The sequence below is a fragment of the Callorhinchus milii genome, unplaced genomic scaffold, assembly GCF_018977255.1.
Source record: "Callorhinchus milii isolate IMCB2004 unplaced genomic scaffold, IMCB_Cmil_1.0 Scaffold17, whole genome shotgun sequence".
Classification (NCBI taxonomy): Eukaryota; Metazoa; Chordata; class Chondrichthyes; order Chimaeriformes; family Callorhinchidae; genus Callorhinchus; species Callorhinchus milii.
Genome location: NW_024704758.1, coordinates 5,673,756 through 5,804,215, shown reverse-complemented (window position 1 = coordinate 5,804,215; position 130,460 = coordinate 5,673,756). Strand labels below are relative to the sequence as shown.

Genomic DNA, 130,460 nt, shown 5'->3' with positions numbered 1-130,460 from the left:
CATTTATGTATTTATACATATGCCTAATTTCGTAACTCATCATTGAGCCCTTTTCCCTTAAAGAGATGAGTTATCAGGAGTTCACTGTATTTCTTTGAATGCGCCTTTGGCCACCTTTTGTCTTGGGACGCCCTCCCGACTTGAAAGGTGTTATACAAATGCCCCACCTGAGCCCCTATGGAGCTGTGTTTTGCCTTTCCATTTGAATAGTGTCACACACAAAGCACACAAAATGCAAAAGTTTGGGCAGCCAATTGCGCACAGCAATGTCCCACAAACAGTCATGGATTGAAAATGACCAATTTATTATTGTTTTGTTTTTTTGGAGGGATTATTATTAGGCTCTGTGTGGAGTAAGGAAACTTGCCCAAGGTTTCGCCCTCTGCCTGGAATTGAACTCAGGTCTCTCACTTGCAAAGCGAGTGCTCTAACCACTGAACTACAGGACTCCACTAAAGCACTGTGATGGGTTTCCCTTGAACGCTCTTAAGCACATTACATTTTCTTTCTGCATTATTCTCTTGCTCCAACAAGCAATTTAATTCCCTCCAGAGCCCTTTGCGCCGAATTCCAAAGTTGCTGCGCGATCACCTCAACGCGACCTTATCGCTTCTTCTTCTTTTTTTCTTCTTTTCTTTGCTTTTCTTTTTTTCAGCGCCGAGCTGAGCTGCGGACTGAGTCAGACGGGACCCTGGGCGCGGCGGGTTTGCTGAGCCATAAGCCCAAACATTTGCATTTCGCGTGCTTTGTTGTGTGCCACTGTTCAAATGGAAAAGCAAAACGCAGCTCCATAGGGGCTCAGGTGGGGCTTTGGCAATCACTGGTACTGCTCTGAAAGATGACTCCCCAAACATTAGACGCCTAATAATAATCCCTCCAAAACCAAAAACAATAATAAATCGGTCATTTTCAATCCACGACTGTTTGTGGGACATCGCTGTGCGCAATTGGCTGCCGCGTTCGCCCACAAATAGACAGTCAATTCACTTTACAGTGCGTTCTGTGAAGCGCTTTGGGACGTCCTCCCGACGTGAAAACCGCAACAGCAAATGCGAGGATTATTAGGATTATTATTATTATTAACAGGTCCTAATGCAAAAAAAAACACCGCAGGGAGTGGATGGTTGGGTTGCACTTTGCCCATCTCGGAGCTATTGGACCACAGCTCAGAGCAAGGCTGGACAACCGCACGTCACATCCCCCTCCCGAGGTGGAGCTGATCCCAGGGAACGCCACGTACTTTGCCTCCGCGCCTCAACCAAACCTGCCGGCCGGCCCCCCCCCGCCCGTCTGCCCGAGCGGCGGCCGCGGCGACCAATCGGCAGCGCGCCCGGGGCGGAAGGCGGGGCTTGTGGCGGACCTCGACCAACCAGAAGGTGGGGGGCGGGACGGCGAGCGGCTATCAGGGTAGGTTGCGGCGCTTGACAAGTCGAGCTGCTGCTGGTGCGCAGCGGTGCTCACAACTGGTGGGGGGGAACCGTCAGGTATCGTGCAACAAGCGCTCCGGCTCCAGCCCTCTGCATCCTCAGCACAACCACCACCACCAGCAGCACAGCCCTCTGCATCCTCAGCAACTCCACCAGCACCAGCAGCACAGCCCTCTGCATCCTCAGCAACTCCACCACCACCAGCAGCACCAGCACAGCCCTCTGCATCCTCAGCACCAGCAGCACAGCCCTCTGCATCCTCAGCAACTGCACCAGCAGCAGCTTCAGACCCGTCCTGCGTGTGTGAGGAGGAGGAGGAGGCAATAGGGTAAGATGGGCAAAGTGCTGCGCATCTGTCTCGGTTTATTGGGATCTCTGGTGTGTGTGTGTGTGTGTGTTTGCAAACATTAATGATTTATTTGCCCATCTGAGAGTTCTGCCTCTCTCTCTCTCTTTTAACTTCAACCTGATTGCTTCCCTTGCAAAGGTACACATTCCAGTCCTCTGCATTTCATGTGTGTCTGTGTCTGTGTGTGTGTGTGTGTGTGTCTGTGTGTGTGTGTATATATAATAATATAACTGGTAATAGATATGTATAGTATATTGTAAGACATTTACTCTTATTTTGTCATTTCTGTTCGGTTCAAAAAGTTTTCATTGGCTGAATTTGGAAACTGCGAAACACTACTTTTCTTTTTTGGGATGGGTGGGTTGGTTGGTAAAAGTGTTTCACTCCCCCTCCTTATTTCGTACAATTTGTTTTTAATGATGAGCGGAAAAAAAATGGTGCCAAAGGCTCAATTAAATGTTAATTGAGCGTGTTAAACGGTGTGAATATTATTAACATAAAACATAACCCCATGGGCGAGAGTTCCTTGTCTCCTTGTTCCCAGTGTTTGGGTATCTGTCTGCGCTGTGTGGGTCAACTTTCTTTTGTGTGATCAACTTTGTTTCTTGATGATTCGGAAAACAACAATAAAAACTTGCATTTATATAGCGCCCTTCACTGCAAGGTAGTGACCCAGAGCACTTTTTTGCTTAATTAAAAAACACTATGCCTTTATCTCAAAGCAGCTCTCTCTAAAAGATGGTCTTACAATTTGGTATATGAGTTCTTACCTTCCTTGTGTTACAGCAACTTTCAATATAAGTACGTCAAGTCAGTTTGTTATTGGTGTTTCAGTGCAGATGTGCGGTTTGAATGGAGTGCACTCTGTCAAAGAAGAAGTTTCCCAAGTGCTTTCAGCTCAAAAGTGCCATCAGATGGAGTTTAAATTGTGTAACGTTATTTTTGTGTAAAATGATGACACAAAAGGTGCCTCCAAACAGTTGCGTTAAACAAAGGCATCAATCTGCATTTTGCACTGATTTGTTTTTGTTGGGGAGGAAGAGGGTGGAATGTGTTGTTTGAAACTTGAGTAATGTACACAGCCCTGGGCACACTCATTACATTTTTCATTACCTGAGATACCGGTGCTGATGGTGTGTCCATTCTCTGTAGCTGATGACTGCTGTCAAGCAGTTGAGTCTTGCTGGTCTTGCCTCAATGTAAGTGCTTAGAGAATCCAATCATCGATCCTTCCACAAATGGTTTTAATTACTGTTCTGTTCTCGCTGCCCAAGGCACAAAGGAGCAAGCTGCTACATAGCAGGAGGTGTCCAGTGAGGAAACATATAGAAAATAAAAATGGCTGTTTCCAATCAAAATGTGTTACCTTAATACAAATTAAATTAACAATAAAATTTTACATTGAGGACAGCTGCCCTGTAGAAGGCTTGAACGCCCTATTGGTAAACTCCAGCCCAGTAAACTGCACTTGACTTATTTTCCGTTGGAACCGATTTTAAAGTTCCAATAGTACTATTCGAAAAGAGAAAGGAGTTTCTTTCCCAGTGTCCTGGCCAACAGTTCCCCGGATAAAATTGTTCATTTGGTCACAGCTGTTTGTGAGACATTGTGGTGTGCAAATTAGCTGCTGTGTTTGCCCACAAAATACACAGTCACTACACTTTACAGTTAATCTTACAAAGTGTTTTGAGACGTTCTCCTGCGTGAAAGGTACATTGTCAAATGCAAGGATTATTATTTATTATTATTGTTTTATCAAAATATCCTATTTGGAACTATTGGGCAGCAGGTTTTGTGTTTGCAGTGATGGCAGAGTGAGCGATTCAGGCTCATGACCAATTCAATGATGAGCTGGATGTTGGGTAATTGTTCCACCACCACCATCACTCCCTCCCCTCAAAATCTATCAGTTAGAAACAAGAAGACTAGGCATTTTGTGACTGGCTGGAGCTGTTTTGTAATCAGATGTAAGTTGCATCATACCTCTTGTGATTTTTTTTGGATAGCGATCAAGAACTGAACACCACATTAAATCCCAACCCACTTCTCGCCCATTAGTCCTGGGCACTGATCTGAATTGGAGCATCCCAACTGTTTCCCAATGAAATTCCTTCTCAGAAATTTTCCGGGTTTATATGACTTAGAAGTTTTACTAAATGAGCCATAGAAGAAACATACATAGGTCTTTCTAACTTTCCAAACCTTGTTCGACACTCAGTGGGGAAGAGAACTTGAGTGATATCTGCTGAGCTGCCATATAAACATAATTCAGGTAATTGGGATGTAGCCATTATGAATCACTCTCTTAATCTCTCAAATTCCTTGTGCCTTGCTGCCTCCTTCTCTGTTTCAAAACTCTTTGGAAAAGCTATAGTTTTAACTGCGCTTTTGGTCACCTTCCCCCAGATCCACTTGCTATTTGCCACTTTGCTTGGATTTCCACTCTGTCTCCATGAAACACTTCAAGACTTTTTATATTATTTGCTCATTGGCATGTTTGCCCTTTCTTCTTTCCCCATTAAAAGGTTCCGATGGACCTAAGTGTAATGAATAATGAAAGCACAATTGCTAGCTAGAGTCATTGTAATCACTCCTGTAAATTGTTTATTGAATGCTCATAATTTTACTTGGTCACCTTTTATTCTTGTCCAGCCTGATAATGAAGGGCTCCTCTCTGTTTGCTAACGCAAAGACAAAAGTGAAATGGGTTTGAGCAGTCTCGACCCAGCTTCTGATGTGCACAATCCATTTTATATTTGTGTGATGAGACAGCGAAGGTTGGCTGTTTGCTTAGCCACGCCAGAGCATACCAGACATTCACATGCGCACAATTTTCCAGCAAGTGGCAATGTAAAGTAACTGAAAGCTGGTTAATTTTTTTTCTCTCTAATTCCCTCCCACAACTGACCCTGCCTTACTGGGGGACACTGAGAACAATTTTAGTATTCTGTCGTTGCCCCAATTGTGATTATCCAAGTCAGCACAGACTGTGGGTTGAACCTGGGCTATTTGTCTGATCCACACATCATGTGGTGCAGTCCATTCCCTGAACTATCGAAGGAGCCCAATGACTATGGCTAGATTTAACAGAGTCTTCCACTTTTATAAGGTGCTTTATTGCATTGCTTTGTTCAGTAAAGAAACTGAACCCTTCCTTACCACATGTGCATTACAGAAAGTATTTGCGCCTGTATTACATTAAGCAATAGTGTTACTTCACTAAGCTGTGTAGGTCTAAGATGTATATGTTTGCACAATGTACTGACAATTGAATCAAAAGTTTCATAAATTGCTATTCTAGAGGTGGTCCTTTTGGTTGAAGCTGAAATATCATGATTCTGACCAGGGAACTCTGTGATATTGCTGCTCTTTGTGTGTTGTAGATGAGGTGGAAACGACCAACGCCCTTACACTGTTGGCTACTGATCGGTCTCCTTGTTGCTGCTGAAGCTGTGCCAATCGATAAGATAAAACCCATAGATGTGGAGATGCCAGCACAAGAGACCATGGAACCACACGTGAGGCTTTCTATCATTCTACAGATCAGCAATAAAAACCTCTCCATTGACCAGTGGTGGCCAACCTTTACATTTTCTTGATTGAATATTTCTTAATTTATGCCATAAATCAAGAAATATTCAATCAATAAAATCTGAAACTACTGATCGAGCGAGGACTTACCTCGACTCGTGCAATTTCTCGGGGAGCTGCTTCTTGATGGGCCCCGCAGCCCACAGGTTAGCCACCACTGGCAAAGGACATATTGTGTATGGAATAATTGGGTGCTATGGGAGGGTGGGTTGCTAATGGGTATGTGGTACAGAGTTAGTTTGAGGAATGAGTGGTACAAGTCCAGAGCAGCAGATGGTTAATGGTATAAGCCCGAGTAGTGTCAAATTTTTTATATGTAACTACTGTAATCTTATCTCAACCAGTCAAAACAGCTTGATTCTTGCAACTGATTGTTACAGTGGGATCCTGTTGGAAAGAACATTGTTCTTTTATCTTATTGGCTCTGGCAAGTTTATCTTGACCTGCAATCTATATTGGAAAGACATACATATTTAAATGCCAGTTCATTGCAATAGGTACTCCCAGCTGTGCGATCCAACAGTGGAGATTTCAGGGCAGGGTGGTGGGGAGGAGAAGGTGTCTGTGGGGGATTTTTTTGAAGGGATTATTACCCTGGGAATGCGATCTGCCAATCAACTACCAATCGGGTTCCTACTTACTGCTAGGAAAACAGAGGAAACTTGCCTAAGTTTTGCCCGGCCCTGGAATCAAACCTGTGTCTTGATGTGTAGGAGGAAAACATTGATCCAGGCTAGTCCGCCTGATCAAATGAGTGACTTGTTTCACTGAATTGAGAAAGTTGGTTGGTAAAGCATTTAAAAACATTCTGGCTTTTCGTTTTTTTAAAATAGAAAAAGTTAGGATTATTGCACAAAAATCATTTTGAAATAATAATTAGCTTCTTAGAATATGATTCTATGTGTGTGTATTTGGGGAGAGGTCAGGCTCAGCTGTGACTTACTCTACAGCGACAATTGCCGAGACTTGCACGTGAATATTGGTCTTTAACAACCATCTGAACAGGCAGCTGAGACTTCAGTTTAATGTCTCATCCAAAAGACAGCAACCCCCGCCCCTCAGTACCGCATTGGAGTTTCAGCTTAGACTATGGGATGTGGGACTTGAATAGAGTTCTAGAGGCTGTAGCTGGGCAAGACTGAAAGAGGAGTGTTTATAGGGTTACTTGTGTTGTATTGAACCGTAACAACGATTGGTGTGGCAGAAGACAAAGCCAGTTGAATTGTTGCCAGCAGATCCTGTTGGATTGGACAATGTTTTGAGGGTTTTGGGGATTTTAACATTTTGCACTTTTTTTGTGGTTTTTAAAATTAAATTGTAAAACTAAAATTGGAATTAGCTGTGCACTTTGAGGCACCTCGGCGAGGTGATAGAACTCTAACTCAAATGCAAGGATTAGTATTACTTATTGTGATGGCAATTCATATATTATTTAAGATGCAAAGGAGAGTGCTTGATGTAAAAACTGGTTCCTGGAAAAGGTACACATAAAATTATGTTAAGCGTTCAGCATTGGCGCCTTTGGCAATAGAACATAGAAACGTACAGCACAGAAGGCCCATTAAGTCTGTGCCAGCTCCCTCAAGAGCAATCCTTTCAATTCTACTTATCTGCCCTTTCCCTTTACTCCTGAAGCTGACTCTTTTGAGGTATTTATCTCGTTCCCTCTTGAAGATCAATATGGATTAACCATCGTTTCATACCCTAGCTACTCTGTATGAAAAAAATTCTCCCAACCTCTCCATTTACTTGTTTATTAATTTTCTTAAATTGATGCCCTCTAGGTGCTGACTCACCGAATAGTGGAAATAATTTCTCCATGTGTGACTTTAATCGGAGGTAACCCCATTAGTGACCCACATCACCAAAGGTAGCACTCATAATGTTGAACTGAGGCGTTTCCCCAATGTGGCATACAAGGTCATTGCAGGAGTTTAGTTGCAAGACCCGCACATCAAGGACTGCAATTATTATGCAGAGCAATAATCACATTTTATGCATTGAACAGAAGGCTTCTACTCTGGGGTCTGTGTGCCCACTCTGTTGCTCTAAGGTCGGAATACTCGTTAATGTGTCGAGTGTGGAGAGACCTCGCAAAAGTTTGTAGAAGGAGCTTTGGGGATGAGCGGGAGGGGATTTCCTATTTCAGTTTCACATTTAAACTCAGTTTGCTTAAATCCTATCATTGCCCTGAATGATGGTGAACCATTCGAGCCACAATAAAATCAAAGTAATCTCATTAAAAACAATTTTAAAAATGTTTTAAAAATATGCATTTTAAATCTATTACTTGCCAGTCACTACGACTTTGATATGGTTTTTTTTTGAGGTGGGGGGTTTCATCCTCCCAATGCAGTTTCAAGCGATGTCTCAAATGAGTCCAGTGATTTGGTTTCAACCTTTCCCTCTTTCCTGGTAACCCCATTCATAATATTGATATACTTCCTCATCTCTGTCCCTAATTGTGGGCACTTCGTGTCTTTGTCTATCAGAAATATTGATAGGAACACAGGACAACAGGAACAAGAGGAGACCATTCAGCCACTCTATTAAATCCTGTCAGGCCTTGTAATCTCAATGCCTTGGTCTTTCACCATACCTCCAATACCTCTACTATAAACATCCCTATTGATTCTGCCGCTACAGCCTTTTGCGTGAAGAAATGCATCCTGACCTCATTTGAATGTGCTTTGGGTTCCCTTCACCTTATCCTTTTAAGTATCTTGCATGCTTTGTTAAGGTCCTAGCTTATCGAGTTGCTCTTTGCAATTCATCCCTGTAATACTGATGATCAGGCTTGTTTGTATTTCCTCCCATCTCCCTCCCCATCAGCATTACTGTAGAGGAAGCAGCACTGATTGTTAGCATCTGGAGCGATGTTCCATGTCTTGCGAGCTAACGATTCATCAGTCAACCATCAGTCGAATGTGTGCATTCTGGCTGATTTCAAAGTGGCGGAAAGAAATGAGGTATTTCTTGACACTCAGGAAAAGTTTAACGATTTTCTTTTCGACTCTGCATGAAAGCAAGCACTTCACGTGGAAAGCCTTTGTAGAATAAAATCGTTAACCCTACCTCTCAAAGCAGCGGGAGAGATGGGGTCAGGCTGCTGGGAGCTGGAAGGAGGTGATGTGGCATCTTCGGGTGACTCAGTAGGTTTGGAAGGGAATCAAGGCGAAGGAGACCGTTCCCAATACTTTCCCACTGATCCCTGCAGAAGTTGGAAGATTTTTCCACGTTGCAAATCCTCTGTGTCCAATTTAATAATGATCATTGACCCTTATTTTTGACGCATGTGTGTTCCTTGATTTCTTCCTTTCCATCATAACAGTACTTGTTAAGATAGTAGCTAATAATAGCATTTAATCGAATCTGCTAAAATGTTTCCCAAATGCTTTGCAGGTAATTTCTGTGAAGTCTAGTGACTGTGTACAAATGCGGCAGACAATTTGTACAAAACATGGTCTTTAAAACAGCTGTGAAATCAGTGACCATTTTGCTTTGCCTCTTTCTGTTCTGATGCATTGTATGCAGTCCTCACATGCAGAACATTCCTGACACAATCTCTTGATACAATTACTGTCTTTATTTTTAATTGTTTTATAAAAGCAAAGTGGCCGAAGGAGCAGTTGAAGGTGCCAGTTAGTGGGTTAAAGTCTCCGCCTTATGTGGTGCCAATCCGTATGGACCAAAGGCTCCGTCAATGCTGAATTGGCTGATCTGAGCTGGAGCAACAGTTAGGGGCGCAACAAATGGCCTGAGGAAGCCGAGGGTAGGGGAAGTATTAATGAGGTAGGGTTCCCCCAATTCATTATCGATTAACTCATGTGGACTTGTGGAAATCAGATGAGGACAGTGTGGTGACTCAGCTGTGATTAAGCCCCAGCTGGTTGAAATACCCTGTTGACAACCAGTCCAGATTTACAGAGTCTTGGATGCACAGGTATTGTTGAGTGATATAGAGCCGCCCTTGAGTGACCCTGCATTAGATTCATGCCGTCTACATTGAAACTCTCAAGTACCTTGCTTGGTTCCAACCAGCTTGTACGATCCCTTCTGCAGACACTTAACAAAGCCCTTGCCTGGCAGCGTAAGCGCACTGTCGATGTTCCTTGTGTTTCCACACTGGTTTACGAGGACTTTAGTGCCGTTCATCATCCAAAGTCTGTTTCGCTTGCTCGGCATTTGGCTGCAGTCAGATTTTTGAAGTGTCAGGAAGGGCGATAGTTTATTTAAGCCAGATTCGATGCCTGTCATGCCACACCGAACTTGTTTACACAGCAGGACAAAACCTTGGACAAGTTTCCTTACTTCACTCACCTGATAATAATACCTCAAGAAAAAAAACAATAATAAAATTGGTCACTTCAATCCACGATTGTTTGTGGGACACTGCTGTGCGCAACTGGCTGCCGTGTTTCGCCCACAAATATACAGTCAATTAACTTTACAGAATATTCTGTGAAGGGCTTTGAGACATGAAAAGCGCTATATCAATTGCAAGGATTATTATTATTATGTGCTGCTGCGTGAGAGCTATTCAACGGGGAGAAACTCAGCAACTCAGAAAAAGAGTTACCTCTCAAATGTGCCGTGTCTTTGGGATTACTGACAGCAATTCCATTATACTCCATTATCACCAGTGAGCCTAAGGGGGAGGAGAGGAAAAACTAATTATTTCAAACCTTATAAAATAAGTGAGTGTAAATGGAAGATTTTGTGGTGAACTCACTGCATCAAGTACAGTACGTGAGAATCTCCATCTCAGATCTACTCAGGTGTTCAGCCTAAATTGTGTGCAATGGAAGGTTTTTTTAAAGACTGTACTTTTACACTAGCAAAACCTAATTTGAGTTCTCTCTATGATAAGAGTGTCTCAATAAAGCTGAGGTTTGTGTGTGTGGTATGTTTGGTTTGCCTATATTTGCAGGATTAAGTGACTTGGCTTCCAACAACGGAGTGGTGTGGATGAGGAGGTTTGATTCCTGCTTGTTTTGAGTGCGAAAGAGCTTTATATTGGCCAGGGGAGAGCAGAGTCCCATTTGGCTCCCACCCGTCGCGTTATTACTACAGCGGCTATGAATTGCGCTGCTCCTAAAACAACCGTGGTGTCAGGAGCACTGTGATTTGCGTTGTCTCAACCCAGTATGTTTCATGGCACAAAATGTGCTGGGGTAGACAAAAGGCAAGACTGGCCCTAAGCAGATTGTTGATAAACTCATTCACATTGAGGTGAAATGTTCTGTATTTGCACCAAGAGCTTCCTCTCGCTGCTTTGCCTTGTACTGCCACCCACCCCCAAAATGTGGCCAGTTGTATTTTATTTGCATGACTAACCATTGAGTATCTCTCTCTCTCTCTCTGTCCTGCACTTGCTGATTGATGTAGAATGCAATAGTCATTTTGAGAATGGGACGGTATCTTTCCCTATAACATGCAGTTTGAACTGACGTAAATCATAAGTGAATTGGCAGAGCTCCCACAGGGGCTGGGCATTCTTTATGAATGAAGCTATTTAATTCCAGAACTATTGGGTCCACAAGTTCATGTCTGTCTGCGGCTGCTGGATATGACTATAAAGCCATTTGCCCAAATAAACTGCTTCCCCCTTTGGAACTGCAGCGTGCGCTGGCTAGGTTGAATAGTGTTGACCTGTTGAAAGTGCTGATGGCTGGCTTTGCAATGTGTGGGTTTTTTTCACCTCATTTCCTACCTCTTCACTTTTCTGGCTTTGGGTATAAATCTGGCATCCACATCCACAATGTGCTCTTTGTCCCACATTGAGACTTTGAACTCACAGTCCAGGCTAACACTCAAACACACAGGCTGGCAGAGATGCCTTCCTTCGGGTGAGACATTAAACTGAGGCCCTGTCTGTCCCTGTTCAGGTGGCCATGAAAGATTCCATGGCACTACTCAAAAGAGAAGGGAGTTTCTGCTGGTGTCCTGGCCAACAATCTCCCAGGTAAGAGTCACTCCATGGCTGTTTGTGGGACATTGCTGTGTGGTAACTGCCTGCCATGTTCACCTACAAAAATCCAGTCACTACATGTTACAGTGCTTTGAGCCGACCTCCTGACTTGAAAGGTGCTGTACCAAATACAAGGATTATTATTACAGTTTTTACAAGGAGCTTTTCATATAACCACATTTCTCAGTCTTGCGTTCCATCCTTATGGTTTGTAGGGAAAGGCATTTTGTGTAGGTTGGGTTTTGTGCGGCATTACGGTGTACTCTTATCTTCCATACTGAACCTTGTGAGTTTGGCTCAGTTGGTAGTTCTTTTGCCTCTGGGTCAGAAGGTTGCGGGTTCAAACCTTGAGCTCACACTGCGGGTTGACACTAAGTGCAGGTCTGAGGGACAGCTGCAGAGTCGGAAGTGCTGCTCTTCAGATGAGAGACCTGAAACCAAGGTTCTGTCCACTATCAGTTTAGGTGGATTTTAAAGATCCCACAATACCATTTGGAAAAAGAAAAACATTTCTCCACATAAATTGGTGATAAGTTGGTCAATCGCTTCATATTTATGGAACTCTGCTATGTGAATATTACGTTCGCCTATGAATACAGTTAGTACATTCAGCAATGAATCTGTGAAATTTTGATTTATTTCACTATATCAAGTGTAATATTTTTATTAACTTATCCAAGCTCTGGGTTTTGCATTGATGTTCACACGTTAATGCATCGCCCTGTTTTCCCTTTCTGCGCAGGACACTGGCTTATATTATGATCGCTACCTCAGGGAAGTGATTGATGTGCTGGAAACGGACAAGCATTTTCGGAAGAAGCTTCAGACGGCGGATATAGAAGAGATCAAGGTACTTTGGGCAGCAAGCGAGCAGGAGATACAGGTTAAAAGTGCCTAACCATAACATGTTTCAGAGTAGACGGAGGTCATTTGGCCCACTGTGCCTACTTTCTCAAACAGTCAGTCCATTTAGTCCCATGCCCTTTCCTTGTTCCCTTCTGTTACACTATTTTTCTATTCAGTGAAGGCTTCGCATATTGAGATACAAAAGGTCAAATCCAAAATGTTCCCTGCCTTTCTCCTTTGGGTCCTGTTTGATTTTTGATTCAGATTCCCAGCGTTCCCCTCCCATTGTATTTCCACTGGAGGAGAGGGAGGGGAGAAAAATTGATGGGGAAAGAGAGGAAAAAAGGAAGTGGGGGAGGGGGTGGTTTGGGTGGGTGAAGAGTCTCCTCATTTCTGCTCACAGCAGCTGAACTTTGGTCAAGTTCACCCGTTTGCCGAGAGTTGCCGTATTTGGTGCCATGGCAGAAGGCCACTAGCAAGGCTGCTGTGTTTTGATCCTGTAAGAGGTTTGATACTTTATAATGTGCTACATATGGTCCCTGCTGCTCACACCACAAGTCACAGCGCCTTAATATTTCCATATTAGCATTTGAAAAGCTCGTTAAAATTGTATTAAAGTCTTTAATGCTCGGATTCACACAATCCAGCCTCTAAGGTCTAAAAGTGTTGTGTACTTTGATGAAAGTGCACAGCATGTTGCTACACAGCACATGTATAAATAACCCTTTTATCCTAGATCTCCTGCTGCTGTGTGTGTGTGTAGATTGGTAGAGAAACAGAGTTACTTGGCTCTCCCTGTATGTGCCATACAAAGACTGGCACTGTCTTGTTCCAAAGTGGAATCCCCTGTCTGGTGTCTTTTCTTTACTGAATGTAAGACCAGCTTCAGTGTCACTAGGACCATCTCAGGCAGCTGCTGTGACTGTTTCGCAGAGACTCTGTGTCTGGGAGATCGATCCTGCACCAGGGTATAGTAGCAGCTGGAAACTACTGTAGCTTGTGCAGTCACAAGAGAGGTCTTTGGATGAAGAAGATCCTTCGGTCCATTTGATCCCCATCCTTCCAAAATACCCTCCCTACCGCTGCCCTATTCTAGCACGATGAACCCTTAACCTCTCCCTCCCAGCAAGTCTTGCTGATACCACTCGATTGCCGACAGCAAACTACCCTATTGTAATACTTGCACTCAGGCTATTGTAATACCCTATTGTAATACTTGCACTCAGGCTATTGTAATACCCTATTGTAATACTTGCACTCAGGCTATTGTAATACCCTATTGTAATACTTGCACTCAGGCTATTGTAATACCCTATTGTAATACTTGCACTCAGGCTATTGTAATACCCTATTGTAATACTTGCACTCAGGCTATTGTAGATTTGGTGCAGCAATTACTGTTTTTCATTATCTGAGGGAATGAGCACCACCTAATGGCCAGAATGTGACATTGCAACCAGCGATGGATCAGTATATTCTCATATTACCCACTGAATGCTGCTTCTCTTTTGAAGAAGGATTATCTTTGATATTAAACATGAATAGTTCATGAGGCGTTGTTTTTGTTTGCTAATAGCCATGCTTCCTTTATGCTGTACATCCAACTCTCCCAGTCAGCGACAGCATAGGTTAGATACAGAGTAAAGGTCACTCTGCGCTGCCCATCCAACAGGGAAATTATACCATGGGTTAGATACAGAGTGAATGATTCTAAAAGTGTTCTGTGAAGGGAAACCTTATTCTCGATAAAGGAACATCTAACAATCCCTAATTATTGTGTGTTTATGTGAATAGCCGTGTCCAGCCAGATGTGATCCTGGAAGCACGAAATGTGACTGATTCACCTGTATAAATGCTTCCTCTGTTGTCTTGGTTCATTCAGATGTTGCAATTACCATGTTAGGTGTAACTCTGAAGCAGATGTGATTACATTTGTGTGTCTCCATGTTAATCTCTCTCTTCTTTGCTTTATTTTGTGAAGGCTGGGAAACTGTCTAAAGAGCTGAACTTAGTCAGTCACATGGTGAGAAGTAAACTGGATGAACTGAAACGCCAGGAGGTAGCCCGGTTACGGATGCTTATCAAAGCCAAAATGGATGTGCATCAAGGAAAAGGTACTGTTCAGGAACTAACCTTAATTTGTTTACTATGGATTATTTACTCTGCACTCACAGTCCAGTGACTGTTCATCGCATTCAAGTGATGTTTCCTAACCCAGTGCTGTCTTTCACTATCTCGACACTGCTAAAGTATCCTTCCTCTCAGTGCGTGCTCCGAAAGCAAAGGAATTAAAGATCCAATACCTGGCATGATAATAATATCTGTCATGACAAAATGTCTCAAAAGTGCTTCACGGGTCTTTTCTGTCAAGTAAAGTAGGTATTTCTGGGTAATTCCATACCGCACTTTTCACTCCATATCATGAGCAGAACAAATGTGTACAGGTTACCTTGTCTGCTAAGAGTAATGGCCTGAAGAGAAAGTAGCCCTTGTGTAGCGGAATTGTGCTACATGAAAGGATTATTTTGGGACCTTACCTGCCCTAGATTTAAATAGTCCGCACTGGCGAATAGTGCAGCTAAGATAATTCAGCGACTTTACCCACTGCTGCCCTAACCTAACACAGCCCCAAGAGGGAATTTTCTACTAAAAAGAAAGAAACCACTTCATCTTCAGGCTACCAATCCTGAAATAACATATCAGAAAGGTCCAGCTCAATCCTGCTTAAAAACATATAGAGTCAAAGAACGTTCACAACTTGGTCATCTTAGCCTCTTTCCTCCCCTCCTCCCTTCGGCTTTTACCCTCAGCTCTGGTGTCCGGCTAGCAGTGTTAATCACATTGAGATGTCCTGATGTGAAAGGTGCTGTATAAATATAAGTTGGATTGTGCTGACTGACCTCTGCTATCTTCAACCTTCCAGACATCAAAATAGACCACCATGCTTTGCTGAAACAATTCGACCACCTCAACCATCAAAACCCACACAGCTTCGAGTCTGAAGACCTGGAGATGTTGATCAAAACCGTGAGTGCTCATTGTGGTATTTCTTAAGCAAGTCGGGAGCTCTTTCCAGTAACCCAAAATGTGCCTCATTAAGCTTTTATTCGTGACAATGGGGGCTGCCATTTTGCTCAGCTCCATCTGACATTTGCACCCGGATATTTTTAGTAGAGCTCTAAAGTGGTGGCCAACCTTTATGGACGGCCAACAAAATACCTAGCCCGTGGGCCACAGGTTGGCCACCACTGCTATAAATAACGATCAGGAGATGGACTGACATTGATTGACTCAGCACAGGCTGAGATCAGCTAATGAGTGGAGCGGTGACATGGCACGGAAATAGGTCGTTCTACCCTATCTGTCCATGCCACTGTTTAGGCTCCACATGAGCTTTCCCCTCTCCTGTATTTCTCTATTCTCCCATGTCTATGCATCAAGTTTTCTGTTAAATATATTGCCTTTTGCTCTGACCCCAGGGTCCTGGCAGTGAGTTCACAATTCTCACCACCTTCTGTGGGATTAAGTCCCTCCTAAGTTCCCTAATAGCCTGGCCCTAGTGCTGCTCTTAACCCTGTAGCCCATTAGGGATGTTGCAGTCTTAATTTCAGTGGTGAGTGTGCATGAACAATGGAGGATGCAAAAGCTACTGTCTGTGTTTCGTATTGTGTCTTAAGTTAGTCTCATCTCTGCGCAGGCCACCAGTGACCTGGAGAACTATGACCGGGACCGACACGAAGAGTTCAAGCAGTACGAGATGCTGAAGGAGCATGAACGGAGAGAATATCTGAAGACACTGGACGATGTGCGGAGGAAAGAGGAAGAGATGCGGTTTGAGGAGATGAAAAAGAAACACAGGGACCACCCCAAAGTTCACCATCCAGTAAGATATTTCTTCACGTAAAGGGGGTGAGAAAGCAAAGGGTGGTTCTGTCCAAGTCTAGATTTACTCTAATTATCAATCTGGCTCAGGACAGAGGGCTCTGTCCTCGGTCCCCTCCTCTTCACCCTCTATATGCTCCCCCTTGTTGACATCATCCGCAGACATGGGGTTAGCGTCCATGTAAGCGGATGACACCCAACTCTACCTTTCCTCCTCTACCCTCAACTCCACGACCACCGATGTCCTGACAGCTGCCTGTCCGACATCGAGTCCTGGACGAGAGACAACTTTTTCAGCTCAATGTGCGCAAAATCAACCCTGAGATGTCCTTTCTTCCTCATATCCGCGCCACAACTGGCACCGCCTTCCATCACCTCCGAAACATCGCCAGACTACGGCACTACCTCACCCCTAACCCTGACCATTTCCCCCCTGCTTGGGTCCTGACCCAACTGTCCAGCACCTTGGGACGTCCTCCCGACGTGAAAGGCGCTCTATAAATAGAATCTTGTTGTTGTTGTTTGTAGCACTCCCAAGTCAGAAGGCTATGGGTTTAAGTCCCATGTCAGGACTTTGAGCTCACACAGTCTGGCAAAGGCTGGCACTCTAGTTCAGTGTGAGTACTGCATTGTTACAGATGCCATTCTTCAGATGAGAAATTACACTGAGGTTCTGTCTCCCTATTCAAATGGCTCCATGGCACCATTTGAAAGGAGAAGGGAGTTTCTCCCGGTGTCCTGGCCAACAATCCCCCAGATAAAATTGGTCATTCACTCCAAGGCTGTTTGTGGGGCATTGCTGTGTAGAAATTGGCTACTATACACAGTCACTACACTTCTTCCAGTAAAACTTGTGAAGCACTTTGAGACATCTCCACCAAGCAATAAGGAGCTATAATGAATTGTTGTGTACCATGTTCAGAGCCTTAGCCTCAATCACCCTCCCTGTTAACCCATTTCAGTCGGAAATTACCCTTCGTTACCCAGAAATTGCCCTTGGCACTGCTGGACCAGCGATTTCTTTTCCTGCTGACTTGATGCGAATTTTGTTGAGGGTTTTCTAAAGGGTTATTTCACCCTCTCCAAGAATTCTACAGTGTGATTGCCACAATAACTCTGACCCGCTGTGTGCTATGTCCTGTTATCAATAGGGAAGCAAGGATCAGTTGAAAGAAGTTTGGGAGGAAACAGATGGCCTTGACCCTGAAGACTTTGACCCCAAGACCTTCTTCAAGCTACACGGTGAGGCTGGGATCAGTGGCTCTTAAATGTGAGACACGGCCAGGTACAGCGAGGATTGGAGTCCTGCTCTTAGCTTGCAGTAAATGGCATTGAATCACATAGAATAAAGCGGCATAGAAACAGGCCATTTGGTCCAGAAATCTGGCACGTATCTTTGACTAAAGAGGGAGAGATTGTGTGAGGGGAGGGAAGTGGTGAAGGTCGGGAGGGGCTTGTTGGTTGGTTGGTTTTGGGGGTGGTTATTAGCTGGTGGAGAGGATTGATGGGTGGGGGGAGTTCAGTATGTTTTGGGGTGGGGGTCGGGGGTGGTGTTGGGTGTATGGGGAGGCGTTGGGGTAAAAGATATCTTAATGGAGACCACATTACTCTCTGATTCCCGAGAGAATGTTCGAGGAGAATGTTCAAATAACAACACAAGATGTTGAATCAATGGCGATGTTTAATTCACTGACACGTTTGCAATCTGGAATTTATTTTTGTTTTCCCACCAGATAGCAATGGGGACAAGTTCCTGGACGAGCAGGAGTTGGAAGCTCTGTTTACTAAAGAGGTATTGTGTTTCAGTGGGGATCTGGAGCCCACGTATTTCACCAAACCCGGCTCCAGTTGGCTCTGATTCACAAAAGAGGCATAATCTTTGCATTTGATTTAGCATGTTTCACCTCAGGAGCGCTTCACAGGACTTACTGTCGTGTGTGGTGATGTGCTGTGACTGTGTATTTTGCTGGCAAAGACAGCAGCCAATTTGTGCACAGCGATGTTCCACATACAAACATGAAGTGAGCTCCTTTCTCTCTTCGAATCACGCCATGGGATCCTTAACCTCCGTCTGCACAGACTATTGTTTAGCTCCCTCGGCCGTAGTGATTGGGCTCAGTATAAACAATGTTCTGCACCTCACCTACGGTAAAAGCCTTTCTATATTAGTATTTCACCAAAAGAGGCAGCTGTGTTTTTCTTTATTGTATCAATCTTGTGTTGGGTGGGTCCTCTTTCATTTGGGTGTGTGGTTACCAGTTTCTCCCACCAGGTGTCACCAGGAGCTGCTGTTGCCCGCAGCTCTCTATGGCTCTTTTCCAGCAGCTTTTGCAAATCCAGTAACAAACATTTGTCTTGATTAAAGTACTGGGTAGATTGTTACAAATATTTATCTTGCAGCATTGAACTCAACAAGTCTAGTCTGACATGCTGATGCAGTTCTAGCTGCCAAGACAGAACCGCTGTCCTTAGGATGAGATCTTAAACCAAAGTTCTCTGTCTGTTTGTTCATGCGGACGTTAAAAATCCCATGACTCTATTCAGAAAAGGGAGTTTCTCCTGGTGTCTTGGCCAACAATCCCTCAAATAAAATTGGTCATTCACTTCATGGCTGTTTGTGGGACATTGCTGTCTGCAAACTGGCTGCGCTTTTGACTGCAAAGAACACTGTCAGTACATGTTGCAGTATATCCTGTGAAATACTTGGAAACTTCCTCCTGATGTGAAAGGCGCTGTAAATGACAATAGTAATAATCGTTGCATTTGTGATTATCACGTCTTTAGGTGGACATTAAAGTTCTCATGGCACTATTTGAAAAGAGAAGGGAGTTTCTGCCCAAGATTCCCCCCCACCCCACCCCCCACCAAATAAAATGGGTCATTTGTTTCATGGCTGTTTGTGCGACAATGTGACTTTGGTTCCCTTCCAAACCTGCAGCTGGAGAAAATCTACGATCCGAACAACGAGGAAGATGACATGGTGGAGATGGAGGAGGAGCGGCTGAGGATGAGGGAACACGTCATGAACGAGGTAGGCAGTTCAGGCTGAGGCGAAATTGTGCTTGGTAAAATATTGTCCACTTCTGCCTCATTCTGGCCGAGCATGCGTGTCAAATACTAACCCAGTGCCTTTCTCCGTAACATCGCCCGACTCCACCACTACCTCACCCCTCAAGCCGCTGAAACTCTTGTTCATGCCTTCGTCACATCCAGGCTCGACTATGCAAACTCCCTGCTTGTCGGCCTTCCCACCTCCTCCCTCCACACGCTGCAGATAATCCAGAACTCTGCAGCCCGTGTCCTCTCCCACACCAAACTCCGTGACCCCATCTCCCCCACCCTCGCCCAACTCCATTGGCTCCCTATCCTTCAGAAGATCCAGTTCATGATCCTGGTCCTCACCTACAAAACCCTCCATGGCCTCGCCCCACCCTACCTCTGCAACATCTTAACCCCTTATCAACCCACCCACTCCCTCCGCTCAGCCGACTCTGGCCTGCTCCACATCCCCCGACCCACCTGCCCCACCATTGGCGGGAGAGCCTTCAGCCACTCTGCCCCCAACTTCTGGAATTCCATCCCCAGTCACTCTGCCTCGCCCCTCCTTAGCCTCCTTCAAGTCCTGCTTCAAAACCCTCCTCTTCGGCCATGCCATCAGTCGTCCACCTTCCCCTCCCCTCCCTTCTCGCTCCCTGACCCCAGCTCGGGTCTGAAATGTTGTGTCCAGCACCTTGGGACATCTTTCCGACGTGAAAGGCACTATACAAATATAATCTTTTTCTTGTTGTTCTCAGGTCGACATTAACAAGGACCGGCTGATATCTCTGGAGGAATTTCTCAAGGCTTCGGAAAAGAGAGATTTTACAGACCCAGAAAACTGGGAGGTGAGTAATCACGTAAAGCAAACTCCCAAGAGCGCGGGTTAAGATCTGACCATATGGTGCAGTCCAGGCCCCTGGTGTGAGCACGGCCTATGGTGAACTACATAGTGTGAGAGCTTCATTAATAGTAATCCGTGCATTTGATATATCGCCTTATCACATCTTAGAGACGTCTCAAAAGCGCTTCGTGGAGTATATTGTAAAGTGAGTTGACGGTGCATTTTGTGGTCGAAATCCTGCCCATGACCCTCCATTTCCCACATCTGCTACCGATGGCAGATTGTGCAATTAATTGGCAAGAGGTTTCCAAGTTCTCCTCTCTCTGATGGCCGGCAGCAGAGAACCCCTGGCGGACTCGTGGCAGAACAGGCTGGACACCAGTCAGACAAAATGTGGGTCAGGATCTTCAGAGCGGTTTTGTGCAAAGGATTAGATGCAGTCTACAGCACCGAATTAGGCCATTTTGCCCCACTAGTCCATGCCGGGGTTTATACTCCGCATTGGTCCCATAAAGATTATACATAATCCTCGCATTTAATATCGAGAAGATATCTTAATGCGCTTCACAGGGTTTATGGGAAAGTGTAGTGACTGTATTTTTGCAGGTGAACCCAGCAGCCAGCTTACACAAAGCATTGCCCAACAAACAGCATTGAAGTGCATAACTGCTTTTATCTTGAGCAGAGAGCTGCATTGGAGGAGCTGGCAATGGCATAGGCTCGACGGGACGTTACCCTAAGTGAAGGGCGATGCAAGTTGTTGATGATGATGATGGCCGCTTTGGCTGTAATCCCTGCGACTCTCTTGACTAACGCCTGACGTCCCCGTGCTTTGCGGGTGGCTTGCTCCACAGACACTGGACCAGCAGGACCTTTACTCGGAGAGCGAGCTGCGGCAGTTTGAGAGTCGGCTGGCCAAGCAGCAGGACGAGCTCAACATGAAATCTCACAACCTGATGAAGCAACACCAGGAGCTGCAGTCACAGCACAACCAGCTTCAGGTTCAGAAACACGAACTCTACCAGGTACCTGGTTCACACCTCCCACGCCTGCCTGATCTCCCCCCAGCAGCCCCCACTCCTATCCCCCCCCCCACGAGGCGAGTGTTGAGTTCAATCACCTGCTACCGTTTTCCTCCTCCCCTAAAATTGTTGTCCCCTGAGGAATGCTTTATCACTGACAGCATCTTGTTATGGGTGAGCCTTTCAACCATGATAAGAGGCTCGTGGGAGAGTTCCTCCCCGCACTCCCCCATGCAAGTTGTTGTTATTCAAACCCATTGCCCCGCACAATCTCCATTGCTTTCTCTAGAGCTGCCGGCCTTCTTGCTGCTGGTAAAACACTTCTTCACCCCCAATTGTAGAGATGTACGTTCAGAAACCAGACACACGTGGAACTCTCAGTTGTTGGGTTCAGTGATTCTTAAGCGTGGTTAAGACGGACTTCCTGTGTCAGACTCCTAACGGACCTCCATACCCCCCCCACCACCACAAAAAACCTGGTCAATAGAATCCCTATTGGCTCAGTGAGTGTTGTGTTTGATTGTTATGTTAGATAGAATTACACAGACTGGTATATTGTCGAAACAGGCCATTTGGTCCAATTACTCCGTACCAGTGTTTATACTCCACATGAACCTCCGAATGTCCCCCACCCTCTCCTATACACCTCTCTATCACTTCTGCATCACGTGTGCGGAGGGAGCCTCCTCTCGTGCCGAGAATGTGACCAAATGTTCCAAACTGTTGTTAACCCTGTACAGGCCATGCAGCAGATGGAGCAGAAGAAGCAAGGCCAGAAGGGTCCCAAAATAGAGCTGAAATTCCACCCAGGTTTGTGCCCTGTGGGCGTTGTATGACAATTTTACATCGATTGTGGTTTTTTTTCCCCCAAACAAAATCAATAACGAAAAAATTCCAATCGACCAAGTGCGTCTTACGGAAGAGTCTTATTCCGAGCCACTCATCCCCTCGTGTTGCCTGTGGAATACCCGTTGGCCTGACTTCTCTGTCGGTCATTGTGGTTCTATTCCCCACACACAGTCGGGGCTCCTTTATGCAGCGCTCTAGTAAACTGTGGTTCTGGATATAAGTAACATGGTTGAACCATGTATGGCCACTTCTGGCACTATGTGCAGGTGCAAAAGACCCCCTGGCGCCCTGGGGTGATGGCTCTTTTGCGGCTGCCCTCCTGATAGAGCTGTAAGAAGTTCGCCAGAGACTTTAATTGCGTTTAGACAAAGACCACTTCAAAAGTAAACAAACCTTGATATACATCTACTTTATATAGCAATGACTATAGCACACAAAAGGATCGATATGGCCCATTCCCTCCGGGAAGCGAGTCAATCTTCCATGAGTGTCTTGACCTTATCTTAGTTGCCCCGAACTATATCATGTGTGCTATTTTTAAACCTTAATTTTAATTAGGTTTTACCCAATTAAACTCTGCACAATATCGATTCAGCTTGAACTGACTGTTGGCCTTCAGTTGGGACAGCAGACCATGTAGCTTACAATGTTACCAGGAATTTGTGCTTCCTTGATTCTAACCAGAAGGCTCCTCCGACTAACTGCATTGGGTGTTTAAGAGATTATTTTCTCACAATCTCTCGCCTTAGTTTAACAGGCCATTTCTAACCCCCCTGAATTGCTGTAGCTTTTCTAATCTAATGTTATTTCCACAAAAAATATAAATTTACAATATTCACCGCCGACCGGCAGCTTTCCTGCACTTAGTGATGTCAGCAGCGACCGGCAGCTATTTTTATACCCTGAGCCGCTTTAACGTGGCATCTGATTTATTGATCTTCTGCCTTATAATGGGGGGGTGACCTCAGCTGTCCGAACTCTGCGGCTTATTTCAGGGTCTTGTTTTGCAGTTAAGCAGGACTCGACCCCTCCAGAAGACGTCAACTCCCCGATACCAATGAAGGCAAAAGCTCTAGATAACGTTCACAATCTAATTCAAGATAGAGCTCATGATCCAGTTCAGGACTTGTATCCAGCCACCACGGGAGCCCCCAGACACGACGAGCCTCTACATTGATGTCGCCTCCTCAACCCCCTTCTCCTTCCCCACACCCACCCCGCTCCGCACTCTGCCTCCAGTGCTCAGCCAGGCCCTGGGACATCCCGCCAGACCTCCGGGTCCAACTCCTTCATGTTTCCGGTTCAATTCTGTAGCTGTTACCTGTCACTGTCTAATTCGATTTGATAATCACACAGTTTACTGGGCGATCGCGTGTGCAAGAGTTTTGTTGAAGGAGGTCACTGAAACTCTCATGTGCAGATATTTATTTTTGACCGAAGGAGATTTATTAAGGTAACATCTGAAGCACAATTTCATTTCACTCCCCCCACCATCCCTTCTACCATCCCAGTTGATCTGAAATTGAGATGCATTTTCTAACAGTATCGGGGGGAGGAAATTAATCTTATTTGACTGGGTGGAGAGCAATCACTTCAAAGAGCATTTAGCTCTGATTTTTTTCGGAGAGGGTGAGGTGCGTGATGGGAGACAAAGGAGTTGTGCTCAGTCTGCGTGTTTGTAATCAGAGTTGAAATTATCTTGACATTCCATCATGTGTTCGATTGTGAGTATTTTTTGTTTGTTTAAAGTTCTTGTCAGTGCAAAAAAAAAAATTTCTTCTTCACGTCAGGGCGTTGTAGGAGGGGAGTGGGTCGGGGGAAGTGGGGGTATTGCAGAATGCGGTTTGAAGCTGAACCTGGGGGAAGCCTCAACTCTTCCCGTGGTTCTTCTCAATCTTTACTCCTGGTCAAGAATCTGTCCAGGCTTCAGACTCCACCAGGTCCAACTCTGCTGACCATCCTCATAGCCGAGCCAGTGATGATGGAAATCCATTCTGGAGTCCTGTGGACTAAAGGTTAGCTCGCTCGCCTCGCAAACGAGAGGGTTTGATTCCCAGGCACTATGAAACCCGAGGCAACTTTCCTTACTCCACATGTCTGTTTTTCTAGCGATAAGTAGGAACCCGGTTGTCGATTGGCGGATCGGTAATAAACCCCCCAAAAAATGTGGTCACCGAATCCACAATTGTTTATGAGAAACTGCTGTGTGCAATTGGCTGCCACGTTTCATCCTCATTTTGAGTGCCAGACCAGCTCATCGTGAACATTATTTGCAACTAATGGAATCCTCGTTCTGAATTACCAATTTATCAAATTGCTGCCAGACATTTGGCAGCCATGGCACTTGATGCTTCCTTTTTTTTTTGAACGGTGGGGGAAGGGAGGGAGGATTTGCCACAAACTAAATCTAATCCTATGAGTATTTTAAAACCGAGTAAACCGCGTGCCTGATCTTTAGAATCTTTAAAAAGCGTCAGCCGAGAGCACTCAGTCGTGCGATTATTGGTGTGTGTTTCATTTAAAACAATGGACAATCAATACACTGGAGTGAGCCCTGGGTTTTTCACACTTTGTTGCAGAACTCTGTGCAGCGAGTACTATACATGCACACACGCACGCGCACACACCCACACACCGTCTCCATCCTGTGAATGTCCCGTTAAAAGATGGTGTGTGTGGGTGGGGAGGGTGTGAATGGACAGAATGCGTCACGTTAAAGTATAAAGACACAAAAAGCTTATTCGAAGAATACTGTGAATTAATAATTGTTGTTCTTGGGTTTCTTTGTAATATTTTAGCAGTTTGGATACTTGCATAAAAGTGATGGTTTCATAGATTCCTAGAGATTCACAGAGCAGAAGGGGGCCATTCAGCCCATTGAGTCATCACTTATTCTCAGAGAAAGCTGTCCATTCAATCCCACTGGCCTGCCCTATCCTCATCCCACTTCAAACTTCTGTCATATATCTAGGGTCTATTTCCATCTTGAAACTCGCTTGGTATCTGCCTTTACCACCTTATTTTGCACAATATTCCACATCCCAACAATAGAGTATTAAAAAGAAAAATCCTAAACTCTTCTTTCGCTTTTCTTGTAACTTATATATCTATGTCCTCTAGTAATTCTTAAAAATGGAAATAGCTTCTCCCTATTTTACGCTGTTCTGTACACCTCTTTCAGGTTCCTCTCTGCTCCAATGAAAACAGGTTTGTTGCTTTAGAACAGGGGCACTCATTACAGCACTTATCTGAGACCTGAAATGACAATTCATCTCTAACCCAGTGAGACTATTCTGCCTTAGAAATTAACATGTGGTTAGAAATGTGCAAAGAAATCCAGTCTGAGTTTAGAAGCTGTCTTTTCAGGATCTTCCAAAAAAAACGGTTTACAAATTATGGATTTGAAAGATGATGCATATTTCTGTGTTATCTTCAATTTGAAAACATTTTAACGTGCTTACAAAGACTGAGGTGGAGTTTCAGATCTTTGAGCTTCGATTTGCATTGAACTGTGAAGATGCATGTTATGCAGGAGGCTTTTGTTGACATCAGCTACACCTTCACAGAGACTTCTTGTCTCCCTCTTAACGCACCACCTCAGGAGACTGTAACTCACCCACACGCAAGAGTAGCTGACGGTGAGTGATAAGCTAACTCTCAGCGGCAGATGCTTACAACAGCTCCCTTACGCAAAATGCCACGAGGATGGATTTAGACCAATAGTGTTCCTTACTTTGTGTTAACTGGTTCTTGACCACAATTAAGGCCCTGTCCGACCGATTCTTTGTTCAAGCAAGGTCCTGCCTGCCTACTCAGGTGGACATTAAAGTTCCCATGGCACTATTCAAAAAGAGATGGGAGTTTCTCCCGGTGTCCCAGCCATCATATCCCCCAAATAAAATTGGCCATTCACTCCATGGCTGTTTGTGGGACACTCTGTGTGCAAACTGGCTGCCACAATTCGCCCACAAATACACAGTCAATCCACTTTACAGTATATCCTGTGAAGCGCTTTGAGATGTCTTGACGATGTGAGAAGGCGCTATATCAAATGCAACAATTATTATTTCAAAACGTGCATTTTTTCTTCTTTATTTTATGTTGTACCTTTTATTTTCAATGTGTTTTTTTTTAGTGGTGCAATATTTGTGGATGAAAATGTTTCAGTTAATTTTCTGTTGAATTCTTTGTAAGAATTGGTTTTTAAAAAGACCTTTGGAACATAAAAGCAGAATATTTAAACTACTGATGCTTTTGTCTTGTTTGCATAAAAATCACAGTTATTCGATCAAGTGATCGTGAATTTTTATATATAAAGGTTTCTTTTCATTGCCCCAAATCTCCACATTGCAGTTTGTTACCACACCTACTTGCGTTTACATTGCGCCTCTCATGCAGGTTAGCGCCCCTGAGCGCTTGACAGAGCACAGGGGAGTGTGGAGGTGACGTAAGCACAGTCAAAGTGAAGGTCTTCAGGCATGGCCTGAGGATGGGGAAGGAAGGGTCAAGGCGGAGGGATAGAGTAAGAGTGTTCCAAAGTTTCAGGGCGTAGTGACTGAAAGTGTGGCCACTGATGGTGGAACCTCAGGCTCGAGGGACATGCAGACCCCATGTCTGCGAATGACATCGCCAAGAGGGAGCATGCACATGAGGAAGAGGAGGTGGACAAAGATGGAGCCCTGGGGTATGCCACAAGTGACCGGACGGGGGTGGGAGGAGAAACACTTTGCAGAGAAAAAGTAAAGGTTACATTGTTAGCTAGTTAGCTGTTTGAACTCCAGCAGTACTCCCAAAATATTCTCTGGGGTCCCCAAGCCTTGGCTTGTGCAATATTTTTATATTGCACAATATTATATTATAATATTTAATATTATATTAAAACAATATTGTTCGGTTGTGCAATATTTGTGGATTGAAAGGTTTCTGTTATTTTCTTTCAAAAGACCGCATTTGGAACATAAAAGCAGAATAGCTAAGCTACTGACGGTGTTGATTTTGATTGTGTGAAAGCCACAGTGAATCGTCGTGACCACCAGATGTCCAAAAAAAACACATCCAGCAGTGCCTCAAAGTGTTTTTGAGTGTATAATTTGAATCCAATCCCACTTGCTTTGCTCAGTGAATAACATTTGCATTTCAAGCAACGCCATGTCTCATCTCAAAGCATTTTCCACAGTAAGTATTGTGTGCTGATTTACGTTGTTGGCAACTGCACCAATGTGAGTGATTTTTTGGGGCGGTGAATTCAGCTGAATAATATTTCTCACAATTTTCTGGAAATTAGATTCTCTCTCTCTCATTTTGTGCATTGTCATTATGGAAGCAGTTTGCATATAGCACAAGTACAAGCTATGGTTCAGTGCCAAATTGCTCTGGCTCTGCAAGCTGTTTATCTACAATGACTACGCCCAAGAAGAAAAGCTGTGTGACAGCCATTACACAAATACACATTTTTTTTCTTGTTGACCTCTTATCAATTTTACAAGGTTTGGTGGATTCTGGATGGCTGTGGTCCTTTATCACTTAACGTGCTGTGCACTTTGAAGACTGTTGCAAAACAAAATTTCCTGGAATATTTAATTGCATAAAGTTTCTCTGAGCCACTTTTTCTGTTTTTATCTGCACATGTGTGCAGCTTCATCCAGGGGCACTATACACTGACAACAGGCAGGAAACTCCCTGACATTATCCCCATCTCCCGCTTCCCATGGCCTAGATGTGTTGATGCCACTGCTGGGCTGAATTAAGTGAATTAATTGAGTTGAGTTCAAAGTTGGAACCTGGGAGTTTCCCAGAATGAGATCCATGCTGGGGAGTTGGGCAGTGTCTTTATTAACTGACCCATTGAAGAGGACTCAGTTGTATTCTCCCTACACAAAAGGGAGAATCGTTAACCCACAAAATGCACAGTCACTAACTTTTCAGTACATCCGGTGAAGAGCTTTCGGACATCTTCCTGATGTGAAATACAAGAATTATTATTACTACTATTATGTACCAACATAGTGATGAAGGGAGAGAGAGAGGGTAAGAAAATGTCAATTTGTTAAGTACACTCAAGGAAAATAAATGTCCAAATAAAGGCTGGCAATAGCTAACTGATGAAGCAATGTTTTCCCAATTGTCCAGCTGTTTAATGTTTATCTTTCACATATGGCATCTTTCAGCTGCAAAAAGTGGAATTTGAATCAATTCAATGGGCTTTGTTCTGTAATTATGTGATAGATCTTTTGGCAGTGGGATGGGTGGGGGGGAGATGTGGAATGCAGAAGGAAAGCTTGAGGTTTGAAATGCTCAAAAAGGGAAGATGATTTAATTGCTTGATTCCTATTAAGTTTGCACTTTTCTTTAATAAAAGTGTTTCTGCCTAAGAGCACTTAAAGTGGAAATTGCCCTTGAGGCTGGAGATCATTTCCTGCTTTTAGTTCCTCTCATTTGTCATCAGGCTCTTTGCTGTCAGCTTAGTTTCGGCAAAACAACTCTGTGTCTGTGTGTGTGCTTGCGTGTGTGTATGTGCGTGAGAGAGAGAGAAAGAGGGGAATTTTCAGTCACGAGATATATATGTAAAAATAATCCTTGCAGTTGATGTAGCACTTTTCACATCTTCTAGACGTCTCAAAGAGCTTCACAGAATATACTGTAAAATGAATTGACTGTATATTTTTGGGCAAAATGCAGCAGCAATTGTGCATAGCAGTGTCTCAAAAACAGTGACCAATTTATTATTGGTTTTTTTTTCCTGAGGGATTATTATCAGCAGTGTGGAGTAAGGAAATTTACCCAAGCTTTTGCCCTGCTGGGAATCAAACCCAGGTCTCTCGCTTGCAAGGCAACTGTTCTAACCACCGAGCTACAGGACTCCACAGATCCTATAGCGGTATTTATTGGCCTGCTCCACATTCCACACCCTTCCTGCTTCAGTGCCTTGGGTTGACTTCCTGACGTGAAAGGCACGGTATAAAATGCAATTTGTTGATTGTTCTTTAAAATTTTGATTTAAAACTTTTAAAATTGTGGATTGGAAAAGTAAATTCGGAGCAATATTTTAGGAGAGAGTAGATCAAGAGGACTTAGAGTTACAAAGGGCGATTTTAGGATCAACAAGAGGAAGCTTTTCTTTACCCAGAGGGTAATTACCAGCTGGAAAAGGTTGCCAGGGAAGGTAGTTGAGGCCAGGATACTGGACAGTTTTATCCTGTGATAAGTGTTCTGAGGGGTGAGATCAATGGGTAAATAGGGCCTTTTACATCTAAACTGATCTTGTGAGCACCCCCCAGTTTGCTGAATGAAGCGTGTTTCCTGTCCTCGGTTGTGAAACCTTGTGTTAGATAGATACAGTTGCTGGGATTTCCCACTCCAAGCTGCTTAATAACAGACAAATAACTGTCTATAGGCAACCATTAAGCGAGGTGGTAGCATTTGTGGGAGATTCTGCCTACTTTTACACCCAGTGAACTGGCTAATATGTTTCCACTTCCTCAAGTAGGCCCCTGATTCTTGCCCCAACAGGGTGCGCTGTCAGAGTGAGCACCAACAAAAGCAATAGCACCTTTCATGGAAACGTTTTACTGAGACTGTGTGTGTGTGTGTGGGGGGGGGGGGGGGGGGGTTCACTGAGCAAGATGGGTAGGAGGAAGGGGAGTGAAGGAGTGCTCAAGGATGTTGATTTTCTGAAAGGAGTTTAAGAGCACTGTGAGCTGGGAAGAGGTTCGAAGGAAGGAAATGGTCAGAGCACCATATCCTGAGATATCTCAGAAAGTGTGAAAGGGGTTACATTAAGTGCAAGGTTTCAGCATGATCAACAAGAACAACTTGCTCAACTTTATAAAGCACTCTTCACGTTGGTAGTGTCTCAGGGAACATAAGAGTGGTGTTATCCACACCAAAGCCAGAGGAATGTTAAGCACTTCAGCACACTGTTGGCCACCTTCAGACGAAAGGAAGTCTTTGTGGAAATTCAGTTTGAGGAATGCTGCAATCAATTACCACTACAGATGGAGCAAAAATACTTTCTTTATAAGTGCTCAGAGAGGAAATGTCCATTTACCGTAGATTGTGAAAATCTATCTTAATATTATGCAATGCTATTAACTGCAGATAGCTGAGGCAATGATATTTTTGGCATTTCATGTGGCGCCTGTAACATCTCATGGAAAATAATAATGACAATAATCCTTGCATTTGATGTAGCACCTTGTTATGTCTTTGAGACATCTAAAGCACTTCACAGAATATACTGTAAAGTGAATTGACTGTATATTATGTGGCTAAACGCCCCAGCCAATTGCGCACAGCAGTGTCCCACAAACAGTTGTGGATTGAGTGACCATATTAATATTTTTTGAAGGGATTATTACCCCCGGAAAAGCAATCTGCCAATCGCCTAACAACCGGGTTCCTTCTTACTGCTATGTAAACAGAGACATGTGGAGTAAGGGAATTTGCCCAACATTTCACCCTGCTCGGGAATCAAACCCAGGTTCTTTCACTTGTGAGGTAGGTGCTCTAACCACTAAGCTACAGGTCTCCAAATGATGTTGAGTGTAGTGACTATATTTTGTGGATGAATGCAGCAACCAATTTGCAGATAGCAATGTCCCATTAACAGCCACAAAGTGAATGGTCAATTGACCGGAGGATTGTTGGTCAGGACACCAAGAAATCCCTCAGAAAATCCCTCTTTTCAGCATCTTTATCAGGCAACTTAATGGGCAGATGACAGCTCGATTTAACATCTCAACCAAAGGATGGCACTTCTGACAATGTAGGCTCACCCTGCAGTGTCAACCTGGATTGTGAGAACAAAATTCTATTGTGGGGTTTGAACCCATAGGTGAGAGTGCTATCTACCTGAGCCAGGCTAACACGTGATCAAGGCTTGGTTCAAAAGAATGTGCTGATGCTTAGTTTTAAATGCAAATATTATTCATGAAGAACGAGTTCCCAGTTTCAATTCATAATCATATTCCACCCAGTCTTACCCTGTAAAAGCATTTTGTCTTTTAAACAAAAGCCGAAATTATGGTAAAGTCATAAATTCAGACTTAGTTTGGAGGTTTGTTTTATTTAAGAGCTGCAGAGAGCTGGCTTCCAAATTAAGACAACATTTAAGAATATTTCACAAGTCTGCACTATCTTACATTTTAGTACAAAATGGTCTTACAAGCTTAGCCTAGGTGTTATTTCAGTGGCTCAAATGTTGTCAGTTCTTAGATGATTTGGGGTATAGGGCTATAAATTTCAGTCCAGCACATCACTTGCTGGAGATTTCTTGCGTTCGTAAGTACCAGCTAAACGATACTCTACATACTGGAGAGAGCTGACAGGAGGATACTTGTTCGATCCGTCACAACAGGTGATGATTGCTTCGTTGTCGGGATGGACGAAGAACGCCAGTGACTGTCGCTCGCTGTTGTCATCCGATTCTGGCAATTTGACTCGATGCATCTACAGGAAAAGGTACAAAGGCTTCAGTGTACACTAACACGCATTCCACTGGTGACGCCTTGACGGCAATCCAGTGTACATCCAAACCGACCATTTTAGTTTTGAAATCCTTGCATTTGACACAGTACCTCATCACCTCGCCATAATACCTCCAAGAGTAGGAGTTAATGTTATCTCAGAACTAGTCTCCAAATGGGTATCTTTTTAAAAATAATAAAATCAGCTCACCGTAGATGTCAGTATGTCTGCCGTCCACCTCTGCATCAGGTCTCCTATGTTGACAAGTACAGTGTTTGGAATGTAGGGGACAGCAACATACTCCCCTGATCTATTCATGACCTAAAACAGAGAATGTTGTAAAGTAATAATCATAATAATCCTTGCATTTGATATAGCGCTTTTCACGTCTTCTTGACGTCTCAAAGCGCTTCACAGAATAGACAGTAAAGTGAATTGATCGTATATTTGTGGGCGAACGCGGCAGCCAATTGCGCACAGCGGTGTCCCACAAACAGTCGTGGTTTGAAAATCACCAATTTATTATTGTTTTGTTTTGGAGGGATTATTATTAGGCGTGTGGAGTAAGGAAACTTGCCAAGGTTTCGCTCTGCCTGGAATTGAACCAAGATCTCTCACTTGCAAGGCGAGTGCTCTAACCACTGAGCTACAGGATAATAGCATCAAGACCACACAGTAGGATTGTTCGGGGAATTCCCAATGTAAATGTTACCACATGCTTGCCAGTGTAGTTTCTTTTCAAGTCACAGAGATTTTTTGATCTCCTTGCAAGGGGAAGTGATCAAAATTGAGACTGAATTTAAGAATTTTTCAAATATTTGCACAATCCTATGTTTCATGGAGAATACCAGGCCTGGCGATTCTAAATGTTTACCACAAGATTGTTCGATGCGTCACAATATTCCTATCCTCTCCCCTTAGATTCTCCTCTTTCCTATCCTTAAGGTGGATTTTCATGCTGATTTGGTTGCACAAGCAATGACCACTTCTCACAGGAAAACAGGAACAAGATATTGTTTAATCGCAATGGCCTACCCTTTTGCTACTCTCACTTAATATCTCCACTCCACCAGTATCTGTCTATTTCTCTTTTAAACATCCCTACTAGTTCAATTTCTATAGCTTTCTGATGCAGGACATTCCACATCTATCTGACCCACTGTATTGTGAACATCCATATGTCTCAACAACAACAAAACAATGTATTTATGTAGCTCCTTTCATGGTTGTGTAAGGTTTTGGAAGGCTTTATAGAGAAGGAGACGGCCACCAGTAGTAGTGAGGGTGATTGTAGGCAAGGCCAAAGAAGTATGCTTCCATAAGTCAGACTATGAGTAGACGTAGAAATGATCAGTGTTGTCTGACTTGATGAGTCGTAAGGCCTGTAAATGTAATGTGGCAATCAAAGTTGGGTGACCACACATCCCTGATTTCCAGGGACAGTCCTCGGATGAGGTATTGTGTCCCTCGGGCCAAATTTGCCCCGTCCTGAGTTCAGTAACAAACTGAGCAAGAACAATAAAATTCTAAAAGAGATATACTCATCAGAGAAATGCAGCCATTTATCCAAAAAGCTTCTTCAGCGCTGCCAGCATCAGGAATTGGGGTGAGTTAAATTTTTTTAAAAATGTGTACCTGGATTTGATTTACAAACTATGGTCACCCTAAACTGCTGAAGTCTTTTCCTGCAGTAAGTGTACATAAAGTGTAGACGTGAGTAAAATCTCACTGCAAGGAACAAACCTCCAGTCCCCCATTCTCATCCTGGAAGAGTAAAGTGAATGTTCCATAATCCGAATGCTCCCCACATCGCATCTGATTCTCCAACACACTGGATTTCTGCACCGGGGGGTAGTACAGAGCTCTCAGGGTGGTTGGATTTGAGTCACCTGCAAAAAATGATATGATAGGTAACAATACCGGCACGAGCAACAAACAGTCAACTCTTTAATTTCACACCACTGTTCATTATGTTGCTACAGTTGCCTCTTAGAGAAGATTTGATTACATGTAAACTGCTGACTTGTGACCAATAAAAATGTTGCAGATGGTAAACCATTGTCTTGGACAATGTTATCATCCTCTTTAAATACAGGTACTAAAACCTTACAGCAATATGTACTTACTGCCTATCAATTTATGTTTGTTAATGAAGAAATCTCTCTCAAGTCCAAGACCCAACTCAAGAGGTTTCATAATTCTATGGGCCAGCTCGTCACATTGTTTGAAAAATGATTCCATGGATCCTTTGAACTCGGGGGCATCTTTGGCAGAAGGCCATTTCTGCAATGAGGGAGAAACCAGATTTGCATTTCAGGTTGCAATACTTTAACAAAAACAATGGTAAGTTTCCTTAATGTGTAACTATGGTTTAGGCCTTGGGACGTGCTCGCGAGATCTTTAACATAAAGATCTTTTAAATTAAGTGCTCCAGGACGCTGCCACACAATCAAAATTAAGTTATATAAATGCAAGTTGTTGTTGTTGATGTGAACAACAACAAAATTATATTTGTAGAGCGTCTTTCACGTCAGGAGGACATCCCAAAGCGCTGAACAGTCAGGTGTCGGGGCCCGAGCATGGAGGAGGGGTGGGTGGTGCAGGAATGAGGTAAGGCAGTGAGGTGGGAGGGAGACCAAAGTCACGGTCGCAGAGAAAGGTCTTGAGAGCGACCTTGAAGGAGGCAAGGGAGGAAGTGATGCAAAGGGACCATGGGATGGTGTCCCAGAGTGTGGGGGCAGAGAGGCTGAAAGGTGCTATACAAATGTAATTTGTTGTTGTTTATCATGACACTCCCGAATCATGGGTAGCAAGGTTAGAGGTGAAATAATCTTCCACTCTCTGGCCCCAAGCTCCAAAAGAACGCCTTCTGCTGCACCACTGGAATAGTTTTGTGTTTCCCACACAAGGCACGTTTGAGTGCTTTTTATGTTCAGCCCTAAATCAGGAGCAGCTTTGCGCTGTTGCCAAGAGCTGCCATAAAAATGCCCAACCCTCTGCTAATAAAAAGTACTTGTACTTGTTGGCTCTATTTGTATAGAATCATATTATATTGTGACGTTTTCTATTGGAACAAAGAAGATTGGGGGAAGACCTGATAAAGGTCTTTAAAATGATGATAGAGGGAGAATTTTTTTCAGTGAGTCAGTGATGAGAGATACTCAATTTAAGATAGTTAGTCAACAAGCAGATTGGGAGAATTTTATTTCACGTACAGAGTAGTTAGTTTAGGGAATGCCCTTCTGAGAGCCATGGTTGAGGCAAAATTCATCTTAGTTTCAAAAGGGGGCCAGCTAAATACCTAGAAAGGACTAAACAGAAAGGGGAGAAAGGGGAAAGGACAGATAAATGGGCCTGAAAGGATTGCCCTTAAAAGAGCCAGCATGGACCTGATGGGCTGAAAGGCCTTCTTCTGTGCTGCAAATTTCAATCATTCTAGGACTTCCACTAACAATTTCAGGAACAGGAGTGAGGGCATGTTCACAACTACCAGTCTCATTGAAGAATTTTGTCACCAATTGCCAATGCCACAGCTTCCCCAAGGGGTCTTAATTAATGCGGGTTGTTTTGACCATGTCCAATATATGGAGGAAAATATGCAATTAACAACCACACAGTCTGCAGACCTCTCCACTATAATAATAATAATCCTTGCATTTGATATAGCACTTTAACACGTCATTGAGACATCTCAAAGTGCTTCACAGAATATACTGTGAAGTGGATTGAACTGTAATTTTGTGGGTGAAACATAGCAGCCAATTGCACACAGCAGTGTCCCAAAAACAGTGGTAGATTGAGTGACTAAATTATTATTTTGTGGAGAGGGATATTGTTACTTCACAAAGCGATTAATTACACAGTAAGGAGCTCAAAGTCCCAGTCCGAGCTCATACTTCTTACAATGATGGGAAAGGTTAAGTTGAAGGCTTCCTTCAGGTCTGCAGGATGCTTCAGATTCAATCTGTGAAGAATAAACAATTTTTATAAACCAAGTCATACTGTTATTCATAGTTAATCACTTGGCATAAATCGAGAACATTGAAGAGATAACAGGATGCTGGGAGTATCGCTAATTCAGTTGTGTTTACCTCCACAGAAGTCATACTCAAGCACAACAATGCTCTGCTCAGGCTGCACCTGGATTATTGCAGACAGTTATAGTCATTGCAACATAAGGAGCCTACCTGACCCCAGAGGCAATGTAGGAGAGTAATGACGATGATCCCCAGTTTTAAAGGAATGAGCTATGATCAACGATCAGGCCAGCTCTTCAGGTTTGAAAAGAAATATCTTGGAGGGGAAGTTATATATTTTATATATATATATGATTTTAAGTGGGATTGAAAAATTAAACTAGGAACAATACTTCTTGGATGCACTGAGACAGCAGAACATGAGAACAGGTTTAGGGTTCCAATTGGCAGGTTGAGGACAGACACTAGGAAGTATTTCTTTACCTGGATGCTGGACTTATTAAAAGAACAGCTGTGGGATGGGAAGATAGCAGAGTGGGCCTTATGGAAAGAAGAGATCAAATAGGCTGAACGGCCTTCTTCATCAGAACCAATCTTATGATCAGATTCGTCTACAAAATACAGAGTCAACTGCACCTTACTGCACTGCACAGAGAATTCTGTGAAATGCTTTGAGATGTCCTCCAGACGTGCAAGGCACTGACTCAAGTATAAGGGTTATTATTATTATTGCCTATGGAGATTTCTGTAATTACAGGTTGTGCCTGATGGAATCCTACCTTTCTGTTTCTCTTTCAATCCATCCATCGCGTTGATGTTTATTGTTGAATGCACGGGCATAGCGAATCTTAGTGTCTCTAGGAAGCATGAAGAAGTTCTTGCAGATTTCCATTGTTTTAAACACCTGTGGAACAAGATGGTTAAGAAAATTGTAAAAGATGCATTCTTTCTGAAGAGTAGAAGCTGACTGAATAAATTGGACATCGAAGATCCGTTTCCACTTGTTGATTGGAAATAGAGGTTGTAAGAGGGAGATTAAGAGGAACATTATGTTTGAATATAGTTATGATGGGCTAAAGTCTGTGGGGATTCATTGTGCTAATTAACGCATCAGTCAGCCTGGCTCAGTAGCAGGATTCCAATGGAATTCTCTTCCTGTTTATCCTGCAAACCAATCCCCTAATGGGAAGGAGGGCTCTACGTGCACAAGCAGGGGGAAGCTTGCGACACAGTGCTCTTACTAGCAAGCTCTATGGTTTTTGCTGGTTAAACACTAGCAGTTACCCTAATACACACTCTGGGGTACTCAAGCCTTGGCTCTTGCTGACCAAACCATAATACTCTCCAGAATTAAGTAAGCAGTGGGTGTCTCTCCAGGGAGAGAATGTGCATTCCATTCCAGACACAGGGAAATTTCCATGAGTAATTGGAAAACATATGTGGAACTCTCAGTCTGGTGGGATACTCTTATGTATACATATTCCCACCTTCCCTGTAAGTCCTCCTCCTCGCACCCCACTTTCCGCCACAAACTGTCCCCTCCGCATCGGTCTACAAAATGTCCGCTCCCTCTCCAACAAACCACTCACCATCCAAGACCTCATCGTCGATGAAAACATCGACATTCTCTCCCTCGCCAAACCTTCCCCCTGATAGAGGTCACATCACCCGGCTGCACATTCCATCATATCCCATGCCCTAACCACTTTGGTGGCGGTGTGGCTCTCATCTCCTGGTCCCCGCTCAGTCTATTTCCTTATTCCTCTGGAACTTTCCTCTGCTTTGAGCGCCTTAACCTTTATCACCCCTCCGACCTTTCCCTCAAAATTCTCTTTATCTACCGTCCTCCCCGAGTCCTCCCCCACATTCACCCCCAACATCTCCACCCTCCTATCTTCCCTTGCCATCTGTTCCGAACGCCTCATTATCCAAGGCGATTTCAACCTTCACTTCACTCCCTCCTGCTCTACCTCCACTGACTTTTCCTCCTTTATCTCCTCCCTCAATCTCTCCTTCCACATTCACTCCTCCACCCATGTCCGCGGTCACTCCCTTGACCTGGTATTCCTCTGGTCTCTGTCCTTGGTCGCCTCCTCTGCAATATCTATATGCTCCCTCTTGATGACATCATCTGCAGACATGGGGTCAACTTCCACGTGTATGCGGATGACACCCAACTCTACCTCTCTGCCTCCACCCTTGACTCCGGGACCACTGCTGTGCTTACAGAATGTCTGTTAGACATCAAGACCTGGATGAGAGCTAACTTTCTTCAGTTGAATGTCAACAAGACCGAGGCTCTACTAATTGGCTCCCATCAGTGCCTCCTCACCTCAGGTGCTGACAGCATTACCATCCATGGTTGCACACCTTGTTAAGCCAGTCTGGAACCTTGGGGTATTGTTCGACCCTCAACTATCCTTTCTACCGCACATCTGCGCCATGACCCACTCTGCCTTCCCCCACCTCCGCAACGTCACCTGGTCCCACCTCTGTATCACATGGCAGGCCGCCAAAACCCTCATACATGCTTTCATTACATCGAGGCTTGACTATGGAAACGCATTGCTTGTAGGTCGCCCCAACTCCTTCATCTACAGGCTGCAGATTATCCTGAACTTGCAACCTGTGTCCTCACCCGCACTAAGCTCTGCGACCCTATCACCCCCATCCTTGCCCAACTCCACTGGATTAACATCACACAGAGGATACAGTTCAAGATCCTGGTCTTCACCTTCAAAGCCCTCCACAGACTTGCTCCCCCCTACTTCTGCGACCTCCTAACTCCCTACCATCCTGCTCACTCCCTCCGCTCAGCGGGCTCCGGCCTGCTTCACGTCCTCCACCTCACCCGCCCCACTATTGGCACACTAACCTTCCGCCACTCTGACCCCACCCTCTGGAACTCCATCCCGTAGTCCCTCCACCTTAACCTCTCCCTAACCACCTTCAAGACCCATCTCAAGACGTCCCTCTTCGAACGTGCTTTCAATCTCCCTGCTTCCCCCCCCACTGCCCTCCACCCACCCCAATCCCCAGCTCGGGTCTGTAACTCTGTCTGTCCGGTGCCTTGGGATGTCCTCCCAACGTGAAAGGCACTATACAAATGTAATTTTGTTGCTGTTGTGTATTGTGATTGGATTCCACCGGGCTCACCCAAAACAAATTAACACAAGAAATGTATTGAAAAGTTGCATACTTCACCCTTATATAAAGGAAGTTAGTGATGTCAGATGACATGTAATAACATGGTGTAGCAAAGCCAATAGAGTGTGATAATGAATGGTACCCACATTTTGTTGTTGAAATCCAGTGTTCTTGAGGTACACAAACCCAATGTCAGTGAAAGCCCTCGTAATCTCAGAGCCCAATCGTTGCAGTTCCTTGGCCGAGGGCTCGGCTTTGCCTAAGCCAAAGGAGCTAAAGTCAACCACGGTGATGTCCATCTCAGCCCAAGGATGATAGATTTCTAGTAAATAAACACAACAAAATAATTGTTACAATAGAAAAGTGAGAATCAGACTGAGAGAAAATGTTCTCACTTCATTCTTAGGTTTCTTGCCTCAATTGTGCTCTCCAGATATGGGGGAATCTTTGGACTCTGTGTGAGGTGAAGGAAACGGATACCTGCCCAGAGGAAAGAGCCAGACCTATCAAAAACACTGCAAACCAGTCAAGGAGGAAGCTAAGAATTGCTTCTTGAAACTGGTATTTTCAGTGAAATTTCGCCTTGTACGTGAAACATCCTCTTCCACTGTTAAGTGAATTGACTGTATATTTGTGGGCGAACGCAGCAGCCAATTGCGCACAGCAATGTCCCAACTAGACAAAATATTAAATATTAAAGCTCTTTGAGATGTCTAAAATGACATAATAAGGTGCTATATCAAATGCAAGGATTATTATCACATAGATTTTAAAAACTTCACCTAAAATTCTCTTTTCCTCTCCTCCCACACCTTTTCTTCTGTGTTATTCCCCTCACGCGCAATCCTCAGATGCTATGAATTGGATTTGAGTTGCTCCCAGATCTCCTGTCTGAGAACTCTGCAGTTGAACCTTGGGCGCGATCACAAGCAAGCACTTTTATCAGATGACTCCTATTGCAAATACTGTTTAAAATCGTGACAAACTATTTGCTCACAAAGTTGGCTGGCCGCAGCCTACTTGTGAAATGTGGCCTGTATACATATTAACGCATTAAATCAGTTTTTGTGATCTGACACAGGTTCAGGTTCTGCCAATGGTAATTGTGTACACCATTTAAATTTTAATGCAAGTCATGATCTGGGCAAAAAAGAACGAGTAAAAAAATCAAAATTTACAAAGGATGTACTGTACAATGTAGTAACTGTGTATTTGTAGGTGAACGCAACAGCCAATTTGCACACTGTAATGTCCCACAAACAGCCAATTAATGAGGGAGCGATTTTATCTGAAGGCTTGTTGATCAGGACAATAGGAGAAACTCCCTTCTCTCTTCGGCTACTGCCACAGGAACTTTAATGTCCACCTGAATGGGCAGACGGGATCTCGGTTTAACATCTCAGCCACCAACCAGTGACCTCCAGCACAGCAGCCTGTTTTGTTTTACAGAGCGATGCAGTGATGGTTTTACGAAATATTGCTCTCAAGTTAAGTTAAAAATTTACTAGGGACATGAATTCTTCCAGCTTGGCTCCTCTGTGAAAGAAGCTGAACTAATAATTCATTGACTTCCAATCTGTAAACAGCACTTAACCAGCCGCTAGATATCTTGTCAAGAGGTCAGGATCCATAGTTACTTTCAAGGCCACCCTCATAGATCATACTTAATCACAGTGAAATATGTGACCTCACATCTCTCACCCACATATTTGTAACGCAAGGGATTAAGCATAATTGTGTGTCAGCCTAACTCATCATTTTCCTACGTTAACATTAGTTTACAGTGTATCAGGTGAATTACTTTGAGACATCCTCCCGATATAAAAGGCACTCTATCAAGAATTTTTTTTAACCTGTCTTTTCAAAAAAAAATTTACCAATATGAATATAATTTGTTTTAATTTCATTTAATCAAACATTTTCATTGTGTGTAATATTAACAATGCTTGCATTTTTTTATAGCGCCTTTCACATGAGGAGGACACCTCAAAGCGCTTCACAAGATATACTGTAAAGTGTATATTTGATGGGGGAAAATAATGAATACACAACCAATCTGCACAACACTGATAATTCGCCTGAATAGCAACTTTCTTTATCTGAATCATGCAACCAATGGTCGGGTTGAACACTCCACAGTAATTTCCACTCTGAACTAAGCACATGTCGAAGAATTAGAACTCAGAGACTGAGCAGAATATTTCTCTCCCACAGGATCTTCCCTCCTCTTGTATTTTTTTAAACGTGTGACATGTCGGGTCTTTGAACGTGGAGGTCAGTGAAACACAATTTCTTCAATGTTCCATCCTCCAACATTGCCATCTCAGGGTCATCTCAGCTTCAGACGGACTCTCCGTTTCATTGCCAAGAATGGGTTGAAAATGTTCAGAATGATGGAAGACATTGCCACCATTATCCCTCACCCCAAAACATGCCAGTGACCGAAATGTTTTGAATGTGAAACAATAAGCAGCCAAACCTCTGCCATTTCCGTAGCTCTGTTTGTTACTCAACATTCAGATCATGTACACTTCCGTTCGAACTATGTATTCTAAATGCCTTAGCTTTTTGGCAGTCTACTTACCAGCTCCTAACCCTGTTGAATGCTTATACTGCAATGGCTGAATTTATGACAGGCAGAAGTGGCAAACACACTTGGAAAGCTCTGTGTGAGAGTGCGTGTGATTTTGGGGAGGGATTGGGGGAGTTGGATAGTTTTCAACACTTGTATATTGTTCCCCTCATTCAGCACATCCCATTTTGATGCTTTATTCTTAATTCTTTATTCTTTATTCTTAGAGTCACTATGATGTGAACGCAAACCAGAATTCTTTCCTCAGGCACTTTTCTGGGAAACAAGGGCCCAATTCATTCTATCTGTCTCTCTTTTTCTCTCTGTGTGGCATCCTTTTTATTGGTACTAGGTGAATGGTTGAGACTCAAAATCTAGGTTTGGAAAGATTACCAAATAAGATAATAATAATCTTGCATTTGATATAGTACCTTATCACGTTGTTGAGACGTGTCAAAGTACTTCACAGGATATACTGTAAAGTGGATTGCCTGTGTATTTTGTAGGTGAAATGTGGCAGCTAGCGCACAAGATTCCAGAGAATGAATGCAGCGTACAATATAACACTTTATTTTGACAGTAAATGTTAACACAGGGCACTAGTACATTAATAGAGTGATAAAGGAACCACAGAATTATTCTTCAGAAGCTAAGGTCTAAGTGGTTTCAATCAATCGTAGAAAAAAACTACTGATTTTAATAATAACATGTATTATGAAAACATTAACCATTTATCGAGTTTGGTTGAATAACTGAAAATTGTGCAGTTTATTTTTTGAAGGTACGAGATCCCAAAATCTACTATTAGATCTTTTAAAGTAACTATTACTTTTAGTGTAAAGGTCACTTGAGCTTGTGAAACCCCATGATAAATCAAGATAGACATTGATATTTACCAAGCTAAAATGGTATAGCACAACAGTTATAATACACTTAAAACTGTGGTGCGTAGTTCCAAACTATTAGGTGATCAAGCCTGTGTGGGGGAGGTTTGCTTGCAGTAATCCTTTAACCAAGTCTGCTTGTTTGTTGTCTGCTCTTCTCCCTTCGAGCCACAAATTCCATCTCCTTTATAATTTAACAGTCTGATCTTGTCAATCTCAGTCTCTCAGACAGAGTGCAGATCCTATGGGACTGAACTTCTCAATTCTGGCTATTTTATTTTGGTCAGCTGAGTGTCTGACACATGCAGAAACCCATCACCGTGCTTACAAATATCCAAACCAAGCTGTGATTTCCATGCAACCCACCTACACATGGAAATCCCAGTGATAGATTGTTGGAATGGAATGTGCACTCTCTAACCAGTTAAAACCGCACAGCATGATATTGCTGTCTGGCAAACTTTCCTGCTGCTTGTCCAGCTTGGACCACCTTACCCGTTAGGGCTTTGGCTTGCAGGGTTAACAGGAGCTGATTGGGATGACTCCGTTTCCAGTGACTCGTCTGCCCTTGCAGGTCCTGCTGATGAGCCAGGCTGGCTGTGTTGTCATCAGCAGTGCCCGGGAATACCGTGGACCCACCTGGCTCAGGACCTGGACTACTGAGACTGATTAATTGCTGTTTTATTTCAGCGTTGCAGTGTAAGTACTAAAACAGACTAACTGTGAAAGATTGGACATTTGGGAAGCTTGCTGACAGTGTAAGGGTTAATGACAATCACTCTAAACCTTTGCCCAGAAGCTCTTTGTGTCTCTTATCAAGCTATATGGAACCATGTTCAGTGCAAGATTCAGATTTTCCTACAATTGCTCTGATCTGAATGTGAACTCAGCTTGTAGAGAAGGAAGTTCAATGACAATCTCATGGTCTGGCCAACTTCTCATTAAAATCATGTCCGAGCTGAGCACATGTATGACGTGCAACAATGACCTGTGCTCTGAGATCTCACATGATTTGGTGATCCTGTCACATCATAAGCTTCCTTCTGGTCGGCAGGACGATTGGGGTTTAATCTGGGAAGAAGAAATATTTCTATTTTAATTTTCATACCCAATGCATCCCACCCTGAGCCTTTATATTCAGAATTCATCACCTAGAAATTTCCTTAGATTTGGTAGAGTGACATTCATGTCAGAGAGGACCTATTTGCTTCGCAAGGATTTTACAGTGAAGTGCCGTGACTTTATCTGAAGGCAACCGCAGCAGCCTATTTTGCGCACAGCGGTGTCCCATAAACAGCCATGTTATAACAACAAGAGCAACATGCATTTATATAGGGCCCTTGACACAGGGTAGGGTCCCAGAGCGCTTGACAGTTCTACCTGTGGGAAGTGCTTCAAGGAATCCTACCTTTCGGCCTCTCCTGGAACCCAACCATGATGGAATACATTGGAGTCAACTGAATGGGAATACAGGTTTTTAATGTCTCTGGGAAGCACGAAAAACTTCTTGCAGATCTCCATTGTTCTGAATACCTACAGAGCAATTAAGTGAAAAATTATAAAACCCTGCGGTCTGTGATTTTTTTTTAAAAAAAAGGCAAACATCCGTGGATTTTCAAAGCTGAGCTTTTTCAGTTGCAGAATCAGAATTGTTAAAGTTTGCATCAGATACAGCTGCTTTATAAAAGGAAAAGAAAGTTAGTGACTTGACATGACATGTAGCACCACGGTGTAATATTAGCCAACAGAGTGTGGGTAATGAATGGTACTCACGTTTTGTTGTTCAAACCCAGTGTTCTTGAGGTACACAAACCCAATGTCAGTGAAGGCCCTCATCATCTCAGAGCTCAATCGTTGCAGTTCCTTGGCCGAGGGCTGGGCTTTGCCTAAGCCAAAGGACCCAAAGTCAACCACGGCGATGTCCATCTCAGCCCAACAAAATAGTTGCTGTTCGTGGAGAAGGCACAGGTGAGGACCCGAGACTACGCACGGATTGCATCGGAGTGGGTGGGGGGGAGTGGGTGCGGAATCGTTGGCCGGGGCTCACGCAAACAGAGAGAAGCATCCGTGCAGGAATGAAAAGGCAGTGACTTCCGCAAGAGTGGAGAGTGAGCGGCCCCATAGCCTTTGTTGCGGGAATAATACAAATCAGAAGATACAGGGGGCAAGACAGAGGGCAGTATCTCCGACCAGTGGGGTGTCTCGAGGGGCATCGGTGCCTGGACCCCGGGGAGAGGGCGCACGAATGTGACACTGGTTGTCCTGACCGCCAGCATCGCCCACTCAGGTCAGATATCATTCGCGAATTCAGGGCATCGATCGATTGACTTACACTGCGCTGCGACCCCAGAGGGTATTTGTTTTCTCTCTCTGGAACCTCAAAAATGTAATTGCAATTGAAACCAGAGTTTGTCACGTATTCAAAGGAGAATGAACTGTGGGTTGTTCAAAGTGCTTCTGTTTGCCAAAGGCTTAATCTTTGTTCCTGAGCCCGATTTATCTTTCTTTCTCTCTCTATCCACCTGAAGTTTGTTCTGTTTTTGTTCAGCAAGTTTTGCGTAGACTGTGTGTGTCCTGGACTCTGGTTCCATTTGTTCAGTGTTCAGTCGCCCTTGGGATGTCCTCCCAACGTGAAAGGTGCTGCACAAATGTAATTTGTTGGCTGTTGTTGTTAAAGGGGACAGTTGCCTACAAGTATACAGTCACTAAATTTGGGGTCCCTTCAAGGAGAGAGTGCGCAGTCGTCTCCAGACACAATGGGACGAATTGGCCTCCTTGGTGCAGAAATTTCTGTTACCCTTTGCGGCACTATCGGTGACCGAGCTTTCAGTTACTTCACTCCTGACCTCCATGCCTCCACTTCGCTACCTCTCCATCTATCTTTAAGTCCCACCATAAATCCCCTCTCTTCAACTGTGTCTATGGTCACCTCTCACTCCCCACTTTCTCTTGCTCAGCGTCCAACAGCTCTACTTCGAAGCGCTCCGAGATATTATCCAACATGAAGAACGCCGTACACATGCAAGTAGTTGTTGGTATATGTTTCTATGCTGATCTTTCTCTTCGCAGCTTTGTACCCCAATGTATCAGATATCTGGAGTGACCCCGCAGAGCCAGAGGCTGATAAACCAGTAATGTTGAGCGTTTCTCTGACCGATTACTCTACTGATGGAATCAGAATCCGCTGGTTGAAAAAGTGGGAGCCTTACGCTGGGGAAGTCTTCAACAGCAGCCCAGTGATCGCCGAGAACAGCTTGTAATCTTCAGTTTCACAAATAGAATTTGTTCCAAACTCTTGGGACCAGGGAGACATGATCATATGTGAGGTCACTCACTCAGCGTCAGATAAAGTTCAAGAGAAAGATTTTGCATTGCTCCTGAAAGGTCAGTATCGCTTTTTTCAAAGCCGTTTCCACTGTAGAGGGAGGTCTCAAGCACTCCCAAAAAGAGTCAGACTGCCATGGTGGAGGGGTGGGGTTAAGATGTCAGTGTGGTTCAGCTACTATCACTCACACCCCCTGAGATCTGAAGGTTGTGGCTTCAAGCCCCACGTCAGGATTTGAGCTCAGTCTAGGCTGACAATCCAATCCAGTGCTGGGGAAGGGTGGTGGAATAGAGTGGGACCATCCCAAGCAAGCGTGTTCCTGTATTCACCCACTATACACATGTGCCATGGGGGAACTGGAATGAGGGCACTGGATAATATTCAGCGGTGAAACTCCTAGCTAGCCCAGCAGCACTCAAACCATTTCCAGTGCCTCTATAGCTGACCTGGCTGAGTCTGCACAGTCCAGGGAATCAATCGGAGATCTTGACAAACTAATGATTCAGTGTGACTACCATGTAGTACATGTACCCATTGAAACAACTGAAAGTCATGCAACCTGACCTGCGCCTGCAGTATCAGATGACATGAACACAAAAGGAAACCAAACACAAAGCGTGACGTGAGATTGGGATAGTTCCCCTTGAAGTACAGTAGATAAAGTAGAGTTAAGAAAAGTCTACACATTAGACTATTCTCACCGCCAGGATTAAAGGCCGAGTTGTTCATAAATAAAATTTGAAGCCAAAAATTGATTGACATTTGGTCTGTGTCTTGCTCTACTAAGGTTTTCATTTACCTATGAACTATGACAGAGTCGAAATAGTTTGAAGGCTACAGCTACTGGCCCAACAGGTGTATCAAAGAACAAGACCAGTTTTGGTATCTTCTTTCCTGAAGCAATGTAAAGAAAGAGCTTTCATATTGTATAATGTTCCTGATTAAGCCATTGTTTCAGCACTAAAAAAGTGTACATTTTCTAACTTTGGGGTTCAAGTGGGTGGAGAAATTCCAGGCAATGTCATTCTGCAACAGAGTGCCACATGATACATGAGTAACTCTCTTTAATTCAATAGTTTGCAAAGTTTAAGACTGTCTGGTTCTACTCTTGTTGAAGTAATATTGGAATTCCATATGTAGGTGGCATGCATAGAATTCTCAGTTTGGTTTAGATACCCTTAAGCATGGAAATGGGTTTCCGCATGCATCAGATACCCGTCTGACCAAAACATGGTGTATTTTATTAAGAACTATGATTTTAAGTTGGTGCTAGGAAAATTGTTAGCACTAAAAAGTGACAAATCCCCTGAGTTCCGCACCACTCTTTTAGCCATGCGTTCAAGTCCTTAAGTTGTTTGTTCCTGTACCAATTGTCGTATGGTACAGGCAGTAGTCCCCATATCACCACCTTCGATGATCTTGACTTCAATTTGGACCCCAGCTCTTCAAATTCCCTTCTCAAGTCATCTTGGCCAACTCTACCGATGTCATTCGGTAGAATGATGTGAAGTACATCCGATGTGAAGTACCACCAGCGGATGGATCCTTGCCATTGTATTTTAAATTATCTTCTATCCCTGCCGAGACATCCTTCACCCCGGCCCCAGGGAGCCAACAAAGCCTTCAGGTCTTCTGGTTGGGGTTGCAGATGATTGTGTCTGTCTGGTCAGATATTCTCTATTTGAACCTCTCATTTTAATTAGGGAGATTTAGTGGGGAACATGTAGGTACATTTTGGATGTCTCCTCTTTATACTAGTTGACTCACAGTGCATTTCTGACTTTTATTATCAATGGGGAGGAGGTTGTGTCTTTTCGAATGCAAAAAATCAGTTTCCATTTGCATCTTCTTCTTTTATTTCTTATTTTTGGAATGTGGAGAAAATCACACCATTTACAGTTCCACTCAAATAACATAGGTTATAGGTCTTGAGAGTTTGTAACTATTGGACAACCAAGATCTGACTTCCAATGATCTGTATTTTACTCTGTTTTCTGAATAAACACTATTGTAAATTTAATACAATTTTATTACTTATTTTCAGACCACTGTTCATTGTTCTTGTTTTCCAGGCGCATTACTAATTTAGTTCAGTCTCTTGTGATTCAGGTGGAGATAAAGGGGCTGTCCTGGAAGGGTTTGAATGGATCAACTTGAAGGTCCTCCTCTTACATATCAATCCCTTCTTGCCCTGGCACATCCTTTGCCTATGACCAGCTTGTACTTCACTCCTCTGCCATTCCCCATGTTTTCATCCACTATACCCCTAATCTCTGGAACTCCCTGCCTCCATACGTCTGTCTTGCCCCCCTCACTATACGTCTTCAAATTCCACCATAAAACCTACCTGGATCTCTGCCACAGTTGGTAGCAGTTACACTCACAATCGTCACACTCTTGAACTTGCATTTCTAGGCCGGCACTCCAGTGCAGTGATGATGGTGGGGGCGCTGCATTTTCAGAGGTGCTGTCTTTGGAGGAAAACGTGAGAAAGGCAGACTGGACCTCAGTTGTACATCTTATCTAGGGATGGGAGCTCATCTGAAGGAGAGACTCCAAAGTCAGGTGTAATTCAGAACCATAAAGGTTTCGGGTACGTGTCTTACATGCGACAAACTTGGCATATGCATTGGGACTGTGCTGTCCTTGAGGAGAAGGGAGAAGGGACCAGAGTGCCGTTCAACTCGCATTCCCCCCCACAAAATATACACTTTTACAGTATATTCCGTGAAGCGCTTTCAGACCTCTCAACGACGCGATGGGGCGCTGTATCGAACACAAGGATTATTATCTATCGAACGCAAAGATTATCATCACACCAATCACTACAATCAATAGAGTTGACGGGTGAAGTGCTCCCAGACGCTATCTCCCCTCTGGTGTTGATCTTCCTTTCCCCAGAAATCGCAACAGCTTCTTTTGCAATTGAATTTCAGCTGAAAACACAACAGTGCAATCGCAGCGCTGAGAACATAACCCATTTCCGAGAAATCACGAGACAGAACGAAAGCGAAAGTGCGGCTCAGTCGCTGCCGTTGGAAGGAGGAGAGAGACCGCGTTGGGGGTCACAAACCCCTCCACGATGTCCGCACCCGGTGGAGCTTCCGAGGGGACGACCCTCCTCCTGATCCTCTGGGTTTCCATTGCGGGATCAGGTACAGAAAAGGCGCAAACGTCAGTGACGCTGATCCGCCGCTGAGCCGATTCCCCGTTGCGCTCCTGAGCGGCGCTGTCGGGAGCGGCCGCACCGCGATTGCGGAGCGGGTTTCTGCGCTGTTGGGGTTTAGCGGATGAAACGGGGGACCACCGCCGCAGCACCGCAGCGAGAGGCCCTTATCGGGAGCCCCTCAGCCCCCCCTCCCCCCCCCCACCCCCACCCGCATAGGAGGGGCAGTGAGAGCAAAAAGGATGCGGTTTGGAGGGGGAGTGGGGGAGGAATTGCCATTTTGCGGTCTGCAATGTGACTGCGTTGACAAGTAATTGGCGGCAGATGCAGTTACACAATGAGGAGAGGTTGTGGGTGGGGTCTTCAACTCAATGCTCAGTGACCCGCGACTCTCCGCAGCCCGTGCGGATTGCCTGGTGTGTGATGTGTCATATTAAGGTCCAGTGCAGTAACTGGAGCAGTAACATTGGGAACATCCGAGAGCCTCAGTTATCTGAGCCCAATCTTGTGAAGCGCCACTGTGTCTGAGAGAAGGGGTCTCACTTCCCCAACTGCCGCCCAGTGCCCAATTGGGAGTGTGTCTCCAGGAGAAGTCGTGTCAACGTGGACAAAAGTCAGATGCGCAGCCCAGAAAATTGGGAAAATGGCTTATTACGAGTTTCTCCGCACTCGCAGCAGCTTACATTTATGTTGCGCTCTTCACGGGGAGGGTGGGGGGGAGGGGGGCGGTCGTGTCTTGGAGCACTTAAACAGCGGCGTGGTTTCACGGCAACCCGGAGAGGGAGGGGAGGCGACCGAAGGCACGGTCGATGAGGAAAGTCTTCGGGTGCGATTTGAAGACGGGCAAAGATGAGGCAAAGCGAAGGGATTGAAGTAGCGAATTCCGGAGGCTCGGAGTGTAATGGCTGAAAGCACGGCCGTCACGGGTTTAGTTGAGGGGACGAGACCTTGCAGCTGAGCTCAGGCGGTGGGTATGGAGTGGGGTGTAAGCGGATCGCAGAGGTAGGGAGGGGGGGGGGTCAGAGTCGGAAATGATTCGAAAGTGAACGCGAGGATCTTGAAATGGATCCGTTCTGCAACAGGCAGCCAGTGGAGTCATGCAAGAACTGGGGAAATGGGGGATGCGGAGTCTCAAACGGGTGAGGACACGGGCGGCAGAGTTTTGACACAAGCCCCAACCCCTCATTCTCTGGATAACCTGCAGGGTATAATTCCATAGGCACTGGCTGTGCTCCAGTGCTCTGCCCAAGTGGCCGTTATCTGCACGTGCACACCAGCATGTTGTTTAACATTGTCCTGATTGGTATTGTCACCAAACCCATGAGGAGGACGAGATTCCCTTTCTCCATTGTTCTTGAAGCAGCAGCTAATCCCAAACCCATGGCTTTTAACCTGCTTCTAATCTCAGATACTCAGACCTGGTATTCTGGCATATAAAATGCTTAACTGTCATTAATGTTTTGGAATGCCTCCTGTTTTTACACAGATGCATTGGAGATGACAATATTTAAAGACCAGCTGGAGGTCTTTCAGGGTCAAGATGTTGTCCTTGATTGTAAGGTAACCGGCTACACTCCGGCAGTTCTCAACCTTAGTTTCGTTGCTGTTGAGTGGAGATTTGTCTCTACTCAACGACTGGTCTATTCATTTAATGGAGGGTTTATTGATGCACTCAGATCCGGAGCAACAGTAACAATAGAAAACTTGAAGAGAGGCGATGCCTCGCTACATCTCCCAAAAGTGCAGATTGAGGAAGAAGGAGAGTACAAGTGTATTGTTTATGTGACCCCATCAAAAGCAGAAAAGAGTTCGTCTGTGAGAGTGTTAGGTAAGTACAGTGAAGCATCTCGCCGGGTGTGTGTGTTATTGTGCGGCTTGTAATACTGTATTTACAAGATTGGTTCAGATGAAGGTGGCTCTTCAGGCCATCTGAGCGTATCCATTCCAGAAGACCCATCCTTCCATCAATTCATCAAGCTATTCTAGTGTCCTGGCCTCAAACACCTTTCCTTGCAACCTGTTCCAGTCATTAATCAGCCGTTAGATAAAGAAATACTTTCTGACGTCTGTCCTGAAATTACCTTTTGCAACTCGTTGTCGGACTCAAGCACCTTGAAGTGCTCGGGGTCGCTAGCCTGCGTGAAGGGCGTTATATTATACAAAAAGGCAAATTGTTGTTGTTAAATCTATATCCTCTTGTTCTGCCATCTTGATACATCATAAAGTAGTTCTGGCTTTATTTTTTCAATCGCATTTTGAAATGTTTTCTATATTTTCCCTCTAAGACATCTCTCAAGACTTTATTGATAAAAAATAAATATGAAGGAATAACAACAAAAACAACTTGCATTTAAATGGCGCCCTTCACACTGGGTAGCATCCCGGAGTGCTTCGAGGATGCTACACATATTAGATTGTTGCAAAAAAAACTATGCTTTCTTTAACAAAAACTGGGTAGTCCACTTGGGGTGGGTGGGTGGGTGGGGGGTAACACCAGTGTAGGCCTGAATGGGGAAATGGACTTTGCTGTCTCCGAGGCACTGCTGTTGTGATTGTTTGTGTGTGTCTCTCTCCTCTGTGTGTCTGAGTATGTGTCTGTGTGTCTCTCTCCTCTCTGTGTGTGTTTGTGTCTCTCTCTCCTCTCTGTGTGTCTCTCTGTGAGTGTGTCTCTCTGTATCTGTGAGTGTGTGTCTGTGGTGACAGGCCTTGAGAAGCAGGAGGTGGTGACCTCCTCGAGCCCCACAGCCAGAGTGGGTCACCCAAGTTTGTTAAAGAAAGCAATAATTTTTTTTGCAACAGTTTAATATGTGTTATTTCTTCATGTTTAGTTTTCATCAATGAAGTGAAAAAATGTAGGTTGCCTGTAAAATGTACCTCAATAGCACCAATCAACCCCCCCACCGCAGCCTTTGCAAAATTTCCCCGCAATTTTGGGCAAATATTTCCACAATTTTCTATTGGCCCTGGTTATGATAGGGTAAATAGTAACGTATTATTTCCACTGGTTGGTGAGCCAGTTACAAGAGGATACAGGTTTAAGATAATCACAAGACGAATGCTAGAGACGTACACAATTATGAGAGGGTTTGACAGGTTAAACAGGACAAAGCTATTCCATGAGTCGGGGAGTTAAGTGACTATGTGGTATGGTTATAAGTGTCATAAGAAGAGTGATAAGAGAGCTTGGGCAAACATTGTTCGCTCAGAGTTGTTGGGATGTGGAATGGCCTGCCAAGTAAGGGGGTAAGACTCATAAAAAGAATGAAAAGCAGTGTCCAATGTGGGTTTCCAGAAGATCATATGAGAGGCTTGAAGGGGAAATGACAGGGCAGTGGCATTCAATGAATGACTTGCACTGAAAGCTGGAGAGAGGCTCGATGGGATGAATGGCCTCTTTCTGTAATGCAAATGTCCACGATTCTGTGAATTGAAGGGGAGGGTAGAAAGAATGCTCTACCCAACAGCTGCTGTAATGTGGAACTCTCTGCCATTATCCATTCTTGAGGCAGAGTTTGTAAATTCTTTCTAAAGGGGGATTAGGTGCTTAAAAAACAACAAGTTTGCAATTACATAGTGCCCCTTGAACAAGGTAGCAACCCAAGCACTGAAAAAGAGGAATATTGAGGGAGTGAGCTGGAAAGTGTCATTAGGTGGGTCATGGTGATAGGAAGTAAAACAGCAATGCAGATTTGATGGGTGACTGGCCTGTTTCTGGCCTGTAACATTCTATGAGGCATCTCAATAACATGGTGAGGTGCTCTATCGAATGCAAGGATTGTTATAATATTATTCCATGATATTGTCCTCCAGATTCCACTCAGGTATTTCGAAAGACAAGGTGGAATTCCCAGCTTCCTGTTGCTGAGGCTGGAGTAAATACGAGTTGTCAGTGGTGTGTATGTTGTTTGTAGAAGATAAAAATGCTGCTTCAAAGAGAATATTAATAGAGGGCAATTTTGTGATCTCTACAGCTAAGCCAAAGGTTACCTTGTCTGAACGTCACTTCACAATCAACAATGGTTCGGAAGGTGCTTTGACATGTGATGTTAATAGATTTTACCCAAAGACTCACGGGATCAGCTGGGTCAAGGTATCGCGTGGTGTGGAGACGGAGATTACAACAGGAATCATCACACAAATTGTAGTTAACAACAGTGACAGAACATTCAGTGTTTCCAGCAAGTTGAATATCAGACCAACCCTGGACGACGATGGTAATCGGTACAGATGTGTGGTGAAGCACAGAGCATTCAGTGATAATTTTACACTGGAGGCAGAGCTGACTGTGGTAGTTAAGAAACCACAGGAACCTGCAGGAAATGGGCCTGGAGCTGTTATTGGAGGTGTCGTTGGCCTGCTGGTGATTGTGCTCCTTGCTGTAGCGGCATTTTGCTTTTGGAAGAAATGGACTCAAGGTAAGGATCTTCACAGTCCTAAAGTACAATGGCAAATGTGGCGGTGAATTATTGAACATTAAATGCTCTTGTGCACATTTTCTATCAACAGAGAACTATCAGCCGACACAATGATCAACTGAAACAGATATTGTGCTAATGACATAGCGAAAGGCTGTGTCTAGGCCTCCGCTCTCTGGAATGCTTACCCAAATCCCTTCTAGAAACTTACCTGCTTGATTGTGCTTTTGGTCACTGTCACCATTCCCCTGCTTTCTCTTGCCCCTTTGCTCAGTGATGGACACTGTAAAGTTCCTGTAAAGTGCTTTGAGAAAGTATCAATGTTGGCAAGGTGGTATATAAGGGCAAATTCTTGTTATAAATGTGGTGATCATTACCCCGGTATCTTTAGAGAATTAGAATATTTGATGCTACTTTTTGTACGTTTCACAGCTCCTCCCAAGATCACTGAAATCCACAAACCCACTCACTTTATACATGGGCAGCATGCCGATCTGAGTTGGGAAGTTACTGGATTCAAACCAAAAGAGATAGAGATTGTGGTATTACTGACGAGGAAAAGAAAACAAAAACTGAAGTTATTTGTATGGAAAATCACAAAGGATGAAAACGTGTCATGTCAGATTGAAGAAGGTGTTCCCCTCGTAGATGTAAAAGATGGATGTGAGAGGGTGAATTCCTTCACTGCTGAGCCCCCACGATGTGTTCAGCTCGAAAATGGGACCTTCAGTGTAAAGTGTCTGATAGGATTCTGTCCTGATGTATCTGAGGACGACGGAGCTCAAATGACTGTAAAAGTTCATCACAAGACTCTGAAAACGTCTCTCGAAAAATCTGTAAATTCGAAGTTGAAGGTAAGAATTGCATTGTGCAACCTCTATCCCCCCACCCCCGCCCAGCAACACCTACATGTCGGTGTGCAAACATTCGGAATATATAGAATCATAGAAATCCAGGGTTAATAATCGCTTCCAACAACAAAAAATACTAACTTGGCCACTCAATCCACGACTACTGTGTGAAATTGGCTGCTGCATTTTGCCCATAAAATATAGTCAATACATTTTACGGTGTATTCTGTGGAGGGCTTTGAGACGTCTCAACAGTGCGATAAGGCGTTACATCAAATGCAAGAATTATGATCAATGTTATAATTACAGCACAGAGGGCCATTCACCCCATCACACCTATACTGGTCAAAACACAAAATACTGCAGATGCTGGAATCTGAAACAAAAACAAGAGAGAGCTGGGAAAACTCAGCAGGTCAGGCAGCATCTACGGAGAAAGGAAAGTGAGTCAACGTTTCGTTCTGACGAAGAGTCATGGACCCGAAACGTTGACTCACTTTCCTTTCTCCATAGATGCTGCCTGACCCACTGAGTTTTCCCAGCTCTCTCTGTTTTTGTTACACCTATACTGTTGCTCATTCCTCCACTCGAGCTATCTCCTCTCACCGTAATTCTCTACTCTTCTCTCTTACCCGATCGTATTGACATGCTGCTTCAACACTTCTTCAAATCACCTGGAACATTGTTACTGTCTCAGCTCGGATAGTTACCTCGTGACATATTTTATGCTCCATTAACCCTGTGAGTTCAGGTGACAGATTGACTCAGTTGTTAACACTCGCCTCTGGTCAGAAGGTTGTGAGTGTTTCAATTGTTCGTTGCATCTGAGAACTTCCTCTTCACCCCTAGCAATATAGACGCTACCTGACTCTCTCTGTAACTCTCACTGTCTGTCGCTCTCTCTTTCGCTCTGTATTATTCTTTCTCTCTCTCTCTCTCTCTCAGCTTTGGAGAGAGACGAAAGTAGATTGAGGGGGGAAACAGATAGAGAGTGTGAGGAGACATAAAAAAGTGCTCCTGACGCCCAGCCTGATATTGAAGATCAAGCGGAATCCAGGGGCTCAATGTGAGACCTCAGTGTGAGCCCCTGGATTGATTTTATGATTTGTAGCTGGACACAGTGTGGCTTGTTACAGAATTACAGTATAATGTTGACCTGCTGCTTGTGTTTTACAGTTCCTCCCACAATGACTGAAATCAAGATGCCCACTGGTATTGTGCACGGTGACAAGGTGGCTCTGACGTGGGAGGTTAATGGCTTCAATCCACAGGCCATTGAAATTGCTGTATTGGTTAAGAGGAAAGTGGATCAGGAAGCAAAGGAACTCTTTCATTGGCAGATCCAAAAGAAAGAAAAGCAGACAATCCCATCAGATATTAACCCCAGTGTTAAGGAGACTACACAGGTTAACTCCTTCACTGCTGAGGTGGCAAAGATTAAACAGACAGAAAAAGGGACTTTCAGTGTGAATTGCAGCGTTGCCGTGTGTGCTGATGTATCCAGGGATAATGGTGCTGAATTCACTGTTAGAGTTAAACATACGGCTATGGAGAATCCTCTCACTGGATGTGTAACATTACATGTTGCAGGTAAGTTCTATCTCTGTGTGGTCTCCTCTCTCTATGTGGGACTCCGTGAGTTGTAGTACAGGCGTGTGACTGTATGTGTCACTCTATCCTGCAATCAGTTGTGAACTAATGGTTATTTTTGTTTGTGACGCTGATGTTCTGTCACATAGACGACCATATATATGGTCACCTCCCCCTCCCCCCTGTACCCATGCTCAGTGTATGACCCCCATCACTGTAAATCACTCTGACACGTTATCTGACTTGAGTAACTTAAACAAATCAATTTTGAGATCCTCACACTCGCCTACAAATCATTTCTTGGGATGTCTTGGGACGTCCTCCCGACGTGAAAGGCGCTATACAAATGTAATCTTGTTGTAATCCTGTTGTTGTTGCCAGAGCACCTCCCTACCTCTCCAACCCGCTCCCATCACTTGCTCAGGTCGTCTGCATGTCCCTTGACCCCCTGTACTATACCATCGGCAGCCTGGCATTCAACAACAACACCCTGAACCTCTGGATCTCCCTCCCTCAAACTCTCCACATTGCCTCCCTCTATCCCTCTTCAGATCATACCTGAAGAGTTTTACTCTCTGACGCTGCCTTCCATCACCTTCCCTCTCTCCCCACCTCAGTGTCAAACTACACTATTGTTAAGCACTCAAAGACGCTCCAAGACACTACACTGCACGAAGGCTGCTGTGTAAATGGAAGTTGCTATTGTTGTAACAGTGTGTAACTTTGTCTGAAGTGTTGCTGCAGGTTTGCATTGCAAAGTGTGTGTGAGGCAGTGCGGTGTGTCCTGGAACTGGATTTAATCTTTATCTGCTGCTTGTGTTTGTTTTATAGCTCCTCCCACAATTACTGATATCCTGCTGCCCACTGACATGACACATGGTGATTGCTCCACTCTGAGTTGGTCAGTGTCTGGGTTCAATCCACGGCCCATTGTAATTGCTGTATTACTGAAGAGAGGAGGGGAGCGGACACCAGAGAAACTGTTTTATTGGCAGACGATAGAGAAAGAACAACCTGCAGGAAACAAGCCAGTAGGCATTCCAGTTACCTCTCTCACACAGGATGTCTCCATCACTCCCTCGATGGCGGTGATTACACAGGGAACAACTGGGACTTTCGGTGTGAGGTGCGACGTTACCATGTGTGCTGATGTATCCAGGGATGATGGCACTGAGTTGATTGTTCAAATTAAACACGAGGCTCTGAAGGGATCTCTGAAGGAAGCTAAAATTGGAACATTACACGTTAAAGGGGGTAAGTGCTGCACTGTCTAATCTCTCTCTCTCCCTCACACATAACTGTAGAAATATTCAGGTGAAGCAAATGATTTTACCAATGAGGAGAGTTTGAAATGAACAGTTAATCTCCAGAGGGAGAGTTGAAGCTGTTTGTGAAGGGAGGCTTTATTCAGGGCTCCACAATCACATGGTCAAAGGGGATTTATTATTTTGTAGATTAGAAATAATCTGGTGATTTCTGACAAATACATAATATTAAAATATAATATTTGAAACTATTATATATGCTCTGTTATCTCTTGTCCAGAAAGTTGTGAGTTCACATCAGGACCTGAACTTACAGTCTAGTGTAGGGATTTGTAATAAGGAAATGAGTTGATAATATCTTATAAAGAATTTGGTTGTCGACAATGGTTTCAATTTCAAATAATAATTTCCTTCATTACAATCTAGGATGACGCTGCAGTGTGAGCTGGGGGAGCCCTGCAATGCTGGAGTCTTTCAGTTGAGATGTTAAACCATGATCCCGTCTTGGTGTTCAGCTAAATGTTAAAAATCCCATAGCATTAAAAGAGAAGGGAATTTCTCCCAGTGTTTTGTCCTCTACCTCTCTCTCCCTCTGTGTGTGCATCTCTCTCTCTCTCTCTCTCTCTCTCTCTCATTTTTCCACTTTCTCTCTTCCTTTCTATTGTATTCAATTGGGATAAAATTATAACAGAAGTTCTTAAGTCAATGGTTATACACATACTGGACAGTATCTAAGTTCCTTGATAAAGTAGTAACTAACTCAGGAGAAGTAGCAGTGATCAGTTACCCTTTCCCTGGGAGAGCTCAGGCAGTCTCTTACTTCTCAGTTTCTTTTCCTTCATCGCTCGCTCTCTCTCTCTGTGACTCTTGTGTTAGCAGCTCATACTTATACACAGCATGTTTCTGCAATGAGTCAACTTTAACCCCAAACGTGCCAAATCACAGCATGTTCCCAGGTTCAGTGCACATTGCAGAAGTTACAAACAACTATGCCTTAAGGTCACGTGATCTTGCTCATAGGCAGTAGATGTACCAAGAATCAGTATCTGTGTGATAACAACAACCAAATTACATTTGCATAGCGCCTTTCACGTCGGGAGGATGTCCCAAGGCGCTGGACTGTCAGTGTTTCGGACCTGAGCTGGGGGTCAGGATTGGGGAGGGTGGAGGGCAGGCGGGAGAAGCAAGGTGATTCAAAACATGGTCAAAGAGGAGGGTCATTGAAGATAAGTCAGCTTTTTGAGGTCAGGGAGTGAAGAAAATCAACATTATCTGTGAGATAAATTAGCTCATGTCTCCTGAAAGTCGTTTTCCTCACACATAACTTTCAGTTAAACTCTTTCCTTACAATAGGATGCCACTGCAGTCTGTACTGGGCCTCTATCTTTCACTCCCTGTGTTTTGCATCTCTCTCTGTCCCTCTTCCCTCACTTTCTCTCTTCCTTTCTCTTGTATTCAGTTGGGATAAAATGGAGAACTTTAAATTATTTATTTGTCGAAAGGACAGTGTGCACCCTGTCTGGGAGCAGCTCTTGCAGGTTACTGGAGGCTCAGACGGGCTGTGCGCTTATGATGGAGTTTAATGTCATTCTACATCATTCTAAAGCTCCAGCCTGGGGCCCTCTGCCATGACGTCCAGGCTTTTCACTGGTTTCTGTGGATTTGGTTTCCAGTTTGTGTTTGACACAGAAATAGATTTGAATGTTTACATCGGGTTTGTCATTTTGTTTTGTAGTTCCTCCTAAAATTACAATTCCGAAACCCAGGAAAATGACACATGGTGAGAGAGCTGAGCTGCAATGTGCAGTGACTGGGTTCACTCCTGGGACGATATCGATTGTTTCCAGTCTACAGAGGAAAGAACAGCCACTAAGACAACTGTTTCACTGGGAAATTCCAAATAAGAAAGCATTTCGAAGTTCAACAAAATCCTTTCATCTTGAGGACCGATCAGATAGAAACAATAAAGATGCCGCCTTCACTGCTGAGGTGCCCAAATGTGAACCTGACACCAAAGATGGAACCTTCAGAGTAAATTACAGAATCGTTATGACTCCTAATGCGGCCACGGATGATGGAGCTGTTTTAATTGTTCAGGTTAATCATGAGGCATTGCCTGAGCCTGTCACTGAGCATTTAAGAATAAACATTGCTGGAGGTAGGTTCAGCCATCAGTATTGTGTCCTCTCTGTACCACGTGCTCTGTGACAATATTTAGGATAAAGTAACAGTTTCCTTCCCGATGATCCAGCGACTGAGGTCCCCATTCAGTGAAGCCCTGAGCCTCTCCGGTCAGAAAGTCGCTGGCTATGTGCAGCTCTGGTCACTGATCTGTTTATTTTGGGCAGCCGGGTGTCTGGCATTTGAGAAAACCCGTCACCGTGCTTCAGGGTATCCAAACCAGACAGTTCATATATGCCAGTTACACATGGAAACTTCCCCGTGTTTAGAATGGAACGCTCACAGTGGTTATGCATCCTACTTACCTAATACCAGAGAGTATTTGGTGCAGGTTGGCAAGACGCACGGCTTGGGGACCCCTGAGTGTGCACTGGGATACTGCTGGAGCTTAACAAGGGAAACGCACATAGCTTGCTGTTTCCAGGTAGGACTGCACTACTTGTTAAGGCTTTGGCTTTCAGGATTACCAAGATCTGAGTGGGTAGAATCCCTGATTCCAGTCACTGGTCTTCCTGTCTGAGGCCTGTCGACGAGCCAGGCTGCTGGTTTATAATCAGCAGTGCTCTGGATTGTTGTGAAGCCACTTGGATCGGGAACTTAACTTCCAAGACTGTTCCAGAGGATTGACTGGATTCCAATATTCCGTTCTCAAGCTGTTCAAAAAGAGAAGGGAGTTTGTCCCCATGTCCTGGCCAACAATCTCCCAAATAAAATGCATCACTTACTTCATGGGTGTTTGTGGAACACTGCTGTGTGCAAATTGGCTGACACATTCTCCCTTCAAATACACAGTCAATGTACTTCACTTTAAAATCCTTGAAGCGCTGTGAGACGTCTGGATGATATGTTAAGGTGTTATATCAGTTGCAAGGATTATAAAGATTATTAGCATCTTGTAGCCAGCTCATCTCAGTGGAGACCCCGCCCACCAACGCTTCCCCCTCCCCCCAGGTGCACTGAGCTGAGGTGGGGCAGTAGCTGTGCTCCTCCATTTGGTCTCCGTGTGTGAATCGTCTGCCCACATTGACTGTCTGGGCTGAGACATGGTAATTAATAGATGAAATGAGCAAAGCTCATCTCCTGATCAGCACTGTGGACATCTCTCACCTTCACGATATCGGGCAGATCAGATCTTTGCAGCTGGAAAGTAACAGCCTTTATGCACACCGTGCAGAGGATATAAATAATAATAATAATCCTTGCGTTTTGATATGGCGCCTTATCACATCGTTGAGACATCTCCAAGTGCTGTAGCTCAGTGGTTAGTTCGCTTGCCACTCAAGCGAGAGACCTGGCTGAAATGTTGGGCAAGTTTCCTTACTCCACAAGCCTCTGTTTACCTTGCAGTAAGCAGGAACCTATTTGTTAGTCGATTGGCGGATCGCTTTTCTGGGGATAATACTTTCTGAAAAAAACCCAATAATAATTTGGTCACTCAATCCACGACTGTTGTGGGTCACTGCTGTGCGCAATTAGCTGCCGATTTTTGTCAACAAAAAGTAGAGTCGATTTGCTTTGCAGCATATTCTGTGAAGGGCATTGAGACCTCTCAAAGACATGATAAGGCGCTATATCAAATGCAAGGATTATTATTGTCTCAAAGCGCTTCACAGAATGTACTGTAAAGTGAATTGACTGTACATGTTTGTGGGCGAAAGACTCAGAGTAACAATATAACAGAATGTAAATGACACAGGACTCATTTTTGTTTCAGTTCCACTGGGTGCTGTGTTTATGTGTCAGCCTGGTGCAGTTGGTACCGCTCTTGTCTCTGTGTCAGAAGGTTTTGGGTTCAAGTCCCGCTGACGCTCCAGTGCAATGCTGCAATGTTTATATCATGTTTCTGTTTTACAGTTCCTCCTGAACTTAATGGACCCTTCCTACCCAAGCCAATTATGCATGGTGTGAAAGACACACTGCAATGTCAAGTGACTCGTTTCACTCCTGGAGCAATGGCCATCGTTTTTAGTCTAAGGAGGAAAGAGCAACAGCAAAAAGTGCGACTGTTTCACTGGGAAATTCCAAAAAAGGAAACATTTCAAGAGTTTAAAGGAAGAAATGTTCCTCTCCAGAACCGATCGGATAGAGACAATCAAGTTGTCTCCTTCACTGCTGAGGAGCAAAAATGTGAACCTATTGGAGATGGGAGTTTCAGAGTAAATTGCATCATCAATGTGATTCCTGATATAAACTTGCATGATGGAGCTGAATTAACTGTTGAAGTTCATCATGAGGCTCTTGATGCCTCTATCGTGAAGAGTGTAATATTGCACATTATTCCAGGTAGGTTCTGCTATCAGTGTGGTGTCCTCTCTGTCCCTCGTGCTCTGTGACAATGTTCAGGATATTGTAACGATTTGCTCCCCGATGGCCCAGCAGCTGAGGTCACTGCTCAGTACAGTGTTGAGCCTCTCAGGCCAAAAGCTCTAAGGTTTGAGTGCGGTTGGCAGGGAGTTGATCTGAGCTGACCTGGGGCAGTGGCTGTGCTGCTCCATTTGTATGTCAGCCTGGAGCAGTGGTAGCACTTTGCAGCTGGGAAGGAACAGCCTCAATACTGTCAACACACTGTGCAGAGGATATAAGTACTCTGAGTAACAATATTACAGTGTGTACATTTTACAGGATGAGGTTGTAGTTGTGTTTGGGTGTAGCTCTGTTGTAGGTTGATGGAGAAATGATGAGACTCTGTGGTCATGGTCCCGCTCAGCATCAGCCGGCAGCATTGTCTGCTGTTCTCTCTAATAGTGTGAAGCTGTTTCTGAAGCTTTGCTGAAGACTTAGATTATAAATTGTGTGTGAAGCAATGTGAGAGTTACAAACAACCATGCTTTAAGGTCACTCACATTGCTTATAGGCATTATAAGCAAGGAAACAGTATCTGTGAGATATGTCAGCTTTTTACGGTTGGGGAATGGACAAAGGCTTGTGAGGGAAATTAGCTCTTGTCTCCTGAAAGTCAGTTTTCTCACACACAACTTTCAGTTAAACTCTTTCCAAGGATAGCACTGCAGTGTGTCCTGGGGGAGCCCTGCAATGCTGGAGGTGCCATCTTTTGGTTCAGTTGTTGAACCACAGTCCCGCCTAACTGTTTAGCTAAATGTTAAAAATCCCACAGCACCATCGAAAAGAAAAGGGAGTGTCTCCCATTGTCTATGTCTCTCCCTCTGTGTGAAGATCTCTCCCTCTCTTCCTGTCTCTCTTTGTCCCTCTTTCCCACTTTTTCTCTTCCTTTCTCTTGTCACGATGTCCAGGCTTTTCACTTGTTTCCGTGTATTTGGTTTGTGTCTCACGCAGAAAAAGACTAGAATGTTTACATCAGGTTTGTCATTTTGTTTTGTAGTTCCTCCTAAAATTACTACAATTGAGTCCAAGCCCAAGGAAATTAAACACGGTGAGAAAACCGAGCTGCAATGGGCAGTGACTGGGTTCACTCCTGGGAAAATGTCGATTATTTCCAGTCTACAGAGGAATGGAGAGCAAATTAGGCAACTGTTTCATTGGGAAGCTCAAGATAAGAAAACATTTGAAGGGAAGGGAAGTGCCTTTTCTCTCAAACACCTATCAGATGGACGCAATAAAGATGCCTCGTTCGCTGCTCAGGTGCCCAAATGTGAAAAAGACAAAGACGGAACCTTCAGAGTAAAGTGCAGCATCACCGTGACTCCTGACGTGTCCAGGCATAATGAAGCTGAATTAACTGTTCAGGTTCAGCACGAGGCTCTTGGTGTTTGTGAACCTCTCATTGAGAAGTTAAAATTACACGTTACGGGAGGTAGGTGTCCTCTCTGTCTCTCGTGCTCTGTGACAATGTTTAGGATATTGTAATGATTTGCTCCCCGATGGCCCAGCAGCTGAAGTCACTGCTCAGAACAGTGTTGAGCTTCTCAGGTCAGAAGATCTTAGGTTCGAGTTCTGGTCTGAGATGATCTGAGCTGACCTGGGGGCAGTAGCTGTGCTGCTCCATTTGGTCTCTGGGGCCCTGTGTGTATGAACTGTCTGGACTGAGACATGAGAAACCCTGGTAATTAATAAAGAATATAAACAAAGCTCACCTCCCGATCAGCACCATGGGTATAATTCACTTCATGGATGTTAAGTATATAAATATGTTTGTCCCAATAATAACCCTTTCTGAGCAATAACTTTCTCTGAAATTTGTCTCCACAGGTGAATCAGCATCTCGCCAAACACAACACAGTGGGAGTCAAATGAAGAGGCCTCACCATCTGCTCAGAGCTACAATCCTTGTCCACGTAACTACCTATCCTACTTGCTGTCTTCCAGTTCTCCACAGTCACTTTGTTAAATGAAGCAAACTTTTTTTTTAATACTTACAAGTTATGATGAGGTGTTTGTTGGACTGAAATGTGCTGTTTTTGTGATTAATCTATTGAAATTTCCTTTGGTTTAGGAGGTGGAAATGTTCAATCTTCCAGCCGCCAGATGGATGGTTTGTGAAGACAGTGCGATTGCCAGTCTCTCCCCGTGTGTAACAGCCACAGTCATCGTCATGGCTTTCGATTCTGACAACCACAATGTGACTATTGATCAGCTTTGGCAGTTATTGGAAAGTGATGAGAAATGTATCAGTTTTGCAGAAGTATAAAGAATCACTGTGTAATGATAATTCTGTTAAGAGCAAAGGCTTAACGTGTCGGTGCTTTGCTTCTGTCTGTTATTAAACGCTCGCAAACTAGTTTTGTTTTTCACTATGGTGCTTCGCTGCATGTTTCTCAGATTCCTGCTCCCGAGTCAGTCAGTGGAAAGAATCCCAAACCATCATACACGTCACAGTCTGTAAAGCCATAGACTGTGTTATGTGACGTGGGTACAGTGCTGTCCAGGGTCGTGCTGCCAGGGACATGAAAGGCGCTCGATAAATGTAATTTTGTTGTTGTTGTCGTTGTTGTTACGGATGGATCTGGTTTCGTGAAGGTGGCTTCCCGTCAACGCTGAACACAAGCCCTGACGCTGTGGGGAAAGGTGCCAATTCCAGGCTGTGATCTTCTGACCTGGAAGAGAAGGTAATTCAGCCCTTCTCACTATCCCAGGACAACAAGACCAATTGGAGCACCCAACTGCTGCCCTGGCTGCGATCAGTGGACTTAGCCCTGAGCAGGAAGTGTGACCTCCTTGTCTGTGTGCTTCAGGTTGTATTTTGACTCATCGGCTATTGGAAAGTGATAATTTTTTGATCGAGTGACTGTCACAAATGAGATGTGCCCAGCCACCATAATAGTTGTTTTTTTCTATGTTCTGTTTTGATCATGCCATCCCATTTTCCTCTCCCCTGTCCCCGGTTCTCCTGTGGCATATCCAAGGTTCCATCCTTGGTCATCTACTTTTCTTTGTTTATGCTCCGCAGAAATTGGTCAAGTTGCATGTATATGTGGTTGACTGTTTCTCCTCCTCCAGCTGCAACTCCAGGTCCACCGATGTTCTGTCCACTTGCTTGTCAAGGGATGGAGGAGAGTCAACTTTCTGCAGCTGAATGTTGACAAGACAGAAGCCAAAGTCTTTAACTCTGGTTAACATCTTGTCACATGCAACTCCAATCTTCTTAAGCTCCCCTGCCTATCCTTCAGCCTTACTGAACCAATGTGTAACCTAGACATCAGGTTCAATCCTTAGCTGCCAGTCACTGACCAGGATCGCCTTTCTCTACCTTCCACATTGCCCATCTCTGACCGTACCTCAAACCCAATTTTACAGCTGAAATCCTATTCTTGCATTTGTCACATCGCGCCTCGCGCTTCATTTTACACTTCTAGAAGACATGAAAAAAGCTGTATCAAATGGAAGGCTTATCATTATCCTTTAAAGTATAGTCACTGAGTATTTTGACTTGACAGCAAATTTGTGCTGAAACATCATGGTTGTGTTGTTCTTGCCATATATATGTATTATATAGCATTGCTAAGCTTCGCCAGAATGAAACATATATTTGTAATCACTTTAACATTATAGAGCAATTAAGTCAACTATTATACTGTTTTATTATGCATTTTGCATATAATGGAAGTTTCTTAACCTTTGGAGTCCTGTAGCTCAGTGGTTAGAGTACTCGCGTTGCAAGCGAAGGACCTGAGTTCAATTCCAGGCAGAGGGCGAAACCTTGGGCAAGTTTCCTTACTCCACACGCCTAATAATAATCCCTCCAAAAAACAAAAACAATAATTAAATTGGTCATTTTCAATCTACGACTGTTTGTGGGACATTGCTGTGCGCAATTGGCTGCTGCGTTCGCCCACTAATATACAGTCAATTCACTTTACAGTGTGTTCTGTGAAGCGCTTTGGGACGTCCTCCCGACGTGAAAAGCGCTATATCAAATGCAAGGATTATTACTATATTATTATTTGTTCTGCTGTATCTAAAAGTAGGATTTAATAATAATAATTGGGATGTAAAAATGGAAGTTTAGTCAAAGTTCAGTACGAGGTGCCTGAAGAAGCAGTTGGCTAAGACAAGTCATTCCTCTTCCAGAGAAGGTAACTGATCACCAGCATGATCTCTGAATGAGTTGCTACTATATTATGGTCTCTTATAAAGTCAACATTGCTGTATCTGACTGTGCTTTTATTGGCAGTTTAACTGGATTCACTATTATTGTTGATTAATAAAGTCTATAATTTTTTGAAACCATTTCAGGCGTGGTTATTGTCTCGCAAGTGATCCTACAAACTGCTATACTTTGAAGTGAGGTTGTATTGATAATTTTGTGACATTTCTCGGTTTGGACCTGATGGATATAAGTTATCCTTTCCTTGGTTCATTGGTTACGTTAAAGAGGAGAAGGGATGCACTACAAGATGATCCATGTCTTGGGTGAGAAGTGGAACAAAGAAACAGCGTTGATGTATGTGTTAATGGGATGGCCTTGGGTCACAAGTGCAGAAATGGTCTTGTGTCATAATTGGAGAAATTGGAGCCTCCTAATCTCATGTCACTGGTTTACTTGTGCAAGCTGTGCTTCCTTATCTAAGTCCCTTGTTTACCAATGTGATCAACATGTAGTCACGGGAGAAGGAATGTTCTAATGATAATTATTGTGTTATAAACCAACCGGTGGTGTTGCAGCTTGTGAATTGAAGAAACGGCTAAGCAAGCAAGTGGGAATAAATGTAACTTTTGTAACTGCTTGTCTTCTGAACAGTCTTGTGAGGAAGATAGAAGACAAAAATACAAGAATACACACAAAAAGAATAAAGAAATAGAAGTTATGCTGTTCCCCAACATTAAAATAACTCTGTATCACGCACATTGCTGTACTGTGTAAAGATTTCTTAAACGTTTCCATGAGCTTGCTTTCAGAAAACATAAAAAGACTTATGAGTCAATAATTTCATTTAAAATAATACAGAATAAATATAATTAAGATACTGTGACAATTTAATTCAACAGCGCACAGCAATGTCCAGCAAACAGCCATGGTGTGAATGGCCAATTTCATCTGATTGTTTGTTGGCCAGAACACAGCGAGACAGACACTCCCTTCTCTTTTCGAGTCATGCCAAGGGATCTTTAATGTTCACCAGAACAGGCAGACAGGATGTATTTATTCTGTATTTATCTTAACATCTCATCACAAGAGAGATGGCAACCCCTGCATTGCATTGGAGTGTCAACCTTGACTGTGAGTTTAAAGGCTTGAGTGTAACTCACAATGGAAAGAACATCAGAATGCTGCACATTGTGGCTGTTGAATGCATTCATACATGTTCAGTTTGTGGCCCTAATCTCTGGACCCCTGTGCGTCGAATCACTCCCCCACAGCCACCACCCACCCTCTGCTTAATCTTTAAATCCCACCTGAAGACTTATGGTCACCTTTGCTGCCTCCTTGCTCAGCGTCCAACTCCCCACTGTGCAGTGCTCCGAGACACTATCCTGCAGGAAAAGGGTGCGATTTTAATGCAAGTTGTTGTTGTGGTGGTGGTGCCTGAGAGTTCTTCAGTTCCAGTTTCAGAGAATTCTGTGGCAGGAAATACACAGTCACTACACTTTACGGTAAAATCCTGTGAAGCTCATTGGGACATTTTGACCGACACATGTGGAAATCCATCACCATGGTTAAGAGTAACCGAACCAAGCCAAAATTTCCACGCATTCCCACCTACACGTGGAAATCCCAGAGAGGGATTGTTGGAATGGCACACGCACTCTCTCCCTGGATGGTCGCATCATGGTCCCTCATTGCGGGAAGTATGAGACGCAGGTTGGCAAGAGCCAAGGCTTGGGGCCCCCAGAGTGTGCGTTGGGGGTAACCGCTGGGGTCTAACCAGCTAAATCCTGCACAGCTTGCCATCGATATTGCGGTCTGGCCAAGCTTTCCCGCTGCTTGTCCAGCTCGGACCACCCTCAGCGTTAGACAAGGCTTGAGGTGCTCCAAAGTGGACGCGCATTAGCCATATTGTTGGAAGTGCGGCCACTCCGAAACCGGGCAGGAGACGGGCAGGGTGTCTCCATCCGCTTGTTGGATGGGGACCACCTGCGCCCATTCATCCATCAGCACAAGGAACCTCTCCAGAGAGCCAACGTCCCAGACTGTGCCCCTCTGTGGGGCGGCGATCCCGGGACCCGGAAAGAAAGCGATCCTTTCGCTTTGAGCGAAAGCGAAAGCAAATGCTCAGAGATTTCCGGGACGGAGGCGATCTGTGGTGTCGGCAGAAGCCCGGACAAGGCGAGAGGGATGGAGGGGCTGCGTGTGCTGTGGCCGCCCGCAGCCCTGAGCCTGTTGCTGGGGTGTCTGGTCTCACCGGCAGGTACGGCAAAGCGCGTCCCCGGAGGGCGGTCGGTGGTCTCCGCCCTCTGTCTGCACCGTAACCCTCAGCTCGGGGAAAAAATCCGCCTTTCGCTATTGTGCGAAATCACACGCTCAGACTCCCGGCAGTGATCGTGGGTGGGGGGCGGCTGTGTTTCAGGGGATTTTCTGATGCTCCAATGATAATAATAATGATAATAATATTAATAATATTAATGTTAATAGTAGTGTTACATTGGGCTTCTTGTCACCATTGGTTCTCACCCTAAAAGCTTGTTGCACTGTTTGTAAGTGCGGTACTGCCATCTCCTGAGCTCCGGGAGGTGATTGCTGTGGAGGTCCTACAAAATGTGCCAACAATCTTGCATTTGATATCGCGCCCTCTCACGTCTTTTGAGACGCCTCAAAGCGCTTCACGGAAAACATTGTAAAGTGGATTTTGGGGGTGAAACACGGAAAGCCGATGGCGCACAGCATTGTCCCACAAACTGTCGTGGATTGATTGTGTGACCGCATTATTTTTTAAGAAAGGGATTATTACCCCCGGGAAGCGATTTAGGGACATTTCTGATAGTTCTCGCCTTGAACACAGCACCTTATCAAGTCTTTGAAACTGAATCCTGCTGAATGTGAGGTAGTATATATAGGATACGAGAACAGCAAACACAAATACTCTACGGATGGGGTTGAAGTTGCCAAAGGGGGAAACTGAAGGAGATCCTAACAAACTTAATTGTTCTTTGTACCAAGGTTCCTTGGATCTTGCCATATTTGAAAGCCTGCTGGAAGCCTCGGCAAATGAAGATGTGCTCCTGACCTGTTTGGTGTCCGGCTGCGATGCTGGTGTTAATGTCACGTGGTCCTTTAGGAATGGAACCGACATGAGGCTAGTGTGCAGTTCTGATGGAAGGACAAATCACTCGTGCCGACCTGGAGCAAGACCGTGGGTCCACGAGCTGCGAACTGGCAACGCTGCGCTGTTCCTTTCAAACGTGCAATTTGATGAGGAGGGAGAATACACCTGCACCGTATTTTGCACATCCAAAAGAACTGAAAAGACCTCATTGTTACAAGTGTCAGGTAACTTTTTTTTAAATGCATCTTGTCCCTAATAGCTGTTTTGTTGAGATGTGCATTACATTGAATTGTGCTTGTGAAGCATCTGAGAGTCTGGATCGACCACCTGTTGAGACGCACAATAATTTACACTGATGTAGAAACTTTCACGTTAGGAAACCTTACAAAGACTGAGCAGGAGCCTGAGCTGTGGGGTGAGGTTTTGGCGGGAGGGGGAGCAGAGAGAGGCAAGATGGCTGAAAGCTCAGTCACAAAGGTAGGTATTCAGGCGGGACTTGAGAGAGGCGGAGGAATTTCGGGAGAGAGTTCCAGAAGGAAGGGGCAAGGTATCTGAAGGATTGCCTGCTGATGGTGGGTCGGAGCAGGTGAGAGGGAGGAGGATGAAGCGGGCTGGAATTGGTAGAGCGGTGGGAATAATCAGGGTATTAGGGTTGCAGAAGATTGGGGAAAAAAACGAACAGTGAGAATGAGGAATGCTATTCTGTAAACACATGACAGAACCCAATATTTGTTCTGGTCCCATTTCAGGAATACTTTGTTCAGATATATACAACTTTATATTGGATTGAGAGCAATGCTTTCATAGAGAACAAGGCAACAGGTTCAGGGATACAACAACAAGAAGAAGCAAAAAGGGGCACAATTTCAGGGTTGCAATGGGCAATTTGAGGTCAGACACTAGGATTTTTTTTACACACATTAACAATTGAATTGGGTTACCCAGCAGATGGTTAAGGCAAGGAAGCTCAACCCATTTAAGAAATTAAGTGCTTGGAGGGTAGGAGGATGTTTTTATTGTAGGGATGAACAAAAGGTTCTTCTTCATCCAAACCTCTCTTATGATTTAAATGTATGGCCTGATTTATGTAGTTACAAGAAAACCTTTATAATCCCTACAGCTCAGCCAAAGGTCAGCTTGTCTCCACAGAAAATCCTCATCACCAATGGCTCAGTGGGCTTTCTGCGATGTGAAGCAACTGGATTTTATCCTCATGATCACCAGATCAGCTGGGTCAAGGTATCGCGAGGCAGTGAGAACGACATTATTTCATCAGATTTCAGCACGGAGTATACAGTTGCCAACAGGGATGGAACATTCAGAGTTTCCAGCCAGTTGAGGATCAAACCAAACCTGGATGATGATGGTAATAAGTACAGCTGTGTCGTGACACACAGAACACTCAATGATAATATTGCACTGGAGGCAAAGCTGACTGTGGAGGAACCTACTGTACTACCACAAATTGTTGGAGGCATCAGTGTCATATCGTTGATTGTGTTGCTTAATTTGGCACTTTTCTGTTGCTGTAGGAAGCAAACTGAAGGGACCGAGAAAGAAGGAGGTAAGAGTCAGTTATTTGACATTGAAACGGTTGTGTAATATCTGTTGCTACAAACAACCGGACTCCCACATAAAGGCATATGGAGGCCGAACATAAGTTGATTTCCAACAGGGTTCCTTAAGAAGGAAACTGAGTGAATATGAACTCCTTCCAATAACCAAATGGTGTCTTACTACTGTGAATACTGCAAATTAGAACCCAATATTGCATGGGAGAAACTTGAAATGTCTTATTCCATTTTGTTTGAATTCCCTTTTAGTTCCTCCTCGGATCAGTGAATTGAGCAAACCCGACCACTTCGCACATGGTGTGGCGTCTCATATGAACTGGGAAGTTTCTGGGTTCACCCCCCGGATGATAACCATTGCTTTATTCGTGAGGAGAAAAGGAAAGGAACCACAGAAATTATTTGAGTGGAATTTGAAAAATGATGAAGACCCACTAGAAAATGACGAGGAAGCTCTTCTCTCCAACTCGTCATGTGTACTGGACGGGAATAAGAAAGAAGACTCCATTACTGCTGCAATCTCAATGTGCGTTCAACTGGATGACGGGAGCTTCAGTGTGAAGTGCATGATAACAGTCTGTCCTGATGCATCAGAGGATGATGGTGCTGAAGTCACACTGGAGGTTAACCACAAGACCCATAGGAAGCCGTTCACTTCATCCGTGACGTTAGTCGTTGATGGAGGTAAGGATTGGGTTCTACACCCTTCTCCCACCCAACAATCCCAGCATATTGCAACATAGAATCATAGAAATTACAGCACAGAAGGCTATCCAGCCCGACGAGCCAATATTGGAGTCCTCCCCCACTGCCCACACCACACACACACTAAACATTATTTTGGAATATTTCAGACTTTTAACTTCTGACAATAAGCACCCACATCCAGAGACCAAAGTCTTACTGGGTGATTGTGTGGTATGGGATGGGGGTAGACGAAACGGTGGATGAATAGGGTTTAGCTCAACCTGAACTGGCACTCAAACACTGTATTTGTTACAGCCAGGCTGGTTCACGTTAGCCCAATACAATCGGTTTATTTGGTCAGCTGAGTGTCTGACAAGTACGCCTAAGAGAATCCAGACATAAGTGAGAGTTCCACTTATGTATGCCACCAAGAGATGGAAATTTCCCTGTGTCTGGAATAGAATATGCACTCTCTCCCTGGAGGGATGCACCTTGCTTAACTCACTGTAGAGTGTCAGGCAGTGGTTGTCCAGAGAGAAGTGTGCATTGGGATAACTCCTGGATTCACAACCAGTATTATCTGAGAAGACCATTTGCCAGCAGTTATCCCAATGCACATTGTGGGGTCCCATTTGGCTGAAGTCTCTAGGAATTCTATAGCATGTTTCGAGTGTTCATTAATATCAGCCTTACCCGTTTATGTCTGTTTTATAGTTGCTCCTACGGTGACTGAAATTGACTTGCGTCCCGAGATTAAACATAGTGAAGTGGCCAGTCTGAGTTGGTCAGTCACCGGGTTCACTCCAAAGCCCATTTCCATTGTTTTCTTGCTGAAGAGGAAAGGGGAGCTGAAAGAGAAGAGGCTGTTTCACTGGCGTATCCCAGAGAAGGGAGGAATAGATGACGAAGCAAAGATGGGGAGCACTGCTCTCACAGACGTGAGGGATCGCTGTGAAGAAGATGACGCCATCACTTCTGTGACACCCCACTGTGTGAGGAAGAACAATGGGACATTCAGTGTAAACTGCAGCATTTGGATGACTGCTGATATGTGCAGGGATGATGGAGCTGAGCTAATTGTCGAAGTGAATCACAAGGCTCTTAAGATTCCTCTCACTACAACTATGACATTACATGTTACAGGAGGTAAGAGCTGCATTCATGTATGTGTGTTGACATGTGTTCCGAAGTGCGTAGTTGTACGATGAATACATGCAAATGCTGATATAACGAAGTACAGGTATGCCTAAGGTTGTGGTTTTTGATGATATATAAAAATGCAGCTTATCCCCATTCTCCAGCACTTGTCTGGTGTCCTCTGCAGTTATTGAGTGATTATTTATGGGTTGTCGCTTTGGATATAATTTTGAATGAGAGTTTGTCAAACTGAGGCATGTTATAGAATTACACTACAGCGTCCATTTAACACACATTATTGTTTTCTAGTTCCTCCCACAATCACTGAAATCAAGAAACCCTCTGAGATCACGCCCGGGGAGCTGGCCAGCCTGAGCTGGGCAGTTGTTGGCTTCAGCCCACGGGCCATCTCCATTGTTACCTACGTGAAGAGGAAAGGGGAGCAGGAGAAAAAGAAAGTCTTTCATTGGCGGATCCCAAAGAAAGACGAGGAACCACAGGAAGCTAAGACGGCCAGTGTTCCCCTCGAAAATGTCACAGAGGGCTGTGAGGAAGATGGCTCCTTCACTGCTGTGATGCCCCACTATGTGCGGAAGAATAATGGGATGTTCAGTGTAAACTGCAGTGTTTGGATGTGTGCTGACCTATCTAAGGATGACGGAGCTGAATTAATGGTTCAGGTTGTCCATGAGGCCCTCAAAGAGCCTCTTATTGAGTCTGTAACATTACAAGTTACAGGTAAGTTCTGCCTCTGAGCGATGTCCTTGCCATCTCTCACGCATCGCTCCACAGTGTTCAGCTAATGATTCTGACAAGATTAAGGGTTTATACAATCCTGCAAATCAATGAGAAAACTCTCCAATGGATATGCTGTGTGTGAAGTTGTGCTTTATTCATTGACATTGCAGGCACAATGTCAGAGATAGCTTATAATTTCTGCATTTTTCTGTCTTCCACAATTCTTACTATGTGGAAACACACTCATAAATCGACCTTACTTACTCACGATCTCTGTCGTTCGCTTGCTCACTCACTCCATTTGTCACTCATTATCTTTGTCACTCACTCATGATCTGTTTCTCAGCCGTCAACTCTATCGCTCATACACATTCCCTCGCTCACATACTCACACACAATGCCAATCACTCTCCCTCTCTGTCACCCACTTATTCAATCTATCAAACTCACATATTTTCACCCACTTGCTTAATTTTTCACATCCACACACACATAATCACACATACACACACAGAGACACAACACACATACTCACACACATCTCTTGCTCAGTAGATTTGTTGATAAAAGAAGCGTTTCTCTCATAATGTGAAACAGAAGTTGTTAGAGATCTGTTTGTGGATTACAATGTGTTGTTTGGGTGATTAACATATTGAAATTTCCTTTGGTTTAGACGGTGGGAATTAACTTTCAGTCTTCCAGTCGCCAGACGGATGGTTTGTGAGGATAGTGCGATTGCCAGTCTCCCCCTTGTTACGCACCTGACACATCCACTGAGTGTTCACAAGAGCTACGGTCATCGTCATGGCTATTGATTCTGTAAACATCCTCCTGACAACCCACAATGAATATGAATATTCATCAACTTTGTCAGTTGCTGAAGAGCGAAGAAATATATCGGTTTTGCAGAATTATGGAGAATTACTGTGAATTTTGTTAATTTCCTGAAGGCGATTTGTTTGACATGAAATTTGCTTTAATGTTTGCTGAGAGCTGAGTTAATGTGTAAGTGCTTTGCTACAGTCTGTTATTAAATGCTCGCACACTAGTTTTGTTTTTCACTGAGGTGCTTCAGCTGAATGTTTCCCAGATTCCTGCTCCGAGTCAGTTAGTAGAAAGAATCCCAAACCATGATACCCATTACTGTCATTAAATGCACAGACTGTGACCTGTGAACAACAACAACAAATTACATTTGTATAGTGCCTTTCACGTCAGGAGGACGTGCCAAGGTGCTGGAAATGGGGTACCATGGTGTCCATGGAGGTGCTGCCATGTTATGTATGGATCTGGCTTTGTGAATGTGGCTTCTTGTCAACACTGAGCACAAGCCCTATCGCTGTGGAGAATGGTGCTGATTCCAGGCTGAGATCTTCTGACCTCAGTGAGTGATGCTTACCAAACTCCGGATGTGTTAGGTACACGGTTGCAAGAGCCAAGCCTTGGAGACCTTGGACTGTGACATGCGTTGGTTTACTGCTGAAGCTTAACCAGCTAAATAACCAGCTGAAGGTGGACAAGCAGTGGGAAGCTTGCCATTGGAAATGCCGTCTGGCGTGCTTCCCACTGCTTGTCCAACTTGGACCATCGTACCCATGAAGGCTTTGGCTTGCAGGGTTAAAAGCAGTTGAGTGGGAAGAATCCCTTCCCCACTATCTGGTCTGCCCCTCAAAGTCTTACTTATAAAGCAGGCTGTCTGGGCTTTCAACAGCAGTTCCACGGAATACTGCAGACCCACCTGGCTCAGGATCTGCACGACTCAGACCACCGCAGAGGGTTGACTGAATTCCGACATTCTGTTGCCAACAAGTCACCTTGGAGCCACTTTCAGGAGGACAGTCACTAACTGACAAGCATGAGTTTGAGCCCTCGCAAGGTGGATGGCAGGGAGCAGGAACTCTTTGCTCTGAGGGAGCAGCACAGCTCAGCATGAAATGCATCAAGAGCATTGCCACCATCTTCCTGTCCACAGCACAGACACACATCGAGTAATGGTTCCGCCAGTTTGGAGGTCAGAGCTTGAGCAGCAGCAGCTTACCTCTCTACGTACCAATCATGGTGGATTTCAAGCCCTGGATATATATGAACGTTTGTTCACAAACTCAAATTCCTGGTAATGCCTTCCAGCAGTTGTCACCCTAAGCTGAGAGTTTTCTCATCATCTATCTGATGGATATCTGTCTTCAGTTCAGGGCGAAGACCTTTACAACAACTTGCACTTTCATAGCTTCCTCCACAGATTGTAGCGTCTCAGAGCGCTTCACAGAACAGCATGTGATGTATCAGCCAAGTCCAATGCTATCCAACTCCTGTCACCTGTCTTACTCAGCATCAACTGTTTATTGCAGGTCCTCATGTGAGGAAGCGTAAAATTGGCGTGCTGCGAAGATCACTCTGGCTCCACTGTGCCCAGTGACAGGTAAGCGTAGGCTGGAACCTTCCTTACTGACAGCCTCTGTTTATCACAAATCCATCTCATTCCTTGATCCTGATTTTGCAAATGGGCCAGAGGAAGCCTCTCCACACTAATCCCCAGAGGTACAGAACCATAAAGGGGAAATGTTTTGGACACATGTCCTACACGCTAAAAGTTTGACATGCATTGGATGTTCAAGAGAGATGAGAACAACCAGAGTGCCCTTCGCTCAGGACGGTCCTCCCTATCTCTGTGACCTCCTAACCCTCTCTAAACCTATCCGTTCACGCCGCTCAGTGGGCTCCAGCCTGCTTCACGTCCCCCACCTTGTCCACCACACCAATGACATGAAGGCCATCAGCCTCACTGCCCCCACCCTCTGAAACTCCATCCCACGGTCCCTCTACCTCACCCCCTCTCTTGCCTCTTTCAAGACCCTCCTCTTTGACCATGTCATCGGCCACGCCTACCCTCCCTGCCTTTCACCCCTCCTGATCGCAGCCACCAGCTCGGGTGCAGATCCCTGACTGTCCAGCACCTTGGGATGTCCTCCTGACTTGAAAGGCACTATGATATTTTGTTGTTGTGGTCCCTCAGGACAGTGTCGGGGCAAAAGCCGGTGTCCACCACAACCCTCTTCTATGTTTCAATCCTCCAGGTTAATTGATCATTCACCTCGTGGTCGTGAATCTCAACTTACTGACCGTGCTTACTCAACGTGGCTCTGTTGAGCTTCCAGTGTGTAGGAACCCGGTTGTTAGTCGATCGGGGGATCACTTTTCCGGGGGTAATAATGCCTTCCAAGAAAAATAATTTGGTCGCTCGATGCACGACTGTTCGTGGGAAGCTGCCGTGCGCAATTAGCCGCCGCGTTTCGCCCACAAAATATACAGTCAACTCATTCCACAGTGTATCCTTTGAAGCGCTTTGAGACGTCTCAAAGACGGGATAAGGCGCTGTCTCAAAGGCAGCGATTGTTCTCACAATCATAGCATTAAGAAAGTTGACCTGCAAAGTGCTTTCGGACCCTATTTTTCCCTGTGGTTTACCCACTCCCCACACCACCAACTTTTCTTCTCTTTTCCTTGAAATGACAATAGCGCATTTGAGCTTTAAACTTTAAACTGTTGGAGTGCAATCGCAGCGCTGAGAACATAACCCATTTCCGAGAAATCACGAGACAGAACGAAAATGAAAGTGCGGCTCAGTCGCTGCCGTTGGAAGGAGGAGAGAGACCGCGTTGGGGGTCACAAACCCCTCCACGATGTCCGCACCCGGTGGAGCTTCCGAGGGGACGACCCTCCTCCTGATCCTCTGGGTTTCCATTGCGGGATCAGGTACAGAAAAGGCGCAAACGTCAGTGACGCTGATCCGCCGCTGAGCGAGAGATCGATTCCCCGTTGCGCTCCTGAGCGGCGCTGTCGGGAGCGGTGCGGGTTTCTGCAGCACTTTATATGTGAAGCAATGTCCGGCTGAGTGCTGGCGGTGGGGTCTTTAACTCAGTGACCCGCGACTCTCCGCAGCCCGTGCGGATTGCCTGGTGTGTGATGTGTCATATTAAGGTCCAGTGCAGTAACTGGAGCAGTAACATTGGGAACATCCGAGAGCCTCAGTTATCTGAGCCCAATCTTGTGAAGCGCCACTGTGTCTGAGAGAAGGGGTCTCACTTCCCCAACTGCCGCCCAGTGCCCAATTGGGAGTGTGTCTCCAGGAGAAGTCGTGTCAACTTGTACACAGTGAGCGAAGTCAGATGCGCAGCCAAGAAAATTGGGAAAATGGCTTATTACGAGTTTCTCCGCACTCGCAGCAACTTACATTTTTATTGCGCTCTTCACGGGGAGGGTGGGGGGGAGGGGGCGGTCGTGTCTTGGAGCACTTAAACAGCGGCGTGGTTTCACGGCAACCCGGAGAGGGAGGGGAGGCGACCGAAAGCACGGTCGATGAGGAAAGTCTTCGGGTGCGATTTGAAGACGGGCAAAGATGAGGCAAAGCAAAGGGATTGAAGTAGCGAATTCCGGAGGCTCGGAGTGTAATGGCTGAAAGCACGGCCGTCACGGGTTTAGTTGAGGGGACGAGACCTTGCAGCTGAGCTCAGGCGGTGGGTATGGAGTGGGGTGTAAGCGGATCGCAGAGGTAGGGAGGGGGGGGGTCAGAGTCGGAAAGGATTCGAAAGTGAACGCGAGGATCTTGAAATGGATCCGTTCTGCAACAGGCAGCCAGTGGAGTCATGCAAGAACTGGGGAAATGGGGGTTGCGGAGTCTCAAACGGGTGAGGACACGGGCGGCAGAGTTTTGACACAAGCCCCAATCCCTCATTCTCTGGATAACCTGCAGGGTATAATTCCATAGGCACTGGCTGTGCTCCAGTGCTCTGCCCAAGTGGCCGTTATCTGCACGTGCACACCAGCATGTTGTTTAACATTGTCCTGATTGGTATTGTCACCAAACCCATGAGGAGGACGAGATTCCCTTTCTCCATTGTTCTTGAAGCAGCAGCTAATCCCAAACCCATGGCTTTTAACCTGCTTCTAATCTCAGATACTCAGACCTGGTATTCTGGCATTTAAAATGCTTAACTGTCATTAATGTTTTGGAATGCCTCCTGTTTTTACACAGATGCATTGGAGATGACAATATTTAAAGACCAGCTGGAGGTCTTTCAGGGTCAAGATGTTGTCCTTGATTGTAAGGTAACCGGCTACACTCCGGCAGTTCTCAACCTTAGTTTCGTTGCTGTTGAGTGGAGATTTGTCTCTACTCAACAACTGGTCTATTCATTTAATGGAGGGTTTATTGATGCACTCAGACCCGGAGCAACAGTAACAATAGAAAACTTGAAGAGAGGCGATGCCTCGCTACATCTCCCAAAAGTGCAGATTGAAGAAGAAGGAGAGTACAAGTGTATTGTTTATGTGACCCCATCAAAAGCAGAAAAGAGTTCGTCTGTGAGAGTGTTAGGTAAGTACAGTGAAGCATCTCGCCGGGTGTGTGTGTTATTGTGCGGCTTGTAATACTGTATTTACAGGATTGGTTCAGATGAAGGTAGCTCTTCAGGCCATCTGAGCGTATCCATTCCAGAAGACCCATCCTTCCATCAATTCATCAAGCTATTCTAGTGTCCTGGCCTCAAACACCTTTCCTTGCAACCTGTTCCAGTCATTAATCAGCCGTTAGATAAAGAAATACTTTCTGACGTCTGTCCTGAAATTACCTTTTGCAACTCGTTGTCGGACTCAAGCACCTTGAAGTGCTCGGGGTCGCTAGCCTGCGTGAAGGGCGCTATATTATACAAAAAGGCAAATTGTTGTTGTTAAATCTATATCCTCTTATTCTGCCATCTTGATACATCATAAAGTAGTTCTGGCTTTATTTTTTCAATCGCATTTTGAAATGTTTTCTATATTTTCCCTCTAAGACATCTCTCAAGACTTTATTGATAAAAAATAAATATGAAGCAATAACAACAAAAACAACTTGCATTTAAATGGCGCCCTTCACACTGGGTAGCATCCCGGAGTGCTTCGAGGATGCTACACATATTAGACTGTTGCNAAAAAAACTATGCTTTCTTTAACAAAAACTGGGTAGTCCACTTGGGGTGGGTGGGTGGGGGGTAACACCAGTGTAGGCCTGAATGGGGAAATGGACTTTGCTGTCTCCGAGGCACTGCTGTTGTGATTGTTTGTGTGTGTCTCTCTCCTCTGTTTGTCTGAGTATGTGTCTGTGTCTCTCTCTCCTCTCTGTGTGTCTCCCTGTGAGTGTGTGTCTGTGTGGTGACAGGCCTTGAGAAGCAGGAGGTTCTCAGGAGAAGCAGGAACAAACCCAAGTTTGTTAAACAAAGCAATAATTTTTTTTGCAACAGTTTAATATGTGTTATTTCTTCATGTTTAGTTTTCATCAATGAAGTGAAAAAATGTAGGTTGCCTGTAAAATGTACCTCAATAGCACCAATCAACCCCCCCCCCCACCGCAGCCTTGCAAAATTTCCCCGCAATTTTGGGCAAATATTTCCGCAATTTTCTATTGGCCCTGGTTATGATAGGGTAAATAGTAACTTATTAATTCCACTGGTTGGTGAGCCAGTTACAAGAGGATACAGGTTTAAGATAATCACAAGACGAATGCTAGAGACGTACACAATTATGAAAGGGTTTGACAGGTTAAACAGGACAAAGCTATTCCATGAGTCGGGGAGTTAAGTGACTATGTGGTATGGTTATAAGTGTCATAAGAAGAGTGATAAGAGAGCTTGGGCAAACATTGTTTGCTCAGAGTTGTTGGGATGTGGAATGGCCTGCCAAGTAAGGGGGTAAGACTCATAAAAAGAATGAAAAGCAGTGTCCAATGTGGGTTTCCAGAAGATCATATGAGAGGCTTGAAGGGGTTCGGGGGAATGACAGGGCAGTGGCATTCAATGAATGACTTGCACTGAAAGCTGGAGAGAGGCTCGATGGGATGAATGGCCCCTTTCTGTAATGCAAATGTCCACGATATTGTGAATTGAAGGGGAGGGTAGAAAGAATGCTCTACCCAACAGCTGCTGTAATGTGGAACTCTCTGCCATTATCCATTCTTGAGGCAGAGTTTGTAAATTCTTTCTAAAGGGGGATTAGGTGCTTGAAAAACAACAACAGTTTGCAATTACATAGTGCCCCTTGAACAAGGTAGCAACCCAAGCACTGAAAAAGAGGAATATTGAGGGAGTGATCTGGAAAGTGTCATTAGGTGGGTCATGGTGATAGGAAGTAAAACAGCAATGCAGATTTGATGGGTGACTGGCCTGTTTCTGGCCTGTAACATTCTATGAGGCATCTCAATAACATGGTGAGGTGCTCTATCAAATGCAAGGATTGTTATAATATTATTATTCCATGATATTGTCCTCCAGATTCCACTCAGGGATTTCTAAAGACAAGGTGGAATTCCCAGCTTCCTGTTGCTGAGGCTGGAGTAAATACGAGTTGTCAGTGGTGTGTATGTTGTTTGTAGAAGATAAAAATGCTGCTTCAAAGAGAATATTAATAGAGGGCAATTTTGTGATCTCTACAGCTAAGCCAAAGGTTACCTTGTCTAAACGTCACTTCACAATCAACAATGGTTCGGAAGGTGCTTTGACATGTGATGTTAATAGATTTTACCCAAAGACTCACGGGATCCGCTGGGTCAAGGTATCGCGTGGTGTGGAGACGGAGATTACAACAGGAATCATCACACAAATTGTAGCTCACAACAGTGACAGAACATTCAGTGTTTCCAGCAAGTTGAATATCAGACCAACCCTGGATGACGATGGTAATCGGTACAGATGTGTGGTGAAGCACAGAGCATTCAGTGATAATTTTACACTGGAGGCAGAGCTGACTGTGGTAGTTAAGAAACCACAGGAACCTGCAGGAAATGGGCCTGGAGCTGTTATTGGAGGTGTCGTTGGCCTGCTGGTGATTGTGCTCCTTGCTGTAGCGGCATTTGGCTTTTGGAAGAAATGGAATCAAGGTAAGGATCTTCACAGTCCTAAAGTACAATGGCAAATGTGGCGGTGAATTATTGAACATTAAATGCTCTTGTGCACATTTTCTCTCAACAGAGAACTATCAGCCGACACAATGATCAACTGAAACAGATATTGTGCTAATGACATAGCGAAAGGCTGTGTCTAGGCCTCCGCTCTCTGGAATGCTTACCCAAATCCCTTCTAAAAACTTACCTGCTTGATTGTGCTTTTGGTCACTGTCACCATTCCCCTGCTTTCTCTTGCCCCTTTGCTCAGTGATGGACACTGTAAAGTTCCTGTAAAGTGCTTTGAGAAAGTATCAATGTTGGCAAGGTGGCATATAAGGGCAAATTCTTGTTATAAATGTGGTGATCATTACGCCGGTATCTTTAGAGAATTAGAATATTTGATTCTAAGTTTTGTACGTTTCACAGCTCCTCCCAAGATCACTGAAATCCACAAACCCGCTCGCTTTATACATGGGCAGCGTGCCGATCTGAGTTGGGAAGTTACTGGATTCAAACCAAAAGAGATAGAGATTGTGGTATTACTGACGAGAAAAAGAAAAGAACAACTGAAGTTATTTGTCTGGAACTTCACAAAGGATGAAAATGTGTCATGTCAGATTGAAGAAGGTGTTCCCATCGTAGATATAAAAGATGGATGTGAGAGGGTGAATTCCTTCACTGCTGAGCCCCCACGATGTGTTCAACTCGAAAATGGGACCTTCAGTGTAAAGTGTCTGATAGGATTCTGTCCTGATGTATCTGAGGACGACGGAGCTCAAATGACTGTAAAAGTTCATCACAAGACTCTGAAAACGTCTCTCGAAAAATCTGTAAATTCGAAGTTGAAGGTAAGAATTGCATTGTGCAACCTCTATCCCCCCACCCCCGCCCAGCAACACCTACATGTCGGTGTTCAAACATTCGGAATATATAGAATCATAGAAATCCAGGGTTAATAATCCCTTCCAACAACAAAAAATAAAACTAATTTGGTCACTCAATCCACGACTACTGTGTGAAATTGGCTGCTGCGTTTTGCCCATAAAATATAGTCAATACATTTTACGGTGTATTCTGTGGAGGGCTTTGAGACGTCTCAACAATGTGATAAGGCGTTACATCAAATGCAAGAATTATTATCATTATCATTATAATTACAGCACAGAGGGCCTTTCACCCCATCACACCTATACTGGTCAAAACACAAAATACTGCAGATGCTGGAAACTGAAACAGAAACAGAGAGAGCTGGGAAAACTCAGCAGGTCAGGCAGCATCTATGGAGAAAGGAAAGTGAGTCAACGTTTCGTTCTGACGAAGAGTCATGGACCCGAAACGTTGACTCACTTTCCTTTCTCCATAGATGCTACCTGACCTGCTGAGTTTTCCCAGCTCTCTCTGTTTTTGTTACACCTATACTGTTGCTCATTCCTCCACTCGAGCTATCTCCTCTCATCCTACTCTTCTCTCTTACCCGATCGTATTGACATGCTGCTTCAACACTTCTTCAAATCACCTGGAACATTGTTACTGTCTCAGCTCGGATAGTTACCTCGTGACATATTTTATGCTCCATTAACCCTGTGAGTTCAGGTGACAGATTGACTCAGTTGGTAACACTCGCCTTTGGGTCAGAAGGTTGTGAGTGTTTCAATTGGAATCTGAGAACTTCCCCTTCACCCCGAGCAATATAGACGCCACCTAACTCTCTCTGTAACTCTCACTGTGTGTTGCTCTCTCTTTCGCTCTGTATTATTCTTTCTCTCTCTCTCAGCTTTGGAGAGAGACGAAAGTAGATTGTGGGGGGAAACAGACAGAGAGTGTGAGGAGACATAAAAACACAGAGAGACCGTTTGTGTCCATACCACTTTTATACTTTGGATCATGTCATCAGGAGTAACATGGAAGCTCCTAGATGTCAGTTTAGAGCAGCCTGAGAACTCGTCACATGCTGTCACACTGGAAGTCAGTGGAAGAGGCCCTGGGGAGAGGGCCCTGAGGAGAGGACACGGGCAGAGGGCACGGGCAGAGGGTACGGGCAGAGGGCACGGGTATTGGACACAGGGAGGCAGCTCAGCAAGCAACTAAAAGGGCTCCTGACGCCCAGCCTGATATTGAAGACCAAGCGGAATCCAGGGGCTCAATGTGAGACCTCAGTGTGAGCCCCTGGATTGATTTTATGATCTGTAGCTGGACACAGTGCGGCTTGTTACAGAATTACAGTATAATGTTGACCTGCTGCTTGTGTTTTACAGTTCCTCCCACAATGACTGAAATCAAGATGCCCACTGGTATTGTGCACGGTGACAAGGTGGCTCTGACGTGGGAGGTTAATGGCTTCAATCCACAGGCCATTGAAATTGCTGTATTGGTGAAGAGGAAAGTGGATCAGGAAGCAAAGGAACTCTTTCATTGGCAGATCCCAGAGAAAGAAAAGCAGACAATCCCATCAGATATTACCCCCAGTGTTAAGGAGATTACACTGATTAACTCCTTCACTGCTGAGGTGGCAAAGATAAAACAGACAGATACAGGGACTTTCAGTGTGAATTGCAGCGCTACCATGTGTGCTGATGTATCCAGGGATAATGGTGCTGAATTCATTGTTATAGTTAAACATACGGCTCTGGAGAATCCTCTCACTGGATGTGTAACATTATATGTTGCAGGTAAGTTCTATCTCTGTGTGGTCTCCTCTCTCTATGTGGCACTTATATCTGTGAGTTGCAGTACAGGCGTGTGACTGTATGTGTCCCTCTATCCTGCAATCAGTTGTGAACCAATGGTTATTTTTGTTGTGACAGTGATGTATTGTCACATAGGCGACCATACCTATGGTCGCTTCCCCCTCCCCCCTGTACCCATGCTCAGTGTACGAACCCATCACTGTAAATCACTCTGACACGTTATCTGACTTGAGTAACTTAAACAAATCTATTTTGAAATCCTCACACTTGCCTACAAATCACTTCTTGGGACGCCTTGGGATGTCTTGGGACGTCCTCCCGACTTGAAAGGCGCCATACAAATGTAATCTTGTTGTAATCCTGTTGTTCTTGCCAGAGCGCCTCTCTACCTCTCCAACCTGCTCACATCCACTCCTCAACCCGCTGCCGTCATTTGCTCAGGTCGTCTACATTTCCCTTGACCCCCTGTATGAAACCATCGGCAGCCTGGCATTCAGCAACAATACCCTGAACCTCTGGATCTCCCTACCTCAACCCTCCACATTGCCTCCCTCTATCCCCCTTCAGATCATACCTGAAGAGTTTTACTCTCTGACGCTGCCTTCCATCACCTTCCCTCTCTCCCCACCTCAGTGTCAAACTACGCTATTGTTAAGCACTCAAAAACGCTCCAAGACACTACACTGCACGAAGGCTGCTGTGCAAATGGAAGTTGCTATTGTTGTAATATTGTGTAACTCTGAAGTGTTGCTGCAGGTTTACATTGTAAAGTGTGTGTGAGGCAGTGCGGTGTGTCCTGGAACTGGATTTAATCTTTATCTGCTGCTTGTGTTTGTTTTATAGCTCCTCCCACAATTACTGATATCCATCTGCCCATTGACATGACACATGGTGATTGCTCCACTCTGAGTTGGTCAGTGTCTGGGTTCAATCCACGGCCCATTGTAATTGCTGTATTACTGAAGAGAGGAGGGGAGCGGACACCAGAGAAACTGTTTTATTGGCAGACGATAGAGAAAGAACAACCTGCAGGAAACAAGCCAGTAGGCATTCCAGTTACCTCTCTCACACAGGATGTCTCCATCACTCCCTCGATGGCGGTGATTACACAGAGAACAACTGGGACTTTCGGTGTGAGGTGCGACGTTACCATGTGTGCTGATGTATCCAGGGATGATGGCACTGAGTTGATTGTTCAAATTAAACACGAGGCTCTGAAGGGATCTCTGAAGGAAGCTAAAATTGGAACATTACACGTTAAAGGGGGTAAGTGCTGCTCTGTCTGGTCTCCTCTTTCTCTCCCTCACACATAACTGTAGAAATATTCAGGTGAAGCAAATGATTTTACCAACGAGGAGAGTTTGAAATGAACAGTTAATCTCCAGAGGGAGAGTTGAAGCTGTTTGTGAAGGGAGGCTTTATTCAGGGCTCCACAATCACATGGTCAAAGGGGATTTATTATTTTGTAGATTAGAAATAATCTGGTGATTTCTGACAAATACATAATATTAAAATATAATATTTGAAACTATTATATATGCACTGTTATCTCTTGTCCAGAAAGTTGTGAGTTCACATCAGGACCTGAACTTACAGTCTAGTGTAGGGATTTGTAATAAGGAAATGAGTTGATAATATCTTATAAAGAATTTGGTTGTCGACAATGGTTTCAATTTCAAATAATAATTTCCTTTATTACAATCTCGGATGACGCTGCAGTGTGAGCTGGGGGAGCCCTACAATGCTGGAGTCTTTCAGTTGAGATGTTAAACCATGATCCCGTCTTGGTGTTCAGCTAAATGTTAAAATTCCCAAAGCATTAAAAGAGAAGGGAATTTCTCCCAATGTTTTGTCCTCTACCTCTCTCTCCCTCTGTGTGTGCATCTCTCTCTCTCTCTCTCTTACTTTGCCACTTTCTCTCTTCCTTTCTCTTGTATTCAGTTGGGATAAAATTATTACAGAAGTTCTTAAGTCAGTGGTTATACACATACTAGACAGTATCTAAGTTTCTAGATAAGGCAGTAACTAATTCAGGAGAAGTAGCAGTGATCAGTTACCCTTTCCCTGGGAGAGCTCAGGCAGTCTCTTCTCAGTTTCTTTTCCTTCATCGCTCGCTCGCTCTCTCTGTGACTCTTGTGTTAGCAGCTCATACTTATACACAGCATGTTTCTGCAATGACTCAACTTTAACCCCAAACGTGCCAAATCACAGCATGTTCCCAGGTCCAGTGCACATTGCAGAAGTTACAAACAACCATGCCTTAAGTTCACTTGATCTTGCTCATAGGCTGTAGATGTATCAAGAAACAGTATCTGTGTGATAACAACAACAACATAATTATATTTGCATAGCGCCTTTCACGTCGGGAGGACTTCCCAAGGCGCTGGACAGTCAGTGTTTCGGACCTGAGCTGGGGGTCAGGATTGGGGAGGGTAGAGGGCAGGCGGGAGAAGCAAGGTGATTCAAAACATGGTCAAAGAGGAGGGTCATTGAAGATAAGTCAGCTTTTTAAGGTCAGGGAGTGAAGAAAATCAACATCTGTGAGATAAATTAGCTCATGTCTCCTGAAAGTCGTTTTCCTCACACATAACTTTCAGTTAAACTCTTTCCTTACACTAGGATGCCACTGCAGTCTGTACTGGGCCTCAATCTTTCACTCCCTGTGTTTTGCATCACTCTATGTCCCTCTTCCCTCACTTTCTCTCTTCCTTTCTCTTGTATTCAGTTGGGATAAAATGGAGAACTTTAAATTATTTATTTGTCGAAAGGACAGTGCACCCTGTGCGGGAGCAGCTCTTGCAGGTTACTGGAGGCTCAGACGGGCTGTGCGCTTATGATGGAGTTTAACATCATTCTAAAGCTCCAGCCTGGGGCCCTCTGCCATGACGTCCAGGCTTTTCACTGGTTTCTGTGGATTTGGTTTCCAGTTTGTGTTTGACACAGAAATAGATTTGAATGTTTACATCGGGTTTGTCATTTTGTTTTGTAGTTCCTCCTAAAATTACAATTCCGAAACCCAGGAAAATGACACATGGTGAGAGAGCTGAGCTGCAATGTGCAGTGACTGGGTTCACTCCTGGGACGATATCGATTGTTTCCAGTCTACAGAGGAAAGAACAGCCACTAAGACAACTGTTTCACTGGGAAATTCCAAATAAGAAAGCATTTCGAAGTTCAACAAAATCCTTTCATCTTGAAGACAAATCAGATAGAAACAATAAAGATGCCGCCATCACTGCTGAGGTGCCCAAATGTGAACCTGACACCAAAGACGGAACCTTCAGAGTAAATTACAGAATCGTTATGACTCCTCATGAGGCCACGGATGATGGAGCTGTTTTAATTGTTCAGGTTAATCATGAGGCATTGCCAGTGCCTTTCACTGAGCATTTCGGAATAAACATTGCTGGAGGTAGGTTCAGCCATCAGTATTGTGTCCTCTCTGCACCATGTGCTCTGTGACAATATTTAGGATAAAGTAACAGTTTCCTTCCCGATGATCCAGCGACTGAGGTCCCCATTCAGTGAAGCCCTGAGCCTCTCTGGTCAGAAAGTCGCTGGCTATGTGCAGCTCTGGTCACTGATCTGTTTATTTTGGACAGCCGGGTGTCTGGCATTTGAGAAAACCCGTCACCGTGCTTCAGGGTATCCAAACCAGATAGTTTACATATGGAAACTTCACCGTGTTTAGAATGGAACGCTCACAGTGGTTATGCAGCCTACTTACCTAATACCAGAGAGTATTTGGTGCAGGTTGGCAAGACGCAAGGCTTGGGGACCATTGAGTGTGCGCTGGGATACTGCTGGAGCTTAACAAGGGAAACGCACATAGCTTGCTGTTTCCAGGTAGGACTGCACTACTTGTTAAGGCTTTGGCTTTCAGGATTACCAAGATCTGAGTGGGTAGAATCCCTGATTCCAGTCACTGGTCTTCCTGTCTGAGGCCTGTCGACGAGCCAGGCTGCTGGTTTATAATCAGCAGTGCTCTGGATTGTTGTGAAGCCACTTGGATCGGGAACTTAACTTCCAAGACTGTTCCAGAAGATTGACTGGATTCCAATATTCCGTTCTCAAGCTGTTCAAAAAGAGAAGGGAGTTTGTCCCCATGTCCTGGCCAACAATCCCCCAAATAAAATGCATCACTTACTTCACGGCTGTTTGTGGAACACTGCTGTGTGCAAATTGGCTGACACATTCTTCCTTCAAATACACAGTCTTTGTACTTCACTTTAAAATCCTTTGAAGCACTGTGAGACATCTGGATGATGTGGTAAGGTGTTTTATCAGTTGCAAGGATTATAAAGATTATTAGCATCTTGTAGCCAGCTCATCTCAGAGGAGACTCCGCCCACCAACGCTTCCCCCCTCCCCCCAGGTGCACTGAGCTGAGGTGGGGCAGTAGCTGTGCTCCTCCATTTGGTCTCCGTGTGTGAATCATCTGCCCACATTGATTGTCTGGGCTGAGACATGGTAATTAATAGATGAAATGAGCAAAGCTCATCTCCTGATCAGCACTGTGGACATCTCTAACCTTCACGATATCGGGCAGATCAGATCTTTGCAGCTGGAAAGTAACAGCCTTTATGCACACCGTGCAGAGGATATAAATAATAATAATAATCCTTGCATTTTGATATTGCGCCTTATCACATCGTTGAGACATCTCCAAGTGCTGTAGCTCAGTGGTTAGTTCGCTTGCCACTCAAGCGAGAGACCTGGCTGAAATGTTGAGCAGGTTTCCTTACTCCACAAGCCTCTGTTTACCTTGCAATAAGCAGGAACCTATTTGTTAGTCGATTGGCGGATCGCTTTTCTGGGGATAATACTTTCTGAAAAAAACCCAATAATAATTTGGTCACTCAAACCACGACTGTTGTGGGTCACTGCTGTGCGCAATTAGCTGCCGATTTTTGTCAACAAAAAGTAGAGTCGATTTGCTTTGCAGTATATTCTGTGAAGGGCATTGAGACCTCTCAAAGACATGATAAGGCGCTATATCAAATGCAAGGATTATTATTGTCTCAAAGCGCTTCACAGAATGTACTGTAAAGTGAATTGACTGTACATGTTTGTGGGCGAAAGACTCTCAGAGTAACAATATAACAGAATGTAAATGATACAGGACTCATTTTTGTTTCAGTTTCACTGGGTGCTGTGTTTATGTGTCAGCCTGGTGCAGTTGGTACCGCTCAAGTCAGTTTCCCCACATGTGACTTTCAGTTAAACTCTTTCCTTACACTCGGATGCCACTGCAGTCTGTGCTGTGCCTCTATCTCTCTCTCCCTGTGTGTGGTGCATCTCTCACTCTGTCCCTCTTCCCTCACTTTCTCTCTTCCTTTCTCTTGTATTCAGTTGGGATAAAATGTAGAACTTTAAATTATTTATTTGCCCAAAAGACAGTGTACACTCTGTCTGGGAGCAGCTCTTGCAGGTGACTGGAGGCTCAGACGGGCTGTGCGCTTATGATGGAGTTTAACACCATTCTACAGTTCCAGCCTGGTGCCTTTTGCCATGACGTCCAGGCTTTTCACTTGTCTCTGTGGATTTGGTTTCCAGTTTGTGTTGACACAGAAATAGATTTGAATGTTTACATCGGGTTTGTCATTTTGTTTTGTAGTTCCTCCTAAAATTACAATTCCGAAACCCAGGAAAATGACACATGGTGAGAGAGCTGAGCTGCAATGTGCAGTGACTGGGTTTACTCCTGGGACCATCTCGATTGTTTACAGTCTACAGAGGAAAGAACAGCCACTAAGACAACTGTTTCACTGGGAAATTCCAAATAAGAAAGCATTTCGAAGTTCAACAAAATCCTTTCCTCTTGAGGACCGATCAGACAGAAACAGTAAAGATGCCGCCTTCACTGCTGAGGTGCCCAAATGTGAACCTGACACCAAAGACGGAACCTTCAGAGTAAATTACAGAATCGTTATGACTCCTCATGAGGCCACGGATGATGGAGCTGTTTTAATTGTTCAGGTTAATCATGAGGCATTGCCTGTGCCTTTCACTGAGCATTTCGGAATAAACATTGCTGGAGGTAGGTTCAGCCATCAGTATTGTGTCCTCTCTGTACCACGTGCTCTGTGACAATATTTAGGATAAAGTAACAGTTTCCTTCCCGATGATCCAGCGACTGAGGTCCCCATTCAGTGAAGCCCTGAGCCTCTCTGGTCAGAATGTCGCTGGCTCCGTGCTGCTCTGGTCACTGATCTGTTTATTTTGGGCAGCCGGGTGTCTGGCATTTGAGAAAACCCGTCACTGTGCTTCAGGATATCCAAACCAGACGGTTCATATATGCCAGTTACGCATGGAAACTTCCCCGTGTTTAGAATGGAACGCTCACAGTAGTTATGCATCCTACTTACCTAATACCAGAGAGTATTTGGTGCAGGTTGGCAAGACGCATGGCTTGGGGACCACTGAGTGTGCACTGGGATACTGCTGGAGCTTAAAAAGGGAAACGCACAGAGCTTGCTGTTTCCAGGTAGGACTGCGCTACTTGTTAAGGCTTTGGCTTTCAGGATTACCAAGATCTGAGTGGGTAGAATCCCTGATTCCAGTCACTGGTCTTCCTGTCTGAGGCCTGTCGACGAGCCAGGCTGCTGGTGTATAATCAGCAGTGCTCTGGATTGTTGTGAAGCCACTTGGATCGGGAACTTAACTTCCAAGACTGTTCCAGAGGATTGACTGGATTCCAATATTCCGTTCTCAAGCTGTTCAAAAAGAGAAGGGAGTTTGTCCCCATGTCCTGGCCAACAATCTCCCAAATAAAATGCATCACTTACTTCATGGCTGTTTGTGGAACACTGCTGTGTGCAAATTGACTGACACATTCTCCCTTCAAATACACAGTCAATGTACTTCACTTTAAAATCCTTGAAGCGCTATGAGACGTCTGGATGACGTGCTAAGGTGTTATATCAGTTGCAAGGATTATAAAGATTATTAGCATCTTGTAGCCAGCTCATCTCAGTGGAGACCCTGCCCACCAACGCTTNCCCCCTCCCCCCAGGTGCACTCAGCTGAGGTGGGGCAGTAGCTGTGCTCCTCCATTTGGTCTCTGTGTGTGAATCGTCTGCCCACATTGACTGTCTTGGCTGAGACATGAGAAACCCTGGTAATTAATAGATGAAATGAGCAAAGCTCATCTCCTGATCAGCACTGTGGACATCTCTCACCTTCACGATATTGGGCAGATCAGATCTTTGCAGCTGGAAAGTAACAGCCTTTATGCACACCGTGCAGAGGATATAAATAATAATAATAATAATCCTTGCGTTTTGATATAGATATACAGTTCCAGCCTGGTGCCTTTTGCCATGACGTGCAGGCTTTTCACTCGTTTCTGTGGATTTGGTTTCCAGTTTCTGTTTGACACAGAAATAGATTTGAAATGCGGTTGCCAATTACTCACAGCAGTGTCCCACAAATATCGTGGATTGAGTGACCAAATTATTATTATTATTTTTTTGGAGGGATTATTAACGCTGGAAAGTGATCCTCAATCCACCATCAACAACCACATACTGCTAAGTAAACAGGTGTGTGGCGTAAGGAAATTTAGATTTTGCACTGTACGAGAATTGAATCCGAGTCCTGTTGCTTGATACACGTCAACTCTAACCAATATGCTACAGGACTAAAATAATAATCCTTGCATTTTGGTACAATGCCTTATGTCTGGAGGACCATCTCAAAGTGCTTCACAAGATTTACTGTGAAATGGAGTGACTGCGTATTTTTAGGCAAATGTGGCAGCACAATTGCACACAGCAATGTCTCACAAAGAGCCAAAGCGGTGAATCAANTTTTTGAGGGCGATTGTTGGTCAGGACACCGGGAGAACTCCCTTCTCTTTTTGAATAGTGCCACAGGATCTTTAATGCCCAACTGAACAGGCAAACAAGACTTTGGTTTAACATCTCATCCAAGGGTCACGTCTTTGCAGCTGGGAAGGAACAGCCTCAATGCTGTCAACACACTATGCAGAGGACATAAGTACTCTGAGTAACAATATTACAGTGTGTACATTTTGCAGGATTAGTTGTAGTTGTGTTTGGGGGTCGCTCTGTTGTAGGTTGATGGAGAAGTGATGAGACTCTGTGGTCATGGTCCCGCTCAGCATCAGTCTGCAGCATTGTCTGCTGTTCTCTGTAATAGTGTGAAGCTCTTTCTGAAACTTTGCTAAAGATTTAGATTATAAATTGTGCGTGAAGCAATGTGAGAATTACAAACTACCATGCTTTAAAGTGACTCACATTGCTTATAGGCATTATAAGCAAGGAAACAGTATCTGTGAGATATGTCAGCTTTTTACGGTTGGGGAATGGACAAAGGCCTGTGAGGGAAATTAGCTCTTGTCTCCTGAAAGTCAGTTTTCTCACACACAACTTTCAGTTAAACTCTTTCCAAGGATAGCACTGCAACGTGTCCTGGGGGAGCCCTGCAATGCTGGAGGTGCTATCTTTTGGTTCAGTTTTTGAACCACAGTCCCGCCTAACTGTTTAGCTAAATGTTAAAAATCCCACAGCACCATCGAAAAGAAAATTGAGTGTCTCCCATTGTCTATGTCTCTCCCTCTGTGTGAAGATCTCTCCCTCTCTTCCTGTCTCTCTTTGTCCCTCATTCCCACTTTTTCTCTTCATTTCTCTTGTATTCAGTTGGGATAAAATATAGAACTTTAAATTAATTTTTTGTCAAAATGACTGTGTGCTCCCTATCTGGGAGCAGCACTTGCAGATTACTGGAGGCTCAGACAGACTGTGAGCTTATGACGGAGTTTAACATTATTCAACAGCTTCAGCCTCGTGCCCTCTGCCATGATGTGCAGGCTTTTCACTTGTTTCCGTGTATTTGGTTTGTGTCTCACACAGAAAAAGACTAGAATGTTTATATCAGGTTTGTCATTTTGTTTTGTAGTTCCTCCTAAAATTACTACAATTGAGTCCACGCCCAAGCAAATTAAACACGGTGAGAAAACCGAGCTGCAATGGGCAGTGACTGGGTTCACTCCTGGGAAAATGTCGATTATTTCCAGTCTACAGAGGAATGGAGAGCAAATAAGGCAACTGTTTCATTGGGAAGCTCAAGACAAGAAAACATTTGAAGGGAAGACAAGTGCCTTTTCTCTCAAAGACCTATCAGATGGACGCAATAAAGATGCCTCATTCACTGCTCAGGTGCCCGAATGTGAACAAGACAAACACAAAGGCGGAACCTTCAGAGTAATGTGCAGCATCACCGTGACTCCTGATGCGTCCACGGATAATGAAGCTGAATTAACTGTTCAGGTTAAGCACGAGGCTCTCAATGACCGTGACACTTGCATTGAGAGAATAAAATTACAAGTTCCTGGAGGTATGTTCTGCTATCAGTGTGGTGTCCTCTCTGTCCCACCTGCTCTATAACAATGTTTAGGATATTGTAATGATTTGCTCCCCGCTGGCCCAGCAGCTGAGGTCACTGCTCAGTAGTGTTGAGCTTCTCAGGTCAGAAGCTCTAAGTTTCAAGTGCTGTTCTGGGATCTGATCTGATCTGACCGAGGCAGTAGCTGTGCTGTCCATTGCTGCCCGATGGCCCAGCAGCTTAAGTCACTGCTCAGTACAGTGTTGAGCTTCTCAGGTCAGAAGCTCTAAGTTTCAAGTGCTGTTCTGGGATCTGATCTGATCTGACCGAGGCAGTAGCTATGCTGTCCATTTGGTCTCTGTGTGTGAATCTCCTGCCCACGTTTGCTGTCTGAGCTGAGACAGAAGAATTCCTGGTAATAAGTGGAAAATATAATCAAAGCTCACCCCCTGATCAGCACTGTGGTTATCTATCACTTTAAGGATGTTAGGTATATAGATATTTTTGTCCCAATAAAAACCATTGCTGAGCAATAAGCTTCTCCCAAATTGTCTCCACAAGTAAATCAATTTCAAATTCCAGTTTCCTTTATTAAATAAGTTCTGAAGACAATGGTTATACACGTACCAGACAGTATCCAAGTTTCCAGATAAAGTAGTGACTAACTCAGAAGTAGCAGTGATCAGTTACCTTTCCCCTGAGTGAGCTCATGTGGTCTCTTACTTCTCAGTTTCTTTTCCTTGGCCTGCCTCTCTCTCTCTTTCTCCTCTCTCTCTATCTTGTGATTAGTAGCCCATACATATACTCAGCCTGTTTCAGCAATGTCTGAACTTTAACCGCAAATGTGCCAACTCACAGCATGTTCCCCAGTTCAGTGCACATTGCCGAAGTAACAAACAACCATGCTTTCAGGTCACTCTTCTTGCTTATAGGCATTATAAGCAAGGAAACAGTATCTGTGAGATAAGTCAGCTTTCTAAGGTTGGGGAGTGAACAGTGAATGGCCAGTGAGAGAAATTAGCTCTTGTCTCCTGAAAGTTGTTTTTCTCACACACAACTTTCAGTTAAACTCTTTCTTAGGATGACACTGCAGTGTGTGTTGGGGGAGCCGTGCGATGCTGGAGGTGCCGTTTTTGGTTTGGTTGTTGAACCATAGTCCCGCCTAACTATTCAGCTAAATGTTAAAAATCTCACAGCTCCATCGAAAAGAAAAGGGAGTGTCTCCCAGTGTCTATGTCTCTCCCTCTGTGTGAAGATCTCTCCCTCTCTTACTGTCTCCCTTTGTCTCTCTTTCCCACTTTCTCTCTTCCTTTCGCTTGTATTCAGTTGGGATAAAATGTAGAACTTTAAATTATTTATTTGTCAAAATGACAGTGTGCACCCTGTCTGGGGGCTGCTCTTGCAGGTTACTGGAGGCTCAGACGGGCTGTGCGCTTAAGATGGAGTTTAACTTCATTCTACAGCTCCAGCCTGGTGCCCTCTGCCATGATGTGCAGGTTTTTCACTTGTTTCCGTGTATTTGATTTGTGTCTCACACAGAAAAAGACTAGAATGTTTATATCAGGTTTGTCATTTTGTTTTGTAGTTCCTCCTAAAATTACTGCAATTGAGTCCAAGCCCAAGGAAATTAAACATGGTGAGAAAACCGAGCTGCAATGGGCAGTGACTGGGTTCACTCCTGGGAAAATGTCGATTATTTCCAGTCTACAGAGGAATGGAGAGCAAATAAGGCAACTGTTTCATTGGGAAGCTCAAGATAAGAAAACATTTGAAGGGAAGACAAGTGCCTTGTCTCTCAAAGACCTATCAGATGGACGCAATAAAGATGCCTCATTCACTGCTCAGGTGCCCAAATGTGAACAAGACAAACACAAAGGCGGAACCTTCAGAGTAATGTGCAGCATCACCGTGACTCCTGATGCGTCCACGGATAATGAAGCTGAATTAATTGTTGAGGTTAAGCACGAGGCTCTCAATAACCGTGACACTTGCATTGAGAGAATAAAATTACACGTTACTGGAGGTAGGTTCTGCTATCAGTGTTGTGTCCAGAGAGAAGTGTGCATTGGGATAACTAGAATGTTAATATCAGCTAAATGTTAAAAATCCCACAGCACCATCGAAAAGAAAAGGGAGTGTCTCCCATTGTCTATGTCTCTCCCTCTGTGTGAAGATCTCTCCCTCTCTTCCTGTCTCTCTTTGTCCTTCATTCCCACTTTTTCTCTTCATTTCTCTTGTATTCAGTTGGGATAAAATGTAGAACTTTAAATTAATTATTTGTCAAAATGACTGTGTGCTCCCTATATGGGAGCAGCACTTGCAGATTACTGGAGGCTCAGACAGACTGTGAGCTTATGACGGAGTTTAACATTATTCAACAGCTTCAGCCTCGTGCCCTCTGCCATGATGTGCAGGCTTTTCACTTGTTTCCGTGTATTTGATTTGTGTCTCACACAGAAAAAGACTAGAATGTTTAAATCAGGTTTGTCATTTTGTTTTGTAGTTCCTCCTAAAATTACTGCAATTGAGTCCAAGCCCAAGGAAATTAAACACGGTGAGAAAACCGAGCTGCAATGGGCAGTGACTGGGTTCACTCCTGGGAAAATGTCGATTATTTCCAGTGTACAGAGGAAAGGAGAGCAAATAAGGCAACTGTTTCATTGGGAAGCTCAAGATAAGAAAACATTTGAAGGGAAGACAAGTGCCTTTTCTCTCAAAGACCTATCAGATGGACGCAATAAAGATGCCTCATTCACTGCTCAGGTGCCCAAATGTGAACAAGACAAACACAAAGACGGAACCTTCAGAGTAATGTGCAGCATCACCGTGACTCCTGATGCGTCCACGGATAATGAAGCTGAATTAACTGTTCAGGTTAAGCACGAGGCTCTCAATGACCGTGACACTTGCATTGAGAGAATAAAATTACAAGTTCCTGGAGGTAGGTTCTGCTATCAGTGTGGTGTCCAGAGAGAAGTGTGCATTCGGATAACTCCTGGATTCACAACCAGTATTAACTGAGAAGACCATTTGCCAGCAGTTATCCGAATGCACATTGTGGGGTCCCATTTGGCTGAAGTCTCTAGGAATTCTATAGCATGTTTCTTGAGTGTTCATTAATACCAGCCTTACCCGTTTATGTCTGTTTTATAGTTGCTCCTACGGTGACTGAAATTGACTTGCGTCCCGAGATTAAACATAGTGAAGTGGCCCGTCTGAGTTGGTCAGTCACCGGGTTCACTCCAAAGCCCATTTCCATTGTTTTCTTGCTGAAGAGGAAAGGGGAGCTGAAAGAGAAGAGGCTGTTTCACTGGCGTATCCCAGAGAAGGGAGGAATAGATGACGAAGCAAAGATGGGGAGCACTGCTCTCACAGACGTGAGGGATCGCTGTGAAGAAGATGACGCCATCACTTCTGTGACACCCCACTGTGTGAGGAAGAACAATGGGACATTCAGTGTAAACTGCAGCATTTGGATAACTGCTGATATGTGCAGGGATGATAGAGCTGAGCTAATTGTCGAAGTGAATCACAAGGCTCTTAAGATTCCTCTCACTACAACTATGACATTACATGTTACAGGAGGTAAGAGCTGCATTCATGTATGTGTGTTGACATGTGTTCCGAAGTGCGTAGTTGTACGATGAATACATGCAAATGCTGATATAACGAAGTACAGGTATGCCTAAGGTTGTGGTTTTTGATGATATATAAAAATGCAGCTTATCCCCTTTCTCCAGCACTTGTCTGGTGTCCTCTGCAGTATTGAGTGATTATTTATGGGTTGTCGCTCTGGATATAATTTTGAATGAGCGTTTGTCAAACTGAAGCATGTTATAGAATTACACTATAGCGTCCATTTAACACACATTATTGTTTTCTAGTTCCTCCCACAATCACTGAAATCAAGAAACCCTCTGAGATCACGCCCGGGGAGCTGGCCAGCCTGAGCTGGGCAGTTGTTGGCTTCAGCCCACGGGCCATCTCCATTGTTACCTACGTGAAGAGGAAAGGGGAGCAGGAGAAAAAGAAAGTCTTTCATTGGAGGATCCCAAAGAAAGACGGGGAACCACAGGAAGCTAAGACGGCCAGTGTTCCCCTTGAAAATGTCACAGAGGGCTGTGAGGAAGATGGCTCCTTCACTGCTGTGATGCCCCACTATGTGCGGAAGAATAATGGGATGTTCAGTGTAAACTGCAGTGTTTCGATGTGTGCTGACCCCTCTAAGGATGACGGAGCTGAATTAATGGTTGAGGTTGTCCATGAGGCCCTCCAAGAGCCTCTTATTGAGTCTGTAACATTACAAGTTACAGGTAAGTTCTCCCTCTGAGCGATGTCCTTGCCATCTCTCACGCATCGCTCCACAGTGTTCAGCTAATGATTCTGACAAGACTAAGGGTTTATACAATCCTGGAAATCAATGAGAAAACTCTCCAATGGATATGCTGTGTGTGAAGTTGTGCTTTATTCATTGACATTGCAGGCACAATGTCAGAGATAGCTTATAATTTCTGCATCTTTCTGTCTTCCACAATTCTTACGATGTGGAAACACACTCATAAATCTACTCTTACTTACTCACGATCTCTGTCGCTCGCTTGCTCACTCACTCCATTTGTCACTCATTATCTTTGTCACTCAGCCATGATCTGTTTCTCAGCCATCAACTCTATCGCTCATACACATTCCCTCGCTCACATACTCACACACAATGTCAATCACTCTCCCTCTCTGTCACCCACTTATTCAATCTATCAAACTCACATATTTTCACCCACTTGCTTAATTTTTCACATCCACACACACATAATCACACATACACACACAGAAACACAACACACATACTCACACACATCTCTTGCTCAGTAGATTTGTTGATAAAAGAAGAGTTTCTCTCATAATGTGAAACAGAAGTTGTTTGAGATCTGTTTGTGGATTACAATGTGTTGTTTGGGTGATTAATATATTGAAATTTCCTTTGATTTAGACGGTGGGAATTAACTTTCAGTCTTCCAGTCGCCAGACGGATGGTTTGTGAGGATAGTGCGATTGCCAGTCTCCCCCTTGTTACGCACCTGACACATCCACTGAGTGTTCACAAGAGCTACGGTCATCGTCATGGCTATTGATTCTGTAAACATCCTCCTGACAACCCACAATGAATATGAATATTCATCAACTTTGTCAGTTGCTGAAGAGCGAAGAAATATATCGGTTTTGCAGAATTATGGAGAATTACTGTGAATTTTGTTAATTTCCTGAAGGCGATTTGTTTGACATGAAATTTGCTTTAATGTTTGCTGAGAGCTGAGTTAATGTGTAAGTGCTTTGCTACAGTCTGTTATTAAATGCTCGCACACTAGTTTTGTTTTTCACTGAGGTGCTTCAGCTGAATGTTTCCCAGATTCCTGCTCCGAGTCAGTTAGTAGAAAGAATCCCAAACCATGATACCCATTACTGTCATTAAATGCACAGACTGTGACCTGTGAACAACAACAACAAATTACATTTGTATAGTGCCTTTCACGTCAAGAGGACGTGCCAAGGTGCTGGAAATGGGGTACTGTGGTGTCCATGGAGGTGCTGCCATGTTGTGTATGCATCTGGCTTTGTGAATGTGGCTTCTTGTCAACGCTGAGTACAAGCTCTATCGCTGTGGAGAATGGTGCTGATTCCAGGCTGAGATCTTCTGACCTCAGTGAGTGATGCTTACCTAACTCCGGGTGTGAGAGGATGTGTTAGGTACACGGTTGCAAGAGTCAAGCCTTGGAGACCTTGGACTGTGACATGCGTTGGTTTACTGCTGAAGCTTAACCAGCTAAATAACCAGCTGAAGGTGGACAAGCAGTGGGAAGCTTGCCATTGAAATGCCGTCTGGCAGGCTTCCCACTGCTTGTCCAACTTGGACCATCGTACCCATGAAGGCTCTGGCTTGCGGGGTTAAAAACAGCTGAGTGGGAAGAATCCCTTCCCCACTATCTGGACTGCCCCTCAAAGTCTTACTTATAAAGCAGGCTGTCTGGGCTGTCAACAGCAGTTCCACGGAATACTGCAGACCCACCTGGCTCAGGATCTGCACGACTCAGACCACCGCAGAGGGTTGACTGAATTCCGACATTCTGTTGCCAACAAGTCACCTTGGAGCCACTTTCAGGAGGACAGTCACTAACTGACAAGCATGAGTTTGAGCCCTCGCAAGGTGGATGGCAGGGAGCAGGAACTCTTTGCTCTGAGGGAGCAGCACAGCTCAGCATGAAATGCATCAAGAGCATTGCCACCATCTTCCTGTCCACAGCACAGACACACATCGAGTAATGGTTCCGCCAGTTTGGAGGTCAGAGCTTGAGCAGCAGCAGCTTACCTCTCTACGTACCAATCATGGTGGATTTCAAGCCCTGGATATATATGAACGTTTGTTCACAAACTCAAATTCCAGGTAATGCCTTCCAGCAGTTGTCACCCTAAGCTGAGAGTTTTCTCATCATCTATCTGATGGATACCTGTCTTCAGTTCAGGGCGAAGACCTTTACAACAACTTGCACTTTCATAGCTTCCTCCACAGATTGTAGCGTCTCAGAGCGCTTCACAGAACAGCATGTGATGTATCAGCCAAGTCCAATGCTATCCAACTCCTGTCACCTGTCTTACTCAGCATCAACTGTTTATTGCAGGTCCTCATGTGAGGAAGCGTAAAATTGGTGTGCTGCGAAGATCACTCTGCCTCCACTGTGCCCAGTGGCAGGTAAGCGTAGGCTGGAACCTTCCTTACTGACAGCCTCTGTTTATCTCAAATCCATCTCATTCCTTGATCCTGATTTTGCAAATGGGCCAGAGGAAGCCTCTCCACACTAATCCCCAGAGGTACAGAACCATAAAGGGGAAATGTTTTGGACACATGTCCTACACGCTAAAAGTTTGACATGCATTGGATGTTCAAGAGAGATGAGAACAACCAGAGTGCCCTTCGCTCAGGACGGTCCTCCCTACCTCTGTGACCTCTTAACCCTCTCTAAACCTATCCGTTCCCGCTGCTCAGTGGGCTCCAGCCTGCTTCACGTCCCCCGCCTTGTCCACCTCACCAATGACATGAAGGCCATCAGCCTCACTGCCCCCACCCTCTGAAACTCCATCCCACGGTTCCTCTACCTCAACCCCTCTCTTGCCTCTTTCAAGACCCTCCTCTTTGACCATGTCATCGGCCACACCTACCCTCCCCGCCTTTCACCCCTCCTGATCGCAGCTACCAGCTCGGGTGCAGATCCCTGACTGTCCAGCACCTTGGGATGTCCTCCTGACTTGAAAGGCACTATGATATTTTGTTGTTGTGGTCCCTCAGGACAGTGTCGGGGCAAAAGCCGGTGTCCACCACAACCCTCTTCTATGTTTCAATCCTCCAGGTTAATTGATCATTCACCTCGTGGTCGTGAATCTCAACTTACTGACCGTGCTTACTCAACGTGGCTCTGTTGAGCTTCCAGTGTGTAGGAACCCGGTTGTTAGTCGATCGGGGGATCACTTTTCCGGGGGTAATAATCCCTTCCAAAATAAATAATTTGGTCGCTCGATGCACGACTGTTCGTGGGAAGCTGCCGTGTGCAATTAGCCGCCGCGTTTCGCCCACAAAATATACAGTCAACTCATTCCACAGTGTATCCTTTGAAGCGCTTTGAGACGTCTCAAAGACGGGATAAGGCGCTGTCTCAAAGGCAGCGATTGTTCTATAATAATAATAATAATAATAATCCTTGCATTTGATATAGCGCTTTTCACGTCGGGAGGACGTCCCAAAGCGTTTCACAGAACACACTGTAAAGTGAATTGACTGTATATTTGTGGGCGAACGCGGCAGCCAATTGCGCACAGCAATGTCCCACAAACAGTCGTAGATTGAAAATGACCAATTTATTATTGTTTTGGAGGGATTATTATTAGGCTCTGTGTGGAGTAAGGAAAGGGATTATTATTAGGCACTGTGTGGAGTAAGGAAACTTGCCCAAGGTTTCGCCCTCTGCCTGGAATTGAACTCAGGTCTGTCACTTGCAAAGCGAGTGCTCTAACCACTGAGCTACAGGACTCCACAAATCAAATTCTCACAATCAAACCATTAAGAAAGTTGACCTGCAAAGTGCTTTCGGACCCTATTTTTCCCTGTGGTTTACCCACTCCCCACACCACCAACTTTTCTTCTCTTTTCCTTGAAATGACAATAGCGCATTTGAGCTTTAAACTTTAAACTGTTGGAGTGCAATCGCAGCGCTGAGAACATAACCCATTTCCGAGAAATCACGACTCAGATTGAAAGCGAAAGTGCGGCTCAGTCGCTGCCGTTGGAAGGAGGAGAGAGACCGCGTTGGGGGTCACAAACCCCTCCACGATGTCCGCACCCGGTGGAGCTTCCGAGGGGACGACCCTCCTCCTGATCCTCTGGGTTTCCATTGCGGGATCAGGTACAGAAAAGGCGCAAACGTCAGTGACGCTGATCCGCCGCTGAGCGAGAGATCGATTCCCCGTTGCGCTCCTGAGCGGCGCTGTCGGGAGCGGTGCGGGTTTCTGCAGCACTTTATATGTGAAGCAATGTCCGGCTGAGTGCTGGCGGTGGGGTCTTTAACTCAGTGACCCGCGACTCTCCGCAGCCCGTGCGGATTGCCTGGTGTGTGATGTGTCATATTAAGGTCCAGTGCAGTAACTGGAGCAGTAACATTGGGAACATCCGAGAGCCTCAGTTATCTGAGCCCAATCTTGTGAAGCGCCACTGTGTCTGAGAGAAGGGGTCTCACTTCCCCAACTGCCGCCCAGTGCCCAATTGGGAGTGTGTCTCCAGGAGAAGTCGTGTCAACTTGTACACAGTGAGCGAAGTCAGATGCGCAGCCAAGAAAATGAAGAAGATAACTTATTGCGAGTTCCTCCGCACTCACATGTTACATTAACGTATCGCCCTTGATGTAGGAAGCGTCTTGGAGCACTAAACAACAACAACAAATTACGACGGTATCCTGTAGCCTTTCACGTCACGAGGCACTGGACATTCAGGGATTCGGACCGGAGCAGGGATTTGGGATCAGGAGGGATCGAGTGCAGGGAGGATAGGGGTAAGAGGGTGACCAAAGGCACGGTCGAGTAGGAGGGTCTTGAGCCTTGCCTTGAAGGAGGCGAGGGAGTGAGAAAGGCGAAGGGACTGTGGGATGGAGTTCCAAAGAGTGGGGTCAGTGAGAATGAAGGATGGTGGAGCAGACAATGGGGGGGGGGGGGGGGTCATGGAGCAAACCAGAGACTGCTGATCAGAGGGAGCGGACAGGTTGATGGAGTAAGTAGGTCACAGAGGGAGGGGGGAGCAAGACTCTGTAGGGCTTTGAAGGTGAGGACGAGGATGTTGAATTGTATCCTCGTGGGATTGGGGAGCCCGTGGAGCCGGGCAGGGATGGGGGTGATAGCTTCACGGACGGAGCCTGGTGCGGGTGAGGACACGAGCTGCAGAGTTCTGAATGTTCTGTGGCTTGTGGAGGGTTGGGAAGTTCCCAAGAGTTGGGAAGGCCGACAAGCAGGGCGTTTGTCTAGTTCAGCCAAGATGTAATGAATGCGTGGATGAGGGTCTCTGCGGCCTGAGTGGAGAGGCAGTGGGGGAGATGTGCGATGTTGCGGAGGACAGAGAAGGAAGAATGTGTCATGGCATGGAGGTAGGGAAGGAAGGACAGTTGAGCGTCAAACAAGATGGCAAGTTTCCAGACTGGCTCATTGAGGTGGATTATGCACACATGAATGGGACGTCCTCCCGACACGAAAGGCGTTATACAAAAGTAATTTTGTTGTTGTTGTTGGTGGTGGTGTTGCTGTCAGCGCCTGAGTTGTTGAGGTGCTGACTGCAGTCAATCAGGAGGGCCTCGGTCTTGTTGACATTTCGCTGGAGATAGTTAGCTCTCTTCCAGGATTTGATATCTGACGCACATTCTGTCAGGACAGTATTGGTCCTGGAGTCGAGAATGGAGGCAGAGAGATAGAGTTGCGTGTCATCCGCATGTCATCCGGAAGTTGATCACATGTCTGCGTATAACAGCAGAGTGGTGTGTGAGCAGCTCGGAGAGGTAAGGAGGGTCCAGGGTGATTTGAAAGTGAGAGGGAGGATCTTGAAATTGATCGGTTCTGCAACAGGCAGACAGTGGAGTCTGGGATGGTGGGTGTGCTGAGTCTCAAATGGGTGAGGACAAGGGAGGCAGAATTTGGCACAAATCCCAAACCCTCATTCTCTGGATAACCTGCAGCTTACAATTCCACAGACATTGGCTGTTCTCCAGTGCTTTGCCCAAGTGGCCATTCTTTGCACATGCACACTGGCATGCTGTTTAGCATTGTCTCTAATGACATTCTGAACATCTGAGTCCAGGGCTCTCCCTGCCTCCTTGTCTTCTTCGACCTCACTGGTGCCTCGTCCTAACTTCGAAAGCTCCCCACGGCCTTGCGCTCTCTTACCTCACTGACCTGCTTACCCCTTATCAACCTGCCCTCTCCCTGCGTTCATCAGGCTCTGGCCTGCTCCATGTCTCCCGCTCGACATGCCCTGTCATCAGTGGTCAGGCTTTCAGCCTCTCTGTCCCCACCCTTTGGAACCCTATTCCACACTCCCTTCACCTTGTTCCCCCCCCTTGCTTCCTTCAAGGCACTACTCAAGGCCCTCCTTTTTGACCGTGCCTTCAGCCGTCCTCCTGCCTCTGTGTCCTCCCTCATCCCAACTCTACCCCCCCATGCTCGGGTCTTGATCCCTGACTGTTCAACACCTTTGGCATCCTCCGATGTGAAAGGCTCTTTAGAAATGTAATATTGTTGTTGTTGATTCGACACTGTCAACCATTGTATCCTCCTACACCGCCTCTCCTCTCAACTCAATCTTCGTGGACCTGCCCTTGCCTGGTTCGAATCCTTTCCCACCATCTCTGCTTTATTGCTAGTAACGGCTTCTCCTCCAGCTCCTGCACCGTTGTATGTGGTGTCCCTCAGGGTTCTGTCCTTGGCCCACTCCTTTTCAATATCTTTATGCTCCCCCTTGGTGACATCATCTGCAGACATGGGATTAACTTCCACATGTATGTGGATGATACCCAATTCTACTTCTCTGCAACATTGCTCAGTTCCACCACTGTCTGACACCACAGGCCATCGAAACCCTCATACATGCATTCATAACATCCAGGCTCGACTACGCAAACTGCCTGCATGTCGTCCTCCCGATCTCCTCCTTCCTAAGGCTGCAGATCATCCAGAGCTCTGCAACCCAAGTTCTCTCCTGCATCAAGCTCCACAACCCAATCAACCCCACCCTCGCCTGACTCCACTGGCTTCCCATCACAGAGAGGACACAGTTCAAGATCCTCGTCCTCACTTTCAAAGCCCTCCATGGCCTACTTCTGTGACCTCCAAAACCTGTCCACTCCCTACGTTCCCCTCAGCTCTGAAACACTGACTGTTCAGTGCCTTGGGACTTCCTCCCGATGTGAAAGGCGATATACAAATGTAATTTTGTTGTTGTCTCCCTTGGTCACCAAATCCATGGGTAGGACTGAATTCCCTTTCTACAATGTTCTTGAAGCAGCAACTAATCCTAATCCATGGTTTTTAACCTGCTTCTCATCTCAGATAATCAAACCTGCTATTCTGACATTTAAAATGCTTAACTTTCATTAATGTTTTGGAATGCCTCCTGCTTTTACACAGATGCTTTGGGGATGACAATATTTAAAGGTCCACTGGATGTGTTGCTGAATGAAGATGTTGTCCTCAAATGTAATGTGACCCTCAAAACTCTGGAGGGGAAACGCCGTGAAATAGTTGCTGTTCAGTGGTTTTTGGAGTTGGGTGAGGTGTATTCATATAATGGAGGGACGTTTAGAGCTGTCAGAACTGGATCAAGAATAATAATAGAAAACCTGCGGAGAGGAGACGCCTCCCTACATCTTCCGAAGATTCAGATATCCGAAGCAGGAGTGTACAAATGTATTGTTTATTTCTCACCAATTGCATCAAAAGAAGAAAAGAGTTCAGCCGTACTGGTGTCAGGTAAGCACAGTGAAGCATCTTGCCAGGTGTGTATGTTGTAGTGGGGAATTGTAATGCTGTATTCACAAGATCAAAAAATCGGTTCAGATGAAGTTGGCTTTACAGCCCATCTGAGCTCAAGCATCCAGTATACCCATCCTCCCGTCACTGCATCAAGCTATTCCTGTGTCCCGGCCTCAACCATCCTTCCTTGCAACCTGTTCCAGTCATTAATTACCAATTACCGTCTGGATCAAGAAATACTTTCTGGTGTCTGTCCTGAAATTACTAATTGGAACTTTAAACCTGTAACCTCTTGTTCTACCATTTTGGTGCATCATAAAATATGGTCTACGTCAGACTGAGTCAAGCTTATTTTTTCAATCCCATTTCAAATGTTTTACACCTCTATATGTTCCCCTCTGAGAGCCCTAGCTGATGTTGACCACAAATCCCAGTTAATAAACAACCCATCAGTCAGAGTGATTGTAATTGACCCCCTGCTTAAGAAACCATTGATGCCGATGCCATCTCAGTTAACCGATCTCAGTCAGATGCTTAATTTGTGGAAAAAAATAGTTACCTCATTCTTCTGTTGACTTGTAGCAATGCAACTTGTTTCGTTAACTTGCCAAGATTAAATGTGATACGTGTCTATTGCACTGGGCTCAGTTCACAAATCTTGGGTTGAAATTCCATTTAGTCTTAACGCGTCGGAAATTATTTTGTCTTAAAATCTAAGTGTTGTACAAAATTGTTCCATTGGATTGAATTAGGAAGGCAGTCCTTTTCAGAAAAGGGAAAAACTGGCTTCTGAATGAAGACGGATTTGAAAAAAATTCCATCTTCCTATTGCTGAGTCTGAAATAAATATGAGTTGTATTATAAAACTTCCTGCAGCTGAAAGTGGACAAGATGGAAGCCATACTCCTTGGCTACCGTCAACGATTTCACTCCTATGGATCTGAACTCTTCAACCTCCCTGGCCTTACCCTCAGACCCACCGAACCAATCTTCCTTCCCCACATCTGGTCCCTGTCCAGGACCGTCTTCCTCCCCCGCCGCCACATTGCCTGCCTCCGACCTTTCCCCAAATGAAGCCGAAACTCTTGTGCATGCTTTTGTCACATCCCGCCTGGATTACTCAAACACATTCAAAAAATCCAGCTCATTCAGAACTCTGCTGCCCACATACTAACATGGACCAAACTCGGTACAAGGTGACCTTTGGTGAACAGTGGTTCTGGTCTATTCTGGTCAGTCTCCATGAGCTGCCCATCACTGAACAGATCGACTTCAAGATCCTCACACTTGTGTTCAAATCCCTTGACTCCCTGGCACCTCCCTACCTCTCTGACCTCCTCACTCCTCAATCCCACCACCCGGCTCCTCCGCTTAGACTGGCACCAGCCTCCTGCTTGTCCCTTGCACTCTCCCCTCCACCATTGGAGATCGCGCATTCAGCCACTACACCCTGAAACTCTGGAACACTCTCTCTCTCTTCCACCTTGCCCCCTCTCCCCTTTTTCAAGTCCTGCCTGAAAACCTTCCTTTTCGACCATGCTGATGGGCACCTCCCCCCTCCACTGGCTCGGAGGCAAGCTCCGCCAGTGTTAAGCGCTCTGAGACTCTAGCCTGCATGGCGTGCACTACATAAGTGCAAATTGTTGTTGTTGTCACTGGTGTGTATCTTATGGTTAGAAGATAACAATGCTGCTCCAAAAGAGAGTATTCATATAGTGCATTTTTATGATCTCTACAGCTCAGCCAAAGGTCACCGTGTCTCCACGTCACATCATCGTAATCAACGATTCAGTTGTGACTTTGACGTGTAATGTTAATGGATTTTACCCTCAGACGCACAAGATCAGCTGGGTCAAGGTATCACGTGGTGTGGAGATGGAGGTTACAACAGGTATCTTCACACAAGATGTAGTTACCAACGGGGACAGAACATTCAGCGTTTCCAACCTGTTGAGGCTCACACCAACCCTGGATGACGATGGTGATAAGTACAGATGTGTGGTGATGCACAGAGCATTCAGTGATAATTTTACACTGGAGGCAGAGCTGACTGTGGTAGTTAAGAAACCACAGGAACCTGCAGGAAATGGGCCTGGAGCTGTTATTGGAGGTGTCGTTGGCCTGCTGGTGATTGTGCTCCTTGCTGTAGCGGCATTTGGCTTTTGGAAGAAATGGAATCAAGGTAAGGATCTTCACAGTCCTAAAGTACAATGGCAAATGTGGCGGTGAATTATTGAACATTAAATGCTCTTGTGCACATTTTCTATCAACAGAGAACTATCAGCCGACACAATGATCAACTGAAACAAATATTGTGCTAATGACATAGCGAAAGGCTGTGTCTAGGCCTCCGCTCTCTGGACTGCTTACCCAAATCCCTTCTAGAAACTTACCTGCTTGATTGTGCTTTTGGTCACTGTCACCATTCCCCTGCTTTCTCTTGCCCCTTTGCTCAGTGATGAACACTGTAAAGTTCCTATAAAGTGCTTTGAGAAAGTATCAATGTTGGCAAGGTGGTATATAAGGGCAAATTGTTGTTGTAAATGTGTTGATTATTACTCAGGTTTCTTTAGAGAATTTGAATATTTGATGCTACTTTTTGTACGTTTCACAGCTCCTCCCAAGATCACTGAAATCCACAAACCCACTCACTTTATACATGGGCAGCGTGCCGATCTGAGTTGGGAAGTTACTGGATTCAAAGCAAAAGAGATAGAGATTGTGGTATTACTGACGAGGAAAAGAAAAGAACAACTGACGTTATTTGTCTGGAAATTCCCAAAGGATGAAAAGAGGTCATGTCAGATTGAAGAAGGTGTTCCCCTCGTAGATATAAAAGATGGATGTGAGAGGGTGAATTCCTTCACTGCTGAGCCCCCACGATGTGTTCAGCTCAAAAATGGGACCTTCAGTGTAAAGTGTCTGATAGGATTCTGTCCTGATGTATCTGAGGACGACGGAGTTCAAATGACTGTAAAAGTTCATCACAAGACTCTGAAAACGCCTCTCGAAAAATCTGTAAAATTCGAAGTTGAAGGTAAGAATTGGATTGTGCAACCTCTATCCACCCACCCCCGCCCAGCAACACCTACATGTCGGTGTTCAAACATTCGGAATATATAGAATCATAGAAATCCAGGGTTAATAATCCCTTCCAACAACAAAAAATAATACTAATTTGGCCACTCAATCCACGACTACTGTGTGAAATTGGCTGCTGCGTTTTGCCCATAAAATATAGTCAATACATTTTACGGTGTATTGTGTGGAGGGCTTTGAGACGTCTCAACAATGTGATAAGGATTTACATCAAATGCAAGAATTATTATCATTATCATTTATAATTACAGCACAGAGGGCCTTTCACCCCATCACACCTATACTGGTCAAAACACAAAATACTGCAGATGCTGGAATCTGAAACAAAAACAGAGAGAGCTGGGAAAACTCAGCAGGTCAGGCAGCATCTATGGAGAAAGGAAAGTGAGTCAACGTTTCGTTCTGACGAAGGGTCATGGACCCGAAACGTTGACTCACTTTCCTTTCTCCATAGATGCTGCCTGACCTGAGTTTTCCCAGCTCTCTCTGTTGTTGTTACACCTATACTGTTGCTCATTCCTCCACTCGAGCTATCTCCTCTCATCATAATTCTCTTCTCTTCTCTCTTACCCGATCGTATTGACATGCTGCTTCAACACTTCTTCAAATCACCTGGAACATTGTTACTGTCTCAGCTGAGATAGTTACCTCGTGACATATTTTATGCTCCATTAACCCTGTGAGTTCAGGTGACAGATTGACTCAGTTGGTAACACTCGCCTTTGGGTCAGAAGGTTGTGAGTGTTTCAATTGGAATCTGAGAACTTCCCCTTCACCCCTAGCAATATAGACGCTACCTGACTCTCTCTGTAACTCTCACTGTCTGTCGCTCTCTCTTTCGCTCTGTATTATTCTTTTTCTCTCTCTCTCTCTCAGCTTTGGAGAGAGACGAAAGTAGATTGTGGGGGGAAACAGATAGAGAGTGTGAGGAGACATAAAAACACAGAGAGACCGTTTGTGTTCATACCACTTTTATACTTTGGATCATGTCATCAGGAGTTACATGGAAGCTCCTAGATGTCAGTTTAGAGCAGCCTGAGAACTCGTCACATGCTGTCACACTGGAAGTCAGTGGAAGAGGCCCTGGGGAGAGGGCCCTGAGGAGAGGGCACGGGCAGAGGACACGGGTATAGGGCACAGGGAGGCAGCTCAGCGAGCAACTAAAAGTGCTCCTGACGCCCAGCCTGATATTGAAGACCAAGCGGAATCCAGGGGCTCAATGTGAGACCTCAGTGTGAGCCCCTGGATTGATTTTATGATTTGTAGCTGGGCACAGTGTGGCTTGTTACAGAATTACAGTATAATGTTGACCTGCTGCTTGTGTTTTACAGTTCCTCCCACAATGACTGAAATCAAGATGCCCACTGGTATTGTGCACGGTGACAAGGTGGCTCTGACGTGGGAGGTTAATGGCTTCAATCCACAGGCCATTGAAATTGCTGTATTGGTGAAGAGGAAAGTGGATCAGGAAGCAAAGGAACTCTTTCATTGGCAGATCCCAGAGAAAGAAAAGCAGACAATCCCATCAGATATTAACCCCAGTGTTAAGGAGACTACACAGGTTAACTCCTTCACTGCTGAGGTGGCAAAGATAAAACAGACAGATACAGGGACTTTCGGTGTGAATTGCAGCGTTACCATGTGTGCTGATGTATCCAGGGATAATGGTGCTGAATTCACTGTTAGAGTTAAACATATGGCTCTGGAGAATCCTCTCACTGGATGTGTAACATTTTATGTTGCAGGTAAGTTCTATCTCTGTGTGGTCTCCTCTCTCCATGTGGCACTTATATCTGTGAGTTGTAGTACAGGCGTGTGACTGTATGTGTCCCTCTATCCTGCAATCAGTTGTGAACCAATGGTTACTTTTGTAGTGACAGTGATGTATTGTCACATAGGCGACCATACCTATGGTCGCTTCCCCCTCCCCCCTGTACCCATGCTCAGTGTACGAACCCATCACTGTAAATCACTCTGACACGTTATCTGACTTGAGTAACTTAAACAAATCAATTTTGAAATCCTCACACTCGCCTACAAATCACTTCTTGGGATGCCTTGGGACGTCCTCCCGACTTGATAGGCGCCATACAAATGTAATCTTGTTGTAATCCTGTTGTTCTTGCCAGAGCACCTCTCTACCTTTCCAACCTGCTCACATCCACTCCTCAACCCACTGCCGTCATTTGCTCAGGTCGTCTACATGTCCCTTGACCCCCTGTACTATACCATCCGCAGCCTGGCATTCAGCAACAATACCCTGAACCTCTGGATCTCCCTACCTCAACCCTCCACATTGCCTCCCTCTATCCCCCTTCAGATCATACCTGAAGAGTTTTACTCTCTGACGCTGCCTTCCATCACCTTCCCACTCTCCCCACCTCAGTGTCAAACTACGCTATTGTTAAGCACTCAAAAACGCTCCAAGACACTACACTGCACAAAGGCTGCTGTGTAAATGGAAGTTGCTATTGTTGTAATATTGTGTAACTCTGAAGTGTTGCTGCAGGTTTACATTGTAAAGTGTGTGTGAGGCAGTGCGGTGTGTCCTGGAACTGGATTTAATCTTTATCTGCTGCTTGTGTTTGTTTTATAGCTCCTCCCACAATTACTGATATCCATCTGCCCATTGACATGACACATTGTGATTGCTCCACTCTGAGTTGGTCAGTGTCTGGGTTCAATCCACGGCCCATTGAAATTGCTGTATTACTGAAGAGAGAAGGGCAGCAGACACCAGAGAAACTGTTTTATTGGCAGACGATAGAGAAAGAACAACCTGCAGGAAACAAGCCAGTAGGCATTCCAGTTACCTCTCTCACACAGGATGTCTCCATCACTCCCTCGATGGCGGTGATTACACAGAGAACAACTGGGACTTTCGGTGTGAGGTGCGACGTTACCATGTGTGCTGATGTATCCAGGGATGATGGCGCTGAGTTGATTGTTCAAATTAAACACGAGGCTCTGAAGGGATCTCTGAAGGAAGCTAAAATTGGAACATTACACGTTAAAGGGGGTAAGTGCTGCACTGTCTGATCTCCTCCCTCTCTCCCTCACACATAACTGTAGAAATATTTAGGTGAAGCAAATGATTTTACCAACGAGGAGAGTTTGAAATGAACAGTTAATCTCCAGAGGGAGAGTTGAAGCTGTTTGTGAAGGGAGGCTTTATTCAGGGCTCCACAATCACATGGATTATTTTGTAGATTAGAAATAATCTGGTGATTTCTGACAAATACATAATATTAAAATATAATATTTGAAACTATTATATATGCTCTGTTATCTCTTGTCCAGAAAGTTGTGAGTTCACATCAGGACCTGAACTTACAGTCTAGTGTAGGGATTTGTAATAAGGAAATGAGTTGATAATATCTTATAAAGAATTTGGTTGTCGACAATGGTTTCAATTTCAAATAATAATTTCCTTCATTACAATCTAGGATGACGCTGCAGTGTGAGCTGGGGGAGCCCTGCAATGCTGGAGTCTTTCAGTTGAGATGTTAAACCATGATCCCGTCTTGGTGTTCAGCTAAATGTTAAAAATCCCATAGCATTAAAAGAGAAGGGAATTTCTCCCAATGTTTTGTCCTCTACCTCTCTCTCCCTCTGTGTGTGCATCTCTCTCTCTCTCTCTCTCTCTCTTACTTTGCCACTTTCTCTCTTCCTTTCTCTTGTATTCAGTTGGGATAAAATTATTACAGAAGTTCTTAAGTCAGTGGTTATACACATACTAGACAGTATCTAAGTTTCTAGATAAGGTAGTAACTAAATCAGGAGAAGTAGCAGTGATCAGTTACCCTTTCCCTGGGAGAGCTCAGGCAGTCTCTTACTTCTCAGTTTCTTTTTCTTCATCGCTCGTTCTCTCTCACTCATGTGTTAGCAGCTCATACTTATACACAGCATGTTTCTGCAATGACTCAACTTTAACCACAAACGTGCCAAATCACAGCATGTTCTCAGATTCAGTGCACATTGCGGAAGTTACAAACAACCATGCCTTAAGGTCACTTGATCTTGCTCATTAGCAGTAGATGTACCAAGAGACACTATCTGTGTGATAACAACAACAACATAATTACATTTGCATAGCGCCTTTCACGTCGGGAGGACGTCCCAAGGCGCTGGACAGTCAGTGTTTCGGACCTAAGCTGGGGGTCAGGTTTGGGGAGGGTGGAGGGTAGGCGGGAGAAGCAAGGTGATTCAAAACATGGTCAAAGAGGAGGGTCATTGAAGATAAGTCAGCTTTTTGAGGTCAGGGAGTGAAGAAAATCAACATTATCTGTGAGATAAATTAGCTCATGTCTCCTGAAAGTCATTTTCCTCACACATAACTTTCAGTTAAACTCTTTCCTGACAATATGATGCCAATGCAGTCTGTACTGGGCCTCTATCTTTCAATCCCTGTGCTTTGCATCTCTCTCTGTCCCTCTTCCCTCACTTTCTCTCTTCCTTTCCCTTGTATTCATTTGGGATAAAATGGAGAATTTTAAATTATTTATTTGTTGAAAGGACAGTGCACCCTGTCTGGGAGCAGCTCTTGCAGGTTACTGGAGGCTCAGACGGGCTGTGCGCTTATGATGGAGTTTAATGTCATTCTACATCATTCTAAAGCTCCAGCCTGGGGCCCTCTGCCATGACGTCCAGGCTTTTCACTGGTTTCTGTGGATTTGGTTTCCAGTTTGTGTTTGACACAGAAATAGATTTGAATGTTTCCATCGGGTTTGTCATTTTGTTTTGTAGTTCCTCCTAAAATTACAATTACGAAACCCAGGAAAATGACACATGGTGAGAGAGCTGAGCTGCAATGTGCAGTGACTGGGTTCACTCCTGGGACGATATCGATTGTTTCCAGTCTACAGAGGAAAGAACAGCCACTAAGACAACTGTTTCACTGGGAAATTCCAAATAAGAAAGCATTTCGAAGTTCAACAAAATCCTTTCATCTTGAGGACAGATCAGATAGAAACAATAAAGATGCCGCCTTCACTGCTGAGGTGCCCAAATGTGAACCTGACACCAAAGATGGAACCTTCAGAGTTACTTGCAGAATCGTTATGACTCCTAATGAGTCCACGGATGATGGAGCTGTTTTAATTGTTCAGGTTAATCATGAGGCATTGCCTGAGCCTGTCACTGAGCATTTAAGAATAAACATTGCTGGAGGTAGGTTCAGCCATCAGTATTGTGTCCTCTCTGCACCACGTGCTCTGTGACAATATTTAGGATAAAGTAACAGTTTCCTTCCCGATGATCCAACGACTGAGGTCCCCATTCAGTGAAGCCCTGAGCCTCTCCGGTCAGAAAGTCGCTGGCTATGTGCAGCTCTGGTCACTGATCTGTTTATTTTGGACAGCCGGGTGTCTGGCATTTGAGAAAACCCGTCACCGTGCTTCAGGGTATCCAAACCAGACAGTTCATATATGCCAGTTACGCATGGAAACTTCCCCGTGTTTAGAATGGAACGCTCACAGTAGTTATGCATCCTACTTACCTAATACCAGAGAGTATTTGGTGCAGGTTGGCAAGACGCATAGCTTGGGGACCCCTGAGTGTGCGCTGGGATACTGCTGGAGCTTAACAAGGGAAACGCACATAGCTTGCTGTTTCCAGGTAGGACTGCACTACTTGTTAAGGCTTTGGCTTTCAGGATTACCAAGATCTGAGTGGGTAGAATCCCTGATTCCAGTCACTGGTCTTCCTGTCTGAGGCCTGTCGACGAGCCAGGCTGCTGGTTTATAATCAGCAGTGCTCTGGATTGTTGTGAAGCCACTTGGATCGGGAACTTAACTTCCAAGACTGTTCCAGAGGATTGACTGGATTCCAATATTCCGTTCTCAAGCTGTTCAAAAAGAGAAGGGAGTTTGTCCCCATGTCCTGGCCAACAATCTCCCAAATAAAATGCATCACTTACTTCATGGCTGTTTGTGGAACACTGCTGTGTGCAAATTGGCTGACACATTCTCCCTTCAAATACACAGTCAATGTACTTCACTTTAAAATCCTTTGAAGCGCTGTGAGACATCTGGATGATATGTTAAGGTGTTATATCAGTTGCAAGGATTATAAAGATTATTAGCATCTTGTAGCCAGCTCATCTCAGTGGAGACCCCGCCCACCAACGCTTCCCCCCTCCCCCCAGGTGCACTGAGCTGAGGTGGGGCAGTAGCTGTGCTCCTCCATTTGGTCTCCGTGTGTGAATCGTCTGCCCACATTGACTGTCTGGGCTGAGACATGGTAATTAATAGATGAAATGAGCAAAGCTCATCTCCTGTTCAGCACTGTGGACATCTCTCACCTTCACGATATCGGGCAGATCAGATCTTTGCAGCTGGAAAGTAACAGCCTTTATGCACACCGTGCAGAGGATATAAATAATAATAATAATCCTTGCATTTTGATATGCGCCTTATCACATCGTTGAGACATCTCCAAGTGCTGTAGCTCAGTGGTTAATTCGCTTGCCACTCAAGCGAGAGACCTGGCTGAAATGTTGGGCAAGTTTCCTTACTCCACAAGCCTCTGTTTACCTTGCAATAAGCAGGAACCTATTTGTTAGTCGATTGGCGGATCGCTTTTCTGGGGATAATACTCCCTGAAAAAAACCCAATAATAATTTGGTCACTCAATCCACGACTGTTGTGGGTCACTGCTGTGCGCAATTAGCTGCCGATTTTTGTCAACAAAAAGTGGAGTCGATTTGCTTTGCAGTATATTCTGTGAAGGGCATTGAGACCTCTCAAAGACATGATAAGGCGCTATATCAAATGCAAGGATTATTATTGTCTCAAAGCGCTTCACAGAATGTACTGCAAAGTAAATTGACTGTACGTGTTTGTGGGCGAAAGACTCTCAGAGTAACAATATAACAGAATGTAAATGACACAGGACTCATTTTTGTTTCAGTTCCACTGGGTGCTGTGTTTATGTGTCAGCCTGGTGCAGTTGGTACCGCTCATGTCTCTGTGTCAGAAGGTTTTGGGTTCAAGTCCCGCTGAGTGCAATGCTGCAATGTTTATATCATGTTTCTGTTTTACAGACCCTCCTGAAATTAATGGACCCATACTACCCAAGCAAATTATGCATGGTGTGAAAGACACACTGCAATGTCAAGTGACTCGTTTCACTCCTGGAGCAATGGCCATCGTTTTTAGTCTAAGGAGGAAAGAGCAACAGCAAAAAGTGCGACTGTTTCACTGGGAAATTCCAAAAAAGGAAACATTTCAAGAGTTTAAAGGAAGAAATGTTCCTCTCCAGAACCGATCGGATAGAGACAATCAAGTTGTCTCCTTCACTGCTGAGGAGCAAAAATGTGAACCTATTGGAGATGGGAGTTTCAGAGTAAATTGCATCATCAATGTGATTCCTGATATAAACTTGCATGATGGAGCTGAATTAACTGTTGAAGTTCATCATGAGGCTCTTGATGCCTCTATCGTGAAGAGTGTAATATTGCACATTATTCCAGGTAGGTTCTGCTATCAGTGTGGTGTCCTCTCTGTCCCTTGTGCTCTGTGACAATGTTCAGGATATTGTAATGATTTGCTCCCCGATGGCCCAGCAGCTGAGGTCACTGCTCAGTACAGTGTTGAGCCTCTCAGGCCAAAAGCTCTAAGCTTTGAGTGCGGTTGGCAGGGAGCTGATCTGAGCTGACCTGGGGCAGTGGCTGTGCTGCTCCATTTGTATGTCAGCCTGAAGCAGTGGTAGCACTTTTGTCTCTGAGTCAGAAGGTTGTGGGTTCAAGCCCCACGTCAGGACTTGGAATCACATAGTCTAAGCTGACACTCCAATGCGCTGCTGGGGTTTGCTACATTGTTGGAAGTGCTATACTTTGGACGAGATGTTAAACGAAGGTTCCACCCGCGTGTTCAGGTGGATATTAAAGAACCCATCGGCACTATTCGAAAAGAGAAGGGAGTTTCTCCCAGAGTCCAGGACAACAATCCCACAACTAAAATTGGCCACTCACTCAATGGCAATTTCTGGGACATTGCAGTGTGCATGTGGCTGCTGAATTCGCCTACAAAATACATTGTTAATGTTAAACATATGACTCTGAAGGAATCGCTCATCAAATGTGTAACATTACATGTTAAAGGGGGTAAGTGCTGCCTCTGTCTGGTCTCCTCTCTCTCTCTCCCTCACACATCACTGTAGAAATATTCAGGTAAAGGTTATGATTTTGCCAACGAGGAGCGTTTGAAATGAACTGTTAATCTCTCAAGTGAGCGTTGAAGCTGTTTGTGAAGAGAGGCTTTATTCGGGGCTCCACATGATTAAAGTGGATTTATTATTTTATACAGGGTGATAAATAATCTGATAATTTCTGACAAATACATAATATTAAAATGTAACACATTTCACCATTATATATACATAAATATGGGTGTTGGCTCGGAACGTGTAGAACTGTTATCTCTTGTCCAGGAGGTTGTGATTTCACATCCCATCGGGACCTGAACTTACAATCTAATGCAGTGACTTGTAATAAGGAAATGAGTTGATAATATCTTATAAAGAATTTGATTGTTGACAATGGTTTCAATTTCAAATGACAGTTTCCTTTATTGCAGAAGTTCTCAAGTCAATGAAAACTGGGAGAGCTTCCCCTGGGAGAGCTCAGGCAGTCTCTTATTTCTCAGTTTCTTTTCCTTGGTTGCTCGCTCTCCCTCACTCGTGTGTTAGCAGCTCATACACATACAAAGCATGTTTCGGCAATGACTCAACTTTAACCCCAAATGTGCCAACTCACAGCTTGTTCCCAGGTTAAGTGCACATTGCCATATTGCAGAAGTTACAAACAATCATGCCTTAAGGTCACTCATCTTGCTCATAGGCAGTAGATGTACCAAGAAACACTATCTGTGAGATGACAACAACAACAAAATTACATTTGTATAGCGCCTTTTATGTTGGGAGGACGTCTCAAGGCGCTGGACAGTCAGTGTTTCGGACCTGAGCTGAGGATCAGGATTGGGGAGTGTGGGGGGCAGGGTGGGATTCAGGGTGATCGAAAGCACGGTCGAAGAGGAGGGCCACCGAAGATAAATCAGCTTTTTAAGGTCAGGGCGTGAACAAAATCAACGGTATCTGTGAGATAAATTAGCTCATATCTCCTGAAAGTCATTTTCCTCACACATAACTTTCAGTTAAACTCTTTCCTTACACTCGGATGCCACTGCAGTCTGTGCTGTTCCTCTATCTCTCTCTCCCTGTGTGTGGTGCATCTCTCTCTCTGTCCCTCTTCCCTCACTTTCTCTCTTCCTTTCTCTTGTATTCAGTTGGGATAAAATGTAGAGCTTTCAATTATTTATTTGCCCAAAAGACAGTGTACACTCTGTCTGGGAGCAGCTCTTGCAGATTACTGGAGGCTCAGACGGGCTGTGCGCTTATGATGGAGTTTAACACCATTCTACAGTTCCAGCCTGGTGCCTTTTGCCATGACGTGCAGGCTTTTCACTTGTTTCTGTGGATTTGATTTCCAGTTTTCTTGACACAGAAATAGATTTGAAATGCGGTTGCCAATTACTCACAGCAGTGTCCCACAAATATCGTGGATTGAGTGACCAAATTATTATTATTTTTTTTTTTGGAGGGATTATTAACCCTGGAATGTGATCCTCCAATCCACCATCAACAATCACATACTGCTAAGTAAACAGGTGTGTGGTGTAAGGAAATTTAGATTTTGCACTGTATGAGAATTGAACCCGAGTCCTGTTGCTTGATACACGTCAGCTCTAACCAATATGCTACAGGACTAAAATAATAATCCTTGCCTTTTGGTACAATGCCTTATCATGTCTGGAGGACCATCTCAAAGTGCTTCACAAGATTCACTGTGAAATGGAGTGACTGCGTATTTTTAGGCAAATGTGGCAGCACAATTGCACACAGCAATGTCTCACAAAGAGCCAAAGCGGTGAACCAATTTCTTGACAGCGATTGTTGGTCAGGACACCGGGAGAACTCCCTTCTCTTTTTGAATAGTGCCACAGGATCTTTAATGCCCAACTGAACAGGCAAACAAGACTTTGGTTTAACATCTCATCCAAGGGTCACGTCTTTGCAGCTGGGAAGGAACAGCCTCAATACTGTCAACACACTGTGCAGAGGATATAAGTACTCTGAGTAACAATATTACAGTGTGTACATTTTGCAGGATGAGTTGTAGTTGTGTTTGGGAGCAGCTCTGTTGTAGGTTGATGGATAAGTGATGTGACTCTGTGGTCATGGTCCCGCTCAGCATCAGCCGGCAGCATTGTCTGCTGTTCTCTGTAATAGTGTGAAGCTCTTTCTGAAGCTTTGCTGAAGACTTAGATTATAAATTGTGTGTGAAGCATTATGAGAGTTACAAACAACCATGCTTTAAGGTCACTCACATTGCTTATAGGCATTATAAGCAAGGAAACAGTATCTGTGAGATATGTCAGCTTTTTACGGTTGGGGAATGGACAAAGGCTTGTGAGGGAAATTAGCTCTTGTCTCCTGAAAGTCAGTTTTCTCACACACAACTTTCAGTTAAACTCTTTCCAAGGATAGCACTGCAGTGTGTCCTGGGGGAGCCCTGCAATGCTGGAGGTGCCATCTTTTGGTTCAGTTGTTGAACCACAGTCCCGCCTAACTGTTTAGCTAAATGTTAAAAATCCCACAGCACCATCGAAAAGAAAAGGGAGTGTCTCCCATTGTCTATGTCTCTCCCTCTGTGTGAAGATCTCTCCCTCTCTTCCTGTCTCTCTTTGTCCCTCTTTCCCACTTTTTCTCTTCCTTTCTCTTGTCACGATGTCCAGGCTTTTCACTTGTTTCCGTGTATTTGGTTTGTGTCTCACGCAGAAAAAGACTAGAATGTTTACATCAGGTTTGTCATTTTGTTTTGTAGTTCCTCCTAAAATTACTACAATTGAGTCCAAGCCCAAGGAAATTAAACACGGTGAGAAAACCGAGCTGCAATGGGCAGTGACTGGGTTCACTCCTGGGAAAATGTCGATTATTTCCAGTCTACAGAGGAATGGAGAGCAAATTAGGCAACTGTTTCATTGGGAAGCTCAAGATAAGAAAACATTTGAAGGGAAGGGAAGTGCCTTTTCTCTCAAACACCTATCAGATGGACGCAATAAAGATGCCTCGTTCGCTGCTCAGGTGCCCAAATGTGAAAAAGACAAAGACGGAACCTTCAGAGTAAAGTGCAGCATCACCGTGACTCCTGACGTGTCCAGGCATAATGAAGCTGAATTAACTGTTCAGGTTCAGCACGAGGCTCTTGGTGTTTGTGAACCTCTCATTGAGAAGTTAAAATTACACGTTAAGGGAGGTAGGTGTCCTCTCTGTCTCTCGTGCTCTGTGACAATGTTTAGGATATTGTAATGATTTGCTCCCCGATGGCCCAGCAGCTGAAGTCACTGCTCAGTACAGTGTTGAGCTTCTCAGGTCAGAAGCTCCAAGTTTCAAGTGCTGTTCTGGGATCTGATCTGATCTGACCGAGGCAGTAGCTGTGCTGTTCCATTTGGTCTCTGTGTGTGAATCTCCTGCCCACGTTAACTGTCTAAGCTGAGACAGAAGAGTTCCTGGTAATAAGTAGAAAATATAATCAAAGCTCACCCCCTGATCATCACTGTGGTTATCTATCACTTTAAGGATGTTAGGTATACAGATATTTTTGTCCCAATAAAAACCATTGCTGAGCAATAAGCTTCTCCCAAATTGTCTCCACAAGTAAATCAATTTCAAATTCCAGTTTCCTTTGTTAAATAAGTTCTGAAGACAATGGTTATACACGTACCAGACAGTATCCAAGTTTCCAGATAAAGTAGTGACAAACTCAGAAGTAGCAGTGATCAGTTACCTTTCCCCTGAGTGAGCTCATGTGGTCTCTTACTTCTCAGTTTCTTTTCCTTGGCTGTCTCTCTCTCTCTTTCTCCTCTCTCTCTATCTTGTGATTAGTAGCCCATACATATACTCAGCCTGTTTCAGCAATGTCTGAACTTTAACCGCAAATATGCCAACTCACAGCATGTTCCCCAGTTCAGTGCACATTGCAGAAGTTACAAACAACCATGCTTTAAGGTCACTCATCTTGCTCATAGGCATTATAAGCAAGGAAACAGTATCTGTGAGATAAGTCAGCTTTCTAAGGTTGGGGAGTGAACAGTGAATGGCCAGTGAGAGAAATTAGCTCTTGTCTCCTGAAAGTTGTTTTTCTCACACACAACTTTCAGTTAAACTCTTTCTTAGGATGACACTGCAGTGTGTGTTGGGGGAGCCGTGCGATGCTGGAGGTGCCGTTTTCGGTTTAGTTGTTGAACCATAGTCCCGCCTAACTATTCAGCTAAATGTTAAAAATCTCACAGCTCCATCGAAAAGAAAAGGGAGTGTCTCCCAGTGTCTATGTCTCTCCCTCTGTGTGAAGATCTCTCCCTCTCTTACTGTCTCTCTTTGTCCCTCTTTCCCACTTTTTCTCTTCCTTTCTCTTGTCACGGTGTCCAGGCTTTTCACTTGTTTCCGTGTATTTGGTTTGTGTCTCACGCAGAAAAAGACTAGAATGTTTACATCAGGTTTGTCATTTTGTTTTGTAGTTCCTCCTAAAATTACTACAATTGAGTCCAAGCCCAAGGAAATTAAACACGGTGAGAAAACCGAGCTGCAATGGGCAGTGACTGGGTTCACTCCTGGGAAAATGTCGATTATTTCCAGTCTACAGAGGAATGGAGAGCAAATTAGGCAACTGTTTCATTGGGAAGCTCAAGATAAGAAAACATTTGAAGGGAAGGGAAGTGCCTTTTCTCTCAAACACCTATCAGATGGACGCAATAAAGATGCCTCGTTCGCTGCTCAGGTGCCCAAATGTGAAAAAGACAAAGACGGAACCTTCAGAGTAAAGTGCAGCATCACCGTGACTCCTGACGTGTCCAGGCATAATGAAGCTGAATTAACTGTTCAGGTTCAGCACGAGGCTCTTGGTGTTTGTGAACCTCTCATTGAGAAGTTAAAATTACACGTTACGGGAGGTAGGTGTCCTCTCTGTCTCTCGTGCTCTGTGACAATGTTTAGGATATTGTAATGATTTGCTCCCCGATGGCCCAGCAGCTGAAGTCACTGCTCAGAACAGTGTTGAGCTTCTCAGGTCAGAAGATCTTAGGTTCGAGTTCTGGTCTGAGAGCTGATCTGAGCTGACCTGGGGGCAGTAGCTGTGCTGCTCCATTTGGTCTCTGGGGCCCTGTGTGTATGAACTGTCTGGACTGAGACATGAGAAACCCTGGTAATTAATAAAGAATATAAACAAAGCTCACCTCCCGATCAGCACCATGGGTATAATTCACTTCATGGATGTTAAGTATATAAATATGTTTGTCCCAATAATAACCCTTTCTGAGCAATAACTTTCTCTGAAATTTGTCTCCACAGGTGAATCAGCATCTCGCCAAACACAACACAGTGGGAGATTCAAATGAAGAGGCCTCACCATCTGCTCAGAGCTACAATCCTTGTCCACGTAACTACCTATCCTACTTGCTGTCTTCCAGTTCTCCACAGTCACTTTGTTAAATGAAGCAAACNTTTTTTTTAATACTTACAAGTTATGATGAGGTGTTTGTTGGACTGAAATGTGCTGTTTTTGTGATTAATCTATTGAAATTTCCTTTGGTTTAGGAGGTGGAAATGTTCAATCTTCCAGCCGCCAGATGGATGGTTTGTGAAGACAGTGCGATTGCCAGTCTCTCCCCGTGTGTAACAGCCACAGTCATCGTCATGGCTTTCGATTCTGACAACCACAATGTGACTATTGATCAGCTTTGGCAGTTATTGGAAAGTGATGAGAAATGTATCAGTTTTGCAGAAGTATAAAGAAACACTGTGTAATGATAATTCTGTTAAGAGCAAAGGCTTAACGTGTCGGTGCTTTGCTTCTGTCTGTTATTAAACGCTCGCAAACTAGTTTTGTTTTTCACTATGGTGCTTCGCTGCATGTTTCTCAGATTCCTGCTCCCGAGTCAGTCAGTGGAAAGAATCCCAAACCATCATACACGTCACAGTCTGTAAAGCCATAGACTGTGTTATGTGACGTGGGTACAGTGCTGTCCAGGGACGTGCTGCGAGGGACATGAAAGGCGCTCGATAAATGTAATTTTGTTGTTGTTGTCGTTGTTGTTACGGATGGATCTGGTTTCACGAAGGTGGCTTCCCGTCAACGCTGAGCACAAGCCCTGACGCTGTTGAGAAAGGCGCCAATTCCAGGCTGCGATTTTCTGACCTGGAAGAGAAAGTAATTCAGCCCTTCTCACTATCCCCGGACAACAAGACCAATTGGAGCACCCAACTGCTGCCCTGGCTGCGATCAGTGGACTTAGCCCTGAGCAGGAAGTGTGACCTCCTTGTCTGTGTGCTTCAGGTTGTACTTTGACTCATCGGCTATTGGAAAGTGATAATTTTTTGATCGAGTGACTGTCACAAATGAGATGTGCCCAGCCACCATAATAGTTGTTTTTTTCTATGTTCTGTTTTGATCATGCCATCCCATTTTCCTCTCCCCTGTCCCCGGTTCTCCTGTGGCATATCCCAAGGTTCTATCCTTGGTCATCTACTTTTCTTTGTTTATGCTCTGCAGAAATTGGTCAAGTTGCATGTATATGTGGTTGACTGTTTCTCCTTCTCCAGCTGCAACTGCAGGTCCACCGATGTTCTGTCCACTTGCTTGTCAAGGGATGGAGGAGAGTCAACTTTCTGCAGCTGAATGTTGACAAGACAGAAGCCAAAGTCTTTAACTCTGGTTAACATCTTGTCACATGCAACTCCAATTTGTGCTGAAACATCATGGTTGTGTTGCTCTTGCCATATATATGTGTATTATATAGCATTGCTCAGCTTCGCCAGAATGAAACATATATTTGTAATCACTTTAACATTATAGAGCAATTAAGTCAACTATTATACTGTTTTATTATGCATTTTGCATATCATGGAAGTTTCTTAACCTTTGGAGTCCTGTAGCTCAGTGGTTAGAGTACTCGCGTTGCAAGCGAAGGACCTGAGTTCAATTCCAGGCAGAGGGCGAAACCTTGGGCAAGTTTCCTTACTCCACACGCCTAATAATAATCCCTCCAAAAAACAAAAACAATAATTAAATTGGTCATTTTCAATCTACGACTGTTTGTGGGACATTGCTGTGCGCAATTGGCTGCTGCGTTCGCCCACTAATATACAGTCAATTCACTTTACAGTGTGTTCTGTGAAGCGCTTTGGGACGTCCTCCCGACGTGAAAAGCGCTATATCAAATGCAAGGATTATTACTATATTATTATTTGTTCTGCTGTATCTAAAAGTAGGATTTAATAATAATAATTGGGATGTAAAAATGGAAGTTTAGTCAAAGTTCAGTACGAGGTGCCTGAAGAAGCAGTTGGCTAAGACAAGTCATTCCTTTTCCAGAGAAGTTAACTGATCAATAGCATAATCTCTGAATGAGTTGCTACTATATTATGGTCTCTTATAAAGTCGTCATTGCTGCATTTGACTGTGCTTTTATTGGCAGTTTAACTGGATTCACTATTATTGTTGATTAATAAAGTCTATAATTTTTTGAAACCATTTCAGGCGTGATTATTGTCTCGCAAGTGATCCTACAAACTGGTATACTTTGAAGTGAGGTTGTATTGATCATTTTGTGACATTTCTCGGTTTGGACCTGATGGATATTAATTATCCTTTCCTTGGTTCATTGGTTACGTTAAAGAGGAGAAGGGATGCACTACAAGATGATCCATGTCTTGGGTGAGAGTTGGAACAAAGAAACAGCGTTGATGTATGTGTTAATGGGATGGCCTTGGGTCACAAGTGCAGAAATGGTCTTGTGTCATAATTGGAGAAATTGGAGCCTCCTAATCTCATGTCACTGGTTTACTTGTGCAAGCTGTGCTTCCTTATCTAAGTCCCTTGTTTACCAATGTGATCAACATGTAGTCACGGGAGAAGGAATGTTCTAATGATAATTATTGTGTTATAAACCAACCGGTGGTGTTGCAGCTTGTGAATTGAAGAAACGATTAAGCAAGCAAGTGGGAATAAATGTAGCTTTTGTAACTGCTTGTCTTCTGAACAGTCTTGTGAGGAAGATAGAAGAGAAAGATACAAGAATACGCACAAGAAGAATAAAGAAATAGAAGTTATGCTGTTCCCCAACTTTTAAATAACTCTGTATCACGCACATTGCTGTACTGTGTAAAGATTTCTTAAACGTTTCCATGAGCTTGCTTTGAAAACATAAAAAGACTTATGAGTCGTGCTGTTTTTGTGATTAATCTATTGAAATTTCCTTTGGTTTAGATGGTGGAAATTTTCATGCTTCCAGCCGCCAGATGGATGGTTTGTGAAGACAGTGCGATTGCCAGTCTCTCCCCGTGTGTAACAGCCACAGTCATCGTCATGGCTTTCGATTCTGACAACCACAATGTGGCCAAAAGCTCTAAGGTTTGAGTGCGGTTGGCAGGGAGTTGATCTGAGCTGACCTGGGGCAGTGGCTGTGCTGCTCCATTTGTATGTCAGCCTGGAGCAGTGGTAGCACTTTGCAGCTGGGAAGGAACAGCCTCAATACTGTCAACACACTGTGCAGAGGATATAAGTACTCTGAGTAACAATATTACAGTGTGTACATTTTACAGGATGAGGTTGTAGTTGTGTTTGGGTGTAGCTCTGTTGTAGGTTGATGGAGAAGTGATGAGACTCTGTGGTCATGGTCCCGCTCAGCATCAGCCGGCAGCATTGTCTGCTGTTCTCTCTAATAGTGTGAAGCTGTTTCTGAAGCTTTGCTGAAGACTTAGATTATAAATTGTGTGTGAAGCAATGTGAGAGTTACAAACAACCATGCTTTAAGGTCACTCACATTGCTTATAGGCATTATAAGCAAGGAAACAGTATCTGTGAGATATGTCAGCTTTTTACGGTTGGGGAATGGACAAAGGCTTGTGAGGGAAATTAGCTCTTGTCTCCTGAAAGTCAGTTTTCTCACACACAACTTTCAGTTAAACTCTTTCCAAGGATAGCACTGCAGTGTGTCCTGGGGGAGCCCTGCAATGCTGGAGGTGCCATCTTTTGGTTCAGTTGTTGAACCACAGTCCCGCCTAACTGTTTAGCTAAATGTTAAAAATCCCACAGCACCATCGAAAAGAAAAGGGAGTGTCTCCCATTGTCTATGTCTCTCCCTCTGTGTGAAGATCTCTCCCTCTCTTCCTGTCTCTCTTTGTCCCTCTTTCCCACTTTTTCTCTTCCTTTCTCTTGTCACGATGTCCAGGCTTTTCACTTGTTTCCGTGTATTTGGTTTGTGTCTCACGCAGAAAAAGACTAGAATGTTTACATCAGGTTTGTCATTTTGTTTTGTAGTTCCTCCTAAAATTACTACAATTGAGTCCAAGCCCAAGGAAATTAAACACGGTGAGAAAACCGAGCTGCAATGGGCAGTGACTGGGTTCACTCCTGGGAAAATGTCGATTATTTCCAGTCTACAGAGGAATGGAGAGCAAATTAGGCAACTGTTTCATTGGGAAGCTCAAGATAAGAAAACATTTGAAGGGAAGGGAAGTGCCTTTTCTCTCAAACACCTATCAGATGGACGCAATAAAGATGCCTCGTTCGCTGCTCAGGTGCCCAAATGTGAAAAAGACAAAGACGGAACCTTCAGAGTAAAGTGCAGCATCACCGTGACTCCTGACGTGTCCAGGCATAATGAAGCTGAATTAACTGTTCAGGTTCAGCACGAGGCTCTTGGTGTTTGTGAACCTCTCATTGAGAAGTTAAAATTACACGTTACGGGAGGTAGGTGTCCTCTCTGTCTCTCGTGCTCTGTGACAATGTTTAGGATATTGTAATGATTTGCTCCCCGATGGCCCAGCAGCTGAAGTCACTGCTCAGTGCAGTGTTGAGCTTCTCAGGTCAGAAGCTCTAAGTTTCAAGTGCTGTTCTGGGATCTGATCTGACCGAGGCAGTAGCTGTGCTGTCCATTTGGTCTCTGTGTGTGAATCTCCTGCCCACGTTGACTGTCTGAGCTGAGACAGAAGAATTCCTGGTAATAAGTGAAAAATATAATCAAAGCTCACCCCCTGATCAGCACTGTGGTTATCTATCACTTTAAGGATGTTAGGTATATAGATATTTTTGTCCCAATAAAATCCATTGCTGAACAATAAGATTCTCCCAAATTGTCTCCACAAGTAAATCAATTTCAAATTCCAGTTTCCTTTATTAAATAAGTTCTGAAGACAATGGTTATACACGTACCAGACAGTATCCAAGTTTCCAGATAAAGTAGTGACAAACTCAGAAGTAGCAGTGATCAGTTACCTTTCCCCTGGGTGAGCTCATGTGGTCTCTTACTTCTCAGTTTCTTTTCCTTGGCCTGCCTCTCTCTCTCTTTCTCCTCTCTCTCTATCTTGTGATTAGTAGCCCATACATATACTCAGCCTGTTTCAGCAATGTTTGAACTTTAACAACAAATGTGCCAACTCACAGCATGTAAATCAATTTGAAATTCCAGTTTCCAGTAGCTGTGCTGCTCCATTTGGTCTCTGGGGCCCTGTGTGTATGAACTGTCTGGACTGAGACATGAGAAACCCTGGTAATCAATAAAGAATATAAACAAACCTCACCTCCCGATCAGCACCATGGGTATAATTCACTTCATGGATGTTAAGTATATAAATATGTTTGTACCCAATAATAACCCTTTCTGAGCAATAACTTTCTCTGAAATTTGTCTCCACAGGTGAATCAGCATCTCGCCAAACACAACACAGTGGGAGATTCAAATGAAGAGGCCTCACCATCCGCTCAGAGCTACAATCCTCGTCCACGTAACTACCTATCCTACTTGCTGTCTTCCAGTTCTCTACAGTCACTTTGTTAAATGAAGCAAACTTTTTTTTAATACTTACAAGTTATGATGAGGTGTTTGTTGGACTGAAATGTGCAATTTATGTGATTAATCTATTGAAATTTCCTTTGGTTTAGATGGTGGAAATTTTCAGCATTCCACACCCTAGATGTGAGGATCGTGCGATTGCCAGTCTCTCCGCGTGTGTAACAGCCACAGTCATCGTCGCGGCTTTCGATTCTGACAACCACAATGTGAACATTGATCAGCTTTGGCAGTTGTTGGAAAGTTATTAGAAATGTATCAGTTTTGCAGAAGTACAAAGAATCACTGTTTAATGGTAATTCTGTTAAGAGCAAAGGGTTAACGTGTCGGTGCTTTGCTTCTGTCTGTTATTAAACTCTCGCAAACTAGTTTTATTTTTCACATGTATATGTGGTTGACTGTTTCTCCTTCTCCAGCTGCAACTCCAGGTCCACCGATGTTCTGTCCACTTGCTTGTCTTTAACTCGGGTTAACATCTTGTCACATGCAACTCCAATTTGTGCTGAAACATCATGGTTGTGTTGTTCTTGCCATATATATATGTATTATATAGCATTGTTAAGCTTTGCCAGAATGAAACATATATTTGTAATCACTTTAACATTTTAGAGCAATTTAGTCAACTATAATGCTGTTTTTTTATGCATTTTGCATATAATGGAAGTTTCTTAACCTTTGTTCTGCTGTATCTAAAAGTAGGGTTTGGCTGATGATTGTATCTTTGTGACTTGGGTAACCTTGCTAGAAATGATTATCTATCCATCTTGTCTATCTATGTCCTGGCTCTGCCTGGTATTGTAAGGAAAGGGTTCAAATCATTGCTTGATGTGGGGCTGAATGTGTGAAAGGAGTGTGAGTGCACCATGACTAAGCACTGGAATGTGGGGAAGGAGGTGACCAGATGCAGTTGTTGCTGTTGTCCTTTTGTGTGACATGTCTTGATGTAGACTTGATGGATCAGGGTCTCCTTTCCTTATTTGGAATCCTCAAATGAGCAGCCAAAGGAAGCCTCAACAAAGGTTTCATTTCATAGTCTATCCCAAGAAGTGGGATAAGTGGCAATTCTGTGTTTATTAAAGAAAGGGTTTTATGACCTTAGGTGTCAATGTCGGAAAATGGACATTTGGCCTCAACTTCTGACTCCACTGGTTATCATAACATGAAACAAAACCCCAATTCCTTTAGGGTTAGGACATTGAGGTAGTGAGGCTGTGATTGTGCCTACCCCCAGTATGGAAAAGTGATTGGATGAACCAGTTTGTGAATATGATTGGACAATCTAACTGAACTCACATTGGGTAAGATAGCCTCCGTCTCCACCTTTACTCACAGTCATGTGAGCCCACTTTGGGATGTAAAAATGGAAGTTTAGTCAAAGTTCAGTACGAGGTGCCTGAAGAAGCAGTTGGCTAAGACAAGTCATTCCTTTTCCAGAGAAGTTAACTGATCAATAGCATAATCTCTGAATGAGTTGCTACTATATTATGGTCTCTTATAAAGTCGTCATTGCTGCATTTGACTGTGCTTTTATTGGCAGTTTAACTGGATTCACTATTATTGTTGATTAATAAAGTCTATAATTTTTTGAAACCATTTCAGGCGTGATTATTGTCTCGCAAGTGATCCTACAAACTGGTATACTTTGAAGTGAGGTTGTATTGATCATTTTGTGACATTTCTCGGTTTGGACCTGATGGATATTAATTATCCTTTCCTTGGTTCATTGGTTACGTTAAAGAGGAGAAGGGATGCACTACAAGATGATCCATGTCTTGGGTGAGAGGTGGAACAAAGAAACAGCGTTGATGTATGTGTTAATGGGATGGCCTTGGGTCACAAGTGCAGAAATGGTCTTGTGTCATAATTGGAGAAATTGGAGCCTCCTAATCTCATGTCACTGGTTTACTTGTGCAAGCTGTGCTTCCTTATCTAAGTCCCTTGTTTACCAATGTGATCAACATGTAGTCAGGGGGAGAAGGAATGTTCTAATGATAATTATTGTGTTATAAACCAACCGGTGGTGTTGCAGCTTGTGAATTGAAGAAACGATTAAGCAAGCAAGTGGGAATAAATGTAGCTTTTGTAACTGCTTGTCTTCTGAACAGTCTTGTGAGGAAGATAGAAGAGAAAGATACAAGAATACGCACAAGAAGAATAAAGAAATAGAAGTTATGCTGTTCCCCAACTTTTAAATAACTTTCTGTATCACACACATTGCTGTACTGTGTAAAGATTTCTTAAACTTTTCTCTGAGCTTGGTGTCTGAAAACATAAAAAGACTTATGAGTCAATAATTTCATTTAAATTAAATACAGAATAAATATAATTAAGGTATTGTGACAATTTAAGCAAACAGCCATGAAGTGAATGGCCAATTTCATCTGATTGTTTGTTGGCCAGAACACAGCGAGACAGACACTGCCTTCTCTTTTCGAATCATGCCAAGGGATCTTTAATGTTCACCAGAACAGGCAGACAGGATGTCGGTTTAACATCTCATCACAAGAGAGATGGCACTCCCTGCATTGCATTGGAGTGTCAGCCTCGACTGAGTTTAAAGGCTTGAGTGTAAAGACTCACAATGGAAAAACATCAGAATGTTGCACATTGTGGCTGTTGAATGTATTCATACATGTCCAATTTGTGGCCCTTACCTCAGGACCTCCGTGCTTCAATCACTCCCCCCCCAACCCCCACCCCACCGCCCGCAACGTTGTGTGAAGAGTGGGCAGGGAGGCAGTGGTGGTGGTGTGGGGGTGCCGGGGCAAGGGACAGAAATGAAAGGGGAAGGAGTCATTTTCTGCTTGCCTATATTGCTTGAAGATTTTTTTTGATCTGTCAGGTGTCCGACACATGCGGAAATCCACCACCATGCTTACAAGTACCCAAGCAAAGCTGAAATTTCAACGCATCCTATCTACGCGTGGAAATCCCAGAGAGATTGTTGGAATGGAACATGCACTCTCTCCCTGGAAGGACACATCTTGCTTCCCTCATTGTGGAAAGTTTTCCTACGTTTACTTTATTGAGTGTGCTTCCCTGCTTGTCGGGCTTCTCAACTCTTCCCTTCACAAGCTGCAGATCATACAGAACTCTGCAGCTTGTGTCCTCTCCCTCACCAGGCTCTGTGACCCCATCACCCCCACTCCGGCTCTACTGGTTCCCATCCCCAGAAGAGTTCAAAATCCTCGTCTTCAAGTTAAAGCCCTCGATGACCTTGCTCCGCCGTACTTCTGTGACCTACTAACGCCATCCCTGCTCCATGTCCCCTCCTGGGCAGCCCCACCATCGGCAGTCGGGCCTTCAGCCTTTTTGTCCCCATCCCATAATCTCTTCACCTTGCTCCCTCCATTACCTGTCTCAATACCCTCTTCTTCAACCATGCCTTTGGTCATCCTCGTACACCAAATGTAATTTGTTGTTGTTGTTGTTGATGGGCCTTTGTATCTTCCATCAATACCCTCGATCAATAATTTCCAGTAAATCCAGTGATGCACTTTGAGACATCCTCCTGATGTTATAAGGCATATACCAACAACAAATTGCACTTATATAGCACCGCTCACGCAGGATAGCGTCCCAGAGCTTGACAGTGGCAGAACAAGCAGAGGGGAGGGGACAGTAGGCACGGGTCGAAGAGGAAGGCGTTCAGGCATGACCTGAAGACGGGGAAGGAAGGGGAAAGCAGAGGGATAGAGAAAGAGTGTTCCAGAGTTTGGGGGACGTAGCGGCTGAAAGCGCAGCCACCGATGGAGGAAAGGAGTAAGTAGGTCAGAGAGGAAGGGAGGTGCCAGGGTATGAAGGCATTTTAAAAGCTAGCGAGGATCTTTAAATCCATCAATTCCGTGATGGGGAGCCCAGACCAGGACCGGTGTGATTGGGTATGGAGTTCAATACCAGTGAGGAGGCGGGAGGAGGATTTGGGAACTGCTGGATTTTGTGGATGGTGGCGCTGGGGAGACTTGCCAGGAGGGTATTTTGGGTACAAAGATTGCAAAGATTATTATTATTATTATTATTATTATTATCATTATTATAAAAACAACCACA

The 130,460-nt window shown here is 44.5% G+C and overlaps 6 protein-coding genes across 6 annotated transcripts; 5 read left to right on the top strand and 1 right to left on the bottom strand.

Moving 5' to 3' along the window:
• Positions 1–1,407: 1,407 nt before the first annotated feature.
• On the top strand, positions 1,408–26,055 carry LOC103174899 (nucleobindin-2). The gene is made up of 13 exons (XM_007887510.2): positions 1,408–1,755; positions 5,160–5,294; positions 12,081–12,188; positions 14,166–14,298; positions 15,108–15,211; positions 15,882–16,067; positions 17,218–17,308; positions 17,800–17,858; positions 19,005–19,097; positions 19,861–19,950; positions 20,801–20,971; positions 21,709–21,778; positions 22,828–26,055. The coding sequence occupies exons 2-13, from the start codon at positions 5,160–5,162 to the stop codon at positions 22,992–22,994; spliced, it is 1,407 nt and encodes a 468-aa protein (XP_007885701.1). The 5' UTR covers positions 1,408–1,755; the 3' UTR covers positions 22,995–26,055.
• Positions 26,056–30,861: 4,806 nt separating this feature from the next.
• Positions 30,862–43,822, bottom strand: si:dkey-10o6.2 (isopenicillin N synthase family oxygenase). The gene is made up of 11 exons (XM_042341573.1): positions 43,636–43,822; positions 43,271–43,395; positions 42,822–42,933; positions 41,875–41,878; positions 38,553–38,728; positions 36,039–36,163; positions 35,186–35,246; positions 33,409–33,565; positions 33,026–33,171; positions 31,493–31,603; positions 30,862–31,264 (listed from the first exon to the last, which is right to left on the bottom strand). The coding sequence occupies exons 1-11, from the start codon at positions 43,786–43,788 to the stop codon at positions 31,058–31,060; spliced, it is 1,377 nt and encodes a 458-aa protein (XP_042197507.1). The 5' UTR covers positions 43,789–43,822; the 3' UTR covers positions 30,862–31,057.
• Positions 43,823–67,295: 23,473 nt separating this feature from the next.
• On the top strand, positions 67,296–73,456 carry LOC121850342. The gene is made up of 7 exons (XM_042341593.1): positions 67,296–67,420; positions 68,170–68,499; positions 69,396–69,839; positions 70,099–70,530; positions 71,248–71,679; positions 71,980–72,408; positions 73,082–73,456. Exons 1-7 carry the CDS (start codon positions 67,348–67,350, stop codon positions 73,093–73,095), a joined length of 2,154 nt encoding a protein of 717 aa, XP_042197527.1. The 5' UTR covers positions 67,296–67,347; the 3' UTR covers positions 73,096–73,456.
• A 2,579-nt stretch (positions 73,457–76,035) lies between these two features.
• Positions 76,036–81,156, top strand: LOC103173585 (natural cytotoxicity triggering receptor 3 ligand 1-like; the record flags this gene model as incomplete). Its single annotated transcript, XM_042341572.1, has 4 exons — positions 76,036–76,161; positions 77,441–77,782; positions 79,874–80,317; positions 80,750–81,156. Coding segments are annotated over exons 1-4 (1,266 nt in total), but the record flags the coding sequence as incomplete, so codon positions are not given.
• A 2,701-nt stretch (positions 81,157–83,857) lies between these two features.
• LOC103174414 lies at positions 83,858–97,720 on the top strand. The gene is made up of 9 exons (XM_042341290.1): positions 83,858–84,276; positions 86,000–86,422; positions 88,628–89,050; positions 91,933–92,370; positions 93,944–94,381; positions 94,862–95,299; positions 95,512–95,943; positions 96,243–96,671; positions 97,346–97,720. Exons 1-9 carry the CDS (start codon positions 83,892–83,894, stop codon positions 97,357–97,359), a joined length of 3,420 nt encoding a protein of 1,139 aa, XP_042197224.1. The 5' UTR covers positions 83,858–83,891; the 3' UTR covers positions 97,360–97,720.
• A 7,861-nt stretch (positions 97,721–105,581) lies between these two features.
• LOC103173843 lies at positions 105,582–128,003 on the top strand. The gene is made up of 12 exons (XM_042341570.1): positions 105,582–105,612; positions 106,145–106,588; positions 107,021–107,443; positions 108,837–109,250; positions 110,102–110,524; positions 112,252–112,674; positions 114,548–114,976; positions 118,388–118,819; positions 120,081–120,512; positions 124,880–125,311; positions 126,258–126,345; positions 126,503–128,003. Exons 1-11 carry the CDS (start codon positions 105,582–105,584, stop codon positions 126,302–126,304), a joined length of 3,930 nt encoding a protein of 1,309 aa, XP_042197504.1. The 3' UTR covers positions 126,305–126,345; positions 126,503–128,003.
• Positions 128,004–130,460: the final 2,457 nt, after the last annotated feature.

Coding starts and splice junctions, on each gene's coding strand:
- LOC103174899 (XM_007887510.2), top strand. CDS start 5,160: ATGAGGTGGAAACGACCAACGCCCTTACACTGTTGGCTACTGATCGGT. Junction 19,951..20,800: donor CAGACCCAGAAAACTGGGAG/GTGAGTAATCAC, acceptor CTTGCTCCACAG/ACACTGGACCAGCAGGACCT. Junction 20,972..21,708: donor AGAAACACGAACTCTACCAG/GTACCTGGTTCA, acceptor AACCCTGTACAG/GCCATGCAGCAGATGGAGCA.
- LOC121850342 (XM_042341593.1), top strand. CDS start 67,348: ATGGAGGGGCTGCGTGTGCTGTGGCCGCCCGCAGCCCTGAGCCTGTTG. Junction 70,531..71,247: donor GACGTTAGTCGTTGATGGAG/GTAAGGATTGGG, acceptor TCTGTTTTATAG/TTGCTCCTACGGTGACTGAA. Junction 71,680..71,979: donor GACATTACATGTTACAGGAG/GTAAGAGCTGCA, acceptor ATTGTTTTCTAG/TTCCTCCCACAATCACTGAA.
- si:dkey-10o6.2 (XM_042341573.1), bottom strand. CDS start 43,788: ATGGACATCGCCGTGGTTGACTTTGGGTCCTTTGGCTTAGGCAAAGCC. Junction 36,164..38,552: donor CTGGATTTCAACAACAAAAT/GTGGGTACCATT, acceptor CTTGTTCCACAG/GTGTTTAAAACAATGGAAAT. Junction 31,265..31,492: donor CAGACATACTGACATCTACG/GTGAGCTGATTT, acceptor CTTTTCCTGTAG/ATGCATCGAGTCAAATTGCC.
- LOC103173843 (XM_042341570.1), top strand. CDS start 105,582: ATGGACCAAACTCGGTACAAGGTGACCTTTG. Junction 105,613..106,144: donor TCGGTACAAGGTGACCTTTG/GTGAACAGTGGT, acceptor TGATCTCTACAG/CTCAGCCAAAGGTCACCGTG. Junction 125,312..126,257: donor AAAATTACACGTTACGGGAG/GTAGGTGTCCTC, acceptor TTGTCTCCACAG/GTGAATCAGCATCTCGCCAA.
- LOC103174414 (XM_042341290.1), top strand. CDS start 83,892: ATGACACATGGTGATTGCTCCACTCTGAGTTGGTCAGTGTCTGGGTTC. Junction 92,371..93,943: donor AAAATTACAAGTTCCTGGAG/GTATGTTCTGCT, acceptor TTTGTTTTGTAG/TTCCTCCTAAAATTACTGCA. Junction 94,382..94,861: donor AAAATTACACGTTACTGGAG/GTAGGTTCTGCT, acceptor TTTGTTTTGTAG/TTCCTCCTAAAATTACTGCA.